The sequence below is a fragment of the Coturnix japonica genome, chromosome 1, assembly GCF_001577835.2.
Source record: "Coturnix japonica isolate 7356 chromosome 1, Coturnix japonica 2.1, whole genome shotgun sequence".
Taxonomy (NCBI): Eukaryota; Metazoa; Chordata; class Aves; order Galliformes; family Phasianidae; genus Coturnix; species Coturnix japonica.
In genome coordinates, this window is record NC_029516.1 from 110,144,204 (window position 1) to 110,249,111 (window position 104,908).

Genomic DNA, 104,908 nt, shown 5'->3' on the forward strand with positions numbered 1-104,908 from the left:
AAGTGAGAAGCATGCCCTGTGCAGTGCCTGGGTCACAGAGGGGAAGAACAGGTCTTTGCACTAATGGTGAAGGGATTGACTGAATTCCCCCCTGTCACAACTCCATGAATTGCCCATGATATTTTTCTTTGCAAAAACACTGTGTCAGTGTTTTGTTATCACATGAAGTTAGTGCTTCTCTTCAGTCTCACTGCAGAGGTGGGCTATGAAAGACCCTTGTGTGCCTATAGCTGAGCTTTACAGCCTGATGATTCCAATAACACACCTGCTCTCATCATCCACTTTTACAGCAGCAGTCCTGGCACCTTGGTCAGAGAATGTGACTTTTACACCCAGCTTATGCTGAGATGATCCAAAAATATACCCCAATCTCTGTAGGGAATGCTGTAGTCACCTGGAGTATATAAATTTAGCTTACATCTATCTCTATTATTAATAGACATTTTAATAAATTGCTGTAGCCAGCTGCAGTAAGTCCACCAGGTGAACAAGCTGTCTGAAACAATAGCTCATCCCCACCCACTGCCTTCTGGTGGGGTGCTTGTATATACCTATTTATGTCTGTAACATGCCAGTACAATTAATTAACCCTCCATAAACTATTTATAGGTGTTTCTTTTAAGTAAAATTGTCATCTGAAATGCAAACACATGTTTATCACCCTCCACTGCACTCCCAGATTGCAACAACTCGTGCCTCAAAGTTTGTATTGACAGATGGCCTCCTTCAAAGCATACCATGACATAGACCCTCCTTTCCTTTTAAGATCATTCAGGCCACACAGAGACAAGCTTTCAAGCCAGTTCCATGAGGCTCAGCATCAAAGTGATGGTCTGTGTATGCAATAGCAACACTCATTAAGCACAGCATCGTGTAATGAAGTTAGGATAGTGGGAGCCCTGCATTAGGAAAAGGATCTATATAATTACAACCAGTATGTAGTTCTTAATGCACTTTCACCTGGAAAACCACTACTCTCTGATTGTGTAATGTCATTACTGCTGACCATTTCATTTTAAATTTCAATTATCACTATTTTTTTATTCCAAATCTTCACAAATATTTAAAAAAATTCCTCAGGTTAGAAGCAGTGTGATTTCTGCCATTGAAATCAAGTCTGTCTTTCTGTTACATGTAGAAACTATGATGAAAAGGAATCTTTTCCCCATAGCCCAAACAAAACATAGTATCAATTCATTTGTTATCTATTAAAAGTGTATGTAGTGTAGTAACTTACCAATGATCCACTTTCAAGTAGCCTCATCTTCTAAAATCCTCTTTATTCTGATTATTAGACAAGCACAACAGAAAATAGAAGAAAGTCATTCTGAAATCCTTCTTTGTTCTATTTACAAAACCAATTTGCAACACGGTAACTCCAAATTGATTTCAGGATTTAATCATCACATAGACAAACAACATCAATCAATATTATGCATTACAGAAACTCCCAAATCTAATGGCTAAAAAGATTAAGAATCCAGAAACATTCTCATTTATTTACTATTTGACGTTATGGATCATAAATTATAATTATCAACTATAAATCCTAATTTACCATTGTAAAAAGGAGACTATTTCATTACAAGGTTCTTAAGACAGAGTTGAGTATACCAGGAAATGTTCGGTTTTCTTTTCTAAAAATGACTCATTTGGTTCACTTATGTTTCTCTTCTCCTGTAGTGTTACTTAAAGTCAGCCTCTCCTCTTGATGACACACAGTCAGTCTGCTTTATGGCATTATGTGTCCAAAACTTGAATATGCAATGACACCAGCTACCATCAGATCATTCTGTACAGATTTTGAGAGTGCTTGACATATGTTTAGATTATTTTATGAGCAGGTTTTGTGACTCTATGGTGTTTAAATATACCAGTAGCATCTCACATAATGAAGAGTTATCTTAACATTTTAATTATAGAATATGCATCAGAGCAATGAAACATTATGTCGAGATAATGAGATGTCGAAGACTCCACTCAGTCACCTCAGCATTGTACCAGTGAACTTCCAGCTTTAAACATCAGTCAAGATTTCAGTGTTTATCTGTGAGACTACTTCCTTGGCTCAGTTTTTGAAAACGTTTTTCTCTTCTGCCTGTTGACTGTTTTCTTCTCTGCTGAGCTAGTAGGCCAGAACTGTTCTGTCTGAACTGCAGTGACTCTCTCTGGTCTACAAAAATGACAAAGTTCTTCAATGTCATGACTATGCAGAATAATTTATAGCAGCCTGTACTGTATTATGCAGTAGGTGAAGTAGAAAGAAACATTTGCATTGTACACCAAGCACAGACTAGACTATTCCACAGCATGTGGAATATTCATGTGTTTCAATATTCATGTGTTTCTTACCAAGGAAAACAAGAAGAAGTTCCATGTTTCATGCTTCTGTGTTGATACAGTGTGTTCACAGTAATACCTTATGCCTGGGATTCTAGAGCACATGACCATTCTCATCATGGAACCACCCAACACTGCCTGTCTCCATACTTCCAGGAGCTTTCAGCCTGGGTGTCCAGATTTCACAGACAAAGCATGGGTGTGTCTCATATGATCAGTCTTACCTTGCAGTAAACAAAACTGACTGAAATAGGAAATGTCGCAGGGAGGGATATATCTCCCAGGGCTTCGAGTCCAGCTAGGGGAACTCATGTCCTTGTAACTCAGCAGGAATCTGCACACTATGCAGATCCTATTCACAACACACTGCTGAAGGAAAAGAATATGTCATGACTTGAAGTCAAGGCATGAGGGATTGAGAGAGACGTCTGAAAGCAGCAGGATCAGAACCTATCCCTTATCTATAAGAAAATGCAGGGGTGACTTAACCCTTGAAAACATGCCCAACATGGTATGGCACAACTCCTGATGTCATAGCCACACTCTCTAATAATTCCAAAGATGAGATACCACTTCCAAGCTGACTACGGAAGGTGACTTTGAAGGGTGTTAACACCTAAACTGTTCCAAGGTATTATTACTGAGGTCTGTGCTGGTTAACCGTGGCCAAAACCAGGAGTATGCTGACCCATATACAGTGAGCCCACTCACTGACTGTGTTTATGTTGTCAGTATAGCTACATTCCAAGAGGCCAGGCATCCCAGGTGGGCTAGTCCAAAACTTTCAATGGTAATGAGAAATCAGTGCTATGAAAATAGTTAACTGTTCTATAGAGAAGGAAAGTGCAGGCCCTGAAGCCTGGATGCTTACAGACTTACATGAGAAACCTGTTTTAAAGTCCCTCTATCCTTTAAAGCTGTACTATTAAGATATTATTAATAAATATGACCCTTTCTTATTAAATATTTAGTTTAGGCAGGTTTGGACCTGAGATCTCACCTTTCCTAGATGGGTACTTCTACTATCATTACTTTACGCCTTGATAATAAAAGAGGAGAGATTGGACATGTGCAGTTTCATGCATTAAACATGTAAACTCTGTAGGGCTGCTTAATATATATGTACCTTTGAGGCACCTGTGAGTCTGGTGGATGAATGAAAGTTTAAATCACATAAATCTAGGAAGTAGATAGGCATTAATAGAATTTATCACCACTGCCATTTCTGTAATAATAGAGTGGTTAATGAACAGCCTTGCACCTCACATAAGGTGAATATATTGGCATGACCTCTAAAATAGCCTCAGTCTTCCAAGGGATTACCTTATACTGATTCCAAGTTCCTTCTCTGTGCCATGTTCCCTCTAAACCTGTACCACTGATAAGATGTAAGCACTCACTCTCCAGTAAGAGTGTTCCTTCTTTCCAGTGTATTTTTTCATTCTCCAAAAAGTTTTGTCTATGCCCAAGAAACCTACACCTGATGAAGGAAAAGCAACAAAACACCAAAGTTAAGAGTCAAGTCTCCACTAGAAAGCAGCATTTGTTACCTGCATAATCTACATTAACTCAGCCAAATGAGGAAATTATGGCTCTCTGGCTTCAGACCCAGGAAATGCAAAGCTACAGAATGCAGAAAACCTATTGTTTCTTAGTGCATATACATATGGCACACCTGCCAATAACTAATTTTTACTGCAACCATCTATGGAAAAACAAGTAACTGTATGTCTTCTTTATAGCTTCCAATCATTTGTGCAGATCTCTACTAGAACACCTTTTCCTGAAGGCAGCTTACAAGCAGGAGGCACAGAGATGAGATAATCACTCGTGGCTATCTGCTTCGGATAACATATGCAGTACAATGTCAAAGTTTATGGTGGGATTTGATTTGTAAGGTATGCCTCACAGATGACTGGTAAGACCTCTTCTTCTATACCATAAGTACATCACGGGGCTCAGAAAGGATTTGCAAATAAAACCTCTCACCTCACTGCTCACTGTGAAGGAGAGTCCCTACCACTTTTCTGAAAGGGAGAAAATGTCTTGTCCTGTGTTTTTCTGGTGAAAGATTGGTGTGTTGTTGGAAGCTTCATTTCCTTGCCTTTAAATACAAAGTGTGGGTTGCAGTTAATGAAACAAGAATCCTTCATTGCAGCAACATAAAAAACATCAGCATGGCATGACACACCACTTCTGCCATAACCATCTGCATGGTGGCCATTGTCTGGTTGATAATACTAATGGGGCCATCCTCGTTTTAACAAGGCAGTACCCCTTAACAATGACATATTTCTGTATTCTTACTCTAAGTACAATTTGGGATACTGGTCTTGTATTTGACTTTTATAAAGCAAGTGCTTTGGAAATTTTCAAGCAAGCACTTCAGTTATTTCACCCTATGTTTTAGAGGCACGCTCATCTGTTAAACTACAAATTATTATTACATCACAGTCACTCATGGATGTGGATCACACACTTAATGTCCATTTACATACCCTCTAATGCTGCCTTTACCTTAAAAAAAAAAATAAATAAATAAAAATTCAATAATGATCTCCACCAGTTCTTACTGTGTGATGAGCTTCAATGAAAGAGTTACTCCTACCTGTGGCGGCATTTTATTTCATGACATGCATCTAATCTTTGTTTCTCAACAGAAAACTTTGTGCAAGACAGAAGTCTATAAGATTTATATTCTTATGATCAACTCATTCAGCTCATTGGATATTCTACCAGGTTTCAAATAGGAGCTCTAGGAAATAATGGAACAATAATACACTGATTTGCATTTAGTAGGTATCATACAAGGTCTGTAATTGCTTCTGGTTTAGCCTCTGTAAAATTGCAGATATTAACACTCCTTATAAGCTCTCTATTGCAACTTAAAGTGATGAAAGTGGGTAGGATAATTTTTCTTATTGAATCTAGTAAATGTAGTTCTGCCTACTTAGTTACCAAGGGAATTAACTAGAAGGAATAAGGTTCTTCTTTTCTAATGTGCTTTCTAACACATTCAATACATCTGAGAAGATCCAGACAAGATTCTTGGAAGATATTTATGTCCTAAATTCTATTGCTTTAACCAAAGAGCAGAGAATGAAATTGGAGTCCACTACTTCTCTATTTTTATGAGTCTGAATTCTAGGCCTGGGTATTTGAGGAGAACTAGAGGCAAAGGAGAAATCCATGTTCTACAATGACCAGAGCTAGAGATGAAAGATACAGTTAACATGGTGAGTCTTTATTTCGAATTTCTCTAACATCAAAGTCCAAAGCCATTCTCTTCTCAGACAGCTCTACAAGCCCTGTTCCTACAGGCGCTGTTATTTCTTGCCAGGTAAAGGGCAGTGTTGGTAATCTAAGACACTAGGAGGACTGCCACATAGAAGTAATTGCTATTAACTTATTATAGGCTTGCCAATCACCAGTGTCTCTTAACAGTTCTTAGAACCAGTGAATTTGAGGTTGGTCTTAGAAATTGCACTTTGGATAGACTTTGCCTTGTAAAACATACCTTCAAAACTTGATTAGCTGCTGCCATGCAATAGACAATTTCAGATTCCTGTTTCTCAGGCACAGTGGATACTGGGACATTGATGCCATGACAAAATGCAAATTCTAATCACAGAGAAGGTTTCAGATGACAGTTGAGCATGACATTCCTCTACTGTTGCGTCTGTAAGAAATCAGCTAGATTTATACTATGCTCCTGAAACTCTCCATGAATCACTGTGCTTTTCCAGCCTGGATAATTAGAAACATCAACTTCTGTCCAGTCTATCCCAGCTGAACTCAAAATAGCTCTTAAAAACACATTTCCTTAATTAGAATGTCTCCTAATTAAACCTTAAATATTTGCAGGTCTTATCAGACTCTACTATAAATATTAATGAGGTGTAGCTTGTGAATGCACAGAATTTTAGAGAGCAGTTGTGACTTTCAAATTACCCAGTGCACTATCTGGTACACAGTATTGATGTACTACTCATCTGCAGACATCCCTCCTGGGTTTGCAAAGTTATTTCTGCCACTGTTAAACCTTTAGAGGCTTGGTCTGTATGAGCTCTGCAGCTTATGTTATATAAATCTTCCACTTTCTTGCTCAGCCTCACCTTGAGCCCATTACTACAATGAAAGGTTACTGTTCTATCTCAAAACTACTATCCATGATTTATCAAAGTAAAATGCAAAATCTTGAAGCTAAAGATTTCCTAATTATGTGCAGGTGAACCTAGCAGCACTTAATTTAAAATTAAAAACACCCAAATATATAAAATCCTATTCTCTGCATTCATTAACTTGCCAGGTTCCTAGGGCACCTTATACCAACCATAATTTTTCCTACTATTATAAACATGATAAAGGGAAATGAAATTGAATAAAAGTCTGGTCCATGAGAAAGACTTTCCATTTGAATGTACTGTTTATTTTACCCCCTTTTCCAGGATCAGTATTGGGTAAGTCCAACATAAATATGCACATTTAGCCATGTTCACCGTGCACAAATGGAGTTGCAGTTATGACATTTGGCACCCAATGGCAGGCACTTCACCCAGCTCTACCCTTCAAGCACTTCTTTCTGGGGTCTTCTCCATATTGCACTGTCTTAACCTTGCATCCTCTCCTGCACAGCCTCCCTGCTCTCTCAGACAAGCACCTAGGACTGCTCCAGCTTGCCCAATTGATCTCTGCTATCCTTATGCATAGGTAAGGGAAGGCAAAATCATCAGAAATGAAGGATCAACGTCCAGACTCCTTCACCCTAAGTTTGTCACCTTGGTTAGTAAGGTCTCTGTAACCATCGGAGAGAAAAAGGCAGCTCTAGGGGTTAAATTAATCAACCTGATAAAGAGGAAGCCTGAATTTAAACAGAGATGAACCATCTGCTCTGTGCAGGAATTTGTCTTTAGACATATGCTATAGGAATGATTAAATACATTTCTTAAAAGATCAATTCCTTTTTATCCTTAGCCTGAAAAGATTAAAAATTATATAGCTAAATAACCTAGCAGTCCATTCATGTGGGATTTCTCAGGGTAACGCAGTACAGTACCTAGAGACTAATCTTGGGATGTTTTTAAAAATAGATAAATAAATGGAGAGAAGTGAATGGAAATTGCTGACATGAATGCTGGAAATAAGTACAAAAATATCCAATACTCTGCTTTATTTCACATTGTTTAACTCCCAGCCAATAAATGATTTATATATACTTTATAGAACAGGAATGATCCTGTTATCCTGTACAGAACATAATGCCTACAGTCAACTGTTCAGCATTGTAGAGTGAAAATGTCTCTTCAAGCAAGTTAGTCAGCAGTGCCTACAACAATAGTAGTATGACAACCGTATGGAGATTATATGAAAGATAAAACCACATACAAATCTGGCACAGATTTCTAGGAGCCTTACATTAGAAATACCCATTCAAAATTATTAAAAAATAAAAATAAAAACCCAATACAGAAGAAACTTGTTTTAAAATAACCTTTGCAAAGACACCAGCTCATCTCAAAAGGATGTAATGAAAATTAGACTCAAACCCATGAACTTCATACTTGTCCCACGAACCACTACAGCTGTGGGGACTCTTCCTCGTGCTTCATGTCCAGATCCAAAGCACGGTTACTTGATTTCATTTAACCTCCTTTGAAAGGTTTTTCCTCCAATTGCTGGACATTTTCTCAAAGCTCACAATATACACACAGAAATAAGCAGTGGTTAAATGCATGCACAGCAACTTTGTATGCGGAAGTTAGAAAATACATAGATCTTTTCACGGCAATTTTGTATCCCTGGTGAAGTTTTTACAGCTCCCAGTAGGAGCTAAATTCATAGAATCATGGAATACTCTGTGTTCAAAGGAAACTTCAAAGGTAACCTAGTTTCTCTACCAGGGGCAAGGACACAGTCCACTAGATCATGTTTCCCAGGGCCTCATCCAACCTGTCCTTAAACACTTCCAAGAGGTGTTCAAGAGGTTCTCTCAACTTCTTTGATAATCACAGATTCCCACTGGTCTAAAACTGCTCAGAAATAGCTCATTGGCACTTCCCGCAGCAGCTGTGATTTTTGTTTAGCATCATCTTCCTTCAAGCAAGATGTCATTTCTGTGAATTGGATGTTTCTCCAGAGAAAGGAAATTCAGCTGAGCCAAGAACAAACAACAAACAAGTTAATAAGCAGATACAAATAAGATATATCCAGATGTCATTGGACATGATTCAGTTTCTGCTGGGGTATCTATCTGGTCAGTGCTTCAGGCCCAAGACTACCAGAGCTCACTGATGAGCATGTTTGTAGTGAAGAGGGGGTAGAAGCTGGGGTTTGTTTGAATAAATGTTATGCCTTCCATACCAGGTGCATCTGTAGCCCAGCTGTGAATGTTTAGAAGTGTATCTGCTGCTGTGCAAGGAGAAGGTGATAAATTAGAGCAGCAGCAAATGCAAGGATACCTTTGGCTTTCCAGTTCAAAGCCATGCACACATTCATCACTTTGTCTGCCATATTTTCTTCCCCAGGCACAGCAAGGGTGAGGAGCTGAGGCAGTCAGAAATACTGTAATGATTTCCTGGCACCTGTGGACAAACACAATGGCTGATCTGTGCCTCAGCTCTGCCTGGAATCTGAGGCTGCTGGAGAAGAAAAATGAGGGATTAGGGCAGCGGCCAGTTAAAAAAAGCTCGCCTTGGAAAGCCCAGGGCTTTTCCTTCTTATAAAGGCAGGAGAAAGAGCCTGCAGCAGGTATTTGATGTTCAGTAGCAAGAAACAAGTATTTTAATAAAGATAGTGTAAAAAGCCTTTTAATACTAATAGCCAGGAAAGTTAACTCAGTGTTACAAGCTCTCAAGTGATGTTCAGAGCAGACCTCATGAAAACCCCTGTCCTACCAAATACCTATCCACACCTGGCAGCAGCTCACCTCTCCCAGGTGTCATCTCTACCCTAGCAGTGCTAATGACCCTTGCCCCATGGCCAGAACACACAGGGCCTGATGGTGCCAGGGAGCTTGACCTGCCTGGGAACCCAGGGCAGCCATTCGCAAGGAGATTTACATTTTACCAGGGATTTCCCCAGTTGCTTACTTTTGGAGATCTGTCTACATGGCCCTAATCTAAAACAAGAGGGATCATTTCAGGCTTTTCTCAATTTCTAGCTAGCCTTTATTCACGGATGAATTCCTACCAAGGAAATGTGAGTGAGATGATGTGTTTCACTTACATTTTCATGAACCAGCAAGAGTGTATCTGAAGACTTTAAATATTAATAATCCTCCAGATCTTCAAACCTGACTTTCCCCTAAAACCCACATCAGCTCCTTAATCAAACCTATGTAACCTATTAGTGTCTTATTTTAAACCAAATGCTATAATAAATACTGTGTATGAAGACTATAGAATGATTGGGAAGGCCCAAGACAGTAATTCCAGAATATAGTAGAGTATGTAATTACCTTTAAAGATCTCTTATTATTGCACTGCTCTGCTACAGCATGCATCTGGATTTTACACCACAAGGAATTTTAAAGTGAAGTGACTAAATTAACATCAAGGTAGAATTATCAGTGAAGTAATACTGTGGGTTAATGCAGCCAACAATGGACTTGTGTACCAGGAATATCAACATTGGACTTCCAGACTAACTTTCCCCACAGAAAACTCATGCAGACCTGGTCAGCGCAGATGGTGAACTGAAGATCTTCTGGCAGTTCTCAGGTATATCTTTCTGTGACCAGATCTCAGAATAGCAATGCAAAATAATCCTCACAGTAATCCTCTGTAACATTGTCTCCCCAGTCACATTTTTAGGTCATAAAGAAACAAGGAGAATTTTACCAAAGTGCCTTAAGTTTGGTGTCCATTGGGGATTGTCTAGCAAAGGGTTACGTTTTTAAGTAGGAATCAGACAATGTTTTCCAATTTGCCCATGCTTCTCACTCCCCAAGATGGCTAAATAAGGAATCCAAGTACTTGAGATTTTGCAAAATGGAACTTTGATTGAACACAGATACTTTTAAATCCATTTTGCCCCATTACTCCGCCCCAGTCTCTAGCTTCCAAATGGCACCAAAGCACTCCTTGGCACAAGACATTTGGAAATGTAGCTTTTCTAATTAAGTTCCAGAAGGGCAGCTGATATAATCTTCTTTTTGGTGACACCTTTGCTAAATTCATCCTTTCTTATCTGTATTTTTTCATGGTGTTTTTGGTTTGAATCTCTGTAAGTGAAATCTCATCTTCAGAGCACTCAATTATGACATTTTCAGTGACTTGCAGACATTAGAATTCCTTTCAGTATATTTACTTGACACTTGACTCAGTCTCAGCTCTTCTTCCCGAGTGCTATCAGTGTTTTTGGCTACTGCGCTATGATTATCAGACTGAAAGAAAAGTAGGAGTAAGAGGTACATAAAACTGCACAGTTGTGTCATTTTGAGGAATCACAGACATATAATCCACATCTGAACATTACCTGTTTGAAATGGGAAAGATGACAGATCCCTGAAGATGACTTGCCTGCATTTCAAGCTTTCATTTGAAGAACTGTTTTGCTAGAATTTGCAGCAAAGCATTATTTATTTATATACCCTAGATGTTTAAGATCACTTATCACAGAAGAAGCCTCTACAGTGATAAATGCTATAAAAAAAAAAGATAGAAAAATACTGAGATCCAGCCCAATCACTTGGTAATGCAGGACAAGTGATAATACAGAAATGCTGATAATCTGGAGAATACTAAGATAAAATAAATCAATATCAGTCAGCATATCATGCAGTAATGCTGGCATGTTGGTAACCCAAAATCCATCAAACACTTCTGTATTCATCAAGTTCAAGAGGCAATTAAGGAGGAATTTTAAGGAGACTATGGTGCAACTTGGTGCAGAGAGAGCATCCCAAGTATGGAATGTCATGTAAGTAAGAAGTATCATTTGAAAGCATAATAACTGAAATAAAGAAGTTTCTGAACTCTCATTGAAAAGTGAGGTAGACCAAAAATAACCTTGAAACTGTGGTTTAAAATGCCACTCCGTACCTTTGGGTATGGCCCTTTTTCAGGAGCTGCATTTCAGCTCCAGACAATTCTCAAACTTTGTAGGCAGCAGCATGATGCCCCAGCCTCACCCTGGGGCTCTGCAACCTGGAAAGCACAAATGGTGGGCAACAGCACCAAGCATGGGAAAAATTATTTCTTGCAACAGCATTTCCATGTGTATACAGTCACAGCAAGACCGGTAGTGCAAGAGCAAAAGGAACATTACTGTAGGTGCTGAGAAAGAAGAGCTGGAGACAGATCAAGAGAGATTCTGCAAGCAGAGCCTATGTTTTTGAAATAAAACTGGGAGTGAGAGCCTCAAGTGAGAAAGTGGCTTGGAGAAGTTAGCAAGTAATAGAACTATCATCCATCCATATGCTACCTGAGAAAAGGAGTTATGGAGGAGGAAGACAGAGACTGATCTTAAACATGTTGAACAAAAGATCATAATAGAACATCCAAAGGGCTGATGAGAGACAAACACTGCAGGTGTTAGTTAGGCTTGTATGTCTAGAGATGAGGGCTAGTGAGAAGACTACAGGACAGCTACAAAACAAAATTGTTATCTAGGAATGATTCTTGAAAAATTAGTAATGTCTCTGCATTAGAAATTCAGTAATTCCTTTATTCCCTGGAAGTAAATTAGCTTATTGGAATTAGTTTTCTGTATTACTGTTTTTTTGTTTCTAACAATAGAAATGCACATATTTAAGCAGTTCTTATTCTGATGAAAATGAGGTCCTAAACATAAGTGTTGCCAATTCCTGCCTCAACACTTCCTCATCCGATCCTCATTTCTTTATTTTACTAAATTCAATGAGCAATCAGAGAGGATCAAACATCTTGTGTTTGATCAGTAGAACTCTGCATGACAGAAGAAAGTCAGATTATGCTTTGTTTATCAGACTTTGCTTCAAAATGAAGAGCCTTTTTGTACCTTTAGCCTTAATAGATACACTGCTGTGGACTTAATTTCCTTTGAGTTAGTATCTAGATTTTTTTAAGGAGGGGAAAAAAAGAAAACTCTTACTGTGGGTCCCACAAGTGGCTGGGCCACCACTCCCACTGCTGCCACAAGGGTGTATGAGACAGCCACTGTGACGTCTCACCATAGAGTGTCACCTCACAGAGAATGACGTGCTCTGGGTTGGGGACCATAGTATTCATGGCAACCTGCATGTTTTTGTTCAACACAGCATGTTTTTGTAAGGCACCAGTGGCTGCATCACAGAAGGAAGGAGTAGAATATAGGAGGTAAATTACTGGCTGAAGGGATGGTGTCAGGATTGGGATTCTGTGTACCTTGATTTTGGGCACACCTTTGAGAGAACAGATGTTTCGGCATGAGACAGAATGTGACCGAGCAGTTGGGGCCAAAGTGTTCTGGGGAGCAAGTTGGCTGGATTGCTTACCAGAGCGTTAAACCAGATTTGATGGTGTCTGAACCCCTCTTTGTTTTTGGCTCAAAACTTGCTTTCCAAGGCACTTCTTGTGATAAGACTCTGAAGTATACTTAACAGTTTTATCCAGGGGAAAAAAAATAAATAAATTAAAAAAAAATGGAAAATCACTGTATGACTCCCAAGACTACTTCACTTCATGTTCTCAAGTGGGAGAACACACATTTGAGTTGTGTTGTTATTCCTACTGGGCAAGCCTTTTACTGGATCCATGCAGTTGCCTCTGTGCCTCTGAAGTATCCACAGGCATTTTCTCTATTTCATGAACAGACCTGACTCTAGATTTTTAATTGTTAGCATCTGCTAGCAGACAATCACCTTGAAATTTCATTGTTAACACACACAAAGCAAGTGTTGAATTGTCACCTGAGCCTGCTCTCTCTCTCAAAACAATAAGTAGATAAATAGTTTCTAGGTAACCATTCACAAGCAATGTGATACCAAAATCTATCTTAGCTAGCAAACGAGGCCGAAGGGTCAGTCTTCCCTAAGTATTTTACCACTTGAGCACTGTGGTCAACAGTGTTCCACTGAAGGTAAATGCCAAATCTCACGATGCCTGCTCCTTTCCAATCCTTTACAGACTAGCTGATTGAGCCCTTTTCAGCGACACTTTTGTGATTTGCATCTGTGCATGCTGATGACCAAGTTGTTATGAGATGAGTAACAGAGAGGCTGTCTGCTGTCACTGCTCAACTGAGCTGATTAATATGGAACAGAGCTGGATACTGCTGATGCCAATAGGTTATGACAAACAAGAAGCTGAGTCAAGTCAGCTCTGCAGATGGCCATATCTTTTTTTGCAACTTAACAGAAATAGCAGAGATTGATTTCAAACTGGTATAGCTCTAGGAGTAGCCAAAATGACAAGGAGGATATGGGTGGTTATATAGGTAGGCAGGCATTTAAGACCTCATTATGCAGTAAATCATCAAACTCTCTGTGAAATCATTCAGAATATGTACAACAGTTTAAATGAATATAAGTCTGGGTGTGAATAAATAAACAATTAAATTACAGAAAGATTAATCTTGGAAGGAACCTCTCAAGCTGAACGAGTCCAACTGCCTACTTTATGCAGGGCCAGCTTCAAAGATATACTGGGCTGCTTAGTCCAGGAATAGAGATTACACATCCTCCTTTGTAGGTTGTTGCAGTGCTAAGCCACTGTAAAGCCTTCTCTTATACCTGAGCAGGGCTTTCTCTCGATATAACTCTCCAATAGTTTCCCTTTGACTGTGCAGAGCCATCATTGCCCTTCCAGTGGCAGAAAACTGCAACTAGTTCTCCTCCCAGACCATTCTTCTTCAGGCTACTCAAACCTATTTCTCTCAGCCTCTTCTCACACCCATCATGTCTCCAGTCCTTGACTAGCTTGATGCTGGACTCCATCCAGTTGCCAACATGCAGATGTACAGAAAGTCACTCGGGAGCTGCATTCCTGCTTCTGTGTTAAAAATCTCTTGTTATTTGCTGCCAGTGATACAGTTGTGTTAATGCCTTTTTCTTCATCTAACTGCCTGAGTAAAGGGGACTAGTGTAGTAACTTTGGTGTTATTTATGGCTAGAAGTGTGGAAGTTCTGCAGCAGTAAGATGGCATGAGGTACAGCATTTTTGTCTGCTTTACCACCATCACTGATACACTGTGGAAAGTATGTCCCTCATCCCCGAATGTTGTCCTAATCACAGCATCCCGGCTACTATGGATTGCACCGTCTGTCATTTACTGACCACAACAGGTGGCTGATCTGAGACAGCCTATCTGATGAGACATAACATCCTGTGTCAGCTAAAACTAAATCTAATGCTGTTAATACCAAACAGATTAATTCAGTTTAATGATATTCTGAATTTTTTACCTTCTCAAGGGAATGTAAAGTGAATCTAATTATGTTTCCTATGCAGGCCAGCTGTAATGACAGAATGACTCCCAGTCCAGACATCTATCTAAGATTTGTAATTTTTTGAAGAGGGGAGGAGAGGGAAAACTATTAACTGTTGACAGAAGAATATATAGAGATCCATCATATTATTAAAACATTCCAGGTCTTCGAACAAACCAGAAAGGGATTTTTTTTTTCCTCTGCTAAGCTGAACATAATGAATTAAAGCAGACTGATGATAATATGCATCCATCTGCCAGACCTGAGCTCTAAATAAACTCCCTCCTCAAAAATTTAACATGGGAATTAACCTACAGTGAAATCAAACTCTGGCCATAGTATATCAAGGGTTCAGAAAAACCTAAAACCTCCCTGACATGTCTTCTTTGGCCATTTATTTGGGCTTGCCATGCTTACTTGTAATTCCCCAAAAATGTGCCCCAGTTCTGTAACTTGTGATAACTGCTCTTCAACTGGAAAAGCTGATCCTTTATGGACCCGTCCAGCCTTTGTACATGGTACCCACCTCATAGGTGCTGCCCAACCTATCCTGTGCTCATGTTGGATGTTCAGCAAGTCTGGAAGCTACCTCAGCAGCCATAGGCCAGGCAGGATGTCCTGAATCATTTCATCTAGAATTAGGCACTTTGATAGAGGCAGCTGGATCTCACTTTGGGTGACATACAACTCCTGGACTGCAGCACTTATATGTGGGTATCTACACACAGGTGCCACATGCAAGTGGGTATCCACAGTGAAACATGTGGACAGCCAACAGTGGCTCAAGTGTGACCAAACTGAGCCAAGGATGTCCTACATGTAGGCAACTGAAGTCAAGTAAGAGAAATCTCATGCTGTGTTAATAGTGTCCATACCAGAGAGCTGTCAGGACTGACACAGCATCTCACTGGATTCCATTTCCTTCCAGGAGGGAAGCAGTCACTGTCTCTTGCACCAGGGCCTGAAAGATGCATTACTGTCTGTATCTCTGTGCCAATGGACACTTGTCAGTGATGCCGAGTAATCTTTAACTTGTTTAGAATGAATCTCAGCTAAAAGCCATAGAGAAGAAAAAGTCTTTGCCACTGATGTGAATTTTCCGTGACTCCTGATCTTCACAGACAGCTTCAAAACCTGACATCGCCTGAACACATCTGCTCTGTTGCCAGTATTAAATTGACAGTTCTTGACCTTCTTTAATCCTTTAGGTTTAACTTTATTTACAACTCATTTAAATCTAATGGCTTGAGGCAACCATGGGCAGTCATGCCTTACTCTTTACAGTTTTTGTTTTGTGCAAGGATTCTCCTCCCATTGTTACCATCCTCCCAGTCCCGAAGGCTGCTCAGAAAGATCACGGGTTCTGATCTCAGTCAGAGCTACTCATTTTAACCACAGACTGGAAAGCCACAAAGCAGTGCCAACCAATTGAGCCCGCATGGATCTGCATTTGTTTTTTTTTTTAATGGACTCTCAGGCTTGACTAGTCATCCTTCTCACTGACTACACATAAATAATGCATCTTGCTTGAACTAGGTAAGATGAATTCCCAGCTGCATTCATTCATCATCTACCTGCTTAATGCCTCTGGAATACAAAAGATGCCCATCTATTTTTAACTATTCAAGACCAGGAATGATAAATATATTCATGTGGAGACTCATGACTCATTTGCTGCAATTGCTTATACTAAAGGAAGGGGAACTGCAACTACCAAATAAAGTGATGTTGGGTGAGAAGAAAGTCAATATCAAAAACATCTTGTGCTGATAGCAAACAAAGTTTTCACACTAAGCTTTTGATCTGTCAGCAAGTAGGAGCCTGTTGGCAGAGTTACTGCTCTGAGCCATCCTGGGATGGAAGATTATTCAGCAGCACCAGAGCCCAGGGCCTGGGAAGAAATCACTTGTGCCCTTCCTCAGGCATATCTGATTTTGAGTATTGTCTGCATACCACGTTGAACACCACTTGCTACCTATATGTGTGCATGTATATAGAGTTATAATCATCCAGTGTGAATGGATCCACAGGCTATCAAAGGGAATACAAGAGCAATATTAAAAAACAGTTCCCTCTGACAGACAGAAAAAGGACCTACAGTGCATCTGTCTTTCTGGAGAGGGGTAATGGAAATTCAGAGATCACTTATCCCTTCAGCTTCTCTACGGCTTTCTGTTTCTCTCTTTGTTGCGTAAAAAACAAGGGTGTTTTCAGGACAAGAAGGATTTTTCCTTTTTAGGCCTTCTGCATTTTCCATTACTTTTCTGGGTAGCTAGCATTAGGTTCACACTATATTTGATCTGACAGGAAATGGACTGGAGACTGTAAAAATATTGTAAAATCTTTGGTTTATCCCAGGGTAAACTCTTCCAGTGTAGCAACTGCAAAAATGCCTTCACAAGTCATTCTTGCAGACCACGCAGTGGGGTTGGGGCCTCCATCAGGTTAGAAGAAAGGAGTAATAGATTACAGGATCCTGGAGGTTACCAAAGCAATGCCAAGAGAAAACATACAGTTGTAGAAGAGTGGGTAACAAATCTGGCTCCAGCTTTGTCTTTCTTTTTTCTTCCTTTTTTTTCTTTTTTTCTTTTTCACCTATTCAAGAACAGCAAGTTCTGTGCTGGGCACATCAGAGGAAAACAGAAAGTTCATAAATAAAGGATTATGATGACAGAGGAGAAGTAAACAAAAGGAATGGATGAATTTTCAGAACAATATTTCCAATTGCGCTACAATAAAAGGCTGCTGTGGACACAAACATCTCTGTGACAAACAGTTCTCCCAAGTCTGGAGAGGATTTCCTATGGTAATAACAGTGAAAGAGAGGAAAACCAAGATAGTTTCATTAGAAGTATGAATATTTGCATTTTCATTGTAAGTAGTTTCCAGTGCACCACACTGTTTCCATGGCACAGCTTTGTTAAGAGCTTCAGGAGTCCCACAGTGAGTGGAATGTAGCCACCACACATCAGTTTCCGGGTGGGAACACAGCAATCAGTCTGTCTTGCCATTCACCCTGGTCTGCATTTGTCCTTTCTAGCCAACAGTGTCAAAGATGAACCCAACAGTGTCAAAGATGAACTGCTGACAGTTCACTGGGAGGTGAGATGGAGAGGGACATGTCAGCCAATTATTTGACATAGACCTCAGAATACTAGGCCCAGTCCCATACCCTTCAGTTCTGTTCTCAGTGCAGCAAAGCATTCCCAGAAGGTGATCTCTCACATCTCTGAGCACTCTGTACCCTCAGCATGCTGCACATCAGGTCTCTTCTGGAATCATACATCTGGCCCTGCCTATGCTAATTTCTGCCAACATCCTATGATGTGCTCCATTTGGGGAGCTGCAGCTGCCACGAGGCCTCTCCTCAGATCCTCAGCTGCATGCTAAGCAAACCCAGGGGCTTCAGCCACTCCTCATACAACTTGTTTGCTACAGTCTTCACCATCTCCTTTGGATGCTCTTATTGGCAGATCAATCACTTGCAGGAGAATTAGGAGGCAAATTCTGGAACCTCAGTTCCCTGTGAGATGCCACTTGAGTTTCCTGCTCCCTCCTCAGCCTGTCTCCCACTGACTCTGACATGCCCACCAACCCAAGTGTTTGCAGAGAGGTCCTTTCTGTCTACCCTTTGTGCTAACTTTTCTCCATCTTCTCAAAAGACAATTCAAGTTGGAAATCACAGAAGTTGTTGGAGGCTTTTGCTTGAACTCTACAGACGGTATAGTTAATCACTCACTTCAAACCTGTAGTCTTTTCTGTATCTGGATGCAAGTGATCATTATTTTTATAGACTATAACTATTATCTAGCACCAGAGAGCTCTTTCATCTTTGAAGATCACATTTTGTTGTATGATCAGAGGTATTTCAACTTCAAATTAAGAACATTCATTATGAACACTCTCTAACTCAAGTCACATAGGTCCAGAAGAGCTTTTTGCAGGGACAAAGGGTTTATGTATTTTATTGCTGCACAAGAGGTTTCACCCAATGTCACTATGCTTCTAAAGCCTCTGAGTCTGACTTATCTAATCTATCTGGATCTAGTTTTACACAGAGAAAACTGTTGTTTTGAGTTATGCTTGCAGCAGTTTCTATAGTATTGTTGGGGGCATAATGAGGTTGGTGCTGGGAAGTTCTGGCTCTACGAGTGTCTAAATTTCAGCATAAATTAATGTGATTTCCACAATAACAGCTAATGAGATCTGACAAAGCAGAACCAAAATGAACTGTGAAAGACAGATGACAGGAAAAAAGTATTTCTGAAGTAAACTTCAGTGCAGCCTTCAACTGCTCACTCACTAATTTGTGCTGCACTGTTTGTTCCAGTGGCTAAGCTGCTGTACTGGGCATAGTTGACTTTTAACTAGTGTCAGTAGCATTCAAAATAGATGGATTCATAAAAGAAATTCAGTTAGATAAAATGAAATTAAGCATATTCAGAGTTCTACTGGAAATATATACATATATTTATAGGAGAACTTTATTAAAAAAATAAAAATCCACAACAAAACAAAAACAGAACCCCACAAAGAGCATTTGCATTTCCCTTGAATGGTGTGTAATGAACTGGTTTCTTTACTCTGGTGTGTGAGTGGACACACATTAGTAAATGTTGGCCAAGAAGAATACATGACTTCTCTCCTTTTTTGAGAGAACATATGAGTGAGAAAAGGCACTTTTGGTTATTGCAAGATTTTATTAGATCTAAAGGTAAAAAATGAAAAAAAGGAAAAAAAAGGAAAAAAAAACAAAAAAAGGAAAAAAAGAAGAAAAAAAATAAAAGATGTAAAACCAGCACTTTCTGAGTAGTAAATTTCGGTTTGTAACTCTGTCACGAGATCAGAATAGTAAAAGGTCTTTCTTTTTTGCTTAAAAATCAGCAGACAATTATTTTGGCAGCCTAATACCTGTTATAATGCAAGCAGTGAATATTTCTAATGCTATCAATCGTTTTAGAGGAAGATCAGGCAAACTGCTGGTTTCTGTCTGCTTTGTGCTGAAGTGACCTCTGTATAGAAGTCTCATGAGTAAGGATGAGTGTTTGCCCCAGAGAACGGGGATAGTAATGCAGATCATTTGAGTCCTAGTTCAGGCTGTGCCACAAGGTCTCTCCTTTCCCCTGTCCTAACCTTTACCTTCTTGCAATCTGTCTTCAGTTCACCTCCAGCAGGGATTTCTTGTGGGTAGAAACTGACTCTGACATGTCAGTTCAGTGTTTAGCAAAAAGAACCTTCCAGCCCCAGGGACCTAGATCAGTTCAAGTATTACAGAAGCACAACATCATATCTGACTACTTAGGCACCCCTCCATACCTGCTGCCACGTGCCCTGACAGCCTCAGGATCAGGGCTCTCAGCTCCCTTCTTCATTCTCCTGACAGACACAAGCTTGTGCTGACAGATCTGTTTCCTTTTTCCATTTTGCATAGGAACCAATAAGTCTCTATGCCAAGGAAACTACTATCATAGCAGAGTTTAGGATCTATTCCTCGGTGCTGAAGGCTTGGGGAGCTTTAGCTTCCATGCAAATTAGTGCTCTCTGATTTGGACATAGCAGAAATGCAGACATAGTTTCCACCAGCTCAGAAACTCTACAGGCGGACAGAAGCGTCTGTACTTGGGAGTCTTTTAACCCAGATGTGCTAGAAGCCTCAGCTAAGCAGTCTTCATAATTACCCACCAGTGGTAGGAATGTGGAGCATCCGGATACTCCATTTAATTGAAGTTATCCAGGGAAGAAGTGCAAATCTATGGGTACTTCTTTCTCCTTAAATAGTCAAGGAGCCACACACTTTTTATGGATACCTCAGCATTTTTTATAGGGATGGTTTGCGAGTAGTCAGCCTAATTTATTACATTTCCACAGCTGCCTTATTAGGAGGCTGGGAATCCATATCTTGCATTCAACTTGAAGATGCCTTTATCTCTGTCCCTCATTAGCCTCAGGGGTAATGCCACAGAAGTCAACTGAGTTGCATTTGTGTAAAGCCAGCATAAGCAAAATCAGACTCAAAATGCAAAACAGCCTGACTCACCAACTAAGGGAGCAGGCAGATGAGCTGGGTGTAAAAACTAGCGAGGAACTCAGTGCAACACAGAAAAACCCAGGCAGGCCGGGATGGTGGGAGCAGCTCCTCCTAGCAGAGCAGATTGGCCAGAAGGGACCTTGCTTAGAGCCAGCTGTGTGGTCTCCTAACCTGGCACTGTCACAGCACCAGTGTCTGGTGGAAAGGGAGTTTCATTCTGAGCTGGGAATCAAGGCTTGATTATTATTTTTTTCTTCCTTTTTTTATATATGAATATGGAGTGAATGATAATTTAGAGCATGTTAGTCTTTAGGGCACGTGTTTTAAAGCATCTGCCAGAGTTTCTTCTGACCTAGAAAGTAAAAAAAGAAAAAGAAAAAGAAAAAGGATAAAATAGGGCTAATAATCCCCACAACACAGGGCTGAACATTTCTATGTTCTCGGGCATTCAGATGAAGATAATAATATGTGAAATAAGAGAAACAGGGAACGCACCTTTTCACATTTCTCACTATATGAAGTTCTGACATCTTCTTCTACTCTTTGAATTATCTGTTTTTGAAGTATTTATGCTTGCCTTTAATGCCATGCCTGGATTTTGGAATAGCTCATTTTCAAATGAAGTTGAAATTGCCTCACAAAATAAATAAATGAATAAAGTTGTATAATTGTTGTATAATTCAAACTCTGCATCTCACCGATTATTTTCCTTTTTCTATATATATATAATTTGTATTATTTCAGCAAAATGCACATTTTCTTACAAAATGCAAAAGTGCTTTGCTTCTGGAAGGCAGAAATCCTCTCTGCTTATTCAGGAACTATGTAGAAACACTTTGACAGTGCATGTGTCCTAGTGATGGATTATGCAGCAACACCAGGGCGTTATCAGACCTGTGGCATTCTGATAATGGATTAGTACTGCAAGTCACTGGTGCTTAAGAGCAGATTTTTCATTATGAAAATGAAGGTGTGATACATTACTCGAAACTACAGTACCAGGATGTGAAAGTCGCAAGTGAAAGTACAAGAGGAAGAAAGACACTCACTCGCTGATATCTTCTGATATATATTTAAAGCAGGCTTCCATTTTTAGTAAGTCTCCAGAAGCTGCCAGCTTCCCTGAAGGTACAGTTTTTGTACACCAAAGCCGAGTCAGGGAAGAAACGTGTTATTGCCCTCAGCTGGCACTGTGCTCATTTTTTCTTTTATAGCAAAGTAAGGAGCTAAGACATAGAGCTGCTGCCTGCACACACATATTAAAATAAATCCATTGATTTCCTTACAATCAGCTCATCACGATCAATTTTGCTGATTTTAAACTCTGTGTCCTCAAATAAAACCCCATTTGCAGGATAGGAAACTCCAGGAATAGATGGTGTCTGAGCCCGGTAAATGGCAAAGCAGCCCAGGCTACAGCAATAACTCCTTAGCATGCCATGGGCTTCCTGACCAGCCCAATGAACCTTCCTGCTATATTGTTTACCATTACTATTAGAGACGTTTAGTTTCAGAGCTTTTAATATCTATGAAGAATTCCTAGAGTGTTTTCTGGGTTTATTTGCATCAAATGCCCAAATCCACCTGTTCTACAGTGAGAAGGTAAGCAGGACAGTATCTCTAACTTTGCTGAACTAGATGTATTCATAGGAGGACTCTTCATGAAGAGTTAACACAGAAAAATCATAAAGGAGACTGCTCAGCTGCCCAGAGAGTTGTGTTAGTGGCTGGTTAAGACGCAGTGAGTTGCTGGGAAGTTGTTATCTCATCTGTACACAGCCTGCACTGGACTACATGCTGATCTCATGCTGCTGAGGACTAACCTGAGGAACAGCACAGAGTAGGTTCAGACCTACTTTCTCAAAAAGAAAATGAGATGCCTCTGCAAGGCTCAAGCCTGGCCCTCTTCCTTCATGTTGGAGGTAATTTTCAAGGCCCATGTTCTCTGAGGCTTGAGACATGGCAAGTGCCTTTTTGTTAGGAGGAAGCAACAAAAAAGATACTAGCATTGCTCATATGTGTACAGCAGTTGGCTGGCCAATGGCTGGTATGTGTTTTTTTTTTACCAGGGGGAGGAAAGGAGAATAATTCCATCACTAGCCCCATTTAGCAGCTTATTCTGCATCTTCTTGTATTGCAAGAGTTTTTGCTCTTGGAAAGGCAATAGACCTTCTCCAGGACTCCAAATCGTAACTGATCAGTGGTATGTTGAAAGAATACAAAACAGCTGTGGATTCAGAGTCCATTCAGAGTCCACTCTTCCAAGCACTAGCTGCAAAAGCTGGTTTAGACCTGGAGAGCAAGGAAACCATTTCTGCACCATTCTGTTACATTCAAGGGAAAAATTAGTTTTTGCTAACTAACATCCTTCCTTAAAGAAACACCAGACCACGTTACTTTCCTAAGAGAATCCCCTATGACATATATACTGAATAACCAAAAAAGTTAAAAAGCAACAGCATCATAGCAATTGTTAAGGTTTGTGAATGTCGACAGCTCTTACAATGCCAGATTCTGCTTTTCCTAGGCTTGTCTTTGACTCCACAGCTTCTGAAATCACCAAAGCACCAGCTGCCATGATTACAGACATGCTTAGACCTTTATGCAACTTGACAAAGAGCCACGGTGTCAGGTTTTAGTTTGTATAAATCGACTTCTCTCTATTAAAATTAATGGAGCTGCACCGCTTTGCAGCAGCTGAAGATGTAGCCCATTAATTTCAGTTTCTAAACAAAGGGAGCAATGCTGTGATATAAAAACTGTCAGATATGGGCTTTTTACTTATTGATTTTTAGTATTTTAGGAGAATATAATCAGGGAAAAAAAAAAGTGTTCTATAGAATAGCCAGCATTATTTCTGTACTCTAGTACAGAACAATGAGATAGTACTGAACAATCTATTTTTTTTTCCTTGCAGTAGTCAAAATAGCTATCTAAAATTTAAGGAAATTTAAAGAACAGGGTAAAGAAGATATGCAAATCCAATTCTACAATGAAGTCTTCCTTTCTTTTTTTTTCTTTTATAGATATATTTATAAATTAATTACAGAGATTCTTTTTAGCAGCGCAAGGAGCGAGTGACAGAGAACTCTGTGAACTCATTGGATAGTTAGTTACATTTTCAGAACTGTTATTTCTTCAAGCTCTACTAGCATCTTCCTGAAGATACCGGTTTTGCAGAGGGAATTCACTTTGGTGTTGGACCAAAGATAAATGCAGTATACCACAATACTTGTCTGCACTTAATTGACTGCATCCAAAATCTTCTTTAAAACTGGCTGAGTTCCACATACTTTTATTCCCCTTATATTGAGAATGAAGAAATTGGGCTCCAAGAGAGGAAGAAAGGTATGCAAAACCTGAGCAGTTGTAACGGGCCTTATGAATGGGGTCTGAAATGATGCAAATATTGTACGCATTTTGCATTTGGTGGATTTGTGTGTGGTAATTTTAGCTGACAAAGAAGCTGAAGTAATAGACACTTCACATTCTAAAATAAAATAAAATAAAATAAAATAAAATAAAATAAAATAAAATAAAATAAAATAAAATAAAATAAAATGGATATAGCTGCATGTATTTCATGGATTTTTATACCATAATAGTTCAAGATTGTATTTCTGTAAAGATTTTGGGATGTTGTATTAAACAGTTGCTGTCTCCTTGCCACCTTCCTACCCTGTTTGAATGTCATCTGATACAATGCTGTAGAAGAACACCTGATTACACTCATATTTCACAAGAGGTGACCTGGCAGGGTGGTATAAATTAGACTGGTGACCCGTTTAGAATGCCCATGCACTGCTCTTTTTTATCCAGATCAGTGGAAGAGTCTAATTAATTTGGCAGTATTCTTGGGTTCTCTATTACAACATCTGTTCTGCTGTGGAGTGATCCAGCAGAACCATCTGTCTTTCACCGTGCAAAGCAAGTGGCTGAGGGAAGATTTAATATTTTTCGACAGCAAAGGATAGAAATGAACACAATATCAAATTTAAAGCCATGTTCTTCAGACCGTCAAGGTTAACTACTGGAGTTATGCATAGAGCAGAATACTGGATTAGAGAAATGTGGTTTCTGCCAGGACATTATTAGAAGAGGATGACCAGAAAATGTGCTCTGTTGGAGTACACAAGGTTCATTACAATTTTTTTCTCGACCAGCTAATCAGCATAAATCCCAATATTATGCCTGAAGCATTAATTTTTGTGGCTCTCTCAAGCAAAATACAATCTTGCTGTCCTAAATGAAGTCATTGCTGTGAAATTTGCCAACAGCTCAATATCAATGAAAACAGTGAAAAAGAACCATATTCCTTCTCCTCATCATGACAGCCGTGCTGGCAACCATCCTGGTATACATCTAATTATGCCGCCAGAAGAGTACTTCTGTCAGCTGGAATAACTCTATTCTAAGAGACAGCTTTGCCCAGGTGCCAGTTTTGGAGTCTATCTCATGTCTGCTGAGACTGCACTAACCAGTGGATCAGCATGTCCACTGGCAAGGACGTGGCAAGGAGACACGGCTGCAGACCTTTGGAATGGGCTCGTCAGCTCGTCAGCTCCTCTGTCTTCAGGCCCAAACTATCAGCTCTTTTGATGTCAGCACACATGGCTTAGTAGCTTGTGTTTGAATGACAGAGGCCCAAATCCTGGTTTCTAGCAGACATAAAGATCTAAGATTTCCAGTAGGAAGGAGTTATTTGTTCTCTAGCTAGAACAATGCAAAATGACTGGAGCAAAATCTTTCAGTAACTGAGGTGAAAATGTTTGCAATATGTTGGGCTAACTTTTGGACCATTAGAGCCATTCATGTCACTGGTAAAATACTTTGACTATTCAAAGGATATCAGCATCACAAACAGGCCTTCTACATTCAACTCATTACTTACAGCCCCAGTTGGCAGTTACTATTTTATGTAAAGTTCATCAGTCTTCTGGAAACTGCATCTCTTTCCCCTTGTACGTTAAAAGTGAACACTGGCTTTAGTATTAGTGCTTAAGACTAATAACTGTGCCTTCTTATTGTGTAAGAGTGGTGATAGCCAACAGTTAAGGCATGCCATGATGCTGAGACAAGATTTGCATTTGGGTTTAAAGTAAGGCAAAACAGTCTTACATTGCTCACTTGTGCAACAGTTCCAAGTAAAAGATAACTGAAAGGGAGAGTGGCCTGTGATCTGTTTTGTCCATAGATTTAGTATTACAATTACTTCCATAGGACTACATGTCCTATATCCTCCTTACATCTTTCTGCTTTCAGGTTTAACTTGCACAAGCTGAAATTTCAGTCTATATGTTTGACTCACCTTTTTTTTCACACATCACATTTCTTGTCCTCTATCTGTTTCACAAATGTGTCTGTCTGTATTTTAGTATCTTATGCTGCAAGATTCCTTTGGTTTTGTTGTGGCTGGAGGTTTTCTTTACTTGCTTGTCCTTTTAAGAGTACTAGCATCTTTTTCTCTGTGGCTGCAGGGGAAACAACCTGAGAAGATGACAGCAGAAGCCTAGCACACTGTTCATTGAAAGCCATTGTCTTTTTTCCTATTCAGATGTCCATTTTCCTGCATGTTGGCCACAGAACTGCAGTTCTAGCAACCAGCAGCTGTTGCAAAGACTAAGTGGGGAGACATTGATTGGCATATACTAGTCATGTTATAGACATCATCCAAAGCCCATTGAAGTCACATCCTGCTAACCTCACTGAGCATTTCAGGCACACAAGGTTTTCACACTTGATAGAAAGAGATGGTGTATGCACACCCCCTACATACTTAGCTTTGCTTTTCTGCTTTCCTTTCCAAAATGAGTAAGGAGACCTGGCAGGCCTTGCTGCTTGTTGTAGTGCTGGGTTAATGTTCTGCAGTAATTTGGTTGGTCCAAAAGGCAGTTACAGGAAATGTGTTAGTGGGAACAGGCCCCTTTTATTCCCTCTCTCCCTAATGCCTTGGTAAAGCTGTGGTTTGCTCAGACTTTAATTAGAGAAGAGGAATTTTGCTTGCTTTCCAGCTGGGATTTCTTGGATTTAATTGTCATTTTAGCTTTTATTTTTATTGATTTTGTAGCAAAACAAATTGGTATAATCCTCCAAGCCAAAATAGATATAATCCTCCAAGCCAGCAGGGAATGTACTAATGGAAAGAGAGTTATGATAAAAATAACCCACTTCACCCCAGCAAATATCTCCATCATTCAATAGTAGCTACCTGCTGTCATCAAGACCAAAATCCCTTTTCTCCGCAGCACTATTTTGTTTTCATGAGTTTCAGAGTTTTCTAAAACTGATTGAATGGCTCTTGTTTTTTGTTTTTTTTTTTTTTTTTTCCCCTTCAAAAAAGGTAATAGCACTTGTTCCAATCCAGACTCCAGGGTCATTGCTGACTGCCACAGGCATCAGCAAGAGCTGAGCTTAGCTGCTTTATTTATTCTCAGATATTAAAAATCCCCCTTCTCCCAGATGATCACTGACCTTGAACATCTGTAGAGGAGGCTGTTGTCTGACTCAGTGGCCCATTTGGCAAGAATGAATGGTCTTCATTAAGGAGCATTGTCTGACAGGTGACATATCAAAACCATGACACAGAAATTACTTGAGTCTGATGACAACTCAAATATATATCCTCCTCAGGATGGGGGTGATGCACGTTGACACTTGGCATACGGCAACAAAGCTTCTGCAGTCCCAATGAAGAAAAGGTGAAAATGCATGTGTCAGCTATGGCAAAGGTGTCTCAGGACTTTTGGGAGAAGGTATTGCAACACTGATAAAAAGGAGATAGATAAAACTGTTTATCTAGTGTGGGTGAGAGATATCACTTCAGACTCAGAATGTAATTTCCCCTCACAGTGAGCTTTAAGGAGAATTGAGGCACCTGGGCCCCAGGTAGCTTTCCAAAGGGCCCCAGATGCATTCCTTTATCTACCATTTCTGTGTCATAAGCACACACACACACACACACACACACAGACACACACACACTCACACACAAAACCATCCATCATCATTCTGGCCTCACTATCCTTTCAGACCATTCTGCCTGATGGCTGTCTGGGAGGAGTGTCTGCTGTCACAGCATCCCAAAGCCTAGAGGATGATATCTTGGATATGGGATCTAAGTCTGCTTTGATTAAGCATAACTTTTATCATAACATTTAATACCTGGACAAGTCATAAATTCACAAGGATATATTCAAAAGATCACTGCTAGCACAGATTTTGCATCTTATCACTTATTCTCTTTTTACCAGTTCAGGTTTCTGGGGACCGGACTGTCACAGGTGACGACCCAAACATACATACTTGCCCTGGCAAGAATGGCTTTGGCATCACTGTAGGAAGATTTCTCCCAACTGATGGTCGTCGTCTGGATCACTGGTTATATCTGAAATTCTTGATATTGAACTACTTGTTGCTGCTACCACATTAAGAACTGAAAAGACCTGACTTTGCTTTTGGAAGGGACAGCGCTTTCCTCCAAAATCACATGTTATTAGCACAAGCATTGCTTCAGGCTCAGACGTCACAGGTGAGTTCAGGAAATTGTTAGTGCTTAAAAGACATAATTTGGAAATGGTGACTGGCTTCCAGCCTGTGACCAAGTCTAATTCTTTACCAGTGTTATGCCCAAAGTGAAGGCTGGGCATCAGATAGGGATGACAGACAGTGGAAGATAAAAATCTAGTCTTGATGCTGGACCCTGTACAGCCTGCAGACCTAGGAGAACTGCTTCGGGCAGCTTGAATGGTGAGTTCAAGCTCATGAAGGGACTGGAAGTAAGACAGTGACAGGTGTCAGAATTAGGGTGCAGCCTACCATGAAATGACAACATCATAGTTTTATTGACCAGTCAACAGAAGCTCAGTATGTTTGAAAGGGATTTTTTTTCCAGGGACATTAAATGACATGCTTAGGTATCTGGTCATGCGTATTATAGGAGTAATGCTGAAGTCAGATGAAGTTTGAATTAGGATTCAGATTAATTTAGAGTTAGGGGTGACAGGATCGGAAAATTTAAAGAAAGATTATGCAAGGCCTATGGGGTTAGGGTGAAGACAGACAGTGGCAATTACAAATGACATTTGGTTTGTTTCAAGGTGTATAAAACAGGATCCGGGGTTACTTCTACATAAATTTTTGGCAGCAGAAGTCTGAAGAAAGTTTTAATAGCAGGCTGGGCCAGTGTGATTGAATTACTCAGATTTTTGGACCACTAATACTGAAGGTAGATTTTTGTTCAGAACTGCGTTCATCTCTGGGCTACAGAAGCCTATAAGTCAGGCATACTGCTGGATTAGCACAGCTAATGCAAGGTTAGAAAAGCTAGGATGAGGTCTAGTGCAAGAAAATGAAGTGGTTTTAATAGGAGTCAAGGTCAGAGAATGCTTTTAGTAGCACATGTAGTGATAATAAGCTTGAAGAGCTAGAACAGTCACTGGGTCTTCTAGTGACAGATGATGTTGGCAAGGAAGTTTCTGTTAGGTTAGTTTAATGAAAGGTCAGGATCATATCCCTACATTTAAAGTTGAGTCTAAAGGGAGAATTTTTAATGGCAAGGGCAACAGATGAAGGGTTGTTTCTGGACTCTACATGTTCCAACAGAATGTCTGGTTGTGATAAAATGTTATGATATAAAGTTACTTTCATTTTTTTACAAGGACATAAGAGGGAAGGTTAGATTTGGCTTTAAAAACAAAGGTTTGGGACAGCAGAAATTGAAGAATACAATTTACAACTTTATCCTAGGAGAACCACTGAAGTGCAGTGAGAATCTTTCAAGGTGAATACATATTAAGATAAGTCATTTTAAGGTGGTGGAAGAGGCGTGTGATCTGGGGAGAGCAAGAGTTGAGAAGCAAGAATTACTATTGTTGCCTAGAACAGCAGACAGTGGAAGGGAAAATGGCATCCATTTAGCACTGATAGTCACCAGAGTACAGCGCTATAAGTTTGGTTTAGGGTGAAGATTCATCAGAAGAATGGCTGCTGTAGTCAGGTGAGTCATCAAATGCTCCCAGTCTCACATGGCCAGAGTGAGGGCTGGGGTGAGAAAGGAGCAAAGTCTAGGCAGACCAAAGATGCTGCACCATGTTACTAAGGTATGAGTGAAATCAGGACTTAGGGTGTCAGAAAGCAGAATGTGAAGATTGCGATCTGTACCAGTAAAAGACGCCCTTAAAATGGAGAATGGCATGTGTTTTGATTTTCACTTTATCAAAGGAGCTAATATTGGCTAGATATACTCAGGCTAAGAAGATATTATTGATGAGTTTTATTGCTACATTTGACACATTGCACGTCTAGGAGGAAGAAAATTCAGAAATTGAGATTTATGGTTAATTTTCTGGTTACTAATGATAACATGTTTATGATCTTAGCCTGGAATCCTTCTGTGGGACTGAATTTTCTGAAAAGGCAAACTCATTACCTGACCCCGCAGGGCTGGGTACAGCAAAATGGCTTGTGATCATTGGGGAGATCTTTGTTGTCTTTGACTATACTATGCACAAGCTAAGAGTTAGGGGCACAGTCAAAAATACAGCTAGGCTCAGGGTTAGCAGAAAGAGCTGCAGAGTAAGATTTCTACCCACAATGCAGCAAAAACTATGTGGCAAAACTGGCTATATGTTGATGACAGTGAGATGACTCAGCATCTAGAGTCTGAATGAGGCCACTGAATTGTGATATGAAGGATACTGGGATAAAATGAGAACTAATTCCAGCAGGACCAACAAGTGTAGGAATAATTATGCCACTGTAGGAGTCACTGAACTGTAGTTTTAGTATTAATTCTAAAATTCAGAAAAAATATTAAATTCAGTTTTATTGTTGGTAGGGGACCCTTATTCATTGGAGTTAGGAGTTGGCTCATGACAACTGAGGTTGAAAAAAGATGTGTTTTAGTGTGTGCTGCATCCCTCAGACCACCTGCAGGCTATAATCCCAAATAACACCTCCTGTCTGTCTAAGTCTGGGATGCTGCTAACCAAAGTATGCAACCCTTTCCACCCCTTAACTTATCTCACAGTCTGCAGTCTGAAATCACACCAGATCTTTTCTCAGGGTTCACAGATTTACCATAAGCCTTAAAGTATTGAGGCTTTTGAAAACATCTTAGTCTGAGAGACTTTGTTTTGTTTTTAATTTTTGGCTGAATTCGGAAGGTTCGTTGAGCTATTGTGGTGGCTTATGTTTTCAATAGTGTTTCAGAGATAGGGGGCAATAAGCTTTCTGTGATTTATGGGTACATTTCTCATTTCATCTCACTGAGATTCTAGCACTGCTTTTTTATGAGATCATTTGAAACAAATGCTGCTGCCAGAAGGCATGGGAAGTATGTCTTGATTTTTGTTAGATTTTGGTCAGTATTCCAGATAAAAGCATTCAAAGAAAAGTTTCCTTGGTGACTTCCCATAAATTCTCGCTATATAACAAGTGGAAGAGTGTTAGGCTGTAGTTTGTTAGGTAAAACTGAACAGTAATGCTGCAAGACTAGAAACTGGGTGAGCACGGTTAAGTAACGTGGTACTTTGGTACATTTGCATCCTCAGCCTGTGTCTGAAGGCTATTGTGGAGGATGTATGTGGAGAAAGTGAGCATAGAAAAGTAATTCTGATTGTTCAAAATTGATCAGCCCAGCTAGTTGGTTAGTTTCCTATCATTCGTAACAAAAGCACTGTTTTAGGATAAAGCTGGATTAAGTTATGTAGGATGCATCAGTATTTTTGAAGCACTACCCAGTCCCCTAAGTTAAAATTAAAAGATAGAGGTGGCAAAGATTAACATTATTTTGATAGCCTAGTGCTGACTGAAATCCACAGTTTTGCAGCTAGGTTTTTACCTGGGGCCTAGGCTCAAGATATTGTACTCATCTTTTCATAGCAATATGTCACATAGTGTGCTGATAAGGTCTGGAACGCTATCCCGACCCCTGACATTAACCACTGTCCAGAGAAAATGCCAGTTAAAGTATTAAACTATTAAAGCAATAAAATTTACTCTTCAAATACTAGTTCCCTTACAGCTTACTCCCTTCCCTCTTGTAAAGAAATCAGTCTGGCTCTTATACTTCCTAATCCTAATCTTAGACCTTCTCCCCAATCATTGTTTAGTCACAAGATCCCTACAGATCCCTGTCTGATAAGTTATCCTTTCCTTCCTTCTAGCAGCTGACCATGCTCTGACTTCCTAAACACATTGATTGTCTGGTACTCTTAAGCTCAACACTAATGAGAACTCTAAACCTAAATCCACCACACACTTACTATAGGTCCATGTGTGCTGTGCTGGACCCATCAGGATTTCATAACAAATCTAGATTTTCACATGGATTCTTTGTTCCTCCTTTTTTTCCTTCATCATATGGAATAGACAGCCTGAAACAGATAGTAGCCAAGCTCTCAGATGAAGAGAGATCCAGGATGTCCAGGTCAGTAACAAAAACAACTTCAGAAATAGACTCAGAGCCTTCTATATGAATTAGAAGTCAGGAAAACTCCTGGCCCCAGTTAAAGCTTCAGTGCCTTTTTGTGCTGAAATTCTTGGAAACACTGACAATACTTTACTTCTGCTATAGAAAAAAAACCTGAGTGCTAGGTCAGACACAGAGACCAGTCCGTCAGGGATCATTCAGTAGCCATATGGATGCATACATGAGATACCAGATAGAAATCCCAAAACATGGCATTTGACCAGGGTAATATAGTGAAGGGCAGGATGGGGAGAAAAAGAAACCTTCTGAATTTCATTGGCATGTTGACGTATATAAGTTTGAGTTCAGTTTTGTGTTGTGCTTATATCCAAAACGTGAGATACTGCTAGTGTGCATTTCCAGGGTGCAAAAACTGGAAGAGTGCTGGTCACATTGCTATGGAAACAGCAACCTTTCTTCTGTGATAGAAAATAGAGGGAAGCTTTGAAAGAGAAGCTGAATAAACCTTGCTACGCATTCTGCTCAGATGCAGTAATCTGACCAACATTAGACGGCTGCAGCTGACAACATGGTCGCTGGGTTAATTCATATTCATGAAGTGGAGAGGATGAAAAGAGAAAAAAATAATGCAAAATCAATTTAAAGATGAAAAAGTTTCATATGAGGATTGGTGCAAAGCCTAGAATGGGTTCCCTGAAACAAACATCCTATCTAAAGACTACATGATTTTTTTTCTGTATCCCCTTTCAGTAACAGCTGAATCTTGAATCCTACTAAAGATCTGCTGGCTTCTTTTCACTACATCACTTTGAAAACCTTTATTTCTCTACATTACTCTGCATGTATAACCAACACCAAAATGTTCGTTTCTGTATTCCTTCCCCAATGCACAACTTACACTACAGAGAAATATCTACAGTCTGTCCCCTAGGACCAAAGCACGAATGGATTTGGGGACCCTGCTGTAAGCTTAGAGAGCCCTTCGACTCTCAGCTGATGGGGACTAAGTTCAAGGATTTAAATAAAGTTGGAATAGGTTTGTCCTGCTTCAGTTATCTAGACTAGATGCTTGTTTCCCAGGTGAATAAGAAGTTGAATCATTGTTAACCTGGCCTAAGGACAGGTGGGAAAATTCATAGGGCCCCAAACATATTTTGTAACAAAGAGCTGGTTCCTCTAACTCTGTGTGAAGAGAGAGTGAAAGAGGCCAAAAATGGCAAGGTATCTCAATGAACCACGTGGACATTGCTTCCAACAGCAGTGAACCAAGCTCCTGAAGGAAAAATGCCCTGCACAGGGTACTTCATTGATGAATATTTCATAAATATGACAAATCAGGAAACATATGATTTAGCAAAAGAAAATTCTAATTTTCATCATTCTTCATTTGGGACTGCTGCACAGCTTATGTGGAAAATACACAAGGAAAAGCTGTTTACATGCTTTCACTTTGGACTTAAATACAACCTTTGAAGGTGCAGATATGGTGGATGGCAACAGCTAGGATGCACTGTACCTTAAAATACCAAAATAATATGCATGGTACCAAAAGGAAACTGCTTTGTAGTGTACTGCCTCTTTCAAATGACAACTATCACTGTAGGCTGCAAACAAAATACAAAGCAGATATCAACTCACATTCCCATTCATATGCAGAAGGGTTCCAGGAGAATGTCTTTTCCTTGCCCAAAGATGCTTAGCACTTTCTTCTCGTTTTCTAATATTCTGATTCCAAAACAAAAGCTGCAAATTGTTCTTTGCATTTAACATAGGAGACAATCCTGTTTGCTAAAAAGAGAGCTAGAGGAAATGTCTTTGGAGGACAAGACTTGCTCTTACCCTGTCATGGTGCAGTGAGTGTTCACTCCATAGTGGACACCACATGCTGATGCATGATGGTAGTAAGAGTGTTGCTTGTTGGCAGAAGCCAAGTCCTCACAGATAAAAATCTTGGCTATGTAAGACAGAAGAACTTCACAGCCAGATTTCAGTTCCTTTTTCTGCTGGTAGTTTGAAGCTATTGCACACCACCTCAACTACTGTATGGTGGGAAGCCAAATAAATCATTATACAATTTAACATATCTGACACAGGGGAGCAACCATGTAATTAATTGTGACTAATGCAACTGTTAGACTACAGAAGAAAAATTAGAGATTTTTTTGCTTCTTATTGTAAAGAATTACCAGAAGGCAGCTTATTACCATATTAACTACTGTCATTTAGTCATCAAGTCACAAACTGTCTGCATTCTGGTTTAGACATTTTCCACATTAATGCATCATTTTCACCGCATAGAGGCCAAATATTGCATTGAAATGATTTAGATGAAATTTCCCAAAACTTCACAGATGATGTTAAAATTGAGGACTCGACTCAATGTGGTCCTTTTAAGATGATAAAATATTTTAATGACTTCTTCCATGACTAAGAGAACTGACTGGAGTTCTTAACCATTTTACAGTTGATACACATTCAGAAATGAGTACATCTTCTGTGTGTGAGCAAGCATTACCCAGCTCAGCTCACTGCCAGATCTCCAAAACAGATGAAGAGAAAGAAAAATGAGAAAGGAAAATGAAGATTTCTGTACATTGCAATATGCACAGCTGGATGTGAGATCTCAGTAGCATTGTTTTGTGTCCCTCTGTGCTCCTCTGGGGACAGCATGGTCTGCTCAGGATGGTAAAGATGCTTCTCTTGGTTTATAACAATTATTTATTGCTGTCATAGCTATTCTTCTTCTCCCATTGAAGGGTCTAAGAATACTGAAGCATTTTCTGATACAGAGAATATTAGAGAATACAGAAGCCTGTAAATGAATGAAGCCTGAAAATGAATGAAGCACTACAAGGCTAGAACAGCAGAGCATGGTCTAGATGTTTCCACTTACTTAATTCCCATGTTATCTTATTGTACCTTGTTATTATAGAGTGACATGGAGAAATCCCATTATGCAAGGATAAGTATGATATTCCAGTTTTAAAAGACCCTAATTGTGACCCATTTTCTTAAAAGCAATTACAATACAGTTGCGTAGTTACTTTAAAAATTTTCCAAAAATCTTTTTCAAAACCTTAAATATATCTTCACCACTTGCTGTAATTTTATTACTGGCTGACTTTCCTGTTGTATCAGGATGACCATTTTATCATACACATTCATTCCCTTTTGCACTGTCTCCCTTTCTTACAAAAATGTCATACCTTCATGTGGTTGATGCAGATTCTCAATTAAGAAAACTTTATTGTGCTTGATTTTAAGCATCGGGTATCACTTCCATGAGACACAGAATATGTGCTACATGTTAACAGTGAACTATGATCTGTCAGATCCCTCAGGGTCAAAATACTCGTAATACTTTTTGTAGTTTGCTTAACACCAAATTTACCTTTCAGGAATTTTGAGAGAGGAATAAGTGAAACACTTCTCTTTCCATCTTCAAATTAAGTTCATGTAATGACTCACTGGATTTTTTTAAGAGGTCGATATTTAAACAGTTCATCATGTTTAGCACTTAGTTGCACAGTGATGTGATGAGCAGTGCATATGTTTGCCAATATTTGACACTATAAATGAAATTAATGTAAGTTTTTTGGTATTGCATATGAGTCACTGACAAGTGAATTAATATAACTCAAGTTTTCACAAAGTTTGTTCTTCTCTGCCTCCTTTCCTTTGTCTTCAACACTGGGCAAAGTTACTTGAAGGTGTTTTCCCTGATGTGGTTCTGGGCAGCCTGGTCTGATGGCTGGCAACCCCACCCATGGCAATAGGGTTGAAACTAGACAGTCTTCAAAGTCCTTTTCAACCCAGGCCATTCTATGATTCTATGATGTCATTAAAGCTTTTTGCAGGCATAGTTTTACAGTGACAAAGACCAGCACTCAAGAAATATTGGTGTTACAGCATGCAGCCATTGTTATTTAGCATCTTTGTTGTAGGCCAGGTGAAAACAGTTTCTAAAAATGATAGCAGTTGTTGTTACAAAAGTCAGTGACATATCCCCGAGGGAACTGCCTAGGAAACTCTCTCTGATCCTGTTAATATAAATCAACTTGACAATCAATGTCAAGGATGTCTGTCAGCTGTGCACTCCCATCTTAGATGAAGAAAGGATTCTTAGGGAAGAAAAAAGAAGTTGAGATGGCAAATTTAACTAATCTTGATATTACACCTGAGGACAGTTATTGACAGTTCTAAGGTCAGGCATCTCAAGTGGATATTATTGTGAAATGCAGCTTTTATTGCTAGTGTCAAATGCTGTTTCCCCTTCAGGCAATGAACAGGCAATGATCTTCATGGATAAGAGTTAAAACTGCGTGACAGCTGAAAGGTGGGATGTAGCAACGTTTTTGTTTATATTACCATGGGTTATTTAGTGTTCTTATTTCTAGTTGTATAATAAAACAATGGTATTATATCAATTTATTTATGTTCAGTTGTCAAGGAGAGAGAATGATACTCTCCAAAATAGCCAGCATGCCTCCCAGCCTTTGTGATTAAAAAAAAAGACTAATTACCTTGTTCAAGACTTGTGCAAACACCTCACCACCTGCATTAAGAAATTTCACCCTGTAGAAAATTCCATTATGAAACAACTGTCATCAGGAAATACATTCCCTCCTCTGAAAAGATTGCATGGCTGTAATGAGCACAGGTTGTAATTTTTGTTCTGTACATCATGCACTGTTTCTGCTCCAGAAGGTTTTCACTTTCAGTTGTGATGCTGTTTATGGTTTGTGAGCTAGATAACACCACAGAAGCACAGATTAGCTCGTTCCTTTGTCATCTCTCTATGCTATAAAAATTAATACCCTCTGATAATAACAAATGCACTTATTTGGTTTGCAGTACTGTCAGAGAGAGTCATTGTGTCATCAGTAAACAGTGATTCATGTAGGACAGCAGATATCTTCCAAGAAGAAGTCACAAAGCGTAAAAAATACAGAGAAAAATGTCTTTTTCACAATGTAGGTAGTAAACAGAAGGTAAGAGTTTGAATTTTAAATCTTGCGTTTCTATGCATTAACTGAGATGAAAGAGGCGATGCTGGATATTTGCCTGTGTTTGTAGTTTGTAAGTCTACTTTTTGTGCTCTTATTATAGAAGACACCAAACAAATGAGTTATCTGTGTAAACCATGAAAGGCAATGATTGCCTGGTATTCTACACAATTCAGTGAAAGGGAACCTGAAGCCAAGGTATCTGTGGAGTAGCTGGTCAGAGGCAGATCATACTGAGCTGTTGCCATAGTTCATAATTTTCAGTGTTCCTACATGTTGAAGTTTTGAAGTTATTTTAATCCCAAAGATTTTAGAATATCTCATTGATATCTTGCACAATTATTGTATTCACTCCTTCCTCACACCTTCATACCAATGGGAGAGTGAACAAGACTATCAGAACAGGTTGGGAGAATCACCTTCAGTTATTCAGTGAAAACGGAGTTCAGCTTCAATTTACTCTCCTATGTCAAGTTTGCAAATCTAAAAGTCATCAGTGGCTGTGAAAAGTGGCTGAGCAGTTGGTAGAGTCCAAAACCCAGTCCTTCTTCCTACAGAAGTCAGATGAAAAGCCTAACTCGGTGCTTAAAGGATAAAGATGCTGGCACGGCCTTTGGAGATTTTTGCCCTCTATTTTTGGACTAGAGCTAGAGAAAGATTCTTCTAGGGCAATTTTCTGTTTCTGGTATCCAGTGAATTTGGGGCTCACTTTTGTAAATCTCAGCAATCTGAAATAACCCTTCTTTGGACTATCTTGATAGAATGCTTGCACTTTCTTGTGATGTGAAGATCTGACTACACCATCCTCACAGCTATATTTCCTGAAAGACAACAGTTCTTATCTGCTGAAGTTTCAATCGATTCAAGTTTTGCACTTTCCACAAGATGTCAAATAAGTCTTGTGTCAGAGGTGATCTGGGAAAGGTGGGAGCTGGAACACAGAGAGGAAATAACCTCAGCAGGTCTCACAAGGACACACATTAACAGATTCAGAGGCTCTTATGTGCAGCCCTTTAGTCTGATCTCTTGATGACATTGCCTTCTTCTTTCTTGACCTGATGTCATCTTAAAAGTGCCCTGTGAGTTCCTTCTCTTCCGAAACTGAAAACTATCATATCCAACACAAATCAATTGAAATTAAGACAGGAACACAAGACAAAACCTTTCTGATATCTTTGCTTTACAGGAAGGATTTTACCCCATAATCAAAGAGTTTTTTCTTATTTTTTCCACCAATATATTTTTAAATGATGTTTGGAACTATCTTAACTATTTATATGAGTAGTGTTGCCCCAACTTATAATGGTATCTGTTCTAGCAATGCCAATGCAAATGTGAGCCTTGTAAACTATTGGTTTCCAAATCCTTCTCTAATTCCGCGCATAATTATTCACTCATAAACTGTTTTGTCATTTTATCAAATTTCCACACATGTGGAAATATAGAGAACCTGCACTTTCCCCCTACTTTTCATGACCAGAGAGGATTGTACACATGTCCATGTGACAATAAGTTCTTTTTGGAGCCCCTTTTATCCTTTTGATTTCTTCTTTCATATCTTTTTTTCATTCTGTTATTCTCTTATTTTGTATTTATTACCTGACAGCTTACTTCAAAATCAGTACTTTGAAAAGGCTTTGAGATGTCTGAAGTATGAGTTGTATGCATAAGTATATGGTATTCTCCAGAATTTCACTCAAAGCCATTAAAAAATTGTAAATGTATAATAAGGTTTAAATCACTTTACTTATTTTTGAGGCAATGTTTTAAGATCATCCTAACTCCTTTAGCTACTAGCTTTTTAATAGCTCCTGGTATCTGTTATTTCTTCCTGAGCAAGTTATAGACACTATAAAAAGACAATACAATACCAGATTAAATCAATTGTGTAAATACAAGTCACAGGCTGGCAGTCAGCTCATATAAATACTGAACGATCATTAAAAGCTTCATTACAGATAAGGTCAGTTATGCACCGCTACTACGCCTTTATTTTAAAGTTTTTTTCAGTATACTCTTCTTATCTAATAGATATTTTCCTCATCTTGTTTATGAATTTAATTTGTGTGTCAGTGACAAAGATGCCTGAATAAAAATCAAATATTTGCTCATCAGCTTATCAACAACAAATTCTACCAATGTTATGAATATCAGCAAGGAAGAGACTTTCTTTGTCCCCACTGCATTTGACAGTTGCCATTCGGTAGTGCTTCCCCACACACACACCTTTTGTATTTCTTTTCCGTTCTTTCCCTATCAACAAGCTGCTGGTTTTAGCAGTGCTTTTAAGGGCTCCTTTGAAGTCTCACACTTCTGTTATGACAGATAGATTGGGAGCCATTTAAAACCGCTATTTCATTCTCACTATTAAAAATGACCCTGCAGATTTCTTGTGATTCCTTCCTTTTCTCATATTGCTTCCCAGTAGTAATGGGGAATGCAGTGTAATGCACTCCCCAGGCAGCTGGGCCTGTATCTCAGTCTGACACTGGATATAAACCTGACAAGGAACTTCAGCAGTTTTCTAACTTAAAAAAAAAATACCTGTCCCTTTGACTGACAGGTGTTCTGTGCTCATTTCAAATATTTAATGCACTCAGTTTCCCTGTAAATCCCCACTTTAGGAGGAACCTGATGACTACAGTGTTAGAGTGCATATGGCTGGATTTGATGATCTTACTGGTCTTTTCCAACCTTAATGTTTCTATGATTCTATAATCAGCAGCTACCTCATCCAGAGCATGGTGATGGGACTGTAGACAGAAGCCACACACAAAAATGTACTGTGGTCATTAATTTCATCAAAAAGTGCAATGAGTCAGAACTTTTATTATTACAGTGTATAAAAAGGGGAAAAAAAAAACCTCATTGAAAAGCTATAAAGATTTTTAAAACAAGAGTAAGTAGATGGATCTTCCTCAGTAGGAGCAAGATCCTGTGAACTCAAGCTCAAAAGAAAGAGCCTGTCTAGAGATTAAACACTGCCTGGTGGCGGCAAAGAGCTGACAATAACTCCTAAAGGACAAGTAATTCCTAAAGAAAATAAACTTAATGTTCCTGAATTTCCAAGTGATAAAAAAACCACTAGAACATCAAAGCCTAATAATTCCCAGGTATCAGCATAAAGGATTCTACTGTAATTCTCCCATCCTGTGCCAGGTTTAGATGGGATCATTGTGCTGTTATTAACTCGTCTACTCAATAAACAATCTTGAACACATATACTCAAGGAGAAAATGTGCAAGGATGTGGAGGAAACCAGAGTTTGTATTCAGGCTGTCTGTATAATACTCTTCTCAAAAGATCATGCTTGCCTTCCAGGTGCAGTACAACAAGAGTGAGAAAAGACCTGAGCCTATTTAAGCTACAGAGGCAAGACACAGCCTCTCATGCCACACTTTTCTAGATAATATTTGAATAAAATTTCACTGTCTGCTGTTGAAAAATATGCTTAAAAAGAAAAAAAAAAAAAAAAGAAAAGTTGCTAAAGCAACTTGGTCTATCAAGTTCCTGCCTGGAAAAAGCCATGGATTTTATAATGTAAAAAACATCATAAAAGTGCAACTAAATGAAGCATACATGATATAAATACGTATATCTATTGCATATGGAGCATACAGAACCTTTGGAAAAATAAACCTCAATTTCTGTTGGCAGAATAAAAATAAGCAGGTATACAAGGCCTGGGTTCCTGCTTCATTTAAAAGGAAGAACTATTGTTGCCCGTTCTTTGATTTGCTACAGATATCAGAGTGACTTTTATGAGATTTGGCTTTTCCGGCTGTTAGACCTCCACTGGCTCTTGTCAAGGTCATTCCTTTGCTATGGAGACATCACATATCATCCATCCTCCCTTGACAGATGTGGGTCTACGAGGCAGCACTTGAAAGCTTTCCAAAAGATGTCTTGAGCCTTCTTTCCTTTCTAATGTGATGGAGGAAACTCACATAATATTTGTTTCTGCATAGATCTGCTCTGTTTGTATTTCCTCAGTAGTTTCTGCTGACTGCAGAGCTAGGATTTTAATCTGGGAAGAGGAATCTGTGGTATAATGGTAATGTAACCAGTGCTAACTGGAAGTAGCCAATTATAGTATGTGATTTTGGTGTTCTGGATTATAAATCTTGCAGAGAGGTTTGGAAGAGGCCATGCACACCCTCCTAGTACATTCCCAACATGCAAAGTCTTCTTACTTCTGCGCTAAGGAGACGGAAAAAGTCTTCTGCACTGATGAAGGAGAGGGGAAAAGAAGGAAAAAAGGCATAAAAAAGCAAGCTTGACACTTGATGAGTTCGCCACTCATCTTTTCTGGAGCAGGAAAGCAGAGTACTTTTCCCCAGCATTGCCTCTACTTATCTGTGAAGGCTTTGGCTGTATGTATCCCAGTGCTTCACACTGTGCAGGGAAGGCCTCTTGTCTCGAGTTAATCAAGAAAGAACAATTTGCACTCTTGTTGGACAGCTGCTTGTGCCACCGTAAACAGCAAGATGAAGACCAAGTTTCTCAAATCTTGCAGGCTTGCCAGGACTCTGGGATCTAATTGTTCTTCAAGCATACAACAAAGGCACCACTGAAATCATGGTAATGAAGAACTTTCATGTTCCTTTAGTAGTATTACTGGAGACTTATCTACTTCATGCAACATCTTAAACATCTTTAATGCTCAAGCTTGAGCAATGGTTTTCCTCTGCTGATTATTTTCAGAAGTACTGCACTGACTTTTAAAGAAACAGGCAAGAGTATTTTCATGGAAAAATGAATGCTTTATGAAAGGTATAAACTGTAGAATATAATCTTAGGACTGGAAACATCATCAGAGAAATTGTCAGAGTGTGCTGCTGCGGCAGGGGAAAGAGGAAGGGAAGCTTCTCTTATCATGTGATACACTTCTCTTTTCTTATCATATGAATGCATGCAGGGGGAGGCAAAAAGAAGGCAGACCAATGCTTCAGAAGATGTGCTATGGAAAAATAAACAACAGGAAACCACATGAATGTTGGTCCCAGAGACAAGAGCAGGTGCTGCATCATGGCCATGCTCAGAGTCCTTTCATTGGATGCTCATGGATTTACTTGTGGAGGATGACTCAACCTCTCTCTGGCAGCAGGACACTGGAAAAAGCAATTCAATGCCCAGAGATCCTCTGTAGAAGACCAGGGTTCCTCAAACCCTGTGGACTTCTGGCCACTTTCATACAGCTTTTCAGCTCCTCTCATGCTTTGATGTCCATTGGCCTACCTCTATATGCATTTCTAAATTTATATTTGGATTCAAAGATCAAAATAAAATAAGAAATCCACTGTTTTACATTTATACAGGCAATGTATGCCTGTATCTAAATTCAAGATCTAAAACAAATAAATCCATTGTTTTATGTTTTGGTAACCGGTGCTGCAGTTAAGCTCTGGATGGACTTCCCTTTTGTTTCTCAGACAATCCACTCGGAGTTGCCTGGCTTCCTAAAACTTCAGAAGGAGAGAACATACAAGCAGACTGCATATCTGGTTATTTCTAGAAGACACAAACCAAGTAACTACCTTCAGAAACTGACTTTGTGGTGACCTATGTGGGAGAACTTCTGGAATTCTGTCATGCGTCTCCCACATTACAAAAAAACACTATGGAAAAAGCAGCAGGCTTCTGTAAACAGTGGGAACTACTTTTGTCCTGACCTTCTTATTTTGGCTTTCTCATAAAAATAAATAAATGAAAGAACAATTAGATAGATAGATAGATAGATAGATAGATAGATAGATAGAGAGATAGAGAGATAAATAATGAGATAAGGCTAAGACCATCCAGAAAAAGAGATTAAAAAAGGCAAAATGAAGCCAAGATATTAATGTGCTATTTATATGTTCATATAGATGTATGCTTTTTTGTTTTGTTTTGTTTTGTTCTTGTTGTTTTTTGTTTTTTGTTTTAATAAAATGCTCTATTACTCATGAGGTGCAGATTATGGGAAAACCAGGCTGTTTTTTTTTGCTTGGTTGACTGTTTTTACATCTGTTTGCAGTTACTGCTTGGAGCCACATATGCCTGACTAGAACTGTCAAGTAACCATGGCATCCAAATACATTCAGATAATAGGATGTGCACAGCTTTGCAAATAATGATGTCAAGTTGTCAGAGAGGAGAACATAACCCCTAGAACCACAGTATTGCCCTTTCTCAATGCTTTGATATTTGTTTTGCCTCCATGTTGTTATTAAATTCATATGAACTTGGATGATATTTCAATTTGATGAAAACTTAAATTATAAATGAATCCATGCAGCTGGAAAGAAATCAGCTCATATAAGTGTCATGTTTGAGGTACTGAAATAAGGGAATTTGAAGCATCTCTCAAATGAGACAAAATAATTGAGAGATGTTTGGGAGTATTTGTAATACATACTAATATGGAGAGGCTCTCTATGACTCAAGCCTTTCTTCATGCGGTATTTGAACATGATGCTTTCTCCTCAGATTCCATGTAAAAGTTTATAACTCCTTCTATGGAAAGAAAACCCTGTATATGCTCTTCACCCTGTGTACCAGAGTGATTTATTAACCATAAGGTTTTTTCCTTCTGATCTCTAATCCCTCCATCAATCTGATCTACCGAGGATCCACTGTCTGGCTGAATTGCCACTGCCCCACTCTGCATGGCCAAGGCAGACTTCTCGGTTTCTGTGGCAGAAGGGAAAATATCACAATAGTGGACTCATGGTCATGTCCCAGAGCACAGCATTTGTGGCCACTTTCCCTGTTTGGACCTGGGAGGGCCATTGAAGAGGCTGCCCAGGGGAATTGTGGAGTCTCCTTCTCTGGAGATATTCAAGACCCGCCCGGGACACCTACCTGTGCGACGTGGTGTAGGGAACCTGCTTTGGCAGGGGGGCTGGACTCGATGATCTCTGGAGGTCCCTTCCAACCCCTACAGTTCTGTGATTCTGTGATTCTGTGATGCCATCACAGACACCTTCTGCCTTAGGCCATAGTGACACAGGGTCAGCTGAATCTCTTCCCCAACACCTGAGGCCCTCTCACTCATTGAGATACTGTGGTCTTCAAGAGACAGGAAGGTGACAGTGACCTGTCCTGACAAAGTGACAAAGCTCTACAGGGCTGCTCTCTTACTTCAGCAGAGTGACAGGGGGCTGGGTACAGCAACAAGTGGGAGAATAGGGATCATTACTGGAGTGGAAGGAGGTGGAAGAAACTGGGAAAGATGGATAGGTGGATGGATGGATGGATGGATGGATGGATGGATGGATGGATGGATGGATGGATGGGCAAGTTTTCACGTTATGTCAGTCTGACAGTGTTTACGTTTGTTATCCTTCTGGTTCTCAGTTTTTCTCCAACATCTTTCTTATTTTACAAAAAGGAGGGGAAAAAAAAAAAAAAAGAAATAATTTGAAAACCTTACAGGAGAAGGTCTGACTTTCTATTTTTAAAGTGAGTTAATCCTACCACTCATGCCTTTGTCTGATATTGTCTCACACCTGCCAGTTTACAGTATCCTGCCCACAAACATTAGGAAGTGGGCTGAATTTTCCATCCTTTGTTTTGCTATGGGTGGGATAGAAAAGAAACCACCTTTCTTACAGAAGGAGTCCACATACACAAAATAGCACTAATCTGTTAATGAAAGTGAATTATACTATTCCCACCCTGTTAAAATGTCAAAATTAACTGATTGCCAGGCTGTCTTCCACAGGCTACACCTAGCCTTTAGATTTTCCTCTTTGACTCTTTAAGGCCTCTTCTCTTTACCATCTCCATTGGGGGTGCATCACTGCCAGCCTGGTGAGGGATTGTTCTGCTCTGCTCTGTGATGTGTTGTCTCATCTCTGCTCTGTGTGACAGGGACAGGGCCCGAGGGAACGGCATGGAGCTGTGCCAGGGGAGGGGCAGCTGGGGGTCAGGGAAAGGGGCTGCACCACAGGGCGGTGGGCATGGAACGGGATGCACAGGGCTGTGGGCACGGCCCCCAGTGCTGGAGTTCAAGGAGCATCTGGACAGTGCTCTCAGACATAGGGTTTGGTTTTGGGTGTTCCTGTGTGGAGCCAGGGGTTGGAATCTGTGATCCTTGTGGGTCCCTTCCAACGTGGGATATTTTATGACTCTGTGTTTTCTAAAATGAGGTCCCAAGTCTCAAATATTTCACCTGAGCAATGAAACAATACTTCTCCTAAACTCACCCGGAAGGACAAGTTTAGAGAGTTACAGACCTACAGATAACAATGATATTGCTTTCAAGGATCTCTTTTTATGGATGTCAGGTAGAAAACTTACATGAATGTGTACACCGTGAAAGGGGAGGACAAGAAGATGGGCCATTAGTGAAAAGAAATAATTTAAAACAGACTTCTCTCAAGCAGTAATAAGCAGCTTGTGGGTAAGAGGATGCTGTGTTCCCAAAAGCTGAAATTGAACAAAAAAAGGCCCAAGAATCTTCTGGGCCCAAACACCCAGAAGATGCTTTCCAGGAGCAGGTTTGGTGCCAGAGGGAGAAGCACAAGGCCACAGAGCGAAAGTCCCTACAGCCTCTGTGCCTCTGCTGGGTTGAAGGTGGGAGGACACCTCCTGCCCCCAGACCCTATGCCCTTCATGTTCCCATGTCTCACACATGAGAAGCTTATGCCCCCATCTCACCACATGAAACATTTCTTTCAGGAGAGCAGAAACAAAAGGAGGCTTTCCCCTGGAGTCTCCTGCTGAGCTCACAAAAACATAAACAAATAACTGCTAGGAAAGCCAGACTGCATGTCCTCTCCTCATCACCAAGCAGCTTACAGCCCTCAGCTCACCTTTAGAAACTCCAGCACTGGATTTCTGAACTTTCTAATGTTTATTTTTCTTTGACAGCCAAACAAAAGTTGCAGCAGAGCACTCTTTTTCCACACTTGTCACTTTTACTTTCTAAATTACAAATGTCTCTGCAATGAGATGCCTTCACACAGACTCTGTTGTGAGCTGTGATCATTACTTAAAACACTGGTGAAGCTTTCTCACTTGGCACAAGGAGTCTCTTGATGCATGTTGCAAGAGCTCTGTTCATTTGGGGTTTTTAAACACTTCCAGCAAACCAACTCGGTCATTTTTGCCAATGATGCAGGGTACCCCATCTGTGCCAATCTCATTTGTCTAATTTAGATCAATCCAGTTAAATAGTATTACTCACTGTCACACCTGCAAGAGACTTCCCTGGTTCTTCAGCCACGTCAGAGCATTGTGCAGGAGGCCACCCTGTGGCACACCAGGGTTTTCAGCATCACACCGAGAAATAAGCAGGTCTGCATTCATCAGCATCATGGTCATTATTAATTATTAATGGTACTAATTTACAGCCAAGAAACCCCTGATTTGTGCTGGCAGGCCACTCAGTGCTCAGCACTGTAATATTGTGACCCTACATGTAAGCACAGTGCCCATCACTCTCCAGGCTGAAGGGAAGCTGAGAAGCGCTAACACAGGGCTGTCTAACCTCACAGCTTGGCAACTTCACCACTCCTAAAGTCTTCTCTTTTGTGGCAATAAAATGGCTGTAGGCATTAAATACATATAAAGTTTATATATATAACATATACATTACCGATAGAGCATAATCACATCATTTTAATTTCATTTATTAAATCTTTATGCTTTTTTAAATTATTCTTCCCCTGTACAATCAGGTTACAAACAGATCTGTTAGGACAGTTCAGAAGGATTTTCATCATGGAGTTGGACAAATGGCTGCATTTCACTACAGCTGCAATTTAGTTGCCAGAAGCAACGAACCTCTCTCTGCTCCGAACACACACCTGCCTACCGTGAGAGGTTAAATCACTTCCTTCTAATGGCAGCTTTGTATTTTTAGCCTTTGATCACCTTCAGCATTTGAAGACTGTCATAACTAGCAATTACAGTGAAATTTGTGTAAGTCTGAAGCAAGCCTATTTAAAAAAAAAGACTACAGGCAAAACTCTGTCAGGTTTCTGCTGAGCTTCGTGCTCCATACTACCTTCCACCTCTCAAGACGTAGATGTGGCCAGCAGACATGACACCAGTACCATTCACTCCTGCCCTCCTCAGCAGCTTGCAGCGTGCATGCCAGCCCTGGTGACACCTCTTCAGCATCACCCTGGCTGAGAGTCAGGTGAGAAAGGTGTTTATTATTTTTTATTCACGTTTTAGATAGCATTAAATCCTTTGTATTCAGTAAACAGAACTATTTTGAACATGTTTTCTACTTCTTGAAAACTACTGTGATACCACCCTTATCCAGCTTTCTACAGGCCTAAATTCTGGCTAAATACTCACTTATACCAATCAAATATTTTCTCCAATTCAATAACATTTTGATTTCATTGTCCTGCAGCGCTCTATCACAAACTATACTGGGAATTATTAATCAGTTTCTCCCACAGCATCTGGCATTTTGCTGTGTGATATCAGACAAGGCCTGGGTGGAAATCTTATCATAAGTAACACCAGAACATATTGGTAGCTCTGAAGAAAATATGTGGCACAGATTTATGTCTCTAGATAGAGTCTTTTCAACCCATTTTCATGTACCAGAACTTACATTTCCTAAAGGAAAAATAAACCCATTGATAATTTTACTCAGCAAATTTTAACTAAACTTTGATTTATCTTAATATGTTATTATGTAATAAAACAAGCTGAATCATCACATGGTTTTGGTCACCAGTTGATTGAGATTACTTTTTGGTAACAGATGTGTATAGAACAGCATCATTTTGATCTGAACGCCCTGATGTCCCCCTCCCACATCTTTCAGAGCACACTGAGAAAAGCAAGGACAGGAAGGTTTCATTCCTCCAGGCAACTCGGTGCAGTCCATCTTCAAGAGAGAGCATGCACTGCAGGCATATTTCAAGCACCTGTCCTAAAGAGTGTCATGCTATGACTTGAGTAAGCTTTTTGTTTTCTTCTGAGCCCAATCTTCACATCTTTCCCATTCTTGCTTATTCATAAAGCAGTAACCAATGCAAAAGACCAGAGTGCTTTATTAGAAGTCTGACATCCTGTTTTGCAAAAGCATGACTCACACGTAAAAAACTCTATCAAAGAAACAAATCATTTGGTAAACAGATAAGTGGTTCCCTCAGTTTCAGTGATGGGAACACTTCAAAAAAAACCTTCAAAAACTGATTGCCTTCTAGGAGACTGTAACCTGGTCATGAGATTTCTATCTGACAGATAGCATCTAATCCAAATGGAAGATGACTGCATTCTTCCTTTGTTCTTTGCAAGTTCAGATGTGTTCAAAACAGGAGGACCTAAATTACAATGTTGGGCAACTTCTCGTGTAGAAAAGAAAGGTGGCTGACATCCAAACAGCAGAGATGAAATTAGGGATACTGTGTCACAACCACTTGTAAGATGATTTAGCCTGATATGCATAAGTCATTAATTTATCTTCGTCTTGATCTGTAACTGCTTGCAAAAACCAGCTTGACGTCAACCAGCATTATTTCCTAGAGCGACAAGGAGCAAGGGGCTGAGGAGTGAGAATACATTTGCTGAGGAATGGTACGTGATCAGCTAGCAACAGCAAAACGAGATGGCTGCACTTCAGCCTGTTCTTTTGAAACTCACAGCTCTGACAACCCAGAAGATCACACATCACACCACTAACAAGACAGCCTTGCTATAGATCTTGTGTGTTTCTCATGTGATGATGGGTTGGTGTATGAACAGATACAACCTGGATGCTGAGATTTGGAAATTAGGCTTGGAAAATAGAAAAACTTGAATGGGTGAAAATGATCATTCATGTTCTTCATTCCATCTGGCTCAGTGATGTCTTGGGAAGATTTTTGATTACACAGTTTTCCAATTCCACATTTCCACTGTTAAATTATATGCAGAAAAATAGATGTGGCAAGGTCCTCCCTACTGCAGCAGTATGAGCTGTAAGGCAAGCTTCCTTAAGATCTTGCATGCTATCAGAGACACTGACGCACTGCTATGTCAAAGCAATGAGAGTACGTGAAGATGATGTAAATTGCTTCACATTCATGCACTACAGTTAAGAGCTACAGCAGCAGACCATAGAAGAATCCTCTCCCCCTTGCCCTTCTTTCAGAGAAGACCTTATGAAATCCTGTGAATTCTGCTGCTTAAAGGGCCCTCGTCACTGGAATCACTGCTTTGTCTGCGTTATTTCACCCTATCATTTTTTTCTTCATCCACTTATTGTGCAAAATAGATGCTGGAAAATAGTGTATTTATCTGGTGAGGTTGGTAATACATGTATTGATGTCTTAAAACCTCTCCTTACGCAGCTGTAAGAGTGCCTTACATATACAAATGCCTTAATTAGCTGGTTTTATTAGTCCTCTACAATAGCAGAGGTATTGGAAGTGTAGGAGGAATTTCTTTAAAAAGTTTTATGGAACTAAGGTTCCTTTGCAACATTAATGAAGAACTCTTAGACTGTTCCTGAAGATCTGATCTATATTTCTTAAAACATTATTGGAAATACTACATAAGATACAAATGAAATGTTTTACTATTTATTTCATATATAGAGCATGGCAAGCTATGAAAAAACACACAAATGGCACCTGAAATTCAGCCCATGGCATGCCATGTACTGTGGTTTCTCAGCTCTACACACCAGTAACTCACCTTGGTAGAACTGAGAAGCACATGAAAAGACATCACACGTTCTCCAGCACCGGCTCGTTATCCTCTCTGACTCATACAAAGTGACACTTCAGGAGATAAAGTGCTTCTGAGTTGCGAATGTTCTTGTTTTGTCAAAAGAGCAAAGCTCACTTCTCTACTAATTTGTCCCAGCTTTATATTTTGATCTGCAAGTACATTAAAATAAACTAATTAAATGTGCATGGCCCAAAAGTTGGCAAAACTTTGACATTTAAGACACTTCTTTGTTGTTTGTGTTAAGCAGATTCCAGTCATTACAGCTGGAAAGGCTAATTTGATCTTCTTGGACTTCAGTTCTCCCCATGTTTAATGGCAATAGGACCAATGTGTATTTCAAGATTTCTGTTATGATAGATACACAATAAGACAGTGAAGTGCTCAAACAGTAGAAGCACAGCAACAAAGACAAGTGGAACAAACTGAAGAAACAATACAGAATGAGCATGTTTCCCCTTGTCTGTGATTCTCCTGCAAACACGGTTTTCTTGAGTTGTCCAAGCACTAACATGCCATTTCCAATTACTGACTGCTCTAAGGCAGCATTTATGTGACTAATGAACTTCAGATACATATCCAAGCTGAGATGGCTAATGGAAGGTAAATCTCACTGGAAATGGATGGAGTGCAAATGTACCCAGCTGCCACAGAATCACAGTGTCACAGAATTACAGAATTATCAAGGTTGGAAAAGACCTAGAATATCATCCAGTCCAACCATCACCAATACTTCCCAGCTAAATCATATCCCTCAATACAACATCCAAACGTTTCTTGAACACTCCCATGGTCGGTGGGAGTCTGCTCTTTTCCAAAGAGCAGACAAAATCAAGACACAGCTTTTTCCTTGACTACTTCACCTTTTTCTTTTTTGTGTAACACTTCTCAAGGTTTCTAAAAGGTGTACCTACCTAATGTAATGGAGAGAATTACATACACCTCCAGAGATGCTGTTGCAATTTCTCCTTGATTTGGGAGATGGGTAGTGGGTGCCCTGAAGGCTCTCAGACTGCACCAGATCCTCAAGTTCCCCATCCATACACCAGTACACGACAGCAGCACAGGTTGGAAGAAAATTACTTAGCACCTACTCCACACTCAGCCAGGCATTCAGTGTGAAGGACTGTGACAATCACAGTGACTGCCAGAACAGCAGCATCTGGGATTACATACAGACTAGCACAAATGAACATTGCTTTTCTATGGTTTCCCACTGCTTTCCAGGCTAGACTGAGAACCCATGTTTTTACATCATGGCAGCATGTTAACCATCAATCTGTAAGTGTCAGTTGTAAAAGATTAATGAAGCACCTGTGGTGGCTGCCCAGACCTGCTTTTCCTTGCAGGAGTTTCTCAAATATAGCATACTAGAAAACAAAAGTGTAACAAATTCTGTTGATGCTTCCTTTCCACACCATTGTTGTCATCTGTATTTATTTAAACAATGCTTCTTGTTTCTGACAGTTTCCTTGGGGTTTGAATAACAGGTGTTCAGATACAGCTCCAAGCTGTCAAAAATGATACTGGCAATGATTTTAACAGATACAGGGCAGCGGAAATATAAGAAGTTTGCAGTTTTGAAACATTCAGCACCACACAGGGTTTGCTAAACTGCATCACCGTTACCCAAACGGATAATCTTAATTCAGATCTCATCATAATCACAAAATGAGATGGTGGTCGTGATGAGACTGATAGTGGAGACCTGGTTTTCTTGTGTCTGAAGCATCTATTTGCAAATTAAACTAAACTACATTGGATCTGAAACAAAATATATCTAAATTGCTTTTGTTCCCTCCTGGGCCCTAGAGTAAGGCAATACTTGCTCTAGGGAGGCTACTTCCATGGCCATGGAATATACCATGTGCCAGTGCTCCACTTTGCATTCACAGTCACAGTCTCACAGTCTCGTGCGGGTTGGAAGGGACCTTAGAGATCATTGAGTCCAACCCCCGGGATTCGAGCCTCTGTGTAGCAGAGCGGCACTTCTACCACTTGCGCCACAGGGGAATCGAACCCGGGCCTCCGGTGTTGCAAAGTAGCGTTCCTACCACTGCGCCACCAGAGGCGCCAAATTCCTGGCAGTCGAAATGAAATTGATAAGATGGGCAGAACCTTTACCATTTTTCTCCTAATGCAGGAATGCTAGTTTACTGTTTTGGCTATTTCATAGCATACAGGAATATACAGGAACATACATAAGTACTGGAATAACAGGAGTAGGTGTAACAAGTTTTTTTTACTTAGCTATACAGCAGAAAGTACCCATGACACTATCAGTTGCTTCTGGTAAGATCTAACAAAGTCTTTTGCTCCACAATAAAATAAGCTTGCACAGACACGTAATTATTTCAGGAGGAAGGTCTGAACAAGACGAAAGAAAAGATGTACAGCGACATAATGCTTTTGAAAAACATTTCAAGGAACTCACTGCTTTCCTGCTGGTTGAATCAAGTGCTGGCATATCTCACGGACTCATCAAGATGAACAAAATGCATAATTTACCATCCATCTAAGAAGGTATTTTTAGCAAGAGGCAAAATCTACAAAAATGTTTTGTGAAGAAAAACCCAAGTGGTGGTAAAATAATGAATACATTCTACTGTGGACCTAAGGAAATAAAAGATAAATAAAGAGAAGATAAAGGCATTTTTTTTTTCATATTCAAGTTTTCCTAAATTTCCACCAACGCTAGTACAGGGCTAATACACCTGATAGGATGAGAAAACAGGAAAGAGGAAGTATTACTAACAAATCAGAAGACACTGAATTGGCACAAGGAAGAATTACTACTACTGCTACTGCTATTCTTTGGACTGTGCTACGACTGGAGTTTGTTCTTGGATGTATGAGGTCATAGAATCACAGAAGGGCCTGAGTTGAAAGGAACCACAATGATTATCTGGTTTCAACCCTCCTGCTATGTGCAGGGTCATCAACCACCAGACCAGGCTGTCCAGAGCCACATCCAGCCTGGCCTTGAATGCCTCCAGGGATGGGGCATCCACAACCTCCTTGGGCAACCTGTTCCAGTGCATCACCACTTTGAGTGAAAAACTTCCTCCTCATATCTAACCTAAACCTCCTCTGTCTCAGTTTAAAACTATTCTCACTTGTCCTATAACTATCCACCCTTGTAAACAGCCTTTCCCCCTCCTGTTCATATGCTCTGTTCACGTACTAGAATGCCGCAGTGAGGTCTCCCAGGCCTTTCTTCAAGCAAAACAAGCCCAGTTCCCTCAACTTTCCTCACAGGAGAGGTGCTCCAGCCCTCTGATCATCTTAGTGGCCCTCCTCTGCACATTGCCAGTCTCACTAGAAAGGAAGTTCAATAATACTTCCTCTCAGTTCTGAGTAAAATGTCAATTCACGTGACTGCTGAACACTCTATAACTTCAGTATTGTCAGTAGTTCTATCACACTGGAGGCGATGGGCCATTACCATACTGACCTCTCATTCATGTTAAGCACCCGTAGACTAAAAAGAGAATCAAAACCTAAGAAGATGTAGCTATTTTTAAAAGACTAAACATTAAAGACTGTGTATTTCCTCAAATTTATTTTGTAATTGTATTTTTCTGGAACATATTAAAATAGAAAAAAATGCTCATCTGATTCATCGTACAAAGAAAATACCAACATAGTAATAAAATACAGAAAATATTTATGAAAGCACCGAAACATTAAAATATTCATATTGGCAAAGGCTGTAAGAATATATTTCTCACAATTTTACAGTAAAGTGCTATTCAATCCACTCAAATCAAGGAATCAGCATTTTAATAGCATGGTTAGTAGTTATTATCTGAAAGTTATCAATCACTTTGTTACTCTTCTCAACAACACAACAATTCATTCTGCTGGAAGCAAAGCATCTGAATTTTGTGCTGTGAAAATAACTTAAAACATTCAGTGGTTAGCAGTGAACAATGTAACCTGTGAATTCATTCAGAAAAAAAGGAAGTCGAGAAGGAAAATGTACAGAAATCGGATAAATGAAAAATGAAGAAACGCAGACCATGGTAAAATAAGGTATAAATTAAGAAAGGACAGAAGACCAGGCACCAAGCAATTCTGACAATTTGCCTTTAACACAGTAGTTTTTAGCAATCGCTTTGAGCCATTCCTGCTTCTTTAGTTGATCACTTTATTAATGCATTTTCTAACCTGCCCTTTTCTATTCCCTACAAATGATACTATAACTACAACACATCAGAGAGATACCATCACCAAAGAGACAGAAGCAGATTATGACCTTTGCTTTTCCCCAGTAATCTCTTATTATCTACTGAAGCCAATGAACCAAAGCTAAATCTATTTATTACAAAGCTAACTTGTAGCAAAAATTAATTCCAGTAAACAAATTAGACATCATCTACAGTTATAAAATTAATTTTTTGAAAGATACCATCAGTCTCCTTTAAGGTGTTTAGCATTTTAATGTACATATTTACAGCCATGAATACAAAGAATTCTTGTTAGAATAAAGTAATGCTAGCTTCATACACCATTCTTACAATACTTTAAGAGAAATGGTAGAAATAACACTTCCATATTGCCTTCGGCAATACCTAATCTTCCTGGCTTGACTTTTTTTTCATAAATTCATTTGTGATTTAAGCATATTGCACATCTCAGAGTAAGTCCTTACACTATTCGTTAGTCCTTTTAGGAACCATAACTTGGTCATCAAAAGCCAACTATCACACTCCTGCAATTTCACTAAGAGCTGTTTCCAAAAATTAGCCATGAAAATAATACATAGGGAGGGAATGGGAACTGTATGTCAGCATGGCTATTATTTCATTACTATTTTTGGAATCGAGCCATAATTATTTTGCTGGTCAATATGGCTATGTGCACAGTATTTGGAAGAAAACTTTTACAGTATGTTTGCCTTCAGGAAAAGGAAAGAAAATAGAATTTAATTAAAGAAAGTAATAGCCCTGAAGTACCAAAATAATTAATAACAAATATCTTCCTTTATACCAGACTGTACATAGATTATACAAGAAGTCTGCTTGCAGTACATAATTTCTGTAAATTTTCCTGAAAGAACATGTGAAACTTTACAATACATCAAGCAGACTGCTTACACCTTCTGTGAGAGTAATTTTGAATGGAGGAATGAATATGATGGAAATAAATGAAATACTGTATGTAAAGTATTTGAGTAGAGGAAAAAAGCAACTGAAGTTTTAAATTATGTTGTTGTATTTGGTTTTCTTCTTCCAGTTCAGTTGTATTTATTAAGTTGTAGAGTGGAAATAACTCCCAGCTCTATCATCTCCTTCACGCGCTGTTCCAAGCGTCAACCTTCAGTAACTTCCTTTGCTGGCCATTCACTTCACTGTTCAGCAAACTCATCCACAATTGTGGATCCACAAACCTCATATTGGCAGTTCCAGAATCTGAGCGTAGTACAGCAATCATTTCCACTCCAGACAACCATGATAGGCAGCATCTTTAGCGCAAAATGGTTCTTTTTAGCTTCTCTGGCTGTATGCCAGGTAGAAGCAGAAGGCAACAATAGTAACTGATAATGATGATAAAACAACTGACAACTGCTGGAACCAAAGGCAGCGATCAATCTGCTCTTGAAGTCTTTTATTAATTTGCAGTAAATGAGTTAGCTGAAAATAGAAAACATTTCAATAATTTTAAATTACCACCTATGAAAGCACTTGCTAATGTAGAGCTATTTAGCCACAAAACTTTAAGTACATTAAAAGCACAGCTTCTCTTAGTGATACTTTTTCTATCACTACATACTTCAAGAGTCTGTTCCACTAAAGAAGCTTAGAACTTTGCAGGTTATGGATAATTTATATTGCCTGTACTAAGCAGGCGACATCTCCAGAGCAGGAAGCAATAGACTCTGCTGAGTCCTGTTCACATTTGAGATGCATCATAAAACAAGACCAATGAATAAAGTGCACTAGAAGCACATCTTATTGAACTGTTAGCACTCAATAAAGTAAAATAATTCAATTACAGTCAATGATTGAGTTACTTTTGAGCTCTAAGCTTTTCAAGCAGTCTAATTTATGAAGTATCAAGGACATTTAGTACAAAACAAATCTTTTTATCATACTTTATATGCTTGCTCATGATTTAGCACAAAGAAATACACTATTACCTGCATATGTAAATCTTCATTGGTTTTTGCTGGAATATTGAGTGCATTTTCTTTTAACGTCAGAGTAGAAGGCTTACTGCTTTCTAGGACATGACACCTGAGCCTGTTTGAATGATAAAAAAAAAACATGCGCAGCAAAAATCAACAATTAAAATTGAACAGGGAAAGAAAACTGCCCAAATAACTGTTATTTAGATATGCTTTGTCATTTATTAATTTTATAAATTACTATTGTAGTGATAGTCTGAAAAAGTTTCATCAATTATATTTTGACAGCTTTTGATATAAAGACAGATCAAAATGATCTGTAAGCAGAGATAAAATATACCTTCATCATTTGAAATCTGTAATACAGGATTTACTCAACCAAATCCTTAGTACCTGAAATGCAGTGAAGTGCTAACAGCAAACAAAATCTAAAGGTTTAAACCTTTAGTAACCTTATTTTTCAAGTCCTCCAACTTTCTCACAGTTGAATATGTGCAGGAACAGAGTTTCAAGCCACTATTAGAGGTAGTGGAATTCTACAAAATTTGTAAGATACAACAGAATATCCTCTGGTAAAATAAATACTTTTCCTAGAGATGTACTACTAGAAAATACTAGATGCGAACAAACATAAGAAAGTTAAAACAGGTATATCTGAAATAGTGTGTTGGGGTATGTATCTTTGTAGGGCTATTTTTCCATCATTATATAAGGAAAACACATGGATTCACATGGAATGAGTTTTACAGAGCTTCTGTACAATTATTTTTTTTCTAGCAAGTAGAGAGTACTTTCTAATAATTCCTAGTATACACTTTTTGCATTGGTAATTCTCTCCTTGCTAGTGTAAAACGAGGGTGTCATTAAAAAAAAGGGATAAATAAACTTCATTTAAATCTTTGAGTATACACAGGTATATACAAGTATATACGAGGGTGGGCAGTGATAGGACAAGGGAGAATGGTTTTAAACTAGGTCAAAGGAGGTATAGGTTAGATATGAGGAGGACATTTTTCACACAGAGGGTGGTGACACACTGGAACAGGTTGCCCAAGGAGGTTGTGGATGCCCCATCCCCGGAGGCACTCAAGGCCAGGCTGGATGTGGCTCTGGGCAGCCCGATCTGGTGATTAGTGACCCTGCACATCGCAGTGAGGTTGAAACTAAGTGATCTTTGAGGTCCTTTTCAACCCAGGCCATTCTGTGATTCTATTATATATATACATATATATATATATATATATGTATGTACCTATACATGTATACACACACACACGCACATAAATACACTGCACAGGTGCATTTTCACATCTATTTATATTTTTTCTGTTTAACCCTTAAGCTGTACAATAAAGCTACAATAAAAAGAAAAGCACGCACAGACTACCATGCATGGTGTTTACATAAAATATTAAAAATCTCATCATTTAAAACAGCGAGAAAGCCAATGGTAACATACTTCAGTCAGCAAGCACACAACTGAGTTTGGAGAATCCTTTACTGACTATGATAATGCAAGTGCTATAAATCAGATAAATTACAATGGCTAAAAAAAATATCAGCAGAAAGCCCTATACTTACCTATGTTCCATCACCTTGGTTCTAGGGACTTCTTTCCAAAACTGAGCCAGTTCTGGGACACCAGATCCAGAAGACTGGTCCATTTCTGCTGCCATTATAAGGAAACGATCCTGCAGAGAAGCTGAAAAACCTGCCCTCAAAGAAAAAAAGTCAAAAGAAAAAGAAAAAATAAAAGGGAAGTGCTTGGGTAAAATATTACTATTACAAAGCACATGGAGCACTTTTGAGCACAAGTGTTTTAAAACGAGAACTTGCGCAGAACACTAAAGACTGACTTACTGGAACTAAAAATGATACAATCATGAATCATGAACAATAAGGGTTCAATTTACTTGAACCCTTATGCTCAACAATTTTAATTACCATTTTTTTCTAAATTTCTTCAGTTTCTTTTTAACAGAATTAGTTTCATCTGAGCAATTCAATGGTAACCCACAACTCTTTAAGGAATGTATTTTTTTACTTCAAGAAATAGACTCAGTTGCAGACAACACCTGTTTATGCCTATGTGGAGTAGTAAATCAACACGTGCAGCTACTCAAATGCTGCATGACAAACATGTTCACTTACAAATAGTAATACTGTCATACAGCAGTTAAGCAGACACTGGTTTCACTCAGCCTTTCTACCTGCGAATGTTTGTAACCAGTCAGCCTTGATGTTATCATCCAGGTTTTCTAAAAAATTTTGCATAAGATTTTACTTACCACCATGAAGAGAGACTATTATGTCTAACGACGTGCCAGGTTCACAGCTGCTGTTACTGGGTTTAACTCTGTATTTTTCAGGAGCAGTTGTCCTTACCTAAATTAAAAAAAAAATAATAAGCAGGTATACAGTACATACATAGATGATGACCATTCATAATCTAACTCTGCAATGACTAATAATACAGAAATCCTTGAATACTGATTAAGACAGAGTGATGCATATCTTTAAAATACCTTACCCTACAGGAATAATCACAATCACACAATTCACAGGAATAATCACAGTCACACATCCTACAGGAATAATCACACTATTTCATTTTTTTCCTCTCAACCACTTTCAAATGGAACACCTGACAAAATTCTTGAGAGTATGGAAACTTTAGTTACTCGTGTATGAAGAGCACATAAAACACATGTTGGAAAACCAAACCAGGATGCAAGTCAAATCAGTATTTTTGAAGCAAACATAACTCCATTCATTCCTTTGATAGTGACATTTGCAGATTGAGCTGCATCATTATGGAGAGTTACTAACTTATTCCCAGCCAAGATTTTAAAAGGCAAAAAGTTCTAAGGACATTCATCTCCAAAGCTCAGTACTTTCTTGTAGGTTATAATTAAGCACTATACTGTCACCAAAGAACTAACCATCCCTAAAGCTCTTTTTCAGCCAACGCCCCAAAGATTTGTATTACTGATTGTCTTAGGGGGTGACACACCACAGGGACAAATTCAGACAAAATATCTGCTTCAAACACGCCAACAGTGTTAAGAAAAATAAAACCCTTGAAAAGAAACGTAACAGCATTTCTTCCTCCTTATCAAAACTATGTAGAAGAAGTTAAACATTTAATAAAGTAAACCAGATCGTGCTTAATATATTTACCTTAAAAGCTACTACATTTTTAGTGACGTTTGTCAGAACTATCAAACACTTTTTCTCTCCAGTTTCTTTGGATCCAAAATATAGTTCTTCCGCAGGACTAGTAAGAAAATATGGAAGGGTTGGTTTATTCAAATTATCTTTATTACACATGATATAAAAAAACACCTCATCACTTCCACAGGTAAATAAAATACATTCAACCTTTCAGCTAGTTGCTATAAACAACTTTGCATTAAAAAAATGTGAAAAAAGAAATTTTGTACTGAAGCTTACAGTTGACTCATGACCACAAATGGACCCAGCTACATCAGTTAAATTGAGTACTGCCCTTGGATTCTTCTACCTGAATGAGCATGACCACTGGCAGAAGCATGGAGAGACAGCAGATATGTACAGTCCCTTCAGCCACCGCATTTTATAATGGTATGTTAAGGGGAAACTTAATCAGTTTCAGTTCTATTATGAAAGGCCATAAGCTGTTACAGAGAGGGAGCAAGTTCCACCTCATAGGTAAGTCTGCCCTTGTTAATGGCTGTGGTGCACACATAAGAGGAGTAGGCATTTATCTGTAAGTGGCAAACATTAAAATTGCTACTGCTAAATTCATTTGTGCTTATGAGTCAGTCTTTACATACTTCTGGAGATGTGTAAATAAACCTAAGGTTTTGCTTATTTGAATATCTTGTGCAATTAAGAGTCATGCATAAAAACTTTTAAAACCACATCTAACTACTTCAATTCATTTTGGATTATGTATTCAAATGAAAACTGCGAGGCTTAAAGTAGGGCATGCTCATTTACAAGTTGAGAGGAAATTCAAGTAACGTAACAATGAAAAACTGCTTCCTCCAAATATGCAGCATAAGGACTATGCAAAGAACTCCTGCGGCCTGTAGTAACATGGAACTGGGTATTCTTTTTCAAAAATGACTTACGTCTGCTTCCTTCTGCCCTTTGTCTCTTTCTAGAATACTAGTTTCACGTTTGACCTCTTCCTCAAACAATCTCATTTAATAATACCATGACTTTATTCTCTCTCATTTAAACACATCAGCACATCAACCAAGAGAAAAAAATTCTTGGTGGATTGGGAAGCCTGAGCTCCTATGCTAGAAAAAGAATCCAATGGTGATTGCGTGGGAGGAAGGTGCCTATGTTTTGGAATGCACTAGATAGTCCACATGAAAGCATTCTTGATAGGGAGGAAGTAAATGTGCTAAGCAAGGCAGAAACTGATGGGTGTGAAAAAGACTATTAATGTAACCAAATATACCTCCTTTTCCTCTGAGATCTTTTATTTCCTTTCACAAATCCTCAAATAATCAACAAGAATAAAGAAAAGGACTGTAGTTACAAGGCATTTCAGTTACATTAAGCTACCGTAGATGTGAATGTTAGAGAAACTGCAAGATATATCATAAATGGGACTAGAAAGCATAAACTAGTGTCAAACAGGCAAAAAGCGTTGGAGGAAAGGAATACTGTGCCACAGCCTCATGCTTCTTGCTGTATCACCAGCAGTGACAAGTGACCAAAAAAGAAGCCCACAGCAGAACACTTGAGAGCCAGCTCTGAAGGCTTAATGCCTGTCAAGTTGAGCAGTTATGTAGTATGGGATGGAGGTGATATTTACAAGCACTCAAGCCTTCTCACACTACTTTCTTTTACTGTCTGAGGTGTGAGGGGGAATAAACAGTTCATAGCGTATTGCAAAGTCTGGTCTATAAACATACTATGAGATACTCTTTTGCTAAAAAATGTGAATAAAAAGATGCAGTTGTTGGTTTTTTTTTTGGTTTTTTTTGGTCTTTTTTTTTTATTTTTTTTAAACATTATCAAATACAATATCTTATGTGTCAGTAAGGCCAACAAACATTAGCCATTCCTAGGCAGGCGTGCAAGGCAAATGCAACAGTGATACTAATGAGGTAGAAAGAAAAGTTACTTGCAAGCATTACCATATGTGAGAGAAGAAAAGAGCATGTTTGCCAGTTCTGCTTTGTTATTCAGCTTTGGTCTTATACCAGGGCAAACAACAGGGTAGGCAGTGATAGGTGAAGAATATCAATGCAGGAGGGTCCTCTGCAGAAGCAGATAGGGACAAAAAGGCAACTGAGCCTTAGTGACTTTATAATACCAGCACTGCTGTAACTCAGCTTCTGCTTCAGTCTTTACACTGTCCCTCTGCCAAGACAACAATGCTGGTATAACAAAGGCTAACTCTACAGTTTATTCATGCCTCATGTGTGATACAGATACTTGTCAGCAGAAAACTGCTGGCTATTTGTTTGTAAATTGCAATATGTAAAAACAGTTCCGTGCTCTAAGAAGCCAGGGAAACCCTAAGCAGGTCTAATATCTACAAAGTGACAGTATAAGCGAAGAGCAACAGAAGAGTGTTTTAAGAGTTTACTTGAGGAAAAAACAGCAGGACCAATGGGGATACCAGTATTTTTATTTTCCATCACAGCAAGGCAGTCAACTATAGAGGTGCTAATATTCATAACATTTATTCTTCTTGATATTCACATAATCTGCAAGACGTCTGTCTATTCCAATAGCAGGGGAAAAAAAAATGGCTTTTTCTCTTAAACTTTCTTTTACATTTTATTGTTTTCTTTAAGTAGGTGGATGGATCTACTTCTTTTGTCAGAAGGAACGAAAACAAAGTATTTCCTCCAAGTTCACTTCATGCAAAATCTTAAGTAGATGTCCATGGATTTTATAAATCCCTTTAAGATAACAATTCCGCAGTCTATGCCTTTATACTGCCAACCAAGAAAGTAGGACTTCACATAGTTATTTATATGCAAAAAGCTAATTTTCATTTCAAACATAGGAAAATTTGACATACAAACGTTTAGATGCTAATGAATATATCATTATTCAAATCCATTCCAAATCTAATTCAGTACAGCAGTTACAAAATTAGCTAAGGAATCATCTCTAAATTACGTATTTTCTTAATTCATCTAATTACAAACTGTAAACGAAAATAGAGATCTACATCATTTTCTAACCAAGCATCTGAACCTGAAAAGCAGTGAGAAAGGAGATTGTCTAACTGATTCTTCTTGGACTTTCATGATTAAAAACAGATTAACTGTCAACAAAAAAAATATTATAATCTGAGATCATAAGCAGATACAGCACTTCCCGCACAAAGAATTGTGCCCATTCAAATTGGTTCAAGTTACTAGCACAGTATATGCCATCTTTAATTTTGCTTCAATGGTTCTTAACAGTGGAAGTTGTTTTCCCAAAAATTGTTGATTTCATTCATGTAAGAAATAGTGCCAAATTACTAACTGTTCTTATTACAGATACATGCTGATGACAGTATTCCAATATATCTATTTATATGTATACACATACATTTAAGTAGAAAAAAGCATGCCAGTGGATACACCAAGATTCACTGAAAATGCATATAGGCAGAAGAACCATATAAATAGTTTATACTTGTTAATAACTGTTTTTTAATAGTCTGAAAATTAAAAAAAAAACAAAAAACAAAAAAAAAACCCCCGTTTTATTTTAAAAACTAATTAATCAATGTCCAAGGCACATTGTTGAAAAGAAAATTATTATTATTACCTGATATGTAACAAAGGTCCTTTAAAAGTGGTTAGTGCTTTCTTTGCATTCTTTGGTTTGAACTCTGTTTTGTCATTTTCCTCTGACTTGGAAATTTGTTCTACAGAATTCATCTGAGTAAAAATGATGGTTATAGTGATTAACTAGAAGTCTTGGTTACACACGCTACAGATTCATGCAGGTATTTCAAAGAACACGAGGAGGCTTATTTCAACAGTTCACATTTTACAGACAAAACTTAATGTGTATTCATTCCTTGAGGATTCTGGAAGACCATCACATTTAAAAAAATGTAAGTTATGTTATATATTAAAAATACATGATGCTACACTTTTGTTGTTGTTGTTGTTTGTTTTTTTTGTCTTTTTTTCCCCCCTCCCCTCTGGTATATTTTCCTGACGCCCGAATTGGTTGTTTTTGTAGACACCAGATGAGCAAGGTGTGGTACTTCTAATACCAGTTTAGAAAGTACTGATGTTATACTTTTGCTGCAAAAGTTTCCAAGTGACACCCCAGTATAATCACTGTAGCACTGAACAGAAAACACAGCAACAGCTCCACATTTCATTGCACTGAATACTTGCTGAATGCATTTTTATTTCTTCTAAACTGATCTCTGAAGTACCGGGGAGCTCAATTAACAGAACTTAAGTTCTGAGGTTCTTCCTCTGTTACATTAAGAAACTACATACAAGACAACAAGCCTGCTGGACGCCCACCTCATAATTCTATAGAGTTCTTTATTTTCAATAAAATGCAAAATGGGGGTGAAAAAAAATACAGAGAATTGGAAGAATAAGTGGCATGTTGACTTGAGAAAATCAGCTAGCTAAACAGTTTGCTTAGGTTTGTGTTTATTTCACTTGAAACAGTGACAGAATATAGGAAGAGTATTTTAGTTTATGTAAATTATCTATGGTATGGGAATTGAAGAAATACAGTATCATAAAAGATAGACTTTTGTTAAAAAAAACAAAAAAAAACCCACCTCAAACATAGTAATTTCATTTTTTGTAACTGTAGTTATTTTAGAAGATCCCTGTATAAATACATTGCATAGTCAATGTGTTTGGATTTATTCTACATAATTTCAATTTAAACTACTAGGAAAGGAAAAATTACAATAGTACCCACTGAAGGTGGAGTCTCATGTGCCAAATACAGGTGTTTACAGAGAAGGCACTTACAATTAAGTTTATTGCTCATGGTTCCCTCTATTCTGTGGAATGAAAGAGGCACTTCTACAGGATGAGAAGAGGCATGCATAAAAATAAATCAGATGAATTCTTAGTAATTACAGAAATCTGCAGATAATGCAAATAAATACTAGTAACATAGTAAATAATAATGAAATCTGACAGGCCACTTTAAACCTGTCATTTCAGAAGCTGACCTCTTTCAGAAATATTCATTAAGTTATATTTATGAATAGTCAAGTACAAAATAATCTCTTTTAAAATGCCAACCATTCATAGAATAAGGAACAGTTTCTGAAAACTGTTTAGGAAGAAGCTCAGCAGAGAAGGGGCAAACACTGACATACTGTGTTAGAAATAGCAAGTGTTATTTTTATGTGAACAGAAAGCATACTGAAGTAAGACAACTGGCTGGTTTTTTTCCTATAGCAGGAACAGTGCAAACAATGGGATGCGGCCTGAATTTTAAAAGCAAGTTAAAAGTTGGGTAATAAATATGTCTTTAAATTAATGATGCATGAGTATAATTGATCAGCTTAATTCAAAAGATTGAGTAGAAAGCTTGATTATGCTGTAGGAAATAGAAAATACCATAAACCATTATTTTTAAATACTGAAAAGGTACAGTAAGTAGAAATCTGAAGTCAAACAAGTAATTAAATTAAATACTGAGGCAGTTAGCACCAAAACTAACATTCATACTAAACAGTGATTATCTTTCTGTACCCGAGAATCAAATCTTATCAGATGTGCCACAACCAAAACAAGCTAGTCTACCTGTTGTGAAGTTACAATAGCTACGTAAGGTCTCCTCCTGACCTTAAGCTCAGTGATATATATATGTTTACATAAATAGATGGGCAATTTATAAACGAGCACTGGAAAGTCAGCCATATGTCAAATTACTCTGAAGAAAATTTAAAACTGTAAATGAAAGCAAAAATGTTAAAGAGTTTCACTGCTTTAAATAAAAGTTTTGCAATCCATATTCCAAAATGAAGTGTGGCACTTTTAATTTCACATATACTTTTTCTCTTTCCCTCCCCTGTCCTTTTTAATAACAATACCCCCACTGACTGTGATTGCATATTCTGAGGTATAACTTCACAGAATTCTACATAAAGCAATACCTTTATATTTGTGGACAAACTTTACTGCAGGAAAATTACATTTTCAATACAAGATGATGCATTAGGGCTGTAGTTTCTTCTGAGATAAATGATTACTTTTATGATTTTCAGAAGTTGGCATGTAGTAAAATTTTACTATTTATCTGATATTTTCTCAAGTATTAAATTTAAGCATCTGAGAAAAACAGATGCTTTAAGTTGTTTGCCACAAAATATCCTAAGATTAAAAATTCCCTAGTTAGAAAAGTTTTGAACATAGTAAATCTTTAAATTTTACCACATAATTCACAATAATCAAGAGATACTAAGTACTAAGTACACAATTTACTGATTTAGAAGCTAGTCTTAACAGTCAAATCTTTTCAAACTAAGACTCAAGGCAGAAACTATAATTTTGATTATCCATTTCACTGTGTACATATTTCAAATTGAGGAAATATGAAGTAAAAGCCTGACAAGAAACAAAAATCGCATGCCTCTTATCCTGCTTTGTAGCCATACGATTAGTTGTCTCAGCTTTCAGAGTTAGATACCTTTTTCTGATTAAGATTTTGTTCTTCATTCACATCTCCAGGCTCCTTGGTGTCGGTATCTATCTCTTCTTTACTTTCAGGCTCATCTTCACTAGTGATAGGCCCATTTTCACATAAAGGTGTTTGAAAATCATCATCTACCAGTGGAGGATAACTGTACTTGAAAGAATCCTAATAAGAAAAAGGAGATTTATAAAGGACCTCTTAGGATAATGCAAAGAGCCTTTTCTACTGTTTTTAAGTGGAAATACCATCAATTCATTATATTGTTACAAAGGACTTGTAGGTTTCAATTATCCATTTTACATTGCATCACTGTACAGAAAGCTTATGCTACCAATAGTTCAATTTCACCATTGATTGTATCATTGCCAGCAGCACTTAATGGCCACTCAGAAGGCAACAGTATCCTGCACTGCATCAAAAAGGAGTGGTGGCCAGCAGGGAAGGGGAGGGGAACATACCTGCCTACTCTGGCCTCCTGAGGCTGTCTGGAGTACTGTATGTGTTGAGACCTGGTGCCTCCCAGCTCAGCAAAGACATAGAGCTTTTGCTGAGGGGCCAGAGGAAAGTCACTAAGATGATCAGAGAGAGCTGGAGCACCTCTCCTATGAAGACAAGCTGAAGGAGTTGGGCTTGTTCAGCCAGGAGAAGATTCCTGGGAAACTTTATTGCAGGCTTTAATATTTAAAGACAGATTATAAAAAGGAGGGAAATCAACTTTTTACACAGTAGTTACTGATAGAACAAGGGAGAATAGTTCTAAATTAAAGAACGTGAGATTTGCATTACATGTTGGGAAGGTTTTCACTGAAAGGGTGATGAAGTGATGGAACAGGCTTCCAAGAGAGGCTATGGATTCCCCATCCTTGGAGTGCTCAAGGCCACAATGGATGGGGTCAGACAGATGCTTGGACTTCATGATCTTGAAGGTCTTTTCCAACAGAGATGATTTTATGTTTTCAAAGAACACTCCAAGTGACAGAAAAAGTTATTTTTTTAATTTTTAAGCACGTAGTAGTTGCAATTGAAAAGTAATATTTAAATCCTCTAATCTTAATTGACTGTATGGATTTAATGAATTCTGCAGCTCATACTTTTGCATGCCAAATCAATTCAAAGATCTCCTTCAGGACAACTGAGTAAGAAGAAGCAGCATACTAAGGTTCTCAGTACTTCCATAACAAAGAGAACCAGTAGAAATTAGATTTTGTTAACTAGAAATGCTCTTTATCTTCCCAAATTAGTTTTCAAATGTTAGTTTTCAATGTAAGAAACCAGGTTTAAATAGGGCCCTTTGTTCTTACTGTAATTTCAAACAGCCTTAAACCCTCAAGTAAACTAAACTGGTCAATATGACAGCTTTGAATTCTGTGAGACAGACTGGAGCCATACCCCCGGTCCCAAACTATTCTACCAGCAGAGATGAAACAAGCAGGTTTATTTTGCTTGTGCAACAGAAATAAATTATGTGATCCCATGAAAGAAATTTAGACAGTCACCCAAAGAAACCTCAAATAATACCACATACTTCCTTCTTTATCTTTAATCAAGGTATAAAGATTTCCTATCCTTCAGGCTGAAGTAACTCTTGTAGACCTCCAGCTGAAAGATGAAAGGAAAGATTCACCAGCTCAAGCAGTTTTCTGTTAAAGGGCCTGGTGAATAAGTTTAAGTATTGCTAACAGACTAATTAACTGTTAAAATATTCCAGACAGAGAGAAATACTGTGGAAAACTTGCAGAATGTTCCCCTTCACTCAAGCAATACAGAGCCTTTTCACTCCCTTCCAGCATACAATGGAGGACATATGGCAAAGCGGCCTTAGTAAAGAGATGCTAAATTTGCTGTACACCTCACTTGGCCACATTAACCCACAATGTTGGGTAATGGCAGCAGCTGAAAAGCACCTCATCATTGTGACATCTCAAAGTTCCACACTTCCCAGTCACAATCCATCAGTTTCAGTGACACTGGGTTATCTACTAACAGGGTTGAAGTCTTAGACAGATAAAGAAGACAGATTTATTTGATGCTCAATGCATCCATTCCAGAAAAATGATAATTTGCTATTATGGGAGATGCAGCATGTTGGCCATACAAGTTTTAATCATGGTAGCGATATTTTCTAAGACCAGGTGTACACAGTGGCCATGAAATCACATGCAAAAGGCATAAATTGACATACATTAAATACTGACCCAAAAACAGTGCTTCAAGTAAACAAGCTATGAGCTTTCAATTTAGAGAACCAGGTGAAGAGCACAGTATTCTAGTTAAAAACACAGCTCAATCCTAGCGCTAGCATAGAGAGCCTTGTCAATTCAAGGCTGAACTGCTCACTTCGACAATATGGGCAAATACATGATAATCCTTGAGCAAAATGAAGCTCATGCAGAGTTCTGAAAAATCTTCATTTATGTTTACCTTAATCAGTATTAATGTTCTAAACACTCTGCAGTCACAGTCCATTATTTGTCAATAAACATATAAGTCATCCTCCTCCTTTACTAGCTGGTTTATAATTGATTGAAGGATTTTAATGATAAAGACAGACTTACTTGCCAACGACCCTTGTCAGTACAAAAACAAAGTATATTTGAAGACAAGATCAAAACGGAAACAGAATAGTTCCCTTGACAGAGAGAAGGAATTAGTAACTTCAAGACTATATAACACTTTGGCAATAGAATTTGCTTTTTTTTTTTTATTATGATTATTTTTTAATCCCCAAAGCAGTCTCAAAAATTTCTTTTGGATACCTGGATTCCATAGCATGTATTTTCTCTGCATTTCCCCAAAGTAAACAGTATCACCTGTCACTCCTAGGACAGATATAATTAGGGAGTAAAGCAGAAAGGAGGGTCTACTTTGCTCATTCAATACTACAGCCAAAAGATAAATAGATACGCCGTGCTCTTCTTCAACTTTATCATGCTGGCTGCAAAACTGACTGTCTATTTCTAAATCGGTAGAAATCAAAGAGGATGAAAAGAAAGGAGAAGGGAAAAGGTGTTTCAGAGGAAAGTACAAGGAATTAGGTTTTACAAATCTGATAGTATCTTAAAATAAACAGAAAACCCCATCATCCTGTCAACAGTAATAGCAGTAGGTGCACTCCCTCATCAGATTTCAAGTTGACCCAGAAGGAGACAAGGTCAATCACTCCATGAAAATCTGCCTTCTCAGAAAAGATACTGGAGCCTAACTTAATATTTGTTAACAACACTTCCGAACAGTGACAGTTCTGAGGTTTAAAGTTCAGAACACCCATCTAAGCAGGTTAAATATCAAAAATGCTCAATATTTAGACAAAACATTTGCCGGCTCAAAATACATGGCTTTTAAAAAGCATGCATACGCTTTTTCTGCCATTATAAACACACTTGGAGTCCTTGTCAAACAAATGCACTCTTATGCTACTAATTTATCACTGCCAATGCAACTTATTACCACAGATCAGTAAGTTTAGGTAAACTGCCTCCAAGATTCTGGAACTCAGTGACATCCCTAGAAGTTGGGCAACATAGAGCCAGCATATCACTAACTAAACACTGAAACATTTCAGGATTGAAGCAGGATAAAGGACAACCAAGTCTGCACGCTCCATACAGACGCTTAAGGAAAATACTTAGCAAAGCCACAAGCTTCTTTCTTCAAAGAGGGAAGTAGCTATGAGGTATGATAGTAAGAGAATACAGAACCGTGGCTTTGGTGAAAGATGAAAAACTTCAGGGGGCCAAAAAATCTATTTTCTGCTTGCAGAACTTGTCATAAACCAACACACAATCTCTCTAATTCATCAAATGGGGGAAAACAAGATAAGTGAGAAAAGGAAAGGCACTTGAAAAGGACAGGCGTTTTTTTGTTGAAGATCTGAAAACAAGGCCCCCTATGACTTGAAAGTGAATAATTAAAATCATTCACAGAATTGATTTTCATACTTAAGACTGCAAGATAGCAAATTCTCATAAAATTAATCCTTTTTTTACTGATGTGATTTGCAAACTATCACTCTGACAGAATCAAGAAATCTCACAGCCATGAAGTGCCAAACTGTAACACCACATATGTTATTTAAATAAACATGCCTCAACTTAACACATTAGGATGATGGAATGTTAATATACTTACAGTTCCACCCATGTGAGGTGGCAGATATTCTCCACTGATGTATTCCTGTACATCACTCTTGTTTGTGAATTTTAGCATGCTTATTGCTTCAGGGCCAAGCCAACCCTTCACAATTTTAAAAGCAGCTTTAAAGGGGAAAAAAAAGATATGCATAAGTTGTCACGATTTTTTTTTTTCTTCAGGGTATTGGTAGATCTTACAGAAGTTGTACACTGTACCCCATAAAATATGGCAACACCTGTTCTGAAAATATTAGAATATGGGGACAGTGAAAAGAAAAAAAATATATATTACTGGTAAGAAAAATATTTTACCAAAAATAAATAAATAAATAAAACCAATAGCAACATCCTTCTCTATACTGGAATGCAGACAGACCATAGACTTTCAAAGGAAAGAGGATCTTTGATTTAGTCAGTAACTATTTCCTTCTCTTGGAATTTAGTTCAGGAAGAAGAGAGTGGCACAGGGGAGAGGTGTAAAACAATTATGTTTCAAGTCTAATTGAGGGATATAGGAGAAGTTAATTTTCTTCACAGTTGAAATATTTTGCTGCTTTAAATGGCAGTTGTTTACATTTGCAGTGGTTTCGAACACATCAGTTATTTCATTGGTGGTAAGATATGAATACTCAGGAAAAAAAGTATGGAACTAACAAAAATGTATCTGCACAGCATAGATAAAAGAATAAGCTACTTATCATATGCATATACGCATTATGGTTAAGAATATCAATTGAAACTCAATGTACACAACCAATTGCAGTTCCGAGGGTCATGTGTCTAGCTGAAAGTGTGCAGCCTACTTATTTATTTTTTGACTGGTAAGAAGTGTTTGTCAATTATTATAGTGTTCCTAAATAATGAGCTTAACTTTGAAAGGATTACAGCTGGAAGCATTCAACAAATGTTTAACAAAGTCTCCCAACTTTTAAAGGTAACATGTGAATATGAGCTCCATTTAAAGAATAAACCAAGATTAAATGCTAGACAGAAAGAGGGTGTGTTAACTATGTAATAGGTTTACAAATTCACCACTTAGCTAAAACAGAAAGCAGGGAAAAGCTTCTTGTTTATGCTAGGTTTAAGTTGCCATCTTGGGGGGAAAAAAACAACAAAAACAACAACTGACTTACCATTCATTATCCATGGCATTTCAAAGATCACTATCTTTGCTGAAAAAGAAAAGGAAATAATCTGAATACCAAATGTATGTATTTCTCTGTTTAACATGAAGTGCAGCCATAATAGTCAGACAGAAAGAGAAATACTCTTTTTTTTTTTTTTTTAAAGTGTTAATTTTACTTCCTTGCGGAAGCAATTTGTTTATTGTTTTTTACATGCTGTATCTATCACTATAGAAAGACAGTAGGTATTTTACATGAAAGAGAAGAAAAACGGTAGAATTCCATGATTTACAGACTTATCTGACTTAATACTTTTCTGACATATTGTTACTAGTAAGTAATTGTAACAAATAAGGCAGGGAAAGGTACGAATTTACCCTGATATAGAAAAATAACTACTTAATGGAAAAGAAAACTAAGATTAACAGGTATATTCAGCATCTCCTCTTCCCAAAAAATTAGCAAGAACCTTTGCTAGTTTAGGCTTGTTCTCAGACTTCAAGTTAGGAGAGGAGCTTGAAAAACTTAACATTTTGACTCAAAAACACCCCCAAGTATTTTTCTAAAATGTCAAAAATAACATAAAAATATTATGTCAAATTTCAGTCAATGATCAAACTTCTGGCAGCAAATGGAAACCTAATTTTCAGTGTTTAAGCAGTAACTGTTACAGAGCTTCAAAATTCACAGATATCTTTGCATAACATTTAAAATTCACTATGAGCTTGCAAAAATGATTTAGTTTCCATCTATTCATAAGAAATAAGCAGGCACATATGGGGGTTTTTTCTAAATGCAAATGTGCCATAACCCCATTCTGAAAAAGCACACTATGGCTACTGAGGATTTTTTAAAGTCAGTCTTTTGTTCCCTGAAGACTCTTTAAGGACACCAGTTGTTAGACATGTTTCCAAAACTATCCACTTAACAAGGAATTAAGGGATAAAAAGGTTCATTCAATTCTATGTGCATAAGTACAAAACAAATTGTTTGTATATCACAAAAAGCTAGCTGATTTTAGATGTATTGAAAAGAAACTTCAGATTTTAAAGTTGTGCTGATTCTTACAAGCACAAATATATTCTGAATCTATAGTGTCAAAACATTCCATGCAATTCAGCTTTATCTAAAAATCTCATCTTCTGTTATGATCGAAACACTAAATTCCAAGGACAAATCTTTCATTTCTGAAAACAAGATAAAGTGCGTGCAAGAATACAAAAAAACCCAAAACTCTCCCCCACCACTAATGATATTCTTAACTCCTCTTGTTATACAAGTCTAACGTATCTCACATACAATACTTACTAAGGAAGTTCGGATAATAGTCTGTAAAACAGTTGACAATAAAACGAACAAAGTCCAAGTCCTAAAATAAAAACAGAGCAAATAACCTAAATCAAAATATTAGAATACAAACTTGGTTAAGATAAAGCACTTGAGTAATACAAGATAAATATGTTTTAGTCATCTGTACTCCAGTTTTATACGTATTACAAACATTATCCAAATTCTCTATGCAATGCTTTGCACCTTGTTGAATTTTTGCAGGATTATGGACAAACAAGCTTAGCTTTATGATGCAAGGAAGAAGCTAGCAGGCTTGTTATCAACACAACAATTTGTTGTCTAAACTACCACGGAGTATGGACTGAATTTAAAGTATACAGGAAACAGAAGAAAAATAAACCTTTAGCATCTAGAGCAGCTTGATAGATTGCTTTCAAAGCCTTAAGAATCAGAGCTAAACACAATGAAATTTCTATTGAATAACTTAACTTACACATTGTTCAATCTATAAGTGCAGTCAGAATCTACAAGAGAAAGTCAGTCAGAGGCAGCAGGCAACAAAGCTGCTTACATATCACCCATTTTAAGGATGCTCCCATCCAACGGGGAACAGGGCAGAAACGATGCAACTGAGTCACTGATATTACAGCCAGACTTTATAATGGTAACACAGCAAAGGGTAAAAAAGAGAGATATATATGATACTGTGAGGCATACCTTATCACAATACTTGGGTGAGGTGGAAAACCATAAGTGCTTCTGTTTTCCCTAGTAATTCTAACAGAAATAACCAGAACAAAGGAGACTTCCAAAGGCAAAGTAAAATGCAGTATTGATACAATACCTAAGATCCTCTCATTAGAACAACAAAATACCATGGAGAATGGACTTCCAAAGTGATATAAACACACTACTACAACATTACAGATAAAGAAACAAAAAATAAATAAATAACTACTGTAAAGAAGACTGTCAACAAACTGAAAGCCTGATTAGTAGCTTCAGTAATTACAAAGCAAGAAAAAGCTCAGATATCTCTGGAGGCAAAAGATAGCATTTTGCAGAAGTATTTATCTCAACTGGTAGTTGCCGGTACCAAAACAATATCTATCACTTAACAGCATAAACACAGTGATAGATTGTCAAGTAATGATTAGAGTCTCCTGTGCATTAACAAGCACACTGCTCTCACTTCTGCTGTGTACCCAAAAGCAATACTATCAGCTATAAGGAGGTTGAATCCATTATTTTGATGAAAGTTCACACATAAGAATTTAGATGTGAGCAGAGAATTTAATAACCACATCAACTCTAGTTACCCGAAATGCTGCAACAAGGCATGAACCATCAGAATTACTTGACTGCATACCAATGAGAGTAGCTGACATATGAGATGAGGCTATAGCAACAATCGGACAAGCAAATGAAAAACCTGCTGGAAAACAGATTAAAACCTCAAGCTCTTTTAGGATAAAATTTATCAAATACTCTATGGGGCTACCAACTGACATTAAAAACAATCCCTAGCAAAGTGAGATTGTGCCATGGAAGACTTATGAACTGCACTTGCTGTTCTCAAGTCACAGGTAAAAAAATCCAACTCTAAACTGCTGAACTAAATTATCCCACACTTATATAAATAACTGTCTTCTTAAAAAAGTGTTTTTTAGAATATTAATTGCTCCGATGAATTAAGCTGAATAGAACACCACAGAACTCCACAGGCAGTTACTCAAAATGTTATTTTCAGAACAGATCCCCATTCTCAAAGATCTCAGCTACTGCATCCACGGGTCTGAGTACTTCACCATTACCACATTTTTCCATCCCTCACTATTGACAGATTTTGCTTCGCTGAGAAAATAAAACAATGAAGCCTGAACTACTGAAGGTAAAGCTACAACTACATTCACAACAAAAGAGAGCTCAGACTACTGCCTTTTGGGTGCTTAAAAATTATGTTCTGCTACTGTCATCCAAAACAACTGACAAACAAAGCTGATAAGTAACTATCGCACAGGAATCATTTTGACTCAGTCATTTATCAAATTAAAAGTTTTCAGTGTAGCGCACTGAATATAATATTATATACAGGAGCAAATAATATTAAAACAGATTTTAATATGTAATAAAGAATTTCAGAAATTGCTTATGTTACGGGAACAAGCCTTACGCATTGCTGCTGTGAGCAACTGCCATTTTACTTAGGTTTAAAGGACACCACAGAGAATCTTCTGTTATGGAGAAACAGAATCACAGAACTGCAGTGGTTGGAAGGTGCCTCCAGAGATCATCAAGCCCAACTCCCGTGTTAAAGCAGGTACTCTGCAGTAGTTCTTTCAAATAATTCAAAAAGCAAGCAGAACAAAAACCCAATGAGCATACTTACTATGTGACTGATTCCAGTTTCAGCCATGTCAAATACCACTGTTAAGGGCTTTCCATGATCTCTCTTGGCATAATGTTCTAGCCAGAAAGCTACAAGTTTCTTTTTATCAAGTTGCTGTTTTTGGTCCCTTACATGAAGTTTCACTTTGAACCAAACTGGTGAGAAGGCAGGAAAAAGAAGCACACAAAAAGTGAAACAAGGAAGCAAAATTAACAGAAGCCATTATTTGTATAACTACATGGATGCACCGTAAAATTTACCAATGCTTCAGTGCATGTACTTCACACTTCTAAAGATTCTATGGTGACACCAAACAGTCATGGGAATAACTACATATTTATTTTCTCCCCTTTTCTTCCTCGCATCTTCTGTATTAAAAGGACAAAAACCAAGCATTACAGAAAACAAGGAAGAGTAGAGAAGAAGAACACTCTTCATGTACTTTTTAAAGGCTTCTACTGCTTATCAAAGAAATTAATTCATTATTTAAAATTAAATTCATGTACTCCTCAGCTATCATGACCTGTATGTATTCCAGGTATTGCTGTGGTTGACATTTCACTTCGATTTCTGCTTAAATTTTCTATGCTGTTGAAGTTGGCATGTTCTGAACAAAACTATACACACATTATTGTAAACTACATAAAAAGACAAGAAATCCAGAAGATGAGTAACATCACTTAAAGAAAAGCCTGATGTTTATTCTTCTGGAATAAGAAATGACTCACACAGAGACAAGTTTCTCTTGTAAGAAGCTGATTTCCAAGTAACAGATTTCATAAGAATGCCTGAAACCAAACGACTGGTTATATAATGAAGTGATAGAAGTATTCAAGAGGTCCAACATGAAAAACACTCATTTTCAGTACCTCTTCAACAGAAAAATAGACAAGTCCTAGAAACAACTGTGGATGCACTGATATTTTTCTCCCTGAAGTCTAGAAAAGTTTTCCTTAACGTACTACTTATTTTGCTTATTAATGTCTTTTACTTCCTTATCTTAAGTTCATTCTGTGAATTGCATGGAAGAAAGTTTTCCACTTTCTATACATACAAAAATAAAATAAAAAGACTTAAGTGTAACATATTGATGGGATTCTCAAACTTCAGAAAGATCCTCTGTTCAAAGCAGAACTCTCATGAAAGTAACACTTCTCAAAGAATTTCTATATAGTTAAAAAACACCTACTTCTGATAATAATGAAAATTGAGTGATGTTTCTTGTGCCATATGCTCAAGTGCTACTTAACCGGTAACTCTTAGCTGCTATGCAACCTGAATTTGCATGCTGAGATATTCTCAACAATTAACATCCCTGGCAAAAAACAACTGGGTGTGGGAAATTGAGAGATTAATTATCAGTGACCATAAAATAAAGGTGTTATTCAATGATCTGATTTGCATATGCTTGTCATGAGACAGTTCTGCAGTTTCCTCAGTCCAACCACCAAAATACGTTACATTTTATTACTTCACTTCCCAACGTCACCAAATTGAACCAACCAGTATAATCATGTTCAGCTTCTTAAGTACATACTATAAAAATGCATCATCACTACTTATCCTTGATTAGTTATCTTGAGAGGCTATACAAAAATCATGAAGCATAACAACATAGCAATTGTTCATAAAGCACTCATGACTTACATGGATAAGATAAAAGTTCTTGACAAAACAGATCCCTGAAATAGAAACTATTCAACTCCTAATCTCTTTTAGTAAAGACAGTTCTCCATACCTTCCTCCTCGTACTTTCAAATCATTTATTTTCCAAAACAGATGCTGCTAAAATGCTTAGGAAAAAAAAAAGTAATAAAGGATGACTGATTATGTTTTGTGTTACTTACATAATTTATAGCCTTCTTTATCATATCCATGCAGAAAGAGAGCACCACTTTCAAACAACCATTTTGGAAGGACGGATTCAGACAAGTCTGCAAAGCCAAATGAAAGATTATTTCAGCAATCAGATTAATAATCACAATTCTGCTAAAAGTGCAAAAATCCATCAACAAAATACAAAGGTCTTTGTAAGCATCCTTCCAAGGCACTTGCAAACTTAATAAAGAAAAATTGGGCTAATTTGAGAATTTTACTACCTTCTCCTGCTCAAGCTTCACAGTATGATTTAGGTAGAAACATGAATAAGACTTAGAAGAATAAATAGTACTGCAAATGTTTAGTTTTAGGCCCATATCTACAGCCTTACTTTATCCTTTCTTAAATCAGACTGTACATTCTTGTAAAGTTCATCTACAAAACACTCCCACAAAACAAAAATCACACCTGTTCTACCTAGAGTATCAAGCCATTGCTTGACCTGACTATTATTTTGAGGTCCATTTTAGTCGTGGGGGATGTAGAGGTCGAGCCTCTGCAACTACACAAAGAAAACAAGATAGCTACTTTCCTTATTCCCATTGCAACAGACATATGAAAGTACAGCTTGATGGTAAAAGCAGCAAACCTTCGTTGTTTTTTTCCATTTATTTTTCTAAACTGGGTTAAAAAAAATAAGTCACTGCTTAGCACTCCATGGTATTTATACAATCTTCAAGAGTAAGAGCATTAAAGAAACTAGATACAGAGGTTAAATGTAGTTCAAAATGAAAGCAACATATGCCGTCACAGGAATTATTCAACACAGCTTACCATTAACAGTATATTCTTTCCTCCATTGAAAGCTTTCGTCGATCATCTTTAACGTATCATCCACAACATCATGACGCCAAATCAGGTAGTTTTCAACCCATTTATCGTCTTGCTGAAGTCTTTCCACATCTCTAGAATCGTACTTATCTGATTTATCTAGCAAATAAAATAACGATTGTAAGAATTATAGCATCTGCAATGAATACACAAAAAGGAGATTTGTAATGTTTCAATCCCACTAAATATAAAGGATTTCTTTCAGTCTCATAATTTAACAGGTAAAAGCTTTCTATTAACTTCTCATGCTATCTACTCAGAAGATATTTAGAAACACTACCAGATTACCCTCACAAAAACAATCTGTGATCCTTACTCAAACCAAAAAAACATCAGACAACAAGAAGATAGGGGAGACAAGTACAGTTTTCCAAGTCAAAACCAAGCTTCTCTACTTAACACATAAGCAGGCACACAGTCTTTGTACTGGTGGGTACCAGCTGTCTGGCATCGGGATGAGAGACCAAGACGTGTCAGAACAGATATAAAAATGACTCTTTTTGACTGTACATTATATATCATCACATTTCTTTAAAAAGATTACATCTTATACTTGGCATAGATTGTTACTTTAGTGAAAGCAAAGTACATGCAACTCTAGAGCAGTTCAAAATCCTCAAGCCTCATAGTCATATCACATTAACAACAGGTTAACATGTTTTATAAAGCACTTAGGATGAAACAGAAGCTTCTGCTACTCTTTATTACCACTATTTATTCACAGCTTGGTTTTTGTTGTTGCTGTTTTATTTTTTAACAGATAAGTTTGTTACAAAAATGCAAAAGCAAATCTCCTTTTATTGTAGGTATGCTTAAAGAACACCACCTCCATTTTTAATTCAGTGTTCCTCTTTCACAATACAATCTGCATTATTGGAACGTAAATGAAACAAGAAAATTGAAACAGGCTTCTGAAGGCAACAAACACTGATAAGCATCTCTTTGCTGATCACCAAAACTCATAAGCTCTTTTAATTGTTGACTTGAACTGGTCAGTGATTTACCCCATTCATTTTTGGGGTGGGAAATTTTAACAATGGCTCTTAATTAGATGTTACTGTTGCACATAGTTGAAAACTGCTCTTCAGCAGCAATAAGTACTTTTAGGCAGAGCCACTACAATTGAATTAAGTATTTATAACTGCAAGTGATACCTACTTCAATCAGAAACCTTAACTCAGAGGAGAACATGCTAAGAAAAGAATATTACATTCTGCTAATACTTTTAATTCCATTGAGATAATTGTAAAGATATAATTTACTTGACTGATATTTTAATTCATATTCTTAGTTTACTGCCACGCAATCAACTTAAAATATAAGAATATGTAAGCATTTTAAATGCATACATCCACTCAGATTGCAGCTGCATCCCCCCCCCCACACACTTTACATCTAACTGCTTTTCACATACATTACTTGCTCAGTTTCCTCTTCATTATGTTTCAAGTGTTTGCTTCCTTGGACCCCATCCCACCACCTTACCTTGTTCCTTAGCCAAGCTTAGAGTCAAATCCCTCTTCTTTAGCTCCCTTCCTGCTCCTTTCCACCCTTCACCCTCTCACCTACTAAAAGCTCTTTCAGTTCCTCCTCTGATCATTTCCATAATCACATCAGACACCTTACTCCCTGTATTCTGACTAAGTACAGGTCTGAGTAGCCAACACATGAAAGACTGAAATGCTGTTCAACTCTCTGTGGATCTAGGTCACCCACAGGCAGAAAAAGTTGCAAAGATTTTGCATATTTAGTTCTGCAAAGTCTAAACCGCTCATTTGAAACTTTATTATTCCTGAAGTGATTTATGGTTTGGTCAGTTTTGCCTGAGAAAGACTAACAGTATCTAGTTTCAAGTTACAGAAAGAAGAAAGGTGACCTGCAGAAACCAGCTCCAGCTCATACCATAGCTATTCAAACAGGCAACTAAATCAAGTTTTGAAAAGTGAAAAAGGTAGAAAGATTCCACATCATTGTCTGGTATTCAGTCCGAATCCCCTTCAAAGATACTATGATATACAGTAACTAAACTGACAGATCCACCCTGAGCTACAGTAAGAGTAGTACTGGCTTCTCTTAGCCTTGGAGTATTAGCTGGCCCTCTGCCATGGACTTACTGAATATACCATGCTGGCTATCTGTACCGTTTATGATCACTCATAGCCACAGCAAACCAGGGCTCTGAAATACTAAACACTTAGTTCACATCAGCATTACATGTCTAGTGCAATAGTTTACAACTAAGTACAACTGCTATGAATAAGCGCAATGCTTGTCCAAGACCCATTCCATATACATCCTATTCGTAAAGGGGATTTAAGTATTGTGTAAATAAAGAACAAAGTACATGCACCACAAAGCAGAAGCTAGAAGGATTCACACTGTTTTCTAAGGCTCCTTCTGCACTCATATTTGGGAGCACAACTGTCAAAAGAACAACTAAACAGTGCATACTGTATCAAATAATAAATATGTCTACATATTATGTGGAAGGTGCCTCAGAACACTCATTTCTGGGCCACTTACAGATTTTTCCCAAACTTTGGACTGAAATAATATTGAAAAATAGAAATTCAACTTTAATTCATACTTTTCAAAAACAAAAGTGGAAGACGCGCATAGAAAACACCACAAACTTTCAGAAGCAAAAGGTAAAGAAAGCAGGATTGACGGACAAGGAAAGCAGAAAAGTGAGTTTCCTCCCACCCTCTTCAGCCACTAACCTCAACAAAGTGGCACACAGTGTGAATTGAACTTCAAATCAGGAGCAACCAGTCAGATTTGGCCTCACAGCATGCACTTGTAGAACGCCTTTATTTCAGTCAGGGAAACACAGCAAGACTTGATAGAGCCATATGAGTACTGACTGCTGTTTTAACCTTACCTGATTTATCCAACTCTTGCTAGAAAATAAATATAATTTAGAATGAGATTGTGAATCCAAAATAAAAATCTAATATATTACACATAGAACAGTGTCGTGAAGTCATTCCAGTAATCCAGTCATTGGAAGTACATCAATTTAAGGGAGGAATTGCTCTTCAAATCTGTATCTTGCCCCTAACTCTATTTGGAAACTTTCTATCAAACAATGTTGTCAAAGAATTAGGACGCTTATAAACTCAAGTTAATCATGCAACATTTAAATGCAGTTACTAAATTATTAGAAATTGCTGGATTCAAAGCAGAATATATTGAAAGAAAGTAGATCTTTCTCGTTTTCAACATACAGTTTACATACGATCTGCACTGCAACAGTTAATAAGACAAAATGAAACAGAAGTGGAGGGACACTGAAATGGAAACTCAAATGGAACTATAAATTGAAATATCTTACTTCGGACACAGTCTCCAAGCCCAACCACATAACACACCTGTCAACACCTATTTATGGTATTTATGGTTTTATTTCATTTTTTTTTTTGCCCCTACTAGCAAATTAAACACTTCACTTCTCATACCTGCAGAGCTACCACCACTGAGTTTAATCATCTTCTACTCAGGAAGACGGGCATCTCTACAATTTAGTCCATAATCAACATTTTCTAAGCTATTTCTGTTTAACCTCAAGGAAAGTGAGGAGTGTTCCAAGCAACAGCGTTCGCAGTTCCTTCAGTTAACAAAAGCTGCAAATTCAGCAACAGTACCAAGCTCTTATCGAACATTTCATAGTTAATAAAACAGTCTATAAGCATGGAATCCTGGTTTCTCCTTCAGCTTAATAGGGTCACCCCCACTATCTTCCAGAGGAGCTCCACAACCAGTGGAAAAGGCAAAACAGGAACATGGCAAGAATCTTTTCCTGAGCTGTTTAGTGACTAACCAAGCTCAGATCCAGAAAAGCAAGAGAAAGCACATACTGCTTAGCAAATTGGATTTTTACCAGAGAGCACTAGATATCTAAAGTATGGTTTAAAACAGTGAAAAAAGCAAGGAGATGAAATCAAAACTAGCTCTGTTCATTTTCACAACTAACAAGCCTCCAGGAAACCGAAAGAGGAAAAAAGACAGATCAAATCCCACAAACAACTTCTAAGGTTTCAAGCTTCATGATCTTACTTAACCCTTTAAAAAAGGCAATGACTTGAAAACACTTTTATTTTCTCATTGAACATTTGAGGTAACAGGAGAGAAGAAAAACTCATTTTGACCAGCCATATCTTCCCATCACTCAGCTTCCCTTTCTCTTGTCTAAGTGCAGGCTTCTGATTTACATTATTTATTAGGGACACATCCTGCTCTACCAATAGGTGCTGTCTTCAAGTTGAGAAAACTAAGGTGAAGCTATTATTTAATTATCATCTTCCAAGACAGAAGACTCAGTACTACCACTACCACTACAATAACGCAAAACCACTACAACTCCAAAAATCATGTAAAGCCAAAGAAACAAGTTCCTCCATAACACTCATTTTTTATTTTATGGGTGTTTCATCTATCTTACCAGGAGATAAAACTGCATGTTTTCTTGGGGTATTTTTAGGAGAACTGATAGAAATTTCACAAGATTCAACAAGAACTGAAAAAATACAAGACTGGAAAATATGAGACAGAAAAAGATGCAGTACAGTTAAGTTCCACACTAAGATATCCTAGAGAAGTTAATAAATTACAGTCTCTAATAGTGACTCTTCCCTCTGGGAACAGCTCTATTCTGTAACATCTTTTCCAGATAGAAGTCACATACAAGGCCAAGAATTAGGGACAGCAACTACATACCTACAAGAAAAAGGAAAAACCACAACAAAAACCACTTTGTTACGATAAAGAATTGGAATAAGCAGTAAACAAGCCTATCAGTTTAACTAACAGTGTTCTAAATGATATTTCAGTCAAGAAGTCTTGTATCTGAAACTGTCATAATGATTCCCCTGGCTATGGTCAGGAAGAGGAAACCCACTGTAATTGACTTTTGATTTCTAACACTTTAAGTACTTTAACCACACAGATCTCTGCCTTTAATTGTTAAGTGAGGAAATTTGCAAGGCTGAAAGCAGCTTAGGAATGTCTGCAGCCACATAAGGACTGGGATGAGGAAAAAGAAATCACTTCCACCCAAAAAGGAGCTGTTCCAATTCAACAAAATAAAAGTACAAGATATAAATAAAATATCTGCCTCCAAAAGAGATAAGTTTAAACTTCCAGCAATCTCAGTGATCATAAAATTCACTTTCAATAGGAAGGTTAAGCATCAATATCACAACATTCTATACAAGTCTCTTTGCTAACCTGTCCTTACAAGTTTCCTGTCTCACCCTTCCAAGACTCCTCAGTCTTAAAGCCAAGAATCTGTGAAAATGAATTTTTCAGAGCATAAAGAAAGGAAGGTATTCAAAACATTATCCTAACAGTTTTCAACAAGTCGCATCACCACAATTGGCATATGCATCCTAAAAACTCTATTTGCATTTGACCAATTTGATTTTACAGAATACACTTTGCCATTGGCTTGAAGTTGCAAATAATTTCTGTTGAAGATTAAAATGGAAATTAATATTCCAGGAACAAAATGTAGTTTCAGAGATCCTTTAACAAGTGAAATCCGCTGAAGAATGAGGGAAAACTGTTTGCTAGAAAACACTGCCAGTACCAGTCAGTACAGGACAATAATCTTCTTTTTTCATTGTTCCTGTCACCACCCAGATCATTTACATTTATCAGCTCTCACAAAGAATCCAAACAGACAGAATAGAAATTGGGCCCCAGACTGCCAGAATAAGACACTGCCTACCACAGACAGCACTAAGAAGCACTTTCACATGCTGAAATTCAAGGGCTTTAATTGCTACTAAGAAAAACATTCTTCACATGCTCTGAAGTTTTGTCTTCCAAATACAGACAAAATTCACCACGGACAACGAGGAAAAAAAAAGCAAACAATCATGTAACTCAAGACCTCAGTTAACATAAGATACTGTTCTGAAGGAGGATTCACAGTGGCCAAGTTTTCCTCCTAGGAAGCATTACTTCTCAGAAAGGGTAGTCAGGCATTGGAATGCACTGCCCAGGGAGGTGGTGGAGTCACCAACCATGGGAGTGTTCAAGAAACGTTTAAATATTGTGTTGATGAATATGATTTAGCCGGGAAATACCGGTAATGGTTAGACTAGATGATCTGCTAGGTCTTTTCCAACCTTGATAATTCTGTGATTCTGTGATTCAAAGACCACAAGTTCAGCAATGTCAACAAGAAGCTCCCCACGCAAACTCTGTGGACATGAGCCATTGAGGTTCTCATACGCTTCCAAACTGTATCTGACCATTAGAAGGATTCTTTGACTTAGTCACATAAATGCAACAGCTGTTCAGCTGTTTAATCCAAGAAATGGATTTCTAGAGCTTTTATTTGAAAATAGCTTTTCAAGGCAGAATGGGAAAAGTTGAGATTGTAGTGTTTAAGGAGGATGTAACTTTTAAGTGAGATATTCCTCCATGTATTAGTTGTGGCAGTTAATATATGACTTTTCTGTATCAGCTATAAACTTCAACATAGTCTGCTTTAATCTAAAACACTGTACTCTGCCAATGAATGATTTCAATCAAACTAAGGACTTTCAAAGGCCCTTACCTTTTCATTTCACAATACACATTACTACAAACCACCATGGCATATGTGTAACTTAGAAAACCTGCCTGTGTGAGGGGAATCTAGCAACTACGAGTTTCAAGTGACTCTTTCCTACTATCACACAATCACAAAGTCTTAAAAGTAATCAGGACCACTGCTTTCCTCAGAAGGAGAATGAAACAGATGAAGCTGCAACTTCCTAGAAACAGAATCACAGAATTATCAAGGTTGGAAAAGACCTAGAAGATCATCTAGTCCAACCATTACCAATACTTCCCAGCTAAATCATATTCATCAACACAACATCCAAACGTTTCTTGAACACTCCCATGGTCGGTGACTCCACCACCTCCCTGGGCAGTGCATTCCAATGCCTGTGTTATGAAAACTTTGCTCAAGTTTCATCACTTGCAGCTTACCTGAAAAAGGAATTCGATTCACTCTATAGAGGCTCACTATTACTGCCACACTGAACTTTCTGTGAATGAATCAGTTTCTCAGGGTACCTTGACAGCACCTTCACTTTTTTCATGGAGACCACAATTGCTGAATATCCAGCAATCAACTGCACCTTTATAACACAGAAAGTTGCGTGTATCCAAGCCCCTTCACAGTTCTTTTCAACTAAGAGGAAAGATTAATATATATATATGTATTTTAGAACATACACGATAAAGACAGGAGGACCATAAACACACTGAAGCCTTGTGGTTTCCATACTTTAAATGGGTGTGACATCATTAACTTGCTTGTGGCATTCCTAAATGTTAGATACGGATTAAAGAAAATAATAAAAAAATATAATCTCATTTTCTTGAAAGGGATAAGAGCCCTAAATCACAATGCAAAAAAGGACTTACTAAGGAAGTGTGTGTTCAAAACATCACAGAGAGGATTATAGTCTCCCATGCAACAGTAACATGTTATTTTAACGATTCTTAACAACCAGACCAACAGAGGCTTCATTAGAGCAACAGCTAAATAGTGTGGAGGTACAGGGAGTTAGTTACAGGTTTCTAAGGGGTAGCTCAAGCTAAGACACAACACTCCCTTTCAGCAGGAACTGTCTCAAAGCGCTTCAAGGCAAGGCAGCTTCCTCTAAAGACAGGTCCTGAACACTTCTATGCAGACAGGCTAAGGAAGTTGTGCTTGTTCAGCTTGAAGATGAGAAGGCTCCAGGGAGATCTCACTGCAGTCTTTTGGGTACTTGAAGGAAGGGAGCTTATCAATAGGAGGGAGGCAGATTTTTCACATGGGCATACAGTGATAGAACAAGGGGGAACGGCTTCAAACTAAAAGAGTGCAAATTTAGGTTAATTGTTAGGAAGAGGTTCTTTCCTCAGAGGTTGGTGAGGCACTGGCACAGCTGCCCAGAGAAGCTGTGGTGCCCCATCCCTGAAGGGGCTCAAGGCCAGGTTGGACGGGGCACAGGAAGCCCCAGCTTGGGGCTGGGTGGGCTGCGATGTCCCTTCTAACTCAAATCATTCCGTGATTAAGGAAAAATTAAACAAACAAAGTAAACAGCAAGTGTAACTCTAGAATAGTACATACATCTACCACAAAACACACGCACAGAATGAATTGAAATAACCAATAGCAAAAAGAATTTATAGCTTAAGATTCTTCTTCATTCTCTTGCTTTATGACTGCCAAAGACAGCTTTAACCACACAGAACAATGAAAAGGTAAAATAAACTCACTGTCCTTCAAGGTGCTATTCTAATAATGCTATCATGTAATGACTAAACAATGGCCAGTCATTTCTTTGTTTTGTATGTTTGCCCTGCAAATAATCATAAAGTCACGCTGCATTTAAGACCCTTCAGAAGTTATAAAGATAAGCGCTACAGCCAACCACAGAAAACGCATACGTGTGTATGAGTTTCTTTCATATGTTTCTTCACTAGGAGAGTGGTTAGGTCCTGGAACAGGCTGCCCAGGGAGGTTGTGGATGCCCCGTCCTTGGAGGTGTTCAAGACCAGGTTGGACAGGGCCCTGGGCAACCTGATCTAGTAAATGTGTATGTTTGGTGGCCCTGCCAGGCAGGGGGGTTGGAACTACATGATCCTTGAGGTCCCTTCCAACCCGGGTCATTCTGTGATTCTGTGATCTGTGTGCACAAACCTTATATAAAAGAAGTAAGTAACTCTAATATCTACGATCAGGCACATCAGTGCAAAGCAGGCGTTTGCAGAATTGAGGCTTATGTTACAGGAGATACATGCAACCCCTGAATTACTGGGTTATAAGTGTATTTGCATTAGGAATTAGTAAGGGTACGTTTTTAATAGAAAACATTTATACAGTCATAACAAAGCGTTCTGCTTGCTCCAGCTCTTAGTGCACTGTACTACTACATAGCTTTCGATCATAAGAAATGCAAATCAAGCTGGAATTGAAGTGAAAGCCCTTCAGGCTCTGTGCCATTCCCTTCTCACGAGGATCCCTAGCGCCTTTCATTTACAAACCTAAAAGCTTCCCTAGATTCAAAACAGGGTCAGACAAACAGCAGCCTTAATTACAGACAACATAAAGCGCAAGCAGCTCCAGATAAACAACTTCTGCGGACAAACCCGACCAGAACAGCACGTTAAGCACACCATCACCGTGCCCCAACACCCCTTATAGCACCACAGAGACCCAAAAGGCGGCACCAAGAGCTGGACAGGGACCGAGAACAGAGGTGCAGCCCTCCAAAGTGCGCTCACCTGACAGGTATTCCGCCTCGAAACGCCGCCTCGTCTCGGCGATCAGCGCGGCCTTATCCTGCTGCTGCGAACGAGAAACCAGCGGGACGTGAAAGGGCCCAACACAACACAACCGCTCACCTCAACCTGCGCGGCTAAGCCAGCCGACCACCTCACCGCTTAACCGCCAACCAACCGCCACTTCGCCACTTCGCCCCCCCTCCCCACCAACCCCACCAACCCCACCCGCGCTAAGGACGGCGAGCAGCCCACTCACGTCAGCCATAGTGCGGCGGGGCCGCCCGCAGTGAGCGCAGGGGGACAGGAAGAAGCGGCGATGGAGGCGCCGCGTGACCCGGGGGGCGTGGCCAACGCGGGTGGGCGTGGCCATGCGTCCACGGCGGGAGCGGGAGCCGGGCGCACAGTGGCCCCTCCTCCTACAGCGCCATGGCCCCGCCTCCTCCGCCCGCTTCCTTTCCCTTAATGCACCGCGTGGCGCGAGTTTTGGCGTTGCTGAGTGGGAAGGTGGGTGAGACCGCGTCTGTGTGGGGGGATTAGGCCTTATGAGGAGTGGCTGAGGGAGCTGGGATTCTTCAGCCTGGAGAAGAGGAGGCTCAGGGGAGACATTATTGCTCTCTGTAACTTCCTGTTATTGTTGGTTGTAGTGAGCTGGGGGTTGGCCTGTTCTCTCATGTAATCAATGACATAACTAGAGGCAATGGTTTTAAGCTGCGGCAGGGGAGATTCAGGCTGGACATTAGGAAGTATTACTTCTCGGAAAGGGGTAGTCAGGCACTGGAATGCACTGCCCAGGGAGGTGGTGGAGTCACCAACCATGGGAGTGTTCAAGAAATGTTTAAATATTGTGTTGATGAATATGATTTAGCTGGGAAGTATTGGTAATGGTTGGACTAGATGATCTTCTAGGTCTTTTCCAACCTTGATAATTCTGTGATTCTTTTTGTTCTGCTTTCATTTTGCAGGGCGAGAGCTTATAGCTGAGCTAAACGTGATGTAAATGGAGTGATATACAGAGATATATAGTTTTCCTGTAGGAGAATGCACGTACAGGGAATTAAAGATGCTTCTGAGTGAACAACAGCACGTCTTAGCCTACAATGGAGAGCTCCTCATCTTTCAGCTGTCAAAAGCAAAGCGTAAGGAGGGAGCAGCTGACAAAACAGTGAAGCTGTGTATCAGGAGGATGGCATATGACAGAGACACCCAGCTGTTTGTTCAGAAGTCTTCTGGAGCATTTAATGTGCCTGCAAAACACTCAGAAACTGAAATCGTTTGCTGTGACTGCACCACGCATTCCAAAACAGGGATTGTTCTTCCTTGTGTTTTGATGAAAGTGAAAAGACGTAACAGTGTTGTCGAGCATCTTTTACTGTTGCTCCACAGCTCCAATTGGTTTGAGCAGTGCTGTTGTTTTAAATTGGATTATGAGCTGAAAGAGGACATCAGGTTGTTCGCTGGCCCCTCGGTGCTGTGGAGACATGCTAACAAGCTGTTCTACATCTCTTCTGATACCTGCACGGTTCTGAGTGCTCCTGTCCAACTTTCTTCCATTGTGTGGGCAGGTGAAATTGAGGGCGAAGGAACTGTTGTGTTAGGGATCAGAGCTGCTTGCCTGCCAGAGAGTGAAGATGGGGATGAGTTTGCCACTTCAGACAGAGCCATCTGGGGCAGTGAGTTCTTTGGATATGCAATTGAAAGGCAAAAAATGCTGACTGACACATGCTTTATGCCTCATGCTTACAGCAGAGTGGTATCTTCTGTCTGTGTCTTCAAGAATGAGAGACTGAAAAAGCAGCTTAGAGTATCAGCTGTTGCCATCACACATAAAAATCAACTGATCTGGTTCCAAGATTGTGTCCCTAAAGGTGTTTGTGAACTTCCTTATGAAAAACCATGTTTGATAAAAACTGCTGTAACCAGTGGCAATGATTTGCTATTTATTGTATCTTTTTCCTCTGGGAATATATGTGTTGTACGGAGAGAGAACTTGCAGGTATTTGTGCCTTAAGTAGCTCCCTTTTCCTACTGCATCTTTTTTCTTTATGTCATTCTATCCAAAGGGAAAAGCTACTAGTTTAAGATTTATTGTTTTTTGTCTTTCCTGTCAACTTCTGTTTAAATAACCGGATTTAACTATAAGTTTTTAGGTTTTCATCCAGAGGGAGGTGTCACCCTGGAACAGGTTGCCCAAGGAGGCTGTGGATGCCCCATCCCTGGAGGCATTCAAGGCCGGGCTGGATGTGGCTCTGGGCAGCCTGGTCTGGGCTGGGGAGTTGAAACTAGGTGATCAGTGTGGTTTTTTTCAGCCCAGGCCATTATATGATATGATTAAGTGTATGGTTGGTTGTTTGTTGCTTTTTTGGTTGTTGTTTTTAATTTCATTGCTTTCTTAATATATTTGAAAATAAATCATGGTTTCTAATATTTAATGCTACACTTTGAGTCTGATGTGTAGCCTCTACTGAAAACAAAATAATATGTGAATTTAAAGACAGCTATGAATGTGCTTGTGAAATTTAGGTTAAAATCATAGTTAACTGTTATTATTTTAAAGCATGAACTTCTTGGAATTGATAAGCTTTTTGAGTTTTCCTTCTCAGTGTCATAAAACATTATTTCCCAGAAATGACAAGGAGGTCCTCACTTCATTTTTCCTTAAGTCTGTAGAGACAGAATTAACTACTAGGTTTTTGTAATACTTGTCTTTCAGATAAGATACTTATCTTTCAGATAAGCCTTATCTTAACAAAATCATATAGAAGAATATGTGTTTTAAAACCTCTTCTACTTCAGGTTGTGTCCAAATGGGAGACGGTCAAGTCTGTTCTGGTAGATGATTTCATTGGTTCTGGAACTGAGCAACTGCTACTGCTTTTTAATGATGACTCCAATACAGATGTGTTAAATACGTTTAAAATAACCGACTTTGGAAAGATAAACTATGAGGTAAGTTCTGTTTGCCTTTTCTCAGTTGCTTTAAAAAAAAACTTGAGAAATTATTAAAGCAGTGGTGCTAAGTGAAATCAGAGGTTTGTTGTGAAATGCCCTGAAGTTTGAATATAATGGAGTATAATACTCTCTGTTTGAATAATAATGTAGTTTATCTGGGGAGATTATTGTACTTCCTGGATAGTATCAGCATCCTTCCGGGAACATGGTTGAAGATGTTTCAGATACGTAACAGGCCTTTTACAATGCTTCACTTTCAGTTAAGAAAATTAAGGTTGTAGTGCATGTTAATTACTGTCTCATAATCGTGTCTTTCTTTTATGTATTATCAATCCTTAATTGCTTCCAGAAGATAAGATTGTTCTTTTAAAATGAACATGGCTATTCTTCTGTTTTTTTCTCACCCTTTTTCTTTTCTGTTATGATAATGATGTGTAGTAGCCTGGACCTTACATTCAGCTTTTAAATATTTTTGCTTTTTTTTATTTTATTTTAGAGTGGTATTCATTATAAAGACGATGTTCCTGCTGCAGAAGGATTACAGGAGAATGGTTTGTTTACCATCCAAGCTCTTGAAACAAGATTACAGGTTTGTGCTAAATAGATCTGCCTTCATATTTTCTCCAAATTAATTTTCTGTTTCATTAGCCTAAAGGGTGAGGTTAATAATACTGTTTTTATTGGAGAAGTGGTTCGGGGAGAAATTAGTGTTATTAAGTATCCATTCTTGAATTGGTGGTAGTCTGTTTCAGCTCCTTCAGTTGTTACAAATGCATTTAGGTAATTAGAAGAATCTAATTTAATTTTAATTAAATTTTTCTGATAATGTTGAAGCCATCTTACAAAAAGCTTTGTAACAGTTATTTTACTCATGGGTGTTTAAATGCTAGTTTTGTAATATTTTGTAATGCTAGTTTTGTAAAAGATTGACTTCTTTTGCTCAGCATTACAGACTTTGAGATGCCAGGTTTCCAAATTGTACTGGGGAGTAGCAGCTCTTCCTGAAAGAATTAACTGTTTCTTTGTCTAGAGACTTCAGTCACCTTCAGTTTAAACTTCTGTCCAAGATAGTGACCATTGCAATTTCACCACCTGTTAATGCTTTTCTTCCTGATATTATTGATATAATATTGCGATGTGGAGTGAATGAAGTTAAAGCCCATATTAATTAATGGGGTTAAAACCCCTTTTAATTAGCTTTATATTAGTGTTCTAATATACATGCTAGAGCATAGGTAATCATTGGGAATATATCATCTGCTGGTGAAACTTGAAGATATAGCTCTCTAGGTTAGGTTCTGTTAGCAAACATCCAGCACACTCCTAGATGTTCTTTGGCACTATTGTGTTTGGTTACCTTGGTCAAAGTAAGCAGTGATTGACCAAATAAGAAAATTATTGAGAATAGACAAAACACTAACAACTTCTGAAGACAGCCTAAATCATGGGTTAAGTCAATGTAAGAATGTTGTTAGTAATACTAACAACTTCTGAAGACAGCCTAAATCATGGATTAAGTCAATGTAAGAATGTTGTTAGTTTATTTAAAATGCTTTAAGTATAAAATAGGAGGTAATTATTCTATTCACTTGTGAGTTAGTGAAAACTTTAGCGTATGGTGGTAGTTTGATCTGTAGCTTGTAAGAGGAAGGAATTTGGACAGTTTATTACTGAAAGAAAAAGAGGACTCTGGGTCCATTAGCTAAACTGTCTGAAAGACAGAAGCTGCTAATTAGAGAACTGAGAACAATAGATTTACCTTTCCTGCAAGTGAGAAGGGAGCAGTTGGATTAATTTTGAGACCCTCTAGGTCCCTTGTAGCACTGTATTTATTTATTTATTTATTATTATTTTTCCAACTCTTCACTTTGATTACTACATAGAGGCCTATTGGTTTTTACATACAGAGGTGCAAGTTTCCTTCACAACTCGTTACTTTCTACCCATGGCTTGGGTAGTGATATACTTTAAGCATGTTATTTTTGTTTCTGTATTCATCTTGTTACGTTACTTTGTCCTTTAGCCAAGCAGACATTAGTTTCCATCTCTTGTTTTTTGCTCCTTCTGCTTTTGTTGTGAAGATTGTCTGCCCTGCCACTGTTAAATGTTTTATGTAACTTGTCTTTTGATATTTCTCTTTTTATACACTGGCTGACTTTCTGTTTTTACAGCTTTGTGAATCTGTGTTACAATCAAATGAATGCTCTGTATTGCACTATTGGTTTTGATAGAAGAAAGTCACTGACTGGAAATCTTATGTGTCATCTCCTGATAAAGCCCTTCTGACGGAGACACAGAATCCTTCATAAGGCTTTTTTTTCCCCCAGATTTCTTTTAGACATAGTAGATCTTTAGTTTTCCAAGTCACATTCTAACACAGGCACTGTAAGGAAATTGAAAATCCTCTTATTTTTTAATGCTCAAAATCTTTCATATTGCCATGGCAATGAATTTGGAAGTAGGAGGAGGTATGATTTTAGCCTTAATGCTGCAAAGTTGCTTCCTTGCTGAGGTCTCTGTTGTTCTGTATGCTTCTTTGAATAGTAAAGTCTGTTGCCTTTTTGTTATCTGATGTCACTGAATTTCAGGAATGTTTCTTTTGATGCAGTAGTGCTTAGTTTGGAAATTTCCGAAAGTTATTAGTTATTTTGTCACCAAAATTCAAGTTGTCACGTGTTAACAATCTCTGTGGTATCTCCTATTTTAGGGCAAAGAGAAATAGCAAATGCATGGGGTTTTTTTGATACCTCTGTTGCTACCCCATCAAAAACATTTTATGCTCGCGTAGTTGTTTTCTAGCCATGTGAGATCTTTGATAGGTGTTACAGTCCACTATGTTGAAATATGCTGCATTTAAGTCATGTGCAGTGATATGTGTAAGTTGCATGTTGCAGACAGTGAAACTGAAATATGTCAGTCTGTGTATTTTTAGAACTGCTCTGTGTTTATAATGTATCCGGTCTTAAAAGCCTTCACACAGCCTTTATGCCTCTAGATTCTTAACATTCATTAAGCTATTTTTGGTGGAGGACTTCCTTTGGCAAAGTAGTGCAGCTATACTATATCTGTGGTTACAGTGTTTCTCATGGTTTTACTTTCTGTTCTGACAAGAATACAGGACTATTCAACATCAACTACTGAGAGTTTTGTGAGGATTGTGGTGCCAGGCTCTTGATTAATTTTCTTTCCTTTCACTTGGCTTGCCTGTTTTTTGTTTATTTTTGGGGGTGATTGGTTTGTGTGTTGTTCTTTTTTTCCACTCCCATTCATTGACTTGAGAATTTATTTGTCCCCATTCCATTGTGTTGTTTTGGTAGTGGGTGGGAAGTTATTCAAGAAATGCTCTGTACGTTTTATTTTTAAAACTTAGATTAGAAATTATAACAAGTAGCTGTTTTCTGTACAACCTTTGCTGTGCATTGAGGTTTTTTTGATACTTCTTCATAAAATATTTCAGTTGCTTGGAAACCACAGAGACTCTTATTAAATAAAAGAGCAGCTTCACACTCTAGATATCTGAACATGCAGTTATTGGGGGTGTGCAAGGAACGATTGGATGTTGTGCTGAGGGACATGGTTTACTGGGAGCTATTGGTAATAGGTGAACAGTTGGACTGGATGATCTTTTAGGTCTTTCCCAACCTTGGCGATTCTATGATTCTATGAATTATGTTTCCCTCTAGCATTTTTGTCTACTTTCACTGTTTCACCTTTGCTTTTCACTGTAGTTCTAGTTCTGCCCATTGTGAATCTTCCTTTCCATTTTCTGCCCTTTGCAGAATGTTCTTGGCTTAGTATTTTTAGCTTTGTATGTATGAGTATTGTTTCATTTATGAATATTGTAAGTTTAATTGCAACGTGTCAGAGCACTATCCTACTTACTACTAAGACTCTGCTTTAATTTGCTTTGCTTCCTGACAATGATTCATCTGTTGTACTGTTTGTGCTGAATTTTCTCTCAGCTTTGTTTGTTCATCTCTATACTACAATGTTTTAAAGTGGATGTTTATTTTCAGTTTTTGAAATGATTCACTTTTATTTTCCATTTCATGGTGTAGAGGCTGTGACTTTTACTGGTCCTTGTTATTCTGTACATCTGGGGTATGGGCCTAAGGATGTAAGTTTTCCATGTTCCAGGAACAGTGGTAGAGAGTTACTCCAGTTTTTGCTGTGTGACAAATTTCAAGTTCTCATTCTTGTGTTGCTTGCAAAAGTCACACTGGAGAACAATTGGATCAGTAGATCATTGGCTACTTTGTTTCTCACTATGTACTTCCTTGGTTTTTTTTTTTCATCTATATCTGAATTTCTTGCTTGGGAGTTATAAATAGGAGTAATAGTAGCTTGATATTCTGCTGACTACAGTTAGGAAGAGTCTGTAGAAACAAAATAATAGAATCATAGAATAGTTGGAATTTGGAGGGACCTTTAAGGTCGTGTAGTTCCAACCCCCCTTGCTATAGACAGGGATGCCTCCCTCTAGACCAGGATGCTCAGAGCCCTATCCAGCCTGCCTCAAATGCTTCCAGGGAGGGGGCATTCACCAGCTCACTGGACAACCTGTACCAGTGTCTCACTGTCCTTACAGTAATTCTTTTTTTTTTTTTCTAAAATCTGATCTAAATCTCTTCTCTCCCAGCTTCAAACAATTTCCCTTTGTCCTTTCTCTACATGCGGTCATAAAAAGTCACTCCACTCTTTACTCTTAAGTTTTTCTTCAGTCTGGCACTGGAGTATTTCATGGAAACTGGTATTTGTGATGTTTGCTTTGATAGGTGGCAAGTCATTTTTTTTTAGAGAATTTATCATGATCAGTTCTGTTTTCTCTAAATGCCCTTTTTTCTTTCCTCATGAGCAAATGGCATTGCTCCTTTTACTTGGTGTGCTTTTCATTCTGCTTGTCATTTGGTGATTACTGAATCTGATGTCTTTTTTAGTTTATTAGTTCTAAGGCTGTTTTTCCTTTCCAGTGATAGGCTTTGTTCTCCTCTCTCTTGTTACAGACAGCAACAGACTTCTCAGGAGCTTACTTTCCAGAGAACACTTTTTGAAGAATGTTTTAAAATATAATAATCTATTTATAACTTGTCTACGTATTTGTCTGTTTGTAAGGCAGATAATCTTCAGTGTAAGTCTTGACGAAAAATCAAAAATAATGTTAATAAAAAAAAAAGGGGGGGGGAGAAACAATAATGAAAGAGTTGAATGTCTGCGTAAGCATCTAATGTAAATATTCTCAAGATAAGCTCAGAATGTAATCCTAAGAGAACAAGATTCTTAGATTCATATCTTGGCAGCCAAGTAACCTGACTAGAACAATTTTTAGAAGCATTACTTAAGGAACATCAAAAACTTGGATTGTGATCCTCGCATAATATGGAAAGCTCAGAGTTATTTTGGTAGCTTCGCTACCAATCCTTATTTGCAGTAGACTAGAGACTGTGTCCAATGGCTACTTTTCTATTTTACAGGCTGGTCTCACCTCTGTTCGAGAGCTACAGCAGCATTTAGGTCTCAAGAAGAGGGTTATTCTTGGATCATGCAAAGCACTAGTAGATCTTGTTGAAGGAAGAAGCCATATTTTACCAAGTGCAAAAAAGGTAAAATACAGGAAAAAAGCACAGATAGCTTCTGCTTTTTGCTGAGCTATTTGTAGAAGGTTCTTTCCTCAAACACTTGCTACTTTTACCAGTCAAAACCGTCACTATCAAAACTCTTTAATTTCCTTTAAGTAAAGTCTGATTCATTATCTTAACCTGACAATTTATGTAGTTAAGTTTATTTTTTTCCTTGAAATTGAGCTGCACAATATCTCCTGGTGACTGGTTTGTACAGAGGAATAACTTTTAACAGTGAGTTAATGACAAACAGTAGGAGGACTGTATTTTCTTAATTGGCACAGTTACCTGGATATTGAATGCCTGTCTGTTATCTAATATGATGGGAAGAATGAGCAGTGATTTCTGTAGGCAAAATTTATTTTACAGTGGGACAGAGTGAACTGTGAGCTGAAAAGATGACAGGGTTTGGGCAAATGTTATATCTGTATGCTTCTTAAACTAAGGTTTGTAATTAATTGAAAGACCATGTAGATTTCAAGTAATATTTTATTCTCCTTCAGATCAACCAAGTTTAGACAGCAAAATTTTAAGCAATTAATAAAGTAACATCTAGTGCCCTCTTTGGAAGAAAATATGTACAAGGAAAGGAGGAGTTGTTTGTCATGATAGCTTTTGTTCTAAGGAAGTGGTTTTATATCTTGTAAATCTAGTCTAGAAAATAAACTAGTTTGTATAGATTACATTTTATGTAGTAGATTTTATAGTAGAACATGAATTAACGCAATATAAAAAGAACTAATATCTGCACTAATTTATCTAAACAACCATTTTTCTGTAAGGAAGGCCTTGTCAGTCTCTGGGATGATGCAGAAAAACCTTATTCTGTTAGTAAAGAGCCATCATTGACACCTAAACTTCAAGATCACTTCGTAGAGAAATTATGGCAACGTGTTGTGGGTGACAGCTTGGTAGTTGGAGTAAAACTAACCAAATCATTTTGTTTGTAAGTATATAAATAAAATAATTTTATTTAGTGCTTTAATAGAAATTGAGACTGCAAGTAAAGCCCTGCAGCAGAAAGAGGATTTTTGAAATTTGACTTCTCTCATTTCAACTTCTGTGTATGAAGTATTTCGAGTGCATTTTGCCATTATTGTTGCTGTGGCATGTCTCTCTAGTTCTGTGCCAAAAATATATCATCTAGCCAAAAATCAGCTGCGTAAGTATAACTACGTCATTACTGGAGGCATTTATAACAGAGCTTTCTTTGACAGAAATTATGGTTCTTTTATAGTTCATATTAGCATAGGTATACTGACGTCAGTGAGAGGTATAGATTTAGCTCTATTTTAACTATACTGTTGCTGCTGCCTAAGCGTTAATATTTCACCATTCATAGATAGTGATCTCCTTTAAAAAGCAGAAGAAAATATTTTTAATTCCCTGATCGACTTAATAAATATTCAGCTATGCTGTGGTCAGATATCAAATCAAATAAGTATTTTCTGAGCCTATGCATTATATAAATTACTTAGAACAAGAAGGCTTAAAAGCTTCACAAAGATTTGTTATTATTATTATCTTTATAGTGTTTTGTTTATTCTATGCTTAGCTCTAGTCATGATTACAGCTGATGTTATTCTCCCATTGACGAAGGAGCTTATTTGGAATGCACTTTGAAAGAACAGGATTATCTGAAACAAACTTATGATAGACAGTGCGTAATGTAAACTTTGGCAGTTAGAAGTTACTTTTTGACCTGTACTCTCATGGGCATTGTAGCTGACACTGTATTAAGGCAAGTTTAAGGAGTATTGATGCCTCTGAAAATCATTCAAGTGACTGTGGGGGAACTGACCTATCATGTCCTTTGGTTGTTCTGCTGGAGCTGCAGGTATATTATTTCTCAACTACAGCTTGCTATAACTTTTCAAGGAAGTTGACCTTGTCTTCTTGACGGCTTCTGTTAAGAGCACCAAGGCAAAAGATTGTTTTTGCCTTTCCACTGTTTATTGTTTTAGCTTTGATGACAGTGACTTTGGATTTGAAAATGAAATACCTAATTCCAATATAGCTTCAGAAGTCCTGAAAAGATTTGGAACTACTTTTTTAAAACCAGCAGCAACCTTGCCCTCATTTTTACAAGCTGAGAACCAATCTGTGAAGGTTAAGTCATTTGTGAAAGGTTACTTGGTAGGCGCTAGCAACAGAAGGTTGTAGTAGGTGTAGTAGGTCTACTGGGCTCCAGGATCCCAGGTTCATGAGCCTGTGGTTTTGCAGAAAAGGGTCTGCTTTCTTTTCAGCTCCAGTGTACAAGTTTTCACTGATTATTTTTGGGCTTTCTACTAATGCAAGATTATATTGATATTTTAGATTACACTGTGAGGTGATGATACTTCCCATAAAGGAATCTCAATGTTTGTATGACTTCAGGTGTCAGTGACATCTTGAGATTAGGTTGAAAAATCTTCACTGAAAGAAGATCTGAAAAACTGCAACTAGGATTTCACAAAATAATCTTCTGTTGAATGAACAAAACACAAATTTCAGAAAATTACTACATGTTTAAGGAAACAGAATTTTAAACCCTCTATTTTACTGTCTACATGCACTTCTGTTTGAATACTTGAGAAAACTGTAAATATTAACAGAGCTTTTAGTTCTCAAAGAGGCAGAATTTTTTATTTCTGTAGTCTTTTTTTATTATTATTAAAAGAAAATTAAGTCTTTAAAAAGTGTGAATATCATAAAGTATCTGCAAGGGCTGTGTTGAATATTCAACATTTTCTGAGTGAATTAAATGTCAAAATTATTTCAGCTTACGTGAGGGATTTAACTCCTAGGAGTTCTTAATACAAATGACTATTTCCTCTAAGATTATAAGTACTTTACACACTGCGCAGTCTCTGAATTAACTTGGAATGTTATTGGAGTTTGTAGTAGTCCTAAGCATTGTAAAGTATTGCTTTTTGTTATTTATCAAAAAAGCAAAATACAAACTGGCTGTGCCAATCTTATGTGGATTTTTACAGGTCAGTGGGTGATATCAGTTTATCATTAGTGATGGATCAAGACTTCTCTTTGATTTCTCCAATTATTGAGTGTCGGAATAAAATCATTAAGGTGAACGAAGTCTCCTCAGCATTATTTGCCTTCTCATGTCAAATTGAGCCTCCTCAAAAAAAGATGAAATTGGACTTGCACAGCAAGAAAGATCTGAAAGAAGAATTTCATAACAGATGTTCTAGGACTCAGCTGGATAAAACAAATACAGTCACTGCTGTTACAAGCCTTTCACCACTACTGGCATTTCATCGTGTTTGTTGTGCAGTTCTGCTACATGCAAAGAAACAAAGACATCGGAATGGTGATTTACTGAAGAGCAAAAGGATTACTTTTCTCTGTGGGAAAATATTGCTAAGTCTGGAAGATATTTCAAATAGGAAATATTCAGTAAATATGCTCAAGGATAATAGTTATTGTGCAGGTAATTGGATTGATAGAGTTTGGATTCATAAAGATGTGGTTTTCTAGATGAGATTAAGCTAAATTTTCAGGGTGTAATTATGTTTCTTTCTTTGAACTCAACACATACAGACTTCAGAATTAAAAGCTAGGTGAAATAGTAGAAGACCCATCTTTTTTTTTTATTTTTTTTACTTTGTTTTAAAAAAATTGGAACCATTACTATAAGGTTTTACGGCATTGGTGCTGAAGTGCATCGAGAAAGGTTAATTTTGAAGATAAATCTGAATACCAGGTATGGGTTGCTTATTTTTTCACTACAAATAAGATATTTACTGTTGATTAGATGCATTTATTTTTCCTGATTTAGTGTTACTATTTAAGTAATACCAAAGTAACTGGAGCTTTTCCTCATCTGCACAGCTATTGAGATCCTCTATATTTTATTTTTTTTTAAGTTCCGAATTGAACTGATTTTGAACTGGGCTTTTGCTAATGTAGTGAAATGTCCTTTTGATCATTTGCTATGAATTTTAATTTCTTCCTTTAATGCCATGTCATCAGCTAACACCAAAGTGCCATCTTAATGTCACAGGAGGCTATTAATAGTGTTCTCTTGGCAAGGTGACATTTATCTTTAGAGCTCTCTTATTATATAGTTGCAGCTTTGTTAATCAGGTAACCATTTTGCTCAACAAAGATAAGTGTAAGAATATAGCCGAGTAGAAAATTTCCAAAGAAAACATTGAATTCAGGTGTAGACTGCAAGTAAAACTGGGAGTTTGAATCAAAAATGTGTGCTCATCTTCTACATGATGCCTGATCAAAGTATTTAGGTTAAGTATCTTTCTTTGTATTTTCTTGCAGCTTCCATGGAAGACATAGTTGCTATCCTTGCCGTATCTATCAGATTTACTTTTCAGATTGTGTCTTCTGATTGCACGCTGACTAGAGTAAATTCATGGCTACTTGGAGAAATGGACTGCTTACCATTTAAGGAATGCCATGACATGGTATTCTCTCATAAAGCAGGAAATATCTATGGTACAGTCTTTAGCTGGACACTGAAAAGCCCATTTGAAGGAGTTCTAACGCTGTTTTGCAGGTAAAATTGGTCAGAAGTTTTACAGTATATTCATCTTATGCTCATGCCTTTATCTTCACGTTGTCTCTTACCAGCATCATAGCCAACAGCCATAGTTCTGATATGAGAACGTCAGAGCCTGAATTGTATCATTTAATTTTGTGGTAGTACACTGAATTCCAAATAATTGTAGTCCCTTTTAATAGACGCTTGGTACCGTTTCTTTTGCTCATTTCAGTGCATAGTAATTTTATATTTGTTTTCAATATGTTTTTTCAACATATGCTGGTGTTTTTTAAAATCATAAGGGAATGTTTGTTTTTAACAAAAACAAGCTAGATTATTTAAATTATGTTCTATTTACGTCATTTTTAGTTTAGTAGTGCAACATGCATCTAGTCTAACTTGTACATTTTTTTCTGTTATACTTTATTTTCTATCTACTATTGTATTGAAGAGGAAATAATCTGAAGAATTCAGTTATGTAGATTTTCAAACTATTTGGGATAAAATGATGTATATCAGGTAAACAAGTTAGTAACACTTCCATTTTTTATGATTTAGCTGGATAAGGCTCACACTGTGAACAGTAATTTTCAAGTACTGACAAACTCTTCTTTTTCTGAAGAGTTCAAGCTTAAAAACAGACAAAGAAAAACCGTAAAAGAAGGTAAGGGTACATCTCTTAGGAACCTGTAACTAGTGGTAAAAGGTAAAACTTCATTCAATTAGCAGTTGAGTGCCTTTCATGTGAGAACAAGAGTAATGTTTTTAAAAATGAAGACTTTCAATTTTCAATCCAATTTAATATCAGTACTTAATGAGCTATATAATGAGCTTATATTTGTATGTTTATACTTGTATTTTCAGTATTGTTTTTTTCCCCCTTCATTGGATCAATCTCTTTCTAGTACAATATTTCTCTGACAGATTGAAGGTTTACTGACAATTTTTCTTTTCCACAGCCATTCAGAAACGAGATAAGCTGAATCTGTTATAAGTAGTGGAAAATTAAGATAAGTGAATTGCAATGGAACAGCTTTACTGATTACTGCAAGAAAACTAGCTACTTGAGGATGTGTTGTGGTTTGAAGAGTTAATCATCTCAAAAGAAAGCAGGGAAGGAAGAGGAAGAAACCCAGTGGAGATAGGGGAAACTAATATATTAAGAGGAATGTGAGATATACAGAATAATAAAGAATAATAAATGAATCAAAAATAAACTGGAGGAAAGAGTCAGACTAAGTGCTGGTTGTCATGCCCTCACCAACTGGTGTCCTAGAAAAGAGAACTTCCTTCTCACTCAAAATCAGGAGATCACATCTCCCAGGGCTGGAGCTTGTATAAAGTAGCTGAGTCTGCTAGAAGCACAGCACACAGGAAGTGCACCCAGCACTGTGCTTAAGCATCAGACAGCCTGCCATATGATGCCATGATATGGAATACTGATAAAACCAGGACAGGATGGTTTTTTTGTTTTGTTTTTTATATATATTCTTCTCTTTTTTTCCTGACATAATTTTTTAAATGTTTCCTTCAAAAGACATCTTCTGAGAAACTCATCTGGCCAAACACAGGAAATAAGACTTTGGACAAACTGCATTTCTCTTGAAATAAGTGTCAGTCTATTGCTGCATCATGCTGGTGTCTGGAGAAATAGGTTCCCATTGATTAATACCAGCACTATTTTATTCTGGGTCCTTAGTTTGGACATCTAATTGTTGTTAAGCATGACACTTCCTCACCAGTGGCTGTTCAAAAAAGAGCAGCAGTAAGCCACCTGATAGCTCTGCAGTGCATATCTATTGATGGTGACAATATATGAATCCATCTTTCTTCTGCTCCTAAATGTATACTAGATAACTTTGTGTTGTCACATGTGGTTGTTACATACGATCAATTGTTTCTTAAAGAAAGAAGTGATGCTTGTATAACTGGATATGTATTTTGATGTTGAATATTTGTTACTGAAGCAACAGATCTTTTGATGTACAGCAGCTATTCCTCATTCCATTAGAAAGTCTTTGCTGGCAGTTATGTTTACTGTATGCGTAATACTTAAAATCGTAAACAACCTAAGTTTTTGTCTGTTTAATTTAAAGTAGTTGTATTATATTTACCACTATAGAATTTTGAACACACAAGCTATCTTTAATAATAGTACTCTTACTTTGCAGAAGCCTGACTGTCTTGTTCCAGTGTCTTCATAGCCTTATTAGAGTTCTCCCACCAAGCTGTGATGTAAAACTCCTGAAATCTGGAAGTAAATCTGCACTTACTGAGCAGTTAGTACTGGCTTTGGAAAAAGAAATGTTCACCTCAAGGAGTTTCCTCTCCTCAAAAGAAGGTAAAGCTGAAAACAACATGACAAGGTGGAATGTACCTGGCAAGAAAATCAGTGATCCTCCCATGGCTTCTTTACTGGACACTGAGGCTGGTGTTCAGCAATTCAGAGAGAGGCTTCAAAATGAAAAGGAACAGTTTGTACTAAGTATGAATGAAACAATGGATGGTACCCTTTACAAGGAAGTGGCTTTGAAAGTAGCAGAAGCTCAACTCAGTTCTGATATGATTGTGTGGAGACTGGGCAATTCCTAGAAATTTACCTAAATTTATTTTGAATACAATTTTAATAAAATTGTAATATAAAATATTTATATTCTCATATATATTTATGTCATTTACTTTATAGCTCAGGTGTTTGTAGAGATAACAGTATTTTGGTTGATGACTTCTATCTGATTCAGGAACATATTAAAAGTAAAAGTCATTATTTGGTTACAGTTTTCTGAAACATGTTTTAAGGTACTTTTCTAATAAATATTATTTGAAAGTTATAATTCTTGATCTTTAAATAAAATAGGAAGAAGTATGGATTGTTTAAAATAGTCCTATTAAATTTCTACTGGAACTATTAACCCAGACTATGCTAAGTTTGTTTATTTTAAGTCTTAAGACTAAGCTACAGGAAGCTAAGCAATTTTAATTCATAATTTGATTATGAGGTTTGATAATTTCAAAGCAGCAGCCTATTTTCATGATATATAATGCCTTTTAAATATCTTTTTCCATATCTACACACCATTTGTCAAATCTGAGGGAGAAAGCTCTGGCTGTACTTTGCAGCCCATTTTTGAAGAGGCCACCCTTGGATTTGAGACATTTTGGAGTATGCACTGGGGCTGGGGAAACTAGATTAAGCCTTTTATAAAATCCATGAACTCTTGAACATTCATCCTTGTGATCATGGATGTTATTGGGCTTTTAAATTGTTGAGGTCCATCCTTGCTGACAAGATCATGGAAAGGCTAATTTGCTTAGTAAATCTTGGACAAAGCTCTCTTTCCTTGGAATTTAACCCAGCTTCCCTGAGTTCCCAGTTCCCTGAGTTATAAATGTTTGTCTGTTGATATGAGCTGCTCAGTACTTTAGACCTATTCTCAACTACTGTAAGTAATGAGAAACTCCTTGCCTGTAACGCTTTACTTCTGCCTAGAAGAAAATAGCATGTGTGTATCCCAGAAGAGAGCTGCCTGTGATCTTGCATGTACTTCTTGTTATGATAGTTGCTTTTTTATCTTTTTCTTTTTCCCTATCATAGGTATATATATTTTTTTTCTTAGCTTTGTAAGTGACAGAAGGCTTGGAAAATCACAAATCATAATACTTTGTTTCCTTTTATCTCTGCTTTATGCAAGCAAAATTGTAGTGTTTGTCACCTTTTGTTAAAAAGTTGTCAGTTTGCTGCAAACAAGGTTTTAATAGTTAACAGCTTCAGCATGTACTCTGGCAGAGCGTGTTTGGCTTGAAGAATGAAAGCTCTATTGATTCAGAAGAACAATCCTTGGTTTTTTGGTTTTTGTTTTTGTTTTATTTATTTATTTTGTCAATAGTTCCCATCGTGGTTTAACCCAGAAGGCAGCTAAGCACAACAGAGCACTTCATTTACTCCCACCCAGTGGGGGTATTGGGTGCACATAATTTTTTTAAGTGTAACAAGTGGATTGAGATAATGACAGTAAGACAGAAAATAAAGGGAAAATATTAGTAATGGTAATAAGACGGGTAGATATGCAAAACAAGTGATGCACTCATCTCCTGATGACTTATGCCCAACCAGTTCCCAGGCAGTGGCAGTCCCTGCAGGCAACCCCTCCTCTTATTGTTCTGCTTGATGTCAAATGATATGAGATGTCCCTCTGGCCAATTTGGGTCACGTCTTCTGGTTCTGTTCCCTCCCTACTTTTGCTCACCTTCACCCCACTCACTTGCAGTGCAATGCAAGAAGCTGAAATGTGCCTGAATTAGCATAAGTTATAAGCAGTTATAGGAAGAAATCTTGAAACCTCATCTTGCAGTTAAAGGAAATACATTGGTAAACCAGCTGAGAAGAGACTTTCAGAGCAATAAAATTATTATTCATCTCAAGGTACTTAAAGGAGTTTTTGCAAAGTTGTGGAAACAGTTTGGCCATTGATTATTTTAGGAGGAAGCAAGTTGTCTATAGTAGCACTGGTGTGCATGTCTCTCTAAAGGGAAATTCTCATTTGTATCTCCATGCATTACTTGGCAGAACTAGCAGAGTTGACAAAATGAAGAGAAGCTGCTACATACAGAAGTTACCAGTTTCTAATTCCATGGGCTTGGTAGCTTTTGTTATTTAAAAGCAGTACGTAGTTAAATCACATAATTACATGATTCTTCCTTTGCCAGATAATAACCTATACAACAACATGTTTCTGCTAATGAGTGCTTCCAGAGGCGTGAATGCTGATTTTGGATCATGAGATGAAGTCATCGTAAGCTTTCCTAAGAGAGCCCTAAGATTCCTGGGAGTAGTTTCCCAACTCTCTAGTAATAACACTGCACAACTTCCTTTGGAAGTGATGTAATGGATAAATGTAATGTATATGCATGAGAGATACCTCAACATCCCAAAGTCTAAATATCTGCTAGAAATGCCTGGAAGGTTTCTGCTGGTTAACTTTTGGGTCAGGAACCATGCAAAGAAGTACAGCTTTTCTGAGCAAAATTGTGCCAAGTTCTCTAGCATCTTCTCATGAAGTGGCAGCAATGGGAACATTTTTTTTTAGAAATATTTGATTTCCTAAACTAGAGGTGTTGGAATTCTGTTTCTCTAGTGTGATGATTAATATCTGGACATGTTCTGCTGAAACGTAAAATCCAAATTGCGCTAAGAGAATCACTTAGGTTGGCTCCCTATGTTTCTAGCTCATTTTCTAGATTTCTGTATTATGATAACTATTCACACAATGCTTGTGCTTCCACAGAATTACTCAGCAGAAGCA

The 104,908-nt window shown here is 38.0% G+C and overlaps 2 protein-coding genes and 1 long non-coding RNA gene across 7 annotated transcripts; 1 reads left to right on the forward strand and 2 right to left on the reverse strand.

Moving 5' to 3' along the window:
• Positions 1 to 1,892: 1,892 nt before the first annotated feature.
• LOC107325615 lies at positions 1,893 to 12,469 on the reverse strand. Of its 3 annotated transcripts, XR_004305509.1 has the most exons (4): positions 12,412 to 12,469; positions 5,858 to 6,019; positions 3,664 to 3,820; positions 1,893 to 2,173 (listed from the first exon to the last, which is right to left on the reverse strand). It is a non-coding gene; the product is annotated as an uncharacterized LOC107325615 (long non-coding RNA). The 3 variants fall into 3 exon arrangements; XR_004305510.1 differs by lacking the exons at positions 5,858 to 6,019; positions 12,412 to 12,469 and adding an exon at positions 4,361 to 4,417; XR_004305508.1 differs by lacking the exons at positions 5,858 to 6,019; positions 12,412 to 12,469 and adding an exon at positions 4,330 to 4,411.
• Positions 12,470 to 53,398: 40,929 nt separating this feature from the next.
• Positions 53,399 to 86,945, reverse strand: MOSPD2 (motile sperm domain containing 2). Its single transcript, XM_015886710.2, has 15 exons — positions 86,797 to 86,945; positions 86,541 to 86,604; positions 77,211 to 77,366; positions 76,406 to 76,492; positions 74,559 to 74,713; positions 72,188 to 72,248; positions 70,889 to 70,927; positions 69,754 to 69,878; positions 65,620 to 65,790; positions 62,761 to 62,873; positions 59,164 to 59,260; positions 58,272 to 58,368; positions 57,565 to 57,694; positions 55,996 to 56,098; positions 53,399 to 55,489 (listed from the first exon to the last, which is right to left on the reverse strand). Exons 1-15 carry the CDS (start codon positions 86,908 to 86,910, stop codon positions 55,343 to 55,345), a joined length of 1,659 nt encoding a protein of 552 aa, XP_015742196.2. The 5' UTR covers positions 86,911 to 86,945; the 3' UTR covers positions 53,399 to 55,342.
• A 2-nt stretch (positions 86,946 to 86,947) lies between these two features.
• FANCB (FA complementation group B) lies at positions 86,948 to 102,517 on the forward strand. 3 transcript variants are annotated; one of them, XM_015886696.2, is made up of 9 exons: positions 86,948 to 87,044; positions 87,503 to 88,533; positions 89,334 to 89,486; positions 89,986 to 90,078; positions 94,961 to 95,089; positions 95,890 to 96,053; positions 98,083 to 98,537; positions 99,383 to 99,620; positions 100,565 to 101,005. In XM_015886696.2, exons 2-9 carry the CDS (start codon positions 87,601 to 87,603, stop codon positions 100,581 to 100,583), a joined length of 2,184 nt encoding a protein of 727 aa, XP_015742182.1. In that variant the 5' UTR covers positions 86,948 to 87,044; positions 87,503 to 87,600; the 3' UTR covers positions 100,584 to 101,005. The 3 variants fall into 3 exon arrangements, with proteins under 3 accessions (XP_015742182.1, XP_032297091.1, XP_015742169.1); XM_032441200.1 differs by lacking the exon at positions 100,565 to 101,005 and adding an exon at positions 100,164 to 100,558; XM_015886683.2 differs by lacking the exon at positions 100,565 to 101,005 and adding an exon at positions 101,777 to 102,517 and having other exon boundaries at positions 86,950 to 87,044.
• The last annotated feature ends 2,391 nt before the right edge of the window (positions 102,518 to 104,908 follow it).

Bases quoted from the DNA above. Each gene is read 5' to 3' on its own strand.
- MOSPD2 (XM_015886710.2), bottom strand. From the start codon at position 86,910: ATGGCCACGCCCACCCGCGTTGGCCACGCCCCCCGGGTCACGCGGCGC. The intron at 59,261-62,760 runs GTAATAATAATA...TTTTCTTACTAG, and splicing joins GGACCTTTGTTACATATCAG to TCCTGCGGAAGAACTATATT. The intron at 55,490-55,995 runs GTAATAGTGTAT...TTCTATTTTCAG, and splicing joins ATGAAGATTTACATATGCAG to CTAACTCATTTACTGCAAAT.
- FANCB (XM_015886683.2), top strand. From the start codon at position 87,601: ATGCTTCTGAGTGAACAACAGCACGTCTTAGCCTACAATGGAGAGCTC. The intron at 90,079-94,960 runs GTTTGTGCTAAA...TCTATTTTACAG, and splicing joins CTCTTGAAACAAGATTACAG to GCTGGTCTCACCTCTGTTCG. The intron at 96,054-98,082 runs GTAAGTATATAA...GGATTTTTACAG, and splicing joins CTAACCAAATCATTTTGTTT to GTCAGTGGGTGATATCAGTT.